The sequence below is a fragment of the Pseudopipra pipra genome, chromosome 21, assembly GCF_036250125.1.
Source record: "Pseudopipra pipra isolate bDixPip1 chromosome 21, bDixPip1.hap1, whole genome shotgun sequence".
NCBI classification, from domain to species: Eukaryota; Metazoa; Chordata; class Aves; order Passeriformes; family Pipridae; genus Pseudopipra; species Pseudopipra pipra.
The window spans coordinates 10,255,819-10,393,431 of NC_087569.1; the positions used below are offsets into that span (position 1 = coordinate 10,255,819).

The 137,613-nt window shown below is 51.6% G+C and overlaps 6 protein-coding genes across 13 annotated transcripts; 1 reads left to right on the plus strand and 5 right to left on the minus strand.

Annotated features, from left to right (window-relative positions):
* Positions 1-630: 630 nt before the first annotated feature.
* Positions 631-13,511, plus strand: DUSP14 (dual specificity phosphatase 14). Its single transcript, XM_064678106.1, has 3 exons — positions 631-763; positions 9,941-10,036; positions 11,443-13,511. The coding sequence occupies exon 3, from the start codon at positions 11,564-11,566 to the stop codon at positions 12,158-12,160; it is 597 nt and encodes a 198-aa protein (XP_064534176.1). The 5' UTR covers positions 631-763; positions 9,941-10,036; positions 11,443-11,563; the 3' UTR covers positions 12,161-13,511.
* A 1,897-nt stretch (positions 13,512-15,408) lies between these two features.
* SYNRG (synergin gamma) lies at positions 15,409-55,520 on the minus strand. Of its 6 annotated transcripts, XM_064678093.1 has the most exons (23): positions 55,414-55,520; positions 51,409-51,449; positions 49,955-50,073; positions 47,614-47,744; positions 47,229-47,334; positions 46,505-46,616; positions 45,083-45,382; positions 44,160-44,384; positions 42,426-42,503; positions 41,573-41,769; positions 40,530-40,796; positions 39,607-39,743; positions 37,167-37,285; positions 36,931-36,993; positions 34,094-35,050; positions 25,711-26,310; positions 25,190-25,353; positions 24,439-24,492; positions 23,600-23,696; positions 23,174-23,322; positions 20,376-20,486; positions 19,769-19,804; positions 15,409-18,780 (listed from the first exon to the last, which is right to left on the minus strand). In XM_064678093.1, the coding sequence occupies exons 1-23, from the start codon at positions 55,482-55,484 to the stop codon at positions 18,649-18,651; spliced, it is 4,266 nt and encodes a 1,421-aa protein (XP_064534163.1). In that variant the 5' UTR covers positions 55,485-55,520; the 3' UTR covers positions 15,409-18,648. The 6 variants fall into 6 exon arrangements, with proteins under 6 accessions (XP_064534163.1, XP_064534164.1, XP_064534166.1 ...); XM_064678094.1 differs by lacking the exon at positions 19,769-19,804; XM_064678096.1 differs by lacking the exon at positions 45,083-45,382 and having other exon boundaries at positions 55,414-55,519.
* An 833-nt stretch (positions 55,521-56,353) lies between these two features.
* DDX52 (DExD-box helicase 52) lies at positions 56,354-63,175 on the minus strand. The gene is made up of 15 exons (XM_064678101.1): positions 63,045-63,175; positions 62,683-62,911; positions 61,940-62,070; positions 61,542-61,727; positions 61,151-61,294; positions 60,248-60,359; positions 59,885-59,957; positions 59,601-59,804; positions 59,118-59,208; positions 58,838-58,960; positions 58,454-58,604; positions 58,004-58,079; positions 57,695-57,766; positions 57,308-57,400; positions 56,354-57,030 (listed from the first exon to the last, which is right to left on the minus strand). The coding sequence occupies exons 1-15, from the start codon at positions 63,129-63,131 to the stop codon at positions 56,943-56,945; spliced, it is 1,860 nt and encodes a 619-aa protein (XP_064534171.1). The 5' UTR covers positions 63,132-63,175; the 3' UTR covers positions 56,354-56,942.
* A 7,162-nt stretch (positions 63,176-70,337) lies between these two features.
* HNF1B (HNF1 homeobox B) lies at positions 70,338-93,314 on the minus strand. 2 transcript variants are annotated; one of them, XM_064678102.1, is made up of 9 exons: positions 92,917-93,314; positions 88,341-88,540; positions 86,839-87,103; positions 86,085-86,326; positions 78,758-78,921; positions 75,822-75,954; positions 75,513-75,704; positions 74,931-75,049; positions 70,338-72,207 (listed from the first exon to the last, which is right to left on the minus strand). In XM_064678102.1, the coding sequence occupies exons 1-9, from the start codon at positions 93,252-93,254 to the stop codon at positions 72,187-72,189; spliced, it is 1,674 nt and encodes a 557-aa protein (XP_064534172.1). In that variant the 5' UTR covers positions 93,255-93,314; the 3' UTR covers positions 70,338-72,186. The 2 variants fall into 2 exon arrangements, with proteins under 2 accessions (XP_064534172.1, XP_064534173.1); XM_064678103.1 differs by having other exon boundaries at positions 86,839-87,025; positions 92,917-93,304.
* Positions 93,315-103,804: 10,490 nt separating this feature from the next.
* On the minus strand, positions 103,805-119,819 carry HEATR6 (HEAT repeat containing 6). Its single transcript, XM_064678099.1, has 20 exons — positions 119,634-119,819; positions 118,496-118,603; positions 117,944-118,084; positions 116,702-116,817; positions 116,193-116,307; positions 115,865-115,966; positions 115,318-115,455; positions 113,984-114,270; positions 113,519-113,696; positions 113,030-113,236; positions 112,286-112,385; positions 111,709-112,067; positions 110,831-110,953; positions 110,229-110,315; positions 109,151-109,285; positions 107,919-108,041; positions 106,722-106,846; positions 105,894-105,990; positions 105,311-105,515; positions 103,805-104,824 (listed from the first exon to the last, which is right to left on the minus strand). The coding sequence occupies exons 1-20, from the start codon at positions 119,802-119,804 to the stop codon at positions 104,274-104,276; spliced, it is 3,468 nt and encodes a 1,155-aa protein (XP_064534169.1). The 5' UTR covers positions 119,805-119,819; the 3' UTR covers positions 103,805-104,273.
* Positions 119,820-128,764: 8,945 nt separating this feature from the next.
* On the minus strand, positions 128,765-135,744 carry DYNLL2 (dynein light chain LC8-type 2). Of its 2 annotated transcripts, XM_064678108.1 has the most exons (3): positions 135,601-135,744; positions 132,232-132,370; positions 128,765-130,624 (listed from the first exon to the last, which is right to left on the minus strand). In XM_064678108.1, exons 2-3 carry the CDS (start codon positions 132,361-132,363, stop codon positions 130,487-130,489), a joined length of 270 nt encoding a protein of 89 aa, XP_064534178.1. In that variant the 5' UTR covers positions 132,364-132,370; positions 135,601-135,744; the 3' UTR covers positions 128,765-130,486. The 2 variants fall into 2 exon arrangements, with proteins under 2 accessions (XP_064534178.1, XP_064534177.1); XM_064678107.1 differs by lacking the exon at positions 135,601-135,744 and having other exon boundaries at positions 132,232-132,391.
* Positions 135,745-137,613: the final 1,869 nt, after the last annotated feature.

Below are 137,613 nucleotides of genomic sequence, written 5' to 3' on the forward strand. Positions count from 1 at the left end.
AACAGGGGATGTCATGGGCCCTGCCACATCCCCGCACGCTGCCGTGTCCTCAGTGGGACCCTGCCACATCCCCATGTCCACAGGGATCCTCTCATGGCCCCAGAGGGGCCCCACCATGTCCCTTCATTGACTTTGACACATCCTATCCCCACAGGACGCCTGTTATGTCCCCACAGGGACCCCTGCTTGTCCACAGGGACTCCATCGTGTCAACAGAGTCTTATTCCCACAGGAACCACGCCACATCCCCACTGGAACCCACACTTGTCCCCATCCCCACGGGGACCCCGCTATGCCCCCACTGGAACCCTTACTCGTCTCCACCCCAATAGGGCCCCCCCACTTGTCCCCACACACGGTCCCATCCCTGCAGGGATCCCCACTCGTCCCCACACAGTCGTATCCCCGCCGCGTCCCCATCCCCGCAGGGCCCCCTGCCCCACACACAGCCCCTGCCCCACACACAGCCCCTGCCCCACACACAGCCCCTGCCCCACACACAGCCCCTGCCCCACACACAACCCCTGCCCCACAGGGGCGGCGGCGGCGCCTTTAAGCGGGGCCGGTCTCCCGGAGCCCCCGCCCGGGGGCCGGGCCGGGCCGCCCCCCGTAGCCTGGTAACGGCGGCTCGGCGGGCGGGGGCGGCCCCGGCACCGCGGTCAGGTGGCACCGCCGAGACGGAGCCGGCCGAGCACGATAAAAGTCCCGGCCCGCCGCCGCCGCCACGGCCGCGAGGGAGCGCGGAGCCGCCGCCGGAGCCATGGTAGGGACGGGCCGGGCCGGGGCGGGAGGGGGGAGCCGGGCACGGGGAGGGGGCTCGGGCTGGCCCCGCGTGGCCGGGCTGCGGGGCCCCGCCGTTCTTCGCCGTTCCCCGCCGCGTTTCCAGCGCCCCGCGCTGCCCCAGCCCGCCCCGGCCGCTCGCGGTGCCCTGCGGGGGGACCGCCGGAGCCCCCCGGAGCCCCCCGGCTCTGCCCGCACGGGCGGGACGGGCCGAGGGGATCCCGCCCCCCGCATCCCTCCGGAGCGGGCGGTGCGGGGGCTGTGCCCGCTCAGCGCCCCGCGGATGCGGCCCCGCTGCGCTCCCGGCCGGGGCCGCGCTGGGACGGGGCAGCGCCGGCTCTGCCGGGGGTGCCCGAAGGAGCGGGGCGCGGCAAGAACCCGGCGGCCGGGGCTCAAACCCCGGGTAAGCCCGACGAGGGAGAGGGTGTCACCTCGGAGCTGCACCAGAGCAGCCCGGGCAGAGCTCGGGTGGTTCCTCGACGTGGAACCAGCCCCAGCCCCACCGCGGGCTCTGCCGGAGCGGGGCACCCGTCCCTGCCTCCTGCCCTGGGCACCTCCAGGTCGGCACCCATCCCTGGATCCTGCCCTGGGCACCTCCAGGTCGGCACCCATCCCTGGATCCTGCCCTGGGCACCTCCAGGTCGGCACCCATCCCTGGATCCTGCCCTGGGCACCTCCAGGTCGGCACCCATCCCTGGATCCTGCCCTGGGCACCTCCAGGTCGGCACCCATCCCTGGATCCTGCCCTGGGCACCTCCAGGTCGGCACCCATCCCTGGATCCTGCCCTGGGCACCTCCAGGTCGGCACCCATCCCTGGATCCTGCCCTGGGCACCTCCAGGTCGGCACCCATCCCTGGATCCTGCCCTGGGCACCTCCAGGTCGGCACCCATCCCTGGATCCTGCCCTGGGCACTTCCCTCTCAGCACCCATCCTTGGATCCTGCCTTTGGCACCCCCAGCTCTGCACCCATCCTTGGATCCTGCCCTGGGCTCTTCCCTCTCAGCACCCATCGCTGGATCCTGCTCTTGGCACTCCCCTCTTAAGACCCCTCCCTGGCTCCTGCCCTGGGCACCCCCTGCTCTCAGGGCACGCTGGTGCCACCAAACCCCGGCTCGTGCCTGCGGCTGCCCGGCCTCTCATCCAGACGGGTTGTGTGCGTGGCCCTTGACTCAGCTCCGGAGCAGCTGCTTTGAGCAACACCAGTAATCAATGAGTGGCATTTGGCTGTAGGGAGATGGGGCAGGATTATAACCTGTTTGACTGGGCAGCAAATGAGCCTTTTATTCTGGAGGTTTGAGTGTTGGCAGATGCCCTAATATCATGTTGCAAGTTCGGTTTATCCCTAGTGCCCCTGCCACAGGAATGGTGGAGGATTAGCACTGACAAAACAGTTTTCCCTGATGATACACCAGATCGGCCGTCCCTGCTCTGGTAGGGAGTGGATTCCTCCCCCGGGCCTCGCTGTAAACCTTGGTGTGTGCTTCGTTCCGGTGGTTGGGATGAGCTCTGTGGCACTCTGGTTCCCAAGGAATGAGAAAGAAGGGTCCCTAATTCTGGGGGCACGTGCTGCTCCTCACTGGCAGAGATCTGCTGCCACGACTTGGCTGATGTGACCCTGCTGAACGTCAGGGGAGCAGTAATGCAGCAGGTTTTAATCGATTTATGCCCGGAAGGTGTGAACGTGCAGCTCTGCCTGTCCTTCCTGCCCCCGAGGGCTCGCCTGGGTCCTGGGCACGGGCACGGACATTCCAGTTTCCTCCAGGAACAAAGGTGAACTCCCAGGGATTTGATCTGAGCCTTTGCTGCGCTGCAGGGTCTGCTCTGGGCTTTGGCACTGCTTCCGTGTGTTGGTCAGGGCAAGATGGAAATTTGCATGGCTTAATTCAATACCTGATCCCAGCTGGAATCTTGGAGCTGGAAAGGCAGAGAGCTCATGCTGCTCTAGTGCTAGAAATGCACAGGGTGTGGGGGAAACCTTCTGTCTGAGCCAGACGTCATGGGAGGGAGGAAAGGGATGCAGAGCCTGCTCAAGAAAGTCTCAGACCTCTACTCTGAGAGTCGGTACCAGCTTTGTCCCAGGGAAGCAGCCACCTGCACATCTGGGCATGCAAAAAGAGGTTGGGAATGAGGAGAAGGGAGAAGGCACCTGGGCATGGCAGTGGGTACCAGGAGCAGCTTCTCTCCCACTCACCACACACTGGCCCCACCAGAGCTGTTTACACGAGGCTGTTCACCAGAGAAGCCTTCCAGGCTTCCTGCTACCACCTTCCTTCCAGGGTGGCTTTCCCTAGAAGGTGGGGTAATGCCTCAAACCAGGCACGGGAGCTTCTCCCAGCCCCTCCTCTCCGGGCACACAACCCTCACCACACCCCCCCCCCCATTTATCACTTCCAAAAAGACACTCTGAGTGACCATCACACAAAGGGAAGTGTGAGCATGTAGCAGAGAGGGCTCTGGCATTTGGAAACAGCTGAGGAATCTCTGAACAGCAGCCCCAGCTCCATGAATGCTTGGGAATAACGCTGGAGAACTGGAGGCAGATACATTGCCCACACTTCCTGGGGCACCTCTAGTGCAGGCAGCTTGTGGGCTCAGCTCTGTGGCTACTCCCTGCTTTAAAAATAATATAAAATAGTAATAATCAGGCAAATTTGAGTTTCCCATCAGGAAGGAGCAGCAGGTGCTGCCATGCTCACCCACAGCAGGGTGGGTTGGGGTGTCTGGACTGATGGGACTTTAATTGTCCCTGTTTCCACCATCCCACCCCACAGAGGGAGGTGGTTGTGGATCCTTCCCTTTGGAGGAGGCTGAGCAGCAGCTCAGGGAGGGGAGAGTCCTTCATGGAGGAAATGTGGGTTTACACAGTGTCCCTAAAAAATGCCATTCCCCCAAGCCTGGAGCAGCTGGAATGACCTCCTGGGAGGTGTGGGGTGCTGCCCCCGTGCTGCTTGCACGGGAAGCAATCGCTGCCTCGTGTAAACTTGATTTCCCCCCAGCTGATTAAAACTGGCCTCTCTTCCTGTTACCCTGCACAACCCCATCGCTGTGCTCAGAGGTGACCTCATTCCTTACAGCTGCTGTGGGCACATCCTGCTGTCCTCCCTTCAGCTGCACTGCCCTGTGCCCAGCTCCTGCTTGGCCTTGGGAAGCGTGGGGAAAGCATGGGCAGCCTCTGCCCAGCAGGAATTCCTCCAGAGGGTTGTGTCACCGTCAGGTTTATCAGGGTGCCAGGCTTTGGGACCCCCATGAGAAGTTGGGCTGTTCAGAGCGTGCACCAGTTGGCACTGCCCCTGGAAAAGGCCCGTGTGAGCACCAGCATGGAAGCACCTGACCATTTCCAGGACACGTTGCAGTGAATTTGCAGCTGCCTTCAATTTGATGGGGTTTGGGGTGGGCTGGGGCAGAGCCCGGGCACAGCAGCAGCAGGCACAGCCCTGGGCCTGGCAGGGTCACACACGAGCAAACACACCAGGTCCCTGTGTTTTGTTCGGCTAACAGGGAAGAGATTGTGTCCCTCCTGTCAGCTGTGACTGCACAGGGCACGGCTCCGGAAAAAACAAGGCTCCATCTTGCAGCACCCCGGGAGCCGGAGCCAGGCGTGGGTCTGCTCCCTGAGTGTGCCCCTCTCCTCCCCATCCACATCCCCCCGGGTCACACTTGGACACAGGGAGCAGGGGATGGAGCAGGGGAGCTTTCCCAAACTCTGCATGCAATCCAGATGCCATCAGCTGGCGCTGAAATGATCTGTGGTGCTTCACAGCAGACGATCGGGGCTGGAAAACAGCCCTGGGTGTTCAGCCGAGTATGGAGCTGATGCTGCCCACAACTGTTGGGTCCCATTTGTGCCTTCTCAAGGCTTAATTCTGGTTTTTAAAGCGATTGGTTCACCCACCCAGAATTTTTAAGCAAGATGCAGGTGGCCACACTCCTGGTGTGTCCTGGGCGAGCCCCGTGCCCCCGCTGTGCTCTCCAAGGGACTGGCACGCAGAGCAGGGTGTGCAGGAGCCCATGGCTCTGAAAGAGCAAACGTGGCTTTAAAAAGGAGGATGGTTTGTTTTTCTTGCATCGAATCCTCTCGCTGCTTGCCGAGGGAGGCTTGTCCTCAGAGCAGAGCAAGGATTTTATAAATACCAGCTTGCTCCAGGTTGCGCCCGCTCCCCGTCTCGCTCCGTCCCTGCGGCCGGGAGCTCTCCCTATGGCCAGAGGTTTGGCTGGCAGCTGGCAGGATCCAGCTGCCGAGTGGAGAGGAAGCAGCCCTGCCTGTTCCCACTCCAGAGCAGCACAGAGGGGGTGGCTGTGTGGCAGGATCACAGCGTGCCCGTGGGCAGATCCGCCGCCTCGCCAGGGAGACGGTGACAGTGGGAATCCGGAGTCAGTGGAGCTGCCGCCCTGCCTGGCAGCCATGGGCCCTGCCCAGCGGGGCCCAGTGGCATCATCCTTGGATGGAGCCTTCCAAAAACCTCACCGCCCATTTTTCCTGCTGTGTTGGTGCCGGGGTTGTCAGGGAGCGAGGCTTTGGCTGGCAGTGAGGAGGGGCTGAGGGGAGGGCAGAGCACGGCTGGTGACCAGATGCGGGAGGCAGCGGGTGAGGTTGCCAAGCCCTGGCCTCTCCCAGGGCACCCCAGGGGTGCCGGTGGGAGGGAGACGAGCCGTGCCACGGGAGTGTCACCCCTCAGAAGGCAGCGGCAGCAGGCTGGGACAGGCTCCTCAGGGATCACCAGCCCGGGGAGCTGGCTCGGGTCATGGGAGCAGCCCAGACTCCAGGCGTGTGGGGGAGGCAAGACTGTGCTCGGGGACTAAATGTGCTTGATCCGGGGTCGTTGAGCAACGAGCAGGTCCTCGAGCTCCCCGGGACAGCGGGGGGCTGTGCGAGGAGTGTCTTGTGGTGCGTTTTGGGCACGATTCCCTTTCTTCCACGAATCCTCTGGGAAGTTACTGGTGTGTTCTGGCAAGCGCGGGGAACCCGGCTGTGCTGGGAGCTGCCCAAGCAGCCAGGCCTGCTCAGAGCTCCGGGCAGACAGATTATTATCTTGATTTAACATCTGACAGCTCCCATCCTGCGCTCGCCGAGAGGCCAGCGCGGGCTGCGAGCACAATCGATCAGGGGTCGGTCGCGGCATCCTCTGTCTCAGCCCAGACCATCCCGCCGTCCCCGCCTGCTCCCCTTCCTCCTTCTGCATTCCAAACCCAAACCACTCATCCCTTCATGGCGAGGATGTGCCGCTGGCTCTGCCCCTGTAATGGCTCCGGGAGCGCATCCACCACAACCCAAGGAAGGGGAGCAAGGACCCGGCAGAGCAAAGGGCTGCAGGAGGGCTGGGAAGAGGAGCGAGGAGCCGGCGGCTCCCACACGTCCTCTCCCCTCCCGGCTCTGCTTCAGCCTCCCTTGGACTGTGCACAAGCAAGCCCTGACCCGAGAATGGCTGCAGTTTGTGCTCTCTGCTGAAATGTATTTGAAATGCCACTCTCCAGGACCATTTCTGAAGCAATTTGCTGTTCAGCCTGGCTGGGAAGAGCCCTGGGCAGGCTCGTTCATTCAGCGCCTGCGATATTGACTCTTCTCTTTACTGCAGGATTAGAGAGCATTTGTCATCTCCAAAATGAATAACTTTTCCTCTCCTGGGAGGGGGGAGAAGGTTTGCCTCAGTACTGACATTTCACACACCCAACCCACAAACCTGCTTCGAATCCCAGATGATGCTCTGGGAATAAAACCAGGGGCTTCAGTGTCTCTGCTCCACCAGTAGAGCAGGGCCCACCAGTCCCCTGAGCCTCCCCTCACCCTAAACCTACAGTCCAGGGGGACGGGAGTCTGGAGAAGCTTCCACCTGTGCCAGGTACCAGCTCCATTGTTGTGTTACTGACACAGAACCCGACACAAACTGCAGGGCTTTGTAAAGTCCCTCAGGGACAAGCCACAGAGGCACTTTAAAAAGAAAAGAAAACTAAAAAAAAAAAAAAATCCCCCAAATCAGAGCAAACCATCCAGCAGCACCAGAATAAGAAGGCAGAAGCTCAGACTTGCCAACTCATTGTCTAGAGCCCGACCAGCTCTCCCTCCTGTCCTGGAGATCACAGTGTTTAACTCACATCACCCCGTGTGCCTCTGTCTTTTGAGCTTCCAGAGGTGTTTTCAAGCCTTTCTCAGGAGGTTCAGGAACCAGCAGCGCTTTCCCATGGGAATTTCAGCCTTTGTTAGCAGAACTGCATTCTCAGGAATGAAAGCAAAGAGAAACAAACTCCAGCTGTTGCAAGATTTGGAAGAGCAGAGCCAGGAGCATTGCCAGCAGCAACTTTTCCGAGGGGCTGCACCACCAAAGCACAAACCAAGGCATTGCTGTATGGCTTTGGAAACCCCGTTGATGGAGAGGAGCAGGAAATCCAGCCCGGGTGGGATACAACCTGCCTTCCATGGGAGCACCTGCCCCTTCTGGGACAGGTGAACCACAGAGCTCAGCCTCCAGGTACAGCAGAACACACAGAGCCCGACAGGAGCAGCCAGACCCACCTGAGCCGTGGAGCTGAGCAGAGCCAGGGGATGCAGGATGAGATCCTGGACATGGTGGGTGCTAGAAAAGTGTCCCCTCTCCGTAATCCTGCACCTGAGGATGGTGCTGGCCAGGAGCTCTGGGAAAGGACCTGGAGGCTTTGAAGAGCAGACTGTTCTCCAGGCTGTAATTACCCACTCTCTTCCCCCACCCCTGATTATGCAGATGAGGGCAATGGCAGAACCCACCAGGCTGCCGGGGAGGGAAGAGGCTGCACCGGTCCTGCCCCTGCAGCACCAGGGTCCCCAGGGACCTCCTGCCACCCTGGAGGGGTCCCAGCCCTCCCTGGCTGGGTCAGCACGTGGCACTGGCTGTTCTGTCTGCATGAGCAAGCCCAAGGCAGAGTCTGGAGAGGGATTTGCTGGGGGTCAGGGCTGTTACAAGATTAATTCTTTCATTAGTTGGAGTCAGCTCAGCAAACAAGGCTATGACAGTGGGAACACCTGGTTGCTACCAGCCCATCACCAGCCAGTCTTTTCCCAAAGGACCACACTGCACCATCTGGGAATGTCAGCCCTTTGCAGGAAACCACAATCACATTCCAGCTCCTTTGGAAGGTACTTTCAGTGCTGCTTCAGGGACAGTTCTGGATCCCAACCCTCGGGTGCCCTGCCTGGTGCTGGGGAGCTCCTGTGGTGACAAGGCAGCTGGGACAGGCCCCAGCACCCCGAGGGTGGTGGTGTGACCCCCCAGCCTATGCCACCACTCAGAAACTCCAACCAGGGAACATGGGAGGCGATGTGGGGTCTGTACTGCACATGAGATGGTCCAGCCTGGCTGTGCTGGTGCAGCTCCCGCAGCAGAGGCTGAAGGAGGCAGCCAGTGCCTCTTCCCGTGCCAGGAGCCTGTTGTGCCACCGGCCTCCCCAGGTACTGCAGGTGGCACAGCCAGGGCTGGGCTGTCTGTGTCCCTTATTTGATCTTCAGATATTTTCCTCTTTTTTTTTTTTTGCACCCAGCAACAGCTGGGAAGAGGCTTTTCACTCCTCTCTCTCTCTCTCTCTGCTTTAGCACAATGACGGGGACTGCTGCATGAAGAGCAACAGTGTTGGATTGCAGCGGGATAACACGGGTGTGCTGAGAAAGGCAAATGGAGTTTTGTGGGAGCAAAACAGCAGGCTTTGGGCAAGGCTTTGTCTGAGCTGGGGCCAGGCAGGGGGTGCAGCTTTGGGGCCAGATGAAGGCTCACACAGCCTGGTGGGAGCTCCCGGTCTCAGCTGAAGGCGCCGCACCCAGCAGGAGCCGCTGCCAGCCCAGGCAGACGAGGCCCCTTTCATTCCCAGCTCCCTGCACGCCAGCAGCTGCTCAGCCTGGTGTGTGTGGGCAGGAGCGTGGCTCTGTCACATGCCTGAGACAGCACATCACAGTCAGTGGCATCCCAGGCAGCTCCTGCTGTGAGCGCCACAGAACGCGGGAAGGGACGCTGGCACCTGCCCCTCTCCCTTGGTGGCCTTCCCCCGGTGTCTGGGCAGCATCCTGAGCCACCAGGCACATGTGCTGGGAGCACAGCAGCCTTATCTCGCCTAAATAATGAGCTCCTCTCCAAAGCATTCACTCACTCTGGCCAAGAGCTGCTCAGCATCCAGCAGAAGCCGTGCTGCTGCTGTCAGCCATTCGGAGCCCTGGGGAGATAACTGGCATGGAACAGGTTGCACAGGGAAGCTGTGGCTGCCCCATCCCTGGAAGTGTCCAAGGCCAGGTTGGATGGGGCTTGGAGCCACCTGGGCTAGTGGAAGGTGTCCCTGCCCATGGCAGAGGGTGGGACTGGATGGGCTTCAAGGGGCCGTGCTGGCGGTGCCAGGAGTGGGTGGTGGTGCTGGGAGTGGGTGGCACGCAGGCGTTTGGTGCCAGCCTGGTGGCCCCAGAGTTTGCAGAGCAAGCCTAGCCTGTCACATGCAAATATCTGGATAAGTTGCTGCCTGCTAACAGGAAGCATTGTATGGAAAGCAGCAAAGCCCTTCCCAAACTACCCTTGGAGTGCTCCGGGTGCCCCTGGGAGCAGCTGGAGGGTCTGCCTTGCACAGAGCTGGTTTGGGGCAGGCGCTGCTCTCACTCTGCCGGGGTCCAGCAGCATCTCCCAGCTGCTTCACCTCCACTCTGGGGGCTTGTGGTGCTTCTGGTCTGGCAGAGTGAAAAGGTGATGTTGCCCCATCCTCCACTTTCCAGGAGTGGAATGCTGTGGCTCTGGCACCAGCTCTGCCCCTTCCTGTTCACCCCGTACTTCCAGCAGTGCCTCAGGGAACAGGAGCAGGAGCTCCCCACCAGGTGGCTTTGGACACCATCAGAAGGATGCAGAGGTGTGTCTGGAATTTAGCACCTGGGCAGATGCTAAAGGAGACATTAGAGCAAATTAATTACTTAAACTATTTAATATTTTTCTGAGCCATGATTTTTGTGCCAGGCTCAGATTCCTCTGGGCCTGCCATGACTGTGAGTGCTCTGTTGGCAGGAATTGGTGACATTACAGTGTCGGCAGCAAGTGCCCTCCCAAGGCCTCTGTCGGCCCCACAACCAGCAGGGAACAGTGATCCTCCCCCCCAGTTCTTGGACAGCCACCTAAATCAGGTCCAGTGCAGATCCCAGTAAAATTCATGCTCTCTTCTCTCCCCAGGTCAGCACTGGACACACTCTGTGAGCCATCCCATCAGCACCCCACAACATCCCGGTACCGACCCCTGATTTGGAGCAGGACAGGTTGTGACCAAGCGTAAGTGCTCCAATCCTTTGTGTTGTCAGTAAAAGCTGTTTGAGAGCAGGGATTTCCCCTGCTCAGAAGATTTTATTCCTTTACAAAAACACCCCTTTCCTTGCTGCTCCTGCTGGGTGACTGTGTTGGGGTGTCCACGGGGGAAGCTGCGCGTTCACAGCTGCAGCAACAAGGAGCTCTTGCTCCTTGTCGGGGCAGGAGCTCTTGCAGCTCTTTGGGCCCACGGCTTCCGGAGCTGCTCAAGGAGGTGCCAGCAGGGAAGAGCCACAGAAGAGGCCTCATTATGCTCATTAAGTTCCTGCACCACGGAGCCAAAACTCCGCTGGCAGCGGAGCGGGCGATCCCACCAGCCACTGCTGGGACCTGCTGGTGCTCCCCAGAGCATGGGATGTGGGCAGACACTGGGGAAGCCATAGCTGGGGTCTCTCAGCCCTTTGAGGACCCTCTAACATAATTAGAGTGAACTGGTGGAGGGACAAATCTGACTCCCTCAAGGTGCTGAGCATCCCCCAGCTCCTCTCCAGCAGTGCCAGTGACACAGGTGGGCTCAGAGGTCCCCGGGCAGGGCAGGGCCTCTCCAGCCTGCACAGACCAGAGCCTCTCCCACAGCCCATCTGCAGCTGGAGAACTCACAGACTGGCAAATTATTAATGCTCCAGGGCTCATCCCCTTGGTTGTAGTTTCCCTGCTGGCTTTGGAAAGGCCCTAAAAGAGCAGGGGGAATCAGAGCAGGGGCTGTCCCGGGCGATCCCGAGCCTTTGGGACACGTGTCTCTCTCCAGAGCATTAATGAGGCGTTAAAGCAGCAGCAGAGCCTCCCCTGTCCCAGCCTCTGCTTGGGTTTTACTCTCAGCTTCTGACATAACCAGGTCACTCTTTCCACACTTCCCCTGCTTCGATGAGAGCCGGTGAGTGATCGGGATGGACGTGACTCACCCCCTTTCCTAATGAGCGACTTTCCTCTGTTTATGTGCTTTGGCGGGGCCTTTGGTACACCTAAAAAAGGAGAAGGGTGGCACTGGGGAGAGGGCAGGGTGCTGTAAATTACTGGCATCTGCTGTTCCTCACCATCCCTCTGGACTCTGGCCAGCTGTGAAGCTGCTGGGTTTGAGCATGGAAAAGGTGTAGCTCATCTTCCACGTGCTGATCCGGGTGAGGTGCTGTCCGGGCCCACAGGTAAAGCCTCAATGAGTAATTGGGGCTAATTAGGCTGGGAGATTTTTTGTTGCTGTTCTGTCCAGGCGATGCCTGGGAGCCCAGTGGTGATGAGCACTGTGAAACCAGAGCCACGTTCCCCACGGAGCTTTGCCAGGCCACAGCAGGGTGAGCTGGGGTTTCCTGTTCCCTCGCCCAGACACAGCTCAGGGACAGCTGCCCCTCTCATGTGGCCTCACTTGTGTTTTGCAGTGACTAAGCAGAGGAAGCTCTCGCTGTCCTACCACCACCACCAGGCCAGACAATCCTTCCCTTGGCTGAAGATCCCGTTGAACCTCTTCCCATAATGGAAGCGTGAGTGCCAAGATCCTCCATGACCTCCAGAAGCCACAACTCCTTACCGAGAACTCTGATGGCTCCACGAATGCTTTCCGAAGGTGCCCTGGGGGGCATCGCCCAAATCACCCCCTCGCTGTACCTGAGCCGGGGCAGCGTCGCCTCCAACCGGCACCTGCTGCTCTCCCGGGGCATCACCTGCATCATCAACGCCACCATCGAGATCCCCAACTTCAACTGGCCCCAGTTTGAATACGTCAAAGTGCCTTTGGCTGACATGCCCAACGCCCCCATCTCCCTGTACTTCGACAGCGTGGCCGACAAGATCAACAGCGTGGCGCGGAAACACGGGGCCACGCTGGTGCACTGCGCCGCCGGCGTCAGCAGGTCGGCCACGCTCTGCATCGCCTTCCTCATGAAGTACCACAAGGTCTCCCTCTTCGAGGCCTACAACTGGGTCAAGTCCCGGCGCCCCGTCATACGGCCCAACGTGGGCTTCTGGAGGCAGCTGATAGACTACGAGAGGAAGCTCTTCGGGAAGACGACGGTTAAAATGGTACAGACGCCCTACGGCATCATCCCAGACGTTTATGAGAGAGAGAGGAGACCCCTGATGCCTTACTGGGGAATTTAATGGGACTGCAGACAGGAAGCACAACAGAAGGGACGCGCTATTCTGAGACAACCAGACTGGAGACATTCCCTTCTTCTTCTACAGCCAACTTTGATTCTTTACCATACAGCAGAACCTCAATTCTCACCTCACTAACCTGCAAGGCCAACGATTCCCTTCAAAGCATTTCTCTCTATGGGGATTTCCCATCTGCATCTCTCTCATTTAGCAGAACCAGGTCTCCTTATGAGTTTATTCCTTCCATAAAGCCTCCCTCCTTTTTTAGTCAGTTTATTAGGGCCCTCCAAGGAAAGGCCTAAGAGGCATTTGGCAGAGTTGATGAGCCAAGTGCGCTTTGTGACGCGGTAGTAGCCTGGATATTTCGTTATAGCTTGTTTGCTTCCCTGCAAAACCCTGTAGTGGCTCGGGAGCAGCACTAGCACAGAGTGAACAAGGCCCTGCTCCACGGCAGCAGGTTTTCCAAGCACCAGGAAGTCTGGAATACAGGGCTGTGGTGCTAGTGCTGGTGTTTTCTTTAACATCCATAGTGACTCTCAGTATATAGTGTTTGAGATCTTTAGTCAGCTCTTAATCGTATTCAAAGTTAGAAAAAAAAAAAAAAGAAAAAAAGTGAATCAGTCCGTGTCAGCCACAAGGAAAATAAAATTGGAACGATTCAAATCAAATAAATACAAGATCCTTTTTAACTCATTCCACGCCAGGGCAATAGTCCTGGAATACACTTCAACTGCTGGAAAATGCTGGTGTGTTTTGCGGGTGGAAAGTCGACAGATCCTGTCCAGATGTGGCTCAAGACAGAAGCAAGAGGGTTGAACCCGCTGGACAACCAAAGAGACGTTCAGGAATCCATGCAGGGCCCCCTGCCCGAGGGGCTGGGCCGTGTGTGTGAACATTCCAGCAACCACTCTGTTGGAAGTTGGTAAATCCGCTTGATTCTCCAGCTCCGAGCCCGGTCATGATCTGCCTTAGTCCATTTCCAAATCACTCCATTCCGTCCTCAAGGTTATGCTGCATTCTGGGATTATTCCGCGCCAACGGATCTGTCCACCCTCCCGGCCGGGCACGGAGGCTCTGCCTCGTGCTGTGTGTGCCGGGAGTGATTCCAACCCCAGCCTTTCCGTGGGAGAAGCCTTCCTGCAGCTCCCGCCCATCGCTCCCCTCCCGGCAGGGAAGGGACTGGTTTCCCTGGAGCGTCACCGGAACCCAGGAGAGCCCCGTTCCTGAGGAGACACCGGTGTCCTCTGCCCCGGGAGGAGGAGCAGGCAGATTGCTGGATGCCGCGATCGCTGATTTAAATGAGATTCTATACTTGTAAAAAAAAAAAAAAAAATCAATAAAGATCAAACCAGAACATGTGTTGGTTTCCTGTTCCGAGCGGCGCTAATGGAGCTCCGGGAGCAGCGGGAACACGGCGTGAGGTGGAGCAGCGGCTTTGGGCAGATCTGGACCCGAGCCTTGAGGAAAACACTGCGAGCTGTTCCCAGCACTCGGCTCCCACCTCACAATCCATCCTGCCATTCCTGCTCCTCCTCCCAGCAGCCGGGCAGGCCCTGGGGCTGGTGCACTCTTTGCACCTCCCCGAGTCCCGGTGGGCAGCCAAGGTTCTGAGGAGCAGCAGGCCTGGCTGAAGGGCTCTCCCAGCTGGACTGTGCTGTGTCAGGGTGGCACGACCGGGTCCTTGGTTTCCCCAGACTGAAAGTCTTCAGGGCTGAAATAAATACTGATAAAGCCAACACAAAACTGTTCAAATGGCCTCAACCTCCCTGGGCTCAGGAGTGAAACCAGAGCTGGCTGGAACAGAAGTCTAGATCAGAGTGAATTTGCCACAGAGGCTTCGACCTGTATCTCTGACCCAGAATCTTCCCATTTACTGGAGACTCCAGAGCAAACACCACTGGCTGAGACTCACCCAGGGAAGGATGGGGAGCTCTGTGGTTCCCAGACTCCAGGAGGTCCAGTGAGGATGCGGGAAGTTCACAGACTCCAAGGGAGGCCAGAGGGCACTGGCTGGGGGGTGGTGGCAGGACAGAGCTCTCAGCCCCTGTGGGAGTCACTCCAGCTGTGTTAACCCCATGGAGATGTCCCTGTGAAAAGTCACTGCTCATTCCTCACCCTTCCACAGGCATCCAAAGCCACTGTTCCCTGAATGCAGGGATGTATTGCCCCCACTCCCTTGCAAACCCACCTTTGATCCTGGATGCACATAGTCAAAACAGCCAGAAACCCCCCCAATAGTCACAACACTGTTTTTTCCAACAATATCCACACAGGGATCTTGGTGTCTTTCACCACCACGAGGACAGGAGAGTTTTCCTCCTGCTTTTCCCAGATGAGTTTTGTCCTACTGAAAATAAAGGTGAGGTTTGCCATCAGCTGCTCCCAGTTCAGGTTCTCCATGGCTGTGTCCCAGTTCCAGTGACAGACACAGGAGACGGATGTCCACTTAAAAAAATGAATTTTACTCATCTCCCTTTTTTAATCATGAATTAAAAGTGCAGCCAGGGAAATGGTAAGAAAGGAACTAGAGAGTAAAAATCAAGATTAATTGTTAATTTGGAGACATTCCAATACATTACATTTTAAGGGGGAAAAAAATAACTAAAAACTCAAATCTGCTCACAAAATCAGACCTTACCCAAAAAGTGGTCAGTGTGTAATTTAACAGTATTTTTTTATGTAAAAACTGAAGGTAAAAATTCTCCGCTGTGAATTATTCCATAATTCCACTGCCTGAGTACTGAGGGGAGGGAAAATGCTGATGTTCAGCCAAGAAGGCACCAAAGGCTGATTTTTAAACACAAGGGAAACTTAGACCTATAAAAAAAGGAAATTGCCTAATAAAGCACATCAGGAAACAAAGAATTCACCTGAAATCCCCATTCAAGGTTACATTACAGTGTTAATGCTTGTGGGTATTTCTTTGCAAAAGCTCCTCTTGTGTTCACTCCAACAAAAAAGATTTTCTATGAGTGTTTTCCCCCTCAAAATCCAGTTTTTCCATCCTTAAATCTATAGAAACCAAAGAAGAGAGAGAGCCACAGCTCAGCTTGGATTGCTGCAAGCACACCCACTGGATTTGAGGGGAACATCCCTCTTCCTGCTCCCCAGGGGCTTTTCCAAGTGGTGTCTTAATTGCTTAAAAAATATTTTATATTTTTCAGTATTTGGTGAGGCACTTTCCACATCCCAGCCACAAAGCAGGTTTCACTTACATTATGATATAAATATTTCAGTTTCCCAGGCTGGTGAGATACAAAACGAGCTCTTTATTGAACACAAGGTTTGAATCTCAACACAGGATTTATAAATCATTGCAGGAATCAAGGGAGTAAACAAGGTACTAAAGTCAATTAATAACACTTATTCTCATGGGATTTAAAATACCAGCAGTGACTCCAGCATAGAACAAACCCAAAAGCTCTGACTAATAATCACAAAACCACTTCTGGAAGAGAAATAATGTTTGCCCAGAGGGCAGGAGAAGAATTACAATATAAAGTGAAGTTTTCTGATCACTTCACAGAATTACGACATTCATATTTTAACATTGAGAACTGGAATTAAATGCAGGTCCAAAATTAAAAATAAACCCGAAGCAGCAGTTTGTACAACAGCAGCTTTTATTGGAAAGGCAGGTTTTGCTTCAAGTTTAATTAATTCCCAATGTAGCTGAGGAACTCTGAGCATTCCGAGGGTTTCCATGAGCTCCTGCTCCACCTGAGCCTGAACATCACTCACTCACAAACCCTGCACGGACTTCAGGGAAGGAGCTGCTGAGACCAAACCCAGTAAAGAAAAGCTGCTGCCAGGGAGGGAAAGACTTTGGAATGGTCAGTGCATGAGGTGACAATTCCCAGGCCACAGGTGACCTCTGCGGTGGGCAGGTACCCAGGAATTCACACCCAAGCACGGAGATGGAGGGGCAGGGAAGGGGCTGGAGCAGCCCCCAGCACTCCCAGCACCAGGGAAAAGCTGCCACCATGGAAGCACCAGGGACAGAATGGGGAAAAGCCATAAATACATTAAATATCCAGGCTAATAGTCCCTTAGAACTCCAAATATACAGAAAGAGACAGAAAATCCACTTTCCACAGGTACCCACTTTCCAAGGCAGCTCTAGAAAACACAGACATTAAAAAACCAAAGAAAAATCCCGTTTCTCTTTTCCAGTGACAGAATCCATGCAGGAAAAGGAGTCACAGGCCTGAAATTGCACAGAGCCAAAGCAAAGGCAGCGTGTCCGGGTGCCCGTGCACAGGAGGGGTGGGGGAAGGTGGGCTGGGACAATCCTGTCCCCTTGGATACAGCTTGGAAGGACACTGGGCTTTGGCTGGCAGCAAGATCCGAGAGGATGCTCCAGGGAGTCAGTGGGATAACTGGGATCAGGGAGCTGATCCTCGCTCTGCAGTGCCTTTATGGGGTATCTCCATGCAAACATTCCATGTGTTCCCACGACAGGAAGGTGTTGGGAACAGAACACTTCCTGCTTCCACAGAGGCAGGGACGGGGCCTGTGCTGTGCCTTCCGTGGGAGCAGGAGAGCAGCAGTGTCATCCCTCAGTGAGCTCTGCTGCAATTGGAATCACAAACACCCATTCCTTATTTTTATGGGCCAAAAGACACGACGGACACAGCTCAGGGAGGGGACTGACCTGGTAACAAGCACAGGAAAACCACCACTGAGAAACGCTTCTGTGACAACACAGCTGGTGATTTGAGTTTCACACTGTGGCCTCTTATTTGTGGTATCCTCTTTTAATTAGGGGGAAAAAAAAAAATCCCGTCTGGCCAAGGGAAAGGATGTGGGCAGTCCCTGTCACACCGTGGAAAATCTGCTGCTGGATTAGCTGGAGTTTGCGACTGGAGGCACACGGTGCTTTATTTTGTGAATGAGTTAATTTGAGGCTGCAAGATTTACTGTAATTGGTGTAAATGAGGAGCCAGACACCTCCGAGCCAAGATTCTTTCATTTGGGCTAATTAATAGTTTAGTATAACTAAGCTTGTTTGTTTTTTAAATACAAAGCATCGTTCTCCTCACTGTGATCTCTGTTTCGGCAAATAACCACAGGCCAGTGTCAGGTACTTGTAATGGAGGCAAGATTAACTTGGAAAAGCTGTTGATATCTCTGGGGAGGAGGGAGAGATCTGAGGAATTTAAGTCAAAGAATTAAGGAGAAAGTTGTACCCCATGGATTTACACCCCACTGCATTCCCTGCAGACCCAGACTGGATAGTGCTAAGTCTCTCATAATGCAATGAAGCTCCCACTTGGTTTGAAATCCTGTAATAGCACTGCACTGTCCCCTGCATATTGGATCTGAAGGAAGAATCAGGTACTTCAGGTGTTACAGGTAACATTTTGTGACAAAATAATACAAACCTCCTATTCAGAGAGGTGAGTACCTGCCATAAACCACAAACCAGCAGGGAGACAACGCCCTGCCCCAAACACCAGCTTGCTAAGACCCCCAGCTTCCAGTGTTAAATCCCTTTGGGTGTTAAATCCCACTCCCTGTCACAGAGAGCCAAGGGCCACCTTGTGCTGCCAGCTCTGAGTCACAGAAACATGTTACTACAGGTAGCACCAGACTGCACAAGCTACACACAGGCATCCCATCAGGAAAAGCATCTCAACATCCAAAAAAGGGAAAGTATCTACACAGGAGCAGATGTGCTGTATCAGCAGAGTCCAGTTTTCACCAGAGCTGCAGCCACACAGCTACCAAAGGGTCAGGAGAAACATAAATCACACCTGGAGTTCGGGACAGCTCCAGGGAAGTTTATCTGTATTTACAACAAAGCTGCAAGTTTTAAACTCCAGCTGCCTGTACTACAGAATTCAGGTATTACAGGGAAAATTTCAACAGTTTTCCAGTCCTTACCCCCCAACACCAACCAGTTCTGCACACAGAACAACTCCCAGCACAGAGCACTGGAGGTGTAAATCCACAGCAGCCCTCCAGTCTCATTCCTTGGAGTCCATAATTCATTTTGCCTGCTGTGACTCATGTGCTGTGATATCACAGCAGCAAATATTTGAAGAACAACATCATGGTCCATATCCCAAACACGTTAAAGAGAAGATCTGCTTACAAATACAGACTCCAAGTACTTAAGTGGTCACTTCTATGCAAATCAGCCCAGGTTCCAGGTTCTTTGGGAGGCTCAGTGCTGGCTTCTCCCAGGTTTATGGTGGCTACCAGGCTGCTTTTACACAGAATAACATGTTTTCATGTTGAGAAAGTCTGAAATGCCACATTTTTTTTTGCCATACTACATTTTTTTCTGGTTATTTCTGAACCCATGGCCATTTCAAATGAATTCTTCACTGTCCATGGCAGTGGCTTTAACCTGTTACAGTCCAAAACTCAACCCCAAACATTTCAAATCCTGAGCCCAACTCCAGCCTCTCCACTTACTCCACCCCACCAGTTACCCCAAGTCCTGCATTGTTAGACCCAAAGCTCCACCTTCAGTGCAGCTGCTTTCAGAGCAGGTCTGGCAGGATGAGACCTGGAGGTTTGGGCTCCACACAGTTGATCCAGAAGTTGGCACAGCTGGCGTGGTACTGGTGCCCTCCATAGGCCAGCTTAAAGTTATCTGTCTCGGAATTAAAGGCCTGAAAGAAGAATTGAAAGGAGTGTGACAGTCTGACCTACTCCAGGATCTAAAACTAGAGTGGAAAATGGACACAGCACAGGTATCACCCTGGAATGGCACAGCGTGGCAGGACCCTCCCCTGAGCACAGCACCCCATAAACTGTGTTTTATTTGAGTTACAGGTGGGCAAAACCTTCAGCCATCACACCTGAGCCAACTCACACCTGCCTGGAGGGAGCCCTGTGGTTACCACAGTGCCTGCTCTGACCCCTGGCAACTAACTCACCTCATTTTATGCATCTTCTACTTCTGCTCCGAATCCCTAACGAGGTGAGGCTTGTCCTGCCTGCCAGCACACGGCTCCTGCATTTATTTCCCTGGCTCCAGTTCTGCTGTGAGTTAGGCAGGTGCAATTCCTGCTATTAGTGTTATTTCAGGTTGAATTTGATCTACTTCCTCCTGTTAATTGAAGCTGCTTTACAATAGGAGCCTCTGAGCAGAGCGTGTGAAGCCATGAACAAGCTGAAACCACCTCAGTGTTTGTTGCTAGGAGATATTTTCCAATGCTTCACAGCTCCCTATTTAAAAAAATATCCCAGCCCTGCTCCCCACACCCTGGATTTCCTGCAGACATTTCTAAAAATGCCACTGCCTGCTACATATAGCCAAAAGTCAATATTTCTAGCACAAAACCCCTAAAATCCCCCCTCTTTTGCCACAGACACACAAATTCAGAAACTCACTGCAGGGGATTTTCTACCACACAACAGGAAGAGCACAAAACCAGAAAGCTGGTCACAAGTACAGGCATGCAGACAAGACAAAGGGGAGGCTCTGGAGCATGTTAGTTGATCAGATCAAGTGTTAACGGTCACAAAAAATGACTGGAGGAGGAGGATTAATGATTGGTACAACTGAGAATGACAGCTGAGAGCCAGTCAGCACTTCAGCCTTCCACACTCAGCTAAGAATGAGTCCAGAAAGAATGTTTTTTTACAGATTCATACTTTTTTAGGAAGCTCTTCCACAGGTTTCTCTTCTTTCTGAAATGATGTTGAAACCAAAAAGTCAGGAAAAGTGCCAGTATTGTTAACGGGTTGGCACAACTCTGCACGTGTCCTGGGAGTCCCTCCCAGCTCTGCTAATGGCAGCAGTCCCCTCTGGTGACCCATTTCATGAGGAAAAGCCATTAAAAAAATTTTCATTTGTTAAAAAAAAATATATACTTTTTAAATATTAGTCTCCTGTTTCTTCCCCATTATGAACAATTTAACCCTTTCTCCACGGCTGCGTCACACCAAAGCCCAAGGAATACAGGACACTGATTATAGGATTTTATGTGAGTCCCATCTATAGGTCAGAGTCTGCTTTGCCCTCTGCCATTTACAAATTATAGCCATGAAAATTTTTTCAACACACCCATCCCTGGAAGTGTCCAAGGCCAGGTTGGACGGGGCTTGGAGCAACGCGGGGTAGCAGTGGAAGGTGTCCCTGCCCATGGCAGGGGGTAGAGAGGGATGAGCTTTAAGGTTCCCTGCCAACCCAAACCATTCTGGGATTCCATAAATGCAAGTCCAGACTGTAATTAAAAAGGAGTTTAACCATTACACTTACTTTACTTCTGGAATCCACGTTTAGGAGACACACTCCACAGGCCAGATCCTGGGCATTTTTAATCCCGGGGCGCAGCATGCAGGAAGAGAAATCCAGGGAGTTTTCATCTGGCTAAAGAAACGAGACAACCAAATTTAGGCATCTGCAGTAACTGAAGAAGTTTCAGACATCAGGAGAAAAATTACTGAGTAGCAAGAGCCACAGTGTCACAGCAGCATGGCAGGGGTGATGTGGTGCATTCCCTCGTCAGCTGCTGTGGGGTTCAATCAAAGCCATTAGGATGGGTTTGCCATCTCCAGCAGCACTAATTTATAACACTCAAAACTCTTGAAAAAGGCTGTGACTACAAAGGAAGGAATTCTTCAGCTGCACATTCCCACATCAAAAGGGGAAGGAGCCCAGGCTGCTCTGAGCTGGGAGCTGGAGGAAGGCAAACAGTGGATCAGCAGGTATTTGTGCAGCTGTGGGAGGGAGGCACAGCCAGCTCTGCTCTCACAGCAGCACTGGAGAGGTGGCTGCTGCAGGGCTTATGGTCCTGGAGTCTGTTACTGCCTGAGCAAAAAAGGGCAGTTGTTATTGTTTTGGGGTTTTTTTTGAACCTACAGTATGGCAGAGCAGTACAAAATGGGATATTAAGTTTAGCCAAAGCACAGAGTTCAGGTCACCAGCCATACACAAAGCTCAGGTTAAAGAGAGGCAAAGGATGGGAGAATAAGCCTGGAAATAATAAATTAACACAGAGACTTTTCCAGTACTTAACCTCAGATTTCAGCCATGGGATAAATGATCAGTTAAGACTTTGCATAAGGGCAGTAAAAAACCATTCAAATTTTGCATGAAAATAGTCGTGCAAATAAAAACAATGACTAGAAGTGCAAGAAGCTTAAAAAAATGGTGAGATCCCAGGACATGTGTCTGTTAATCCACACTCTGGTTATGCTGCTCACGCTGCCCCGTTGAATGGCTGGAGAATAATTAGAATCCTGAAAAAAACACCCTTTAATCTCTAAGTAGATCAATCAAATTAATAAAGGCACTCTAATATTTGTTTACCAAATGCATGAGTGAAGCAAATGAGAAGGTCATCCTGCAATTTGCTGTGAAAAACCACAAGCCTGCACATAATTACCTTGTAACAAAATCCTTTAAAAGACAAAATTAACCTTTCCAAGCACATGCCTCGGAGCTGGAATACTTCTCTGCAGTTAATTGGCACCTCTGCATCATTTGGGATCCGTGACTGCAACGCCAGGGAAGGAGGTGTGGGTTCCACCCCTTCCAATGGGCCCCGTGGGGAAGAGAACCAGAAAAAGGGGTGATTTGGAGAATTATAGGAGCCAGGAGTCCCTGCTTCTCGGATAACTTCAGAGGGACTGCGTGTCCATAGGAGCAGTTAATGTGCTTAAAATGTAGGAGCTGCTGAGGCTCAGAGAACACGTGGCCAAGCTTTGGACTTCCAGGTAATCCCTGTAATCTTCCAAGGAAAAGCACTTTAAGAACTATGTTTTAATCCACCTGTTTAAATCAGGAGAAGATCCTGACACCTTCTGAGATTGGTACTATCCACAACAAAAAGTTCAACAGATGCATCCAGGTCCATCACCTTGCTCTGTCGAGCGGCAAGAGACTGAGAGAATAAATTTCCTAGGACAGGCTCTGTGCATCACAGGACATCACCAAAATACCTGGGGAGGTTTAAAATGTGCAAAAGGTGTGTAAAAAGGGGCTGAGCATTTACAATACCTGCTTTGCAGGGAACGACAGTGAGCTGGATGTGGATATTTCAAGCAGAAACCAAGTATTCCAGGCCTTACTTATAAATGATTGTTTACTGGGAAGCAAAAACCCTTTTGTGGCAGCAGCTGCAGTGCAAGGAAGAAGCCACAAATTAAACTGCTCAGTGCAAAGCTACCCATGGTAATGATGTGCTCAGTGGTGCTTGATGGGATGTGCTGATACTGAGTCAGAGTTAAAGGCTCCTCAGGAGTTAAAGGGAGCCATTATGCAAGTCAATATCGAGCAACACAGACAGATAATTACCTAAAAATACGAGTTTTACCGTGGTTAAAGAAAGTCATTTTGCAATTGTATTTCCTGCTACACAAATACACAAAACCCCCCAAGGCATTTAATGGCAGAGTGATTTTCCTGCCCTCTGTCTGTGGGTGTTCTGGGCCCCACTGTGCCCCTCTCCTCCCCAGGTCCTCTGCAGACCCGTCCCATGGGATGCTCCTGCTCCCCCCTCAGACCATCTCTGCCTGTCACACTCACCCAGGGATGTCCAAAGCTCTCCTGCCAGGGAGCAATGGAGCTTTTCCTGGCAGTTCAGGAGAGGAAAAGCAACTTAGTCCGTAGCAGGAACCAAAACAAACGCGGGCATTTCCAAATGCAGAGAGGGAAAAATGGTTTAGTTATTCCTGTGTTGCTACACTGTGTGCTCTGGAACTGTGAGCATTACAACTAATTGCAGGGATATTAAAAAAACCCAACAAGTTATGCCCATGTTATTCTGGCTTCATAAAAATGCTTATATGAATTTTATTAAATTTTCCTTCCTGGAGATGTCCACAGACAGACAGGATATCACCTCAATCATTAAGATACTAAATAAGACCATTGTTTGTACATAAATAATAGTTTTCTTTGAGAGTTTTAAACTGGATTTCACAAATAAGTGCATTTCCATCTTGCAAGAGAAAAAAAGCCACAAACTGTAAAGTCAGGACACCCCGTGAAGTCACTTTAAATACAATTATGACATTTCTTTTAGTAACCAGGCAGCTTATTTTTGGTCTTACTGTTAAAGCAGCGAGTGACATGAAGCTGATCAGGTTGTTCCACACTTTATCAATATCCTTCAGCAGCTGCTGGAGTTTCTCACTGCAAACAGCAGTTGCTTTGATGCCCAGTTCCACTCTCTTTGTCACTCTGTAGACTTCCACAACCCCTGTGGATGTAAAACACGGGGAAGGATTGCAAAGAATTCACTGGATGCCAGAACTTTAACTCAGAAATGGCAAAAATAGGGATGGCACAGGAGAGGTGGGTATGGAGGGTTAGTTCAAAGCAGGAGGCACATTTATTTAGCAGAACAGTTATTCATTATTTAGGTGCAGGTAAAGATTAAGTTAAAAAAACAATGCCATTTTGGGAAGACTGATTCTATATTCCTGTTTTTAAGAGAAGAACTTTCAATGTAAAACACATGGAAAATTAAAACATACCCAGTAAGTATTCCATGCCTTGGGCAGACTGGATAACTTCAGTGCAAACAGATGAGCTACTTATTCCATTTAAGGTGTCGTTTGCTTTCTTTATGACCTGGTAGAAATGAATTTCATAAAATGATGGGGTTTTCTACCTTTAAATAATCATTATGAACAAGATTGTCCCCAGCAGAAACTGTTATACAAAAAAAGAGGCAAATTAAATAAGAAATGCTTGCCACACTCCATCCCATGTTTTTATACACTCCTGCTGTAAGAAGATCAGGGGAAAGGATGAACATTTAAAACCTTAATGTATTTCCCACAGTATTTTGATTACAAAATAAGAGTTTTAAGAGCATGCATGCCTTGCTATCTAGTTTAGCAACAGCATTCACAGTTTGGGCTGTCTAATACTCAAATGCAAAGAAGGAATTTTAAGGAGAGCTGATCGAGCTGTGAAATATCTGACACTTGTTAGCAGCAAACAAATGGTCCCTCGGCACAGCACAGAAACAAACCTGTTCCTCAGGAACTCCTGGGGAGCCAGACACTGGTACCAGTGCTCTGAACAACACAGTACTGGGCACCAAAACCCAGAAACACTCCACTAACTAGTGAGCTGGAACCTTTAGGGGAAAGCCAAACTAATCCCCAGTGACAGGGAGATTAGTGTAGGGCGTTGAGCTGAGGAGGTGACGCTGCTGCTGCTGCTGGGTGACAGCTTTTGGGCTTAAAATTGTAATTCCCAGGGCTGATTCCCACCCTTCCTCTGCCTGTTGGTCTTAAACACCGAGTGAGGTGGTTCCTGCAGGGATGAGGGAAGGATTTGCAGGAGGAGGAGGTGACATACTTACCTGCAGGGCACTCTCCAGGCACCTCTGCCACTCATAGGCATACCTCTCGCTTTCCTGGGGAAAGAAAGGACAGGCTGAGTCTTATTCCTGCACACATTTATTTCCCTTTCTCTGACACAACACACACGCAGCAGAAAGGTATTTAAAAAGACTATTTGCAGGTCAGCCACGTGAACTTTTAATATCTATTCTTAATTTCCCCCCATTCTTTCAGCATCCTCTTTGCACCTGAACTCTAAAATTTGATTTCTGGGAATCAGAACTAGGTTCAAAAGGAAAAACATATATATGAGTAAAAAGTTTCATTGCACATACCTCCTCCTGACACGTTTGTCACAGTCTGCTGTTCTAGAGATGGGGATTAGCAGAATTTAATCTGAGTCCTTTTCCCATCCCTTCTCAGGATGAGCAAGAGAAATAAGTACCATGCAGCCAAAAAGTGATGCCATTTCCCAAAGCAAATGGTCTCTGTGCCAAAGCTGGGATTAGATTTAAATTGTAACTAATTTCCAGTTATAAGCTTAGGCTGCAAGGTCAAGTGATTCTGTGTTTCAGACAACAGCATTTTCCCACTTCACAGGACTTTCAAAGACAGGAGAGAAGAAACTTCCATTAAGAGCTGTTTCCACTCACAACACCCAACTTTACCCAGACGCCACCTTAGAATCACACCCCAAGTTCAAACAGCTGGATACAGAACAGCCTTGAGATCACCCTGATGATGTCACTTGTGTTCCAGGTAATTCCTTACCTCGACCTCCCCAGTCAGGTCCTTGTACTTGTCTCTGATGACGGGCAGCGCCGGCTTCTCGCTCAGAGTGTTCGACCGATCCCTGAATGGCTGTTCCAGGGCTGGCAAAGGTGAGGAGCGACTTATCTCCCTGTCCCCCAGGCTGAGGCTCCTTTTATGAGACCCTAAAAAGCCAGGTTATAAACAACTTACTCCTTTACTCACAAATCACAGAGTATTTAAAATGCACGAAGTGGCACCAAGGGTTGTCCCACTCCTCCGGAAGAACAAATCCTTCTATTTACTCAGTGACTGGTATAAATTTCCCCAGTCTTTCAATTCTTACAATTTTTTGGCACAACAAATGCTTTTCTTCTAGAAAAAGACCCGCTCCAAATGCCACAGAAATCAACAAGAAGATTAAGGTCACTTCCAGCAGCCTCTGGAACAATCCCCATTAGCCAATTTTATAATTCAATTAGGAAAATTAGCCTTTGATGAGCGGACGCATCATGAGCTTCCTCCACCCTGGGCAGGCTTACCTTGCACAGACAGGTCAAAGGTAGCCAGCTCGCTCCTGATCATCTCTTCACTGGATTTCACCTTGCCTTGGGAAGTCGCCACCAAGAAGTCAAACTTGCTGATTTTTGGCTTCTCGCTTTGGAATTCCCCAAAGTCATCTGTGGATTCCCTTCGCAGCTCGGAGGAGACGCCGCCAGCCAGGAAATCTGCCTCCTGGGCTGTGTCAGCTGCTGCTGCACCCTGAGCTTCCGAGGAAGGTCTTGCAAAATCCCCGAAGTCTGCGATGTCATCGTCGCTTGGCCCGCCGGAGATTGGCCCGGAGTCTTTAAAGTTTGCAAAGGCTGCAAAGGAAACATCCTGTAAGGCATCCTCGCTGGAAAAGGTTGTCACTTTGGAAACTGTTGTCATGGTGATGTTTTCTGAGCTGCCAAACAAGGTCTCCTTCTTCTGGAGGACAGAAGTGGCCGCGGAGGATCCACTTCCCGAGGGCTGGGCGAAGCAGGAGAGCCTCTTGCCCTGCTGGACGTCGTCTCTGTCGGACCAGTCGGAGCTCGCCAGGCTGCTGACTGCAGAGCCACTGGTGCAGCTTCCAAACGGGGCACATTTTAAGTCATCGATATCTGAGAGAAACAAACCCCCACAATTAGAAGCTGAAGTTCAGACGCTCAACTCTCCACACTCTGCACAAAACCAACTCGCCCAGGGGCTGAAAGAACTGGGAGAACAAACCCACGGGTTCTTGTTCTGGTGAGGCTTGAACTAAAGTTTGCACAAAAACAATCTGAAAAATACCTGACCATTTAACACAAAAATCTCTCAGTTTAATAAACGTAAGCCTTGACCTCTGAATGCTGTCTCAAAGTCACCATCCTACACCAGGTAGTGCAGAACCACTAAAAAAATAAAATCAAAGTTTCTGGCCAGTCCAGGCTGCACAGATCACCAGTTCAGTTTCCTGGCTGCAGGATCTACAATCAAAATATAAATGTTACAACTCAAACATCTTAACACGTTATTTCATCTTATCAAACCCAGCCACACAGAAGACTGGGTTGACTTTTCCATACCTCTGATAAAGTATTAATACACCTTAATTTTACATTCCTGCTTTGATACAAATAACACATAAAAATGTGCTGTAAGAATCTAAAAAAACTAGAAATCCTGTTTAAGCTTATCAGAGCTCCTGCAGCGCTGCATGGCCGACTCGTCCAACTTCCAGGTGCCAGGACTGACAGGGATATTGGGAAGATCATGTTTTAACTGAATAAACAGTTTGTAAAAGCTAAGTCTAGAGAAAATCCAATTATTTTGCAGAAAGCTCCAAACATTTATACTCACCTGGTGATTACATGGGCCAATAGGTTCTTCTCCCTGCCACGGGCAGGGGTCAGAAAGAGTCTGCAGTGCCCGGGGGCTCTGCTGCTCCCACCCCACTGATCTTTCACCTTCACACTGAGATTGATCCCCAGTGAAGGCACAGAGCCAGGGGCTGGGCAGTTTTCATTAAAGCATTAAAAAAAAAACCAACAAACAACAAACCAACCCTCCTATCCTACATTTGGCATTTGTTTTCCAGCATTACCAATTGTCAGTTTGGATTAGACATCCGGCTCACAGCGCCCGGGGTCCAGCAGGCTCGAGGTAAAGCAAACCCAAACCACAAAATGTATTCTCTGAGTGTTGCTTGAGCTGAGATTCTGGGGATAAACACCGTGGTCTGGCACACTTGGGTTTAATAGAGCCAGGGTGGGAACAAGCTGACTTCCCAGCTGCCCTCTTTATTCGGTCCAGCCACACCAGCCTGAGGATTAAACCATTTTAACAAACCACTTCTGCCTTGGTTTATTCATTTCACTGGAAGGGCAGAGCAGGCCAGGCTTCAGGCTGCTTCCCAGGCATGACCCACATACATTGCTAATGAAAAATCTAACAAATACACAATATAATGATGGAGTTTAATGGGTCAGCCAGGCACTGTGTGTCATCCATCAGCTCTTCCCGAGGGTCTTCCTGCAGCTGCCAATTTGCCCACAACAGCATCACAAATCCAAACCGAGCCCCTTGCACACAGACAGCAAGATTTCAAAGTGCCACTTGAATATTAAATGTGCAGAGAAGCAGAAGGTAAACAGAGGAGAGATGAAATCACCTGCTCACAGCAGAGCTGCACAGAAAGGAGGCTCCGAGGTGAAAGGAGCCGACGGGAGAGGGATCGGTGATTTATCACCACAAACCACATCTTGTGCTCTCGAGTTTTTGTTTAAAGAAGGGAAATGAAAGCTTTGCATGAAAGAGAGAGCCAGAAGCACCTCCGACATGTCAGCCAACTGTAATTAATCCTGGGATCTTGGAAATACCACCGGCTACCAGGCAACCTCTTTTTCTTTTCCAATTTGTGTTGACTCCAAAGCCCAGCAAAGATTTGAGCACTGCTATTGTTCCAGTGTTCCCTGGGAATGAAAGGGAAGAGTGATGATCCCACTGTGAGGACCTGCACGCTCACGTCCTGTCGTGAATTATTCCTTTGATAACTGGTAAGATTCTGAGCTGCCAACACATCCTAAAGGACCAGGTCAGTGCATTCCTGGTCCCATCCTGGCTCAGGGACAGGCAGGACCAGCAGCAGGCTCCGGGGGGAATCCTGAACTCGCCTGCAATCAATAGGTCACGGCAGGGGAGGCAGAACAGTTTAATTATTCACAAACTAAGATGCAAGATTGTCTCCATGAATTCAGGCAGACACAAAACCTCTGCAGAGCTGGGAGGGCTGAGGTGAAATGTAATGGTCCAATTCTGTGCATTTGATCTATCTGGATAGTTCCAGTAGGATTGCTCTGGTGAATAAACTTCCCTAAGAGTATTATATTACAGGAAAAACACTGTGTTCAGAGCTGCAAGTGTTTACAGCTCAAGCAGCTTGAAAACAATTTAGGGAAAAGTATGAAAAATAAGAATGTGGAACCGTCCATAATCCCAGGTAAACTCCCTTTGGGAAGAATTTTACTGGAGAAAACCCCACCATTTTGCTGTGCCATGTGCTGCACTTCAGAGAATCATTTGCCACAGGTTGGAGGTTTCTGAAGAGAGGAAGTAAAATCCTCCCCTTTGTCACAGCTATGGCAAAGCAAAAGCATCCTCTGAGCTCTTGGCACATTTGCTGCCTAACGAGGAGGAGTTTTACCCCTGACAGGTTCCAGAGCAGTGGCCACCACTAATAAGTGAAGCAGCAGCTCACATGTGCACAGCAATTCCTGCTGAGCCCCGAGAACTCTTTGTGGAGTGAGTATCTTCATTATTGGCACAAAGATTGGTTTATTAAACAGCATTAAGAGCTGCTCCTCCAACAGCTTTTTCCGTAAAGAGCACAGATAGGTGTGGGCTCTGGTTACAGTGTGGCAGCTTTAGCCTATGATGTAATAAAAGCTCTGTTTTTCTGGTGAAAAAATTTAAATATTAAATATTTTTAAGTATGAATGCCTATCAGTAATACTTTTTGCAAAGCAAGAGATGATTAAGTAAGGGGAAGGATTAATGACTTCTAACTAAGCATCACACTTGGGCAAGACAGAGGCTACGGAGCAATCCCCTTTCCTCCTGAAAGACAGGAGTAAGAACAGGATCTGAACTGATGGGAAGCATCAAATTTTATCCAAAAAAAAAAAAAAAAAAAAAAAGAGCAAAGACTAAATCCATTCAAAATTTTATGAAAATTCTTCATTTTGGCGACTGTTTTTTTTGTAAAGTTAGAACCAAACCCAATCAGTATTTCTTCCAAACTGAAAGGTTTGGAATATTTACCATTTATTTTTTGGAATATTTACCATTTATTTTCCATCCAATTCTCCATCCAGTTTGAACTCCCAAACCCGAAAAGTCCAACCTGCCCAATCATCACCTGGGACCAGCTACAACCTGTATGAGCCTGAGAGGATGAAATACAATTAAAATCCTGTTTCCCAGTGTTATCTCACAGACAGGAAAACTGGCCATCCCTAATTTGAGCCAACTACAATAATTTATTCCAACTACCAAGGATTAAGTTATGCCTGGAGGCCATTTACAAGCTGGAGCCTTCAATGTCAACAGCTTAATCATTCAAGGAAATGAATGATTTCATTGACAGCATTAGTGATCGTCTGAAGAACAGTGAAAAAGACAATTCCAGAGGACTGGAATAAATTTAGTGATTTTAAGCAGCATAGGAGAGTTTCAGGTTTTTATATTTCAGTGTCTGTTAAACCCTGATGAATTTCCTGTAACTCCTGTGCCCTGTTTTGGTTGTTAGGGTGACGCAGGCGGTGGCAGTTCTGCTCCCAGTGGAACAGCAGCAATCCTGTTACCCTGGGAACATCACCTGCAGCCTGAGCAACAACCCAGGGCCTGGATGGAGACAGGCACCACCTCCTCACCACTTCCAGAGGGTCTCTGCCTGGTAAAGGTGGGATGACACTGGAAGAATACGGAGTTGTGTGCACCACTGCCAAGGGTGTCTTGCCTGCCAGCAACCACAAAAATCCAAAGCCCATTTCTCAGCTGGGGGAGTCCAGAACAGCTGATAATAAGGGAATTATTCCCATTTCCTTTCCCTACAGAATGGAAGTGGCTAAGGTGGAAACCATCAAGAATGCTGACTGTAAAATAAATGAAAATTCAGGAAACAGAAAAGCCTCCAAACCTTATGGAATTACAGGATTTGCTAGTTATTTTTAAATTATCACGACAAACAACGTTTCACAGCAAAATAAAGCCCCCTGAGCTCACACTGGGAGCTCAGTCCCACAGAGGCCCAAGGCAGCTGCTGCCCCTGTGCCCTTGGGAAGGCCATGGCAAACGTGTCAGAGACCTTCCCGGGATAAATCCGGGTGGATAAGCTCTTCTGTTTACAGAATTAACTTAAATGAGAGCAAGGGAGTGAATCTGACTGTCAAGTCAGGACAAAAATGCAATAAATGCAGTCTTGAACGTTACTCTCCCTCCTCCAGGTGTGATTAGCTGAACAAACACAAACAGCTCAGGCCCTGCAGAATTAGGTGTCAGGTTTATGTTCAAAGCTTTGGTTTAAAAAGCTTTAGGGCTGGGCGTGACCTGCTGATCTCCAGAATCAAAGAGGGCTGGTGTGGTTTTTTGGGTTTTTTTTAATCCTTTTTCTTTTAAAGTCTCTCAAGCTCAGTGTAAAGAAAAGCCACATTCTGGTTCCTGGTCTGGTTTTTGCTCTTGTGGCAACCCCAACACCCCACAACATTTTAACTTTATTCCACATCTCAATTATTTTCAGCTTTTTACCTTGTCTGCTAATTTAATGTTAATCCTAAGCTGCCAGTGGCCCAGGATTTGGAGGAATTTGAAGTGACATAATTACAGGCCACAAATTGGCAGCTGTCATTCATGTCTGAATGTTTTGATATTTAGAAGGGAGGACTCCCAAAATGGAAAAAGGGAGCAGGGTGTTTACTTTGGGGCTCTGATTAACTCACTTTAGATTAGCTAAAGAAATATCTGAATATTATTTAATGGGCCTCTACTCATAAAGGTCTAGAGAGCAACACAGTTTTCCAGTTCCAACTCACAGAAAAAACCCTGCCATCACACATTTTCTCTACTCAATCCCTTTCAAACATTGCTCTTTTGAAAAATATTATTTAGGTTGATATGTAAAGTTGCAGAAGGTCACAGGGAGCGAGGTCAAAGCTTTGGAAGAGGAGAAAGAAGCTCACCCACACTCTGCTCTGCAAGAGAAAGGCACCCACTAGCTTAAGGGGATACCAGAACTTTAAACTTTGTATTTTTGAAGAAAAAGAGATACATTGCTGGTTTGCAACAAATCACACACATCCCCACGTTTTGAAAATATGCCAAGATAATATTTATTAACACAGCAGGACTTACAGATCACAAAAGATAGTGATACAGAGGAGCTCGGAAGGGCGGTATCAGAGTAAAGCATGCAGGTCAATACTTGCAGAAGAGAGATATCAAAGCAGATCTGAAAAGGCACATTCACACAGGAAATGTTTAGTTGAAATTAGACATTAGAAAAAGCAGCAAAAAAACCTGAAGTCGATTTGAAATATACAGAGATCTCCAATAATGCCAAAGGAAAAGGTACTTTACAAGGTGTGTCAGTGCAGCAGAATAACCCTTTGGGAGCGCCCGGCCAGGAAGGGCTCTCACTGCAGGAAGGGCAGATCAGGTCCATCCAACATGAGGAGGTGCTAATTAAAATGCTTTCAACTCAGAGGGAAACGAAATTTGGTAGGAAAGAAGCAGCCTGGTTCAAACTAATAACATGCAGCCAGTGCTCAAAGGGTTATACGGAGTAAATGCAAGAGAAATCAGGCAACATTAGTATCGTCCACCTTCCACACAGAGTTAGAGCAAAGTTTAAAGAGACTGTATCCCCCTTGGAGAGAGCAAAACTGGGAACCTTTCATCCCTCAGAGGCCAAAGGATGTTGCACAGGAAGCACCTCAAGGATTTCTTCCTAATTCCCAGCGTAAGCACCTACCTGCCCATACCTGGAAGCTCTACCAGGGTGGAATCTCCCAGCCAGGGGACAAACAGCTCTGTGTGGGGATGTCAGACAGCCAGACCACCTTCAGCACCTCTGCCCTGCTGCTGTTCCACTGGAGCTGGGACACAGGGCTTGCAGAAATGCAGCTCTCAAGGACTAGTCTCCCAGCAGCGAGGTGACTAAGGGGTAACTGTCCCTTTTTGACATTAGATTTACAGATCGAAGGAAATTATGAGGGGGAAAAAAAAAACAAATCTGCTTTTTAACGTCATGTAAACTGGAAAAAAATAAAAGAGGACTTGACCATCAGCAGTTCACAGCTTGAAATGCACCAAACACACAGAAAGGAACAGGGGAGCACAGGGGTGCTCGTAGCAGATTGTCCAGAGCACGTTCTGCTACGAAATCCAGAGAGTTAAAAGGAGCAAAACCCTCCCTGTGGAGTAACATCTAGCTTGGCACCATAGGAGAATACAGACTTGTTTAATAAAAATAGCTTCTAATTAATACTTACTTCAGAGTTAAAAAGTTTAGCAACAAGCACATGAAGGGCTAACCCCCTTAAACAAACCAAAAAAGGCTTTTCCTGCCACAAATGGCAATTGTTCATCACGGATTGCTGTGGCAAAAGCTCACGTCCTGTAAAGAGCTACAGAAGTCAAACTACCACTAAAAGAGGCTAGAAAAATATTAGGAAAAAGTGCTTTCAAACCCAAAGTAAACATTCAAGAATACACTGTAGGTGCTACGTTTTGACAGCTCACTCAACTTGGAATTTTCCCAAGCAGTAATATGAAAATTAAATGTCTTTGCTAATAAATTATTCCTGATATTTTGTACCCTGTTAGAGAGCATCTTCCACCTCAAAATTGCCAACTTAATTCTCACTCCTACTTAAAAATATCATATAATGCAAAATTACAGTACTGTATATTTTTCTCTACCCAAATCTGCAAAAAATGGAAGAAATATTTCATGTGGAAATAACCAATTCTTGCAGTAAGAGCTTTTAGATTTACAGTTTGTATGTTCCCCTGCTCAGAAAAGCCTTTGACTGCATAAAACTTGTTCTAGAACACAGTAATGGTTCCCATGTTGTTGAAGGCCACAGAACATTTAACTACAGCTTATCTCCTATGTATATATGAAAAGAAAAAGCAGGACACTTGGGAAATCTGTTTTGTGATATGTGGTCAGATCAGACGGTCAGTTCACTCCCTCAGGAATGATGTCATAAAGGGAAATTCAAGCAGGTGGAAACCTGATAAAGTAGAAGTCCCATGGTTTAAATTTAGGTCCCAGAGTTCCCAATCACGAGACCAGCACTTAGAGCCCCTTGGCACAATGATTCCTATGAGGGATTTAACACTAAAAGGTCTATGAAATACTCTACCTGCAGTCCTGCAAAAGCTTGGCTACACTGACTGAGCCCCACAATAAGGGGAATACACCAGTGCTGGTGATTAGTCAGAGCCTCATTAACAGCCCAAATGAGTGTTCTGCCGACCCTTGGGAAGCCCCCGAGCCAAATGCTTTGTGGAAACCAAGATTAAAGTGAGACTCTGCCATCATCCTGCTGATAGAAATGGAATGACATTGTTTGCATTAGAATATTTTCCACTTGAGTCCCTCAAGTGCCAATAGCAAACAGGTACCAGTATGATGTTGTCAAATCTCAAAAATAAATTGACCTGGAGTTCAAACTGTTCTATTTATAGTCTTCTAGGACAAACACTAATCGCTGCCCTGCTGAGGGGCCGTTGGCTGGCGGGGACACACACTGAGGGTCTTCCACCACTGAAAGACGAGTGCATAATACTGTAATTGAGCACAGAGAACACGACACCTCCACCACCTCTGCTACCAGAGCAATCTAACCAGTTCCTCACCTGCTGCTGGTGGATGCTGGCCACTAACTGTTGGCAAATCCAAAGAGCTATCAGACATGACATGCTTAAGATCTCCTCCCACATCAGCCAGTTTCATGTCAAACTGAACAGACAGCGCGTCTTCGGAATCCTCCTTGCCCACGCTGCTGCCGCCGATGGACGGCAGATCCAGGGATTTCACCGAAGCAGAGTCTTCTTTGGCCTGCTTGAAAGCTGCCACTTTGTCCACCAGTGACTTATCCACGCTGCTGCCCATGGAAGAAAACTTGTTGGAGTGGAAGTCAGCAAAATCATCGTCGCTCTTCACCGAGGAGAGCGCGCTGTCCTTCGCCTCCTCGAAGCCCGCTCCGGAGCCTTCCAGAGACAGCTGTTTGAAGATGTCATATTTGGTGGGCGTAGCAGTGGTGGCAGAACTCTGCCCACCCTTCACTGTGCTGGCAGAGGAGCCAGCCTGAGGAGCAGGACCGGCCTCCAGCTTAAGTGCATTGTATTTGTCATCTGGTTTTTGCTCGGCAAATCCGCCGCTGTTGTTGAAAGCCATAAAGTCTGCAAAGTCATCTTGTCCGCTGGCTGATGCGCCGTTAGAAAATTCCCCAAAAAGGTTGAACTCTCCAAAGTCGTCAGCTAAGCTGGAAGTTTTGCTGGGTGCTGGCTGGGCAGTGGTGGCTGGAAGGGGCGGTGGGGGAAAGGAGCCCGGTTTTGAGGTGTTAAATGCAGGTGGAAAGGATGGCTGCTTGTTTTCTCCAGGAGAGGAAAAGAGATCCAAGTCTGCCAGATTCAAAGGGGTCTTGGCTTGTGTTTGCTGTTTTGGCTGAGCAGGCAGAGGAGGGAAGGGTGCAGGGAAGGTTTTGTCTTTTGTGGGTGGCTCTAATGGTGAGATACTGTCAGCGGTTTTGAAATCTGTGAAACCATCATCGACTCCTGCAGGCTTGAACTCTGCAAGGTTATCTGCTGGGACTGAAAACAGGGACAAAACAACAGTGAAACACTGCAGCAACAAATACATCATACTCACACCATGCAAGCAAGCAAATTATCTCATGCAATGTCAGAAGTTTTTATGCAAACTATTTAAAGACCTCGGGATGCACACAGAACTGCAAACTCAACTTCCATGAGCCACACAAGTGTCAAAGTCAGCAATTCCAATATCCACTCCAGCAAACACTTAATTCTTGAAGTCATATTAAGTTCCCTTTACACTGAGTTAATATCAAAACACACCATGACAAACAGTTTCAAAAGGTGATCAACACTGTCTTATTTGGCTTCCACTCAAGTTCTTTTCCCTGCCTCATCCTTCTCGTGTTTGCCAAGCAATGAATGTAATTTTGAATTTCACTTATACCAATACAGTATTTGCTTCCTTACAGAAGCAATTCCTCCCTTCCTCCCTCTGAAATATTGCAGTTTCCTCATGGAGCACCTGCAGAAGGCTGAGATAAAAACCACCCTGGTGATGGGCTGGAAGGGGAACACGGGAGAGACCAGCCTGGTGTGCCTGGTGCCTGTGGGTACTTTTGGAAAAGCTCACTTCCACAAGGCAGCCAGCCTGTCCCACTGGGCATGGTGGGGAATCCAAGGGCTGGGAGAGACACAGCCCAGACAGAAAAGAGCTTAAAAATGTTCTAACCAATCCTGTTTTCTGCCACATTCACCTGAACATCCACAGCAACAAGTGATCAGAACTGTGGAACTGCAACACAACCAGGCCTTTCCAGCCTCTGCCAAGGCTGATCCCAGTTTTACTCAAAGCCTGGGACAGGTTCTCCCAGGAAAGTGAGCACAGTTAATCACCAGTGCTGACCTCCAGCTCAGCTCCCTACTGAATGCAAGCTCGTGCTATGTAAGGATTATAATTTAAACCTGATTAAACATTAGCTAACAGTGTTTTCATTGAATTTACATTAAATATTTTGGTGTGCTAATTTTCTAAGTTTCTTCCTGTTCGTACACAAATATTTTTTTATAAAGCAGTTTCTTTCAAACTCGAAAACATTGACTAGTTTAACCCATTCACCAGCATGTACAGACTTGGACTACTTGTAATTTTAAAGTAATGATGCTTACTTTAAGACAAGTGTCCAATAGACAGATTTTTTCTACTTTAGAAGTACACCATTAACATTTAATCGTTTAGCTACCACACAGTGTCATACTTTGAATTAGTTTAACTGAATTTTAAACAAAGACTTAAAGGAATACTCTCCATAATGGTAGTAAAGTACCACAGCTACACCTGACCTATTCTTCCATTCTCCCTCCCCCCCAAACCAATTCAGTTGGCTCAGCAACAATATAAATATTCCTGAAATTGCTACTCATTGATCAAAACTACAACAGCACAGCAAACTAAACTTACTGATGAATTGCAAAGCTTCCCATTAGAAATGTGAGCTGGTGAAAGGGTTAAGAGTGGTCAGACCTGGGCAGCAGGCAAACACAGGAATTTTGTACATTTTAGAACATGTACAGGATGAGATCAAATGTTATTCCATTTCATTGCAAGCATTTAATCCTCAAGAGGTTCTGAGCACGAGAACCTCGCAAAACATCACAGGAGTTTCAGAAACTTATGACTCCTTATTAAAGCAAATTCCAACCATATCATTACTTTAAAATAAAACTCAGGAGCACCCAGAAGAGGTGCCAATCTTCCAGAAATACAACTAGCAGATTGTTCCAATAGGATCTGGTTTTTTCAGGATACTTCATGCTAAGTTGCTCAGGGAAGCAGAAGCACCGTTATTTTAGAATTCCAGCAAAGGAAATTCTGCAGCTCATACAGAGAAATGCTAAAAATGATAATGGAAATATGTAAAACCCCCAGTGCTTACCTAAATATTTGCTCTCTGCTGGCTGCTCTAATTCCCGGAAAGCGCTGTACTTGTCCCCTCCATCTGGAGAACAGGAGAAGAGAAAGACATTTACATACATATATTAGGAATTCACACAGTCAATTTTGTATTAATTGCTCTAGTTTTTAAATATTAATATCTTATCAACGCCAAAAATAAGATATATGAAATACTACAATAAATTGCTCGCAGTGGTTGTGCATTTGTCCTTTTACCTCCAAAAGCAGCTGCAGTCTCAGAAGGCTTCTCAGCTGCCATTCCTTTGAACACAGCGTATTTATCAGCTGGTGAGAGTGGCTTATTACCTGGGAGTGGCATTAGTAAGGAAGGAACACTGAAAACAAAAGAGATAAAAGCAAAGTTCCTTAATTCCTCCACAGGAAATCTACATTTCCAGGTTTTATTTAAAGGAGCCTCTTATTATGGCTACACAATTTGGTCATAAACTCCTGCCCTAATGAGTGCTTAGTCCAGAACCTGATGTGAACAACCTCAGCTGGGTGAATTCCCAACTTTATCTCATATTTTTTTTAGGCCAGAAGTCAATTTACACCATTCTTGATTTTAATTTCTGTCAAAACATGGACAAAATACTCCAGGACACCACAGGAATTCACAGCCTGAGAGAACAAGCACACAGACATACCCCAGGAATCACTGCTGGTTAATTCATGCCTTTTGAAAATTCTCCCTGATGGAACTAGATACAGTAAAGAGCTAAAACTGCACAAGATTTTGACAGCTCCATACTTTCAGCTTATCTGATTTTGCTTATATTTCACTACCTATTGCAAAATTAGGAGAATAAAGCAGGACCACTGTTAAAAATGAAAGGAGAACTTTGAATTTATGTCAGTGCCAATCAGTGAGTTCAGGCAGGTATCTAGTCAGCAAAATAAGAATTAATCCACAGTTCCACAGTCAAGTCTTTTTGCATAAACACACCCTACTTCTTACAGTAAAACTGCCATAACAACCTAACACCATGTTAGCAACTGCTGGAAGATTTAGGAGCTGTTCTGGGAGAGCTTTGCCTGCCCTCCACACAAGCCCCCTTATCAGACCTTGGCAGCTCTGCACAACAACATCCTTTACATATGAATGATGCATTTTACCTCTAGTTTGTGTCATTCACATTGAAAACCTGAATGAATTTCTATGGTGTTCTTCAGCCTGGAGCAAGAATCTTTCCAGAGACATTTAAATCTCCTTATCAGCAGCCTCCAAGCAACACACAAATGGCAGCACTTGCACACACGTGCTGGTGCTGGTCTGTGGTGCTTGCAGACAGACAGTGCAATGGCAAAAAAAAATAGAGCTTATGGTAATATAATTAAATTTCCCATCCCTGCAAAGCAGGCTATTAGATATGCAATCTTGGCAAATGGAATGGTTAATCAGCTGTACTCCACAGATGGCTTTTTTTTTAAATAAAGCTCCATAAGCAATTAGATTATAGCTCATTGTAACATTTTGTTCAAAACTGAACGCTTTCACAGCCGAATAAAGAGAACTGCTGCAATGAAAAAGAAACACCACTTTTGAAATTTTTTTTTTTATGATCCCCTACTTCCCATTGTGCAATTTACAGACAGTTTTCTGTCAAAACTTTCAGTAACAGATCAGTTTTAGTGGCAAAATGACACCTAACGTAAGATATACTTGAAAGAGCATCTTCAGATCCACGTGGCATTGACTGACCCATCCCTGGAAGAGTTCAAGGCCAGGCTGGATGGGGCTTGGAGCAACTTGGGAGAGTGGAAGGTGTCCCTGCCCACGGCAGGGGGTGGGAACTGGATGGGCTTTACAGTCCCCTCCAACCCAAAGTTTGCCATGAGCAGCCAAAGGAAAGAATGCTGAAATTCTGTACTCTTTGTAGACTTTGAAAGATTAATTGTAAACTCTCAAAGGGAGGACACATGTTTACTTATTTTGTTATTCAAAATTTGCCTGATCTGGAGTTACATCTTGGCAGTCTCCCATAAGGAAAAGCCAGAATTGCTGGACTCTGAATGACATTTCAGTTGAGATTTATAGTCAGGTATCAAAAGTTTAAGCATTGGACAGAGAAATGACAGAAATAACCCCTCTGTCCACTGGAGTTCTCAGGCATTTAAGAGTACAATGTTGTGTTCTTTACATGAATTTTGGGGTCCATATTCAGGGCCTGAAGAAAAGACCTTGATGTCAGCAAATGGTTTCTATCAACTCCAAGAAACACTTTCCTGCTTTAGAGGGGTCCTACTTGTAATGGGAGTTCACAATACTGGATGCAGAACTCCTCTGTCCCAGGGTATTCTTCCTGAACAGCTTGATACAAGATTTTCCCCTGGATGCACAGTGGGAGGTAACTTTCAATTGCCTGTGCAGGACCATAAACCCCTGAAAACCTACATCCAAACCTTGTAAACCCAATTGACCTCAGCAAGATGACTGGAATGCTAAAGAAAAATCAACCACCTATGGCACATCAAATGCCATTTTTGATTCAGGAAGTCTAATTGCAGCTGTAACAACCTTCAAAAGAAACTGTCAGAGTAGAAGTCAGGTGATGGACAGAAATTACAGGCTAGAAAGGTCCCCACAAAGGAGGAAAACATTTCATTTCTTAAAAGAGTTCTAAAATACAGCAGGGGTGGAAATCAAAGATGGTACCTGCTCCGGTGCTGGGAACTGGCTGCTTTGGAGGAACCAGCTACATCCCCTTGGAAATCAGTGAAAGAATCATCCAGGGAGCCAGACTTTGAAGCATCTTGAAACTCCTGGAAGTCATCATCCTCTGGTTTTACTACCTGAATTACAAACAAGTCAATTGCTATGCTGTTGGCTTTTGCAGTTGTCATATAGCATGAAAGCAGCTCAGAGCAGTGTGATCAAGAGGAAAGAAGGAAGAAAAAGAACTTTTCAGCATCAGCACCATCAGCATTTCCACTCTGCCTGCACCTCACCCAACTCAAACACACACCAAGTGTACAGGGTTTACAGGGAGCAAGCACGAAGAACAGGTGAATAAGGAACTCTACTCCTTTCACAGTAAATGTGTTACTGATCACAGCCATGTCATCTTTTAGTAAAGGCAAATATTAATAATTTAAATCAATCAATAATTTAAAATCAATCACACAGCAAAAGCACCACAGGAGATGTTTTCTGAGGGACGAACCGTATTTGCGAACAGCAAAATTTATCCCCCCCGCCGTGATTTACCTTTGCAAACCAAAGGCTTTCAGAGTTCTCAGCTCCTCCTAAAAACCCTTATTTTACCAGCTATTAGAGTCTGTTGGGTAGCTGAAACGAAAATCCTGTTTTATGTGCATTACAAAATCCTAACTAGAACCAAAACCCCCTTTGTAATGGAGGACGCTTTTGGGCCTGCCCTAATGCCACCAGAGAGAAACTGAAAAAATGAAGGAACATTTTCACGGCACAGCTCCACGTTTTCAGACGTCACGTGTTAGATTTCAGCTCTGCTTTCTGCCAGTTGCACAAAGCCTGTTGTCACCATGTAGGTTTGGCAGCTCCAGGCTAATTCCCTTTCCCGGGAAGGGGGGTTTTCCAGGAAGGGGGGGCGGGCTCACCTGGCCGGGCGGGTAGGAGGGCAGGAAGGCTCCGGAAGGCTGAGCTGCAGCTGCTCCCGCCGGGGCTGGCGCCGGTGCCGGGATGCCCATGCCCATCACGGGGGGCCCGATGCCGAGGGGCACGGAGGGCACGGAGCCTGGCGGGGCTGGGGGCAGCAGCGGGGGCTGGCTCACCGCGGGCAGGGCCACGGGGAACCCGGACAGGGTGGGAACGGGCGCGGCGGGAAACTGGTTCAGCACGTCGGGACTCACTGCAGGAATTCCTCTCTGCAAAGGCAACGAGCACACACCAGTTACACAGACACCAGTTCCACAGGCACCAGTTCCACAGGCACCAGTTCCACAGGCACCAGTTCCACGTGCAGTGCTGACGACAGGGCACGTTGTGTTCTCGCTTTGAGTTTCCAGCTTGTAGTACTGAAGGCAAAGAGCAGGGTACTGGTCAAGCTTCCAGTAAACCCTCCAAATCCAAACACGCCATCACGAGCCCAGGTAAGTGAATCATAGTCAAATTAAGTGAATCATATTCAAGATAGAATCACAGGATCATTGAGGTTGGAAAAGCCCTCCAAGACCATCACATCCAACCTGTGCCTGATCCCCACCTTGTCACCCAGCCCAGAGCACTGAGTGCCACATCCAGTTGCTCCTCGGACTCCTCCAGGCATGGGGACTCCACCACCTCCCCAGGCAGCCCCCTCCAATGCCTGACCACCCTTTCCATGAAGAAAGACTCAGAGACTAAGGGATACAGGAACCACATAGTTTGAGGAGAACAGATCTCGATACAACAGGAGGAAACCAGGCAGTATTTTATACTAAAAACACATATTGATGTGTTTGGTAAGTGTATCTAAGAACTTCCACTGACACTGAAGGAGTAACTGAAACCTAACCGATAAAACTGATACCATTATAACCCCGCTGAGGTTACAAGGGTAGTTTCTCCTCTAGACTTCACCAGAAGTAGTCTTTTACTGCAGGTGTGGCACACCAGCCCCTGGTGCTCGTTGGTGCCGTGCCCTGTGCCCCGTGAGCCGTACCTGTGTGACGGCGATCATGGCCAGCACGGTGTACAGCTCCTCCTTGGTGAGCTTCCCGGGGGTCGTGCGGTTGGCCAAAGCCCAGATCTGCCCCAGGGTCTCCCTGGGCAGCCCAGACGACATCAGTATGGGGTAGAGCTTGGCTGTATCTATTCCAGCAGGAGTCAGAGTGGTTTCTAAGATTTTCTTATACAGCTCTGTTGTGAGGGAGTCAGTGTTAGACAGTGCTCTTTTCAAATAAATTTAATATTGCCTTTCTATTCTGTCTCAAACTCAACATTATATCAAATTAGTAACACTCAGTGTAAGGTAAGGCAGCAGCATCCTGGTATTGTGTTTCATCCACAAGCATTATTGGATCATCTTTACAGATAAGTTTAACACAAGCCAAGAGATGTTTCTTTAATGAAATTGCAGGATAACACATATAAAAATACAGTTCTAACAGCTTTCTGTATTTAAACTTCAGTGTAATCAATATTTACTACAGCCTTTCATTTTCTATTCACTGTGTTATTTACACAGAAAAGATAAATAGCCTTCAGAAATGAGCCTGCCTAATTACAAGACACACCAAAAACCAGAATACCCATGAAAGCAGCATTATCAGCAATGCAACCTCTACTGGGATAAGCTGCTGTCACAAATGTTTAAACTAGAATTTGCTAACATGCTTGAATAAAACCCACACTTCTTCAAATGCAGATAAAGCCCCCATAAATATGTAACATATCAAAGATACAGGATTCATTTGATGGCTGAGTGACTCTCTGATCAATAAGGGGCCACACAAGCACAGGTACATTCACACCTCACACCACCCACCTGGCTAAGTGCCCCCTGTCCTGTTTACCTGGGACCAAGCTGTCATTGTAAATCCAAGGAGGCATCATTTGCTGAATTGGGTCCTGGGAAGGGAACACTCCAACTCCTAAATGTATTCCAATCAGTAAGAAAAAGAAAAAACAGTTGCATTAGGATATACAGAGCATGATGATCTTAGAGAACAGACCATGGCTGGTCAGCATCACTCAGCATTTCAGGCAAAGATTTCAGATAGAAATCACTGTGCTCAGAGGAAAAACAGATACTGCAGGAATATGTATTTCAAAATAATTACCAGAATGATTTGGCAGTAACAGAAGAAAACAGTTCTATATGTAATGAAATCAGGAGCTCCTTACATGCCTCCCTCTTAATGTCCAGTTGCACAGAAGCACAAGTCTCACTGTCTTACAAATTCACAGCAGCAGTTCTGTGTCATATCACATTTAGCTTCTCATCAACTACCTGCTATTAGGGCTATTTGTGGAATAAATAAATCCATACCTACCATGAGAACCACAATGTTCCACCAGAACATCCTCACCCAGGAAATCCACAAACAGCCTCTCAGACTGAACCTCAGCGGGATCGTATTCCACGGATCCATTGCTCCTAGTCTTCAGCTCCAGAGGACATCACAGCCCCCTTCACTACTACAGGCTTTCATAACATCATCTGCCACACTTCACTCCCTGAAAATTGCTTATTTCCTTCTCCACTCTGTGGACTCTTCACCTCAGTCTCCCTCAGCAGACTTTATGCTCATCTTGGATGGTGCTCTGACAAAAATCAGAATAATTTCAGATTTCGTTGTCTTTCCCAGTGCCTTTGCATCTCCTCATCTTCCACGTGGATTCCTTCCTGACTGCAGTCTAATTTCTAATCATCCCACAACTCCAAGCACATTTTAATATAAGTAATTCCTTCCATTTCACCAGACAAGTAAAATAAATTTGCTACCTCCTCAGGTGTCATTATTCTCCAGCTTTAACCCCTCTTCCATACTCTTCTGCATCCTACCAACTCTTGCTTCTCATACCTGAATCTCTCTGATAAAATTCAGCCCCCTAAAGATTAAGTGACAAGGATTTCTCAGGCCTATTTAGCTGACAGGTAGGAAAGCCCTACTCAAAACCCTGATGACACCCAGGTGACAGGAGTGCTATTTGTAGTTACATGATAATGCAGAATAAATGCTTGTTCCTCACAAACTACTTGAGCTCATCCTCAACAACTGGGAAGTAGTCTAGTTTTCATGTAGTCCTGCTTTTAAATTTTCATCCCTAAAGGCCAGACAGTTTCAGGCATAATAGATATGAGCAGCAAATTGTCTGGGAAACAAGTATTAACTAGCTAAGAGTTTTAACCTAACAAGACCTTAACTCCTCAAGGTCAAAAGATTAAAACCCACCATGACATCAACCAACTTTTGTGATAAACTTCCTTAAACACTTAAAAAAATAATAATCTTTAGAGAGCACATCTTTTTATTGACCCAAGGAAGGACAGAATATTTTAAAGCAGCAAACCTGATTAAACAAACGTGTTAAAGGTGATTAGAGCAATAAACTCACGTGGAGAAAGTTCAGAGCAAAACTGGCAGTTACCCTTTGAGCAAGGAGCAGGAGGCACTGCCACATTATTCAAGCAGGTATTCAGAGCAAAATTACACAGGGCTGGCCTTGGAATTAGTGAGCTGAGCGTTAGCGAGCAAGCGGCGTCTCATTAGATTGAAATTCTGTCAAATGTTTCCATTGCTCACCACACTCTTCAACTGCTCTGTTTTGTTCTGAAGCCTTGTGCACCTCTGCAGCAGTGGGACCGGTTTCCTGTCCACCTACAACATCCCAGTCACTGCTGGTTAGACTGGGACGAGCTTGGCTTGCAGCCGAGGCTTTGTGCCCAACTTCGGATGGTTTAGGTTTGGTTTGCTCCTGTTCAGATTCATTTGAGCCATTAGCTAAGGCTTTCTCCTCCAAGGAAGAGCCTGAATAAACAGCAGGAGGGATTATTTATATTTTGTTATTAACCACCCAGACTGCAATTCCACACTTTTCAAAGGAAAAGCACTTTTGGCACCACTGATGGGTTAGAGATGTGTGTTTGTCCCAGCTCAGACCAACGGCACCACTCTCTTCTGCCCCTTACTTACCACACACACAACAAATTCAACAAAAAAAAAAGCAACAAGGAGAAGGAAGACATCAAACTATTTCCCACAGTAGGATTACTGTTGCATAATCAGTAGCAGAAGTGCCCCATACCTACTTACATCTCCAAAATCCTTCATGTTCATCTCACCGACATCCCTTCAGCCTCCAAGGGAGGAAGCACACAAGTGCTCTGCAGTAGTATAACAGTCATTTTTTCTACCACCATCTCCACTGTGTCTTTTCCTACCACACAGACTTAAGGAAGATGCTAGAACACAAGATTTAATTCACCTAAGATCAGGCATCTGTATATTTACAAGTATTTGGATCTACATGTGACTTGCTTTTACAGCCCAGCTCCAAGGGAAGGAAGAAGGGGACTGAAATCATCTTTTCCCATGGATCAGCAGGTTTCTACTTAATTGCCTACATATTACTTCTTCCAGAAAGGCTAAAGAAAATCCCAACAAAATATGTAAAGACTCTGTGTAGCTCAGAAGGTGACATGTAAAAAAAGATACTTTTGAGTTACCTGTTTTATGGATACTGGGTGAAGATGCAGAGGTTGGAAAATAAGGAACCTGCCCAGTTGTACCATGCAGGGTGGATAACACTGGAGTCTGGGCTGGAGGGAGAGGTTGGAGCATAGCCTTTTCTGAAAGCAGCTGCCCAGCCTCAGTGGCAGGATGGAAAGGCTGGAAAGGCTGAGAGGTAGGCTGAGGCACCAGTTTGGGGATTTCAACAGGCCCTTGTATAAAGTCACTAAATTCTTCATCATCGGGAAAAGCAGAATGGGAAACAGATACAGCGGGATGGGATGGTGTGGGATGATCTGCAAATGGAATGAACACACAATGCAAAGTGATGAGGAAAAAGCTTTGTGGGTGGGAAGGTGGTAAAAGTGGCAAACACTGGGAAGACACACCGAAGGGGTGAGGGGAAACAGTGCTGGATGAGTTTTGTGAGAGATGTGAAGGTTGTTACTGTCTGGGTAACAAACACAAGGTAACGCTGAGCAGCCACTTCCAACCACGCATCTTCTCTCCCAGGCTTTTAGGATATGAATGTTTTGAAACTTGGGTCTTAACACTGGCTGTGAGAGTATTCTTTGTTTTAAACAGACAGGGTTAAAACAAATACAGAGGTAATATTTCAAACTGGACATAATGGGGTCTGCACAGGGGGACATTCTCCCTCAAAGGAATGTTTTATCCACAGAAACTCGGTAATATATCATAAGATACAAAAGAAATGTCTGCTCATGTAGACAATTTTCTGCTTGATCCCTTCCAGTGTTACCCATTTTAACAAAACTGGTGTAGGACAGGCAAATCTACAGACAAGGGGAAGTTGTCAGAAACCACCTGCAACTTCAAAATTATCAAAGAGTGAATCCACAGCAGAGATAAAGGTTTTACAGAGGAAAAAGCTTGTGCAGATAAGCCTTGTTTCAGCCTAGACACTGAAAAATATATACTACAGCCCTTAAGAAATCTTTGGTAGCAATTGTTCAAAGTGTAATTACTGAGAAGAGAGGCTTGGCCTGACCATGCCCAACGACACCCCAGTCAGCTGTGACGTCCCACTCGTGTTTTGATCATTCTTAGCACTTAAACAGCACTTCTCATCTTCAAAAGCTCTCTGCAAAGCATTAATTAATGCTTGGACTAGAAAAGAATGCATTATCAATTTCCTCGATGCTTCACATTAAGCAAAGCACATTAAGCTTTCTTTTAAAGATTTCGAGTCTTTCAATAAAGGCTGATATCTAATATTTCACCCTCATACCCTGAACAAGGCAACAGTTACTAGAATGGCACTTGATTTTACAAAACAGTTAATCCACTCACTTTGTACCACCGAATAAAAACACTTTTTGGAATTAGTTCCCCCTGCTGAGGATTTCAAATGCTGGAGTTTTATCTTCAGTTGGAAGATGAGGAAAATTACAAACCTGGCTTTTTTGGATGTGCTGCTGGTGTTGGGTGCATTTTAGCGTCTCTAGAAAAACCATCTAAATTTCCTTTAATGGCTTCCAAGGCATCATCTCTGCTTTTTTCACCTGTCTGAAACACCACAGAAAACATTTTGAAAAATTCACAGAACTGCTCAGTTTTATTTCAAAACCCCATTTCTTCAGCACTGGAATTAGCAATACTTGCTGTTAGATTAAGCCCTTCTTTTCCAGCACCACCCTCCTGAAGCATAACAACACTAACTCCCAGATTTAGAAAGCATTTATTTTACAGACTACACCACCACAGTGTTTCTGAGTCTCTAGACAAAGCTTTATGCACAAGAACAATATAAACCTTAATCAGCTGTCTGTATTTTTTCAGGTAAGAACCTTCAGGCTCATTGCAAGAGACCAAAACTTTGGACAAAGTTAACAAGCACATAACCAAACATTCTCCTTTTTAGAAACTCAGTCTGTTCTCAAATGCTACACACCAGGTTGGTTTAATTTTCCAAAAGCTGATTTCATTTTCAACACCAGACTTTGTTTCCATTACACCAAGAGTGTGTAAAGGACTGACTCCTCCAGATGCTTTCCAAAATGTAATCTGGTGTCTCATGTAAGTTCCCCACTGATTTGCTTGTTGAAAGAGACCATCCCATTAAAAGCCATTAAAAAAAATCCTGTAGAGGGTAACATTGCAGTTATTATCAGGACATACCTTGGGTTTCACACTGCTCAGGAGTCTCAGCTTTTGTTTCTGCTCTTCAAACTGCCGCCGTTTTCTTTCTTCTTCTAAGAATTTCTGCTGGTGCTCAAACCTCTTCCTGAGGGAGAACGATTTCTTTTTTAAAATATGAAAATAATTTCTATGACAATTTCCATGGCAAGTTTCTGCCTGATTTCTCCATTTCTTCTGTCTCAAATTCACGTGCCTTGGTGCACATGTCCCTACCTCTTCTCAGAGCTGGACAACCACTACAGAGTTCAGAGGCAATGGAATATTCAACAATATCCTACAGTTCTAAATGGACACTGCTCCAGAGAAACTACATCTTCCCCTTAAACAAGACAGATTTCCCAAGAGTCAGTAAAGTGCCACTTACTGCTGTTCCTCTGCAAACTGCTTCTGCATGTCAGGGGTGTACTGGGGGGCAGTTGGGCGCATTCCCAGGAAAGATGCCTGTCCCATGTATGGCATTCCAGCCGCTGGCATCGGCCCCAAGGGCATCCCACCCTGCAACAACAGGAGGAATACAACCTCAGTGGATTTTTTTTTCAAATCCAGGATTTTGGGTTTCTTAATAGAAAAAGCCAAACCCCTGGCAATTCCACCCCGGGAAACTGCAAACTGGGCTGAGCAGGTGAAATTCAGAGCACAAAGAAGAGTCAAAGCTGAGCAGAGTCTGAGCACGGAGCAGCTGCCCTGAACCAGGCACTGGTCCCTCAGTAGATGGCACTCTTCCTCTCCACAAGGACTTACAGCCCTTAAAGGATTTGGGAAGACAGGACGGTCAAAAATCAGGACTTCAAATCCATACACCCTACACCCAGAGCAGGAAGGCTGCAGCCATCCTACATCATTCTGTACCACACTTCGGGGGTTTCTTGGGACTTTTGTTTCCTATTCTAAGCGATTTCATAATACTTTTAAATTGCCTGCTGGAGGGCACACTCCTACCAACCATGGATGCTTGAAAACGTGGTCTAGTCACTTCCCAAACATAGATTATCCAGGGAACCAAGGGAGGGAGACAATATATGACAAGAGCCAAAAGGAACCTTGTCTGAATAAACTGTATCAGAAACATTCACTGGGAAATATATTCTGGGACATTTAGAGCAGCAAAGCTGCCTAAGATAGAAGAAGCCAGAAAATAATTTACTTTTCTTACCATTTGTTTTGTATTTGGTTTCAGAACACGTAAGGAGAAAACAAAAGTTGTTTATTATTTTTAGACCAGTTCTCATAAAAACATCTTCCTACCATAAATTTCACAAAAATAAGGTAATAAATTTCAGGTGGGGGTGGAAAGGGAGTGCAAAAAGATGGCAAAACACAATAAATTCAGTTTGTGACATAGCAATTTGGCTACAAAGCCAGGCCAAGACACTAAATTTCAGCAAAGCTCAAATTTGTACATAAGCACATATGGTACTAAATAGAAAACAAAGGATTACAAGAGAGAAAACCCAGTATTAGCTGCTCATATTTCATTCTTATTCCTCAATTAGCAACAGCAGCACTGGAGACAAAGTTACTTCAAGGAAAAAGAAGAATGAGACTGAAACAGGAAGTTGGATAAATGGGAAAACCAGTCACGTGAGCACATTGAAGAGATTCCTTCTCCCTAGAACAAGGTACTTAAAAATATTATGATTTGTCCCCTCCACTCAGGAGATTTAATTCTATTAACTCCAGCATTTGGGTTACAAAGGGGTGAAACAATTCAGTGAAGTGGTCATGACCCATCAGACTGTGCACACAGTCACTCCTCAGCAGCTCAGAAAGGTCTCATGTAAAACACTACATGACACAGCACCATCAAACCAGAGATGAGGAGAAAAAGCACGAAAGAAAATTAAAAAGACAGGAGAGATCCACTGTGGGAGGTTTGAATACTGGTTACTGAACAATTCCCTACCATTACTAACCCCACCTGGGTGTAGGTGGCATCTGGGAGCTTTTCAACACATTGCTGATGCTTTTGTTTCCTTCCCTGCTCAGACCAGGCTTCTCTGATCACACTTGGGTGTCACAACACATACACTGACATCAAAGTTGAGATTCTGACATCTTTGAGTGGGCTAAAACCTCCCAGTTACCTTAAATACTATGATGCTGTCCTTGCACTACACCCTCATCTCTCTCCACTCTACAACAGTGAGTAATGTGTGCCAAACTCGGCCACTCCCTGCGCAGATCCCAAGGAAACCTGGAGACATCTCTAACTTGTCAGAAATACATTCAAAGGGAATACTACAGAATAGGATGTCCCATGACACACTAACACCCAGGCTTCAGTTTCCAGCCAAGTTCCAACCTTTACCCCCCCTGCAGCTGGGAGAGGACCATGGCATCAGCTGCCACCCCTCAGCCAAGCACCAAGGCATCCCATTTTTTTTGGAGAGGGACTTTTCACAAGGGCATGTGGTGACAGGACAAGGGGGAATGGCCTTAAATTGACAGAGAGTAGGTTTAAATGGGATATTAGGAACAAATTCTTCCCTGTGAGGGTGGTGAGGCCCTGGCACAGGTTGCCCAGAGAAGCTGTGGCTGCCCCATCCACGAAGTGTCCAAGGCCAGGTTGGACAGGGTTGGAGCAACCTGGGCTAGTGGAAGGTGTCCCTGCCCATGGCAGGGGGGATAACAGGATGGTCTTTAAGGTCCCTTCCAGCTCAAACCAGTCTGTGACTGATTTCAGTCCACATTTCATTGCCAGGCACCTGCATGGTCATGGGTCCAGGAGGCATCTGAGAACCATAATTCATTCCCATCATCCCTGGCATATTGGTCTGCATGACAGGAACCATTGGAAATCCTTGCTGTTGCATAGGAATCATCCCTGTAATGAAACAGTAAACAAGGTGAGAGTCCAGTCAGTGTTAAAGCTTTCCCCCACCCCTTCCCTGCCTCCCTAATATGTTTTGGGTTTTTTTTGTTTACTGGACCAGCAAAGGAAAGGAAAAAATTCTGAGTCTTGCTGGACTGCTTAAAAATAAAAAGAATAAAATTTACCACACTGCAGGCAGCCAGAGAATTTCCTTAGTTTAGATACTGGTCAGTCTGCAGAGAAAAATATTACAGGGCTTTCACAGTAACTAAGCTGATGAATTCTCCCACCATCCTAAGGATTCTCTGTGGGCTTCTTCCCATGTGATTTTTGGAAGGGTCACTTCCAATCAACGAGATTTAATTAACCAGGTTGACTGGTGCTGATAATTCCCATTTCTCTTGAAAGGGAAAATTTACAAACTGGCAGCTTCTGAAGATAAATCTTGGGAAATAAAGTCACCCTTGCACAAGGCAACTTCACACTCTGACCCGGCTGGATAACTTGTCTGCAGGTTAATTAGTCCACTGTAGGTTAATTAGTCCACCACATACATTAGAATGGTAACAATATCTGTCAGTAAAAGCTAACTTTCTGCAAAATTGGACAAATCAAGCTGGCATACATTAATTCACTGAATAAAGCCTAGTGGATTATGGTTCAGTATCTTCCTGTCTTGGGAGACAACACACATTTGTTACCAGCACACCATGAGATAATTATAACTGTGCACAACTGAACATCACACGCAAAAACACTCCAGGAGGGAGTGACACAGGCAGGAATAATCCATAAATCAGTCCCTGAGAATTTTATATGAAAACTCTCCGTCTTCCCCACAAGTTCTCTCTGTATTTTCCGCTAATTAAGCAAACAGAGTGCATCAGGAATGAGAACAAAGGTAATTTAAGGCTGAGGCTCTCCTATTGTATTAATACTTTCCACACAGGTTGTGACTCTTGTCCCAGGGTCTTGCTGTGCTTTGTAAATATTTACCAGGTCTTGCAACACCCACACAATATGGGTATACACAGCTGGGAGATGGAGCAGAAAGAGGTGAAATACCACGCTCAAAATAACATAAAAAAATCTTAAAGGCAAATTCGGGTTAAGAGGGGAGGTGTAATTTTCCCAGACCTTTAATCTAGATTCTGATGACACACAGGAAGTTTTATCAACACACAGTCAGCTTACCAGAGCTGAATTCAAGGGGAAAAACAGCTGGGATTGACCAGGAGTTCAATTAATAATCACACTTCTGAGTATCCCTGTAGAACTGGTTTAAGCTGTTAGATGTATCTAAACAAAGTAAAAACGCTGTGCTCAAAATGTGAAGTTGATACCTACCTTGAGGGGGGCCCAAACCACCTGCGACAGGAAACATGAAGCTGGGGGAGGAAAACAAGAGCATGTTAAAGTGTCATTTTAGTGCAAATATAAATGATTGAAAATCCACCTCGATTTGCACGTCAGCACCATCACCAGGAGCCTCCCAAGGTCTGGCCAGCACTTTGCCCTGCTCCTGCAGGTCTCACAGAACCAACCCCTCCACAGGGCAGAACTCCTCCCTCCCTGGGATCCCCCAAAGCTCTGGAGGGTCCCACCAGCACCGTCAGTGCTGCCACAGGCTGGGAAGCCAGGAAGAATAGATCTTATCCACCCAGCAGCACTGGAAGGGCTTTGACTCATCAACATCCCCCCCAGGAGTTTCGGCGCCCACGCAGGTTGGGAACAGGTCAGTTTGCTGGTGTAGGCTAAGGCAGGATGAATAAGCATCTCCCCTTGCAAGAGTCTGACTCAGCAGGACCACTGACTGCACCAGACAACAGTTCTCAGCTGCCTGGGAATAGTTTTCAGGAGAGAAACCACCCATGGAACCCATTACTTCTACCTTTACACCAAGTATCACAACATACTGGAGTTTCTATTTTCTCAGTTAACTAATTACAACAAAAATAGCACCTTGGAGAAAGTACTCATTCACATATCAAGGGTCGAGTGCACCTGGAGGAAGAACCATTAAGATTTCAACTGAAATCCTAATGGAAAGTGCTATCCCTCGCTTTCAAAACAGCTGCCAAACAGCAAAAAGATCTGGTTTAAAATTCTCATTTGCAAGCAACTCGCAGAAACCCACGTCAGCAGCAATTTCCCAAACAAGAACCTCACTCAGTGTCCCAGGCAGTTATTACTTCAAAGTACCATGGAAAAGAAAAACACTTATAGATATTCAATGTTCAGTTCTGAGGGTGGATGTGAAAGGAACTGCCTAAGAGTACAGAAGAAAATGCCATGAGAAATGGCTGCAGAAGTTCTGAAAGCCAACCTGGTTTATAAATATAAAAGACCTGTGTAATATGAGCACTAAGATAAAACAGGGAATTTTAATTATGCATTTATCCAGGAGCAGATTGCACCTCCCCACTGCACAGACAGCAGGTCACACGGTCACCAAGACAACCCATTCACTCTTCACTTCGTCCTCTTACCAGGATCTTCTTCATCCTGAAGCTGCTTCTTCAGCCCTGACCACCATGTGCTGATTTCTCCTTCCACAACTAACACACGCCTGTGCTTTCCAACGGATCCAGTCCTGCCATCCCCAAGCCCCACCACTCTGGGGTTCTCCCCCTGAAGCACCACGTAGACTCAGGTTACCTCAGCCCCAAACATGAGCAGGGCTCAGTTCACACCACACCCAAGGTCTGTTCCACTGACCAGTGGTCACTGTAACCCCCTGCTTGGCACACAACATCAACTGCACGAAGACAAACAGCTGAAAACCCCATCACTGAACCTGGGGGCTGTTCTCTCCACTCAGAGGCTGGAGTTGGTGAAGGAGCTGGATTTTGTCTGTGTTCAGTGTCCTCCTTGGCAATACAGCCCCATAAACAAGCTGAGATGTGCAGAGCTTCTGTCATAAGACAGATCTGCAATTTTAGGCACCTTAAACTACACCATTCTTAGTTTAGTCAGAATGATGAAATATTAGAAGTCATTTTTGAAAAGCTCACAAGTATGAAGAAGCATTCTAAGCTTCAGGTTTTCCCTTCTTGTTGGGGAATTAGGGTTTTCCCTTCTTGCTGGAGAACCTGGTCAACAAGAATTCTTCCAAATCAGCAAACCTAATGTAAACTGAACAAGCCTAGCAAGGTACCACTGCTTGCTGGAGCAAATAAAGGCCAAACTATTAAATATTTATCCCTTTCCACAGAGCTCCTGGTTTATTTATAAGTCTCTGTTAAAAAAAAAAAAAAAAAAAAAAAGAAACAATCAACAAAAAAGCCCTCAGCTAATTAGAGGGCAGTGGAAGAGGAGCTAGTTCAAAGTAGCAAAGCAAGCTCCAGCAGCACAGCTCTGTACCTGCTGCTGGGATCCAGCATGGATCTCACTCCAGGATTCGGCTGTGCAACTGCCAACACCAGCCACACCTGCAGGGCCATTAAACCCCATCCAAGCAACAGGAATGTATTAATGAACTCCTCTTTGGAGATGCAAAAGTGCCCAGAGCCACCAGGTAAAGCAGCTGGTTCTCATCGCTGAGGGAGCCAGCGAAGGCTCCGTCCTGAGACTGACTTGGGGGTGAGGACTGGATGTGATACCCTGCACAAATGTAATAAACAGAAGGAAAACAAAGCCCTCATCCTACAACAGACCTCTTAAAGTAGTAATATAAACCTGTAAACTCCTATTAGATGAGTATTTTAAATATGGAGCTTAAAAAATCCCAAACCAAACAACCAACAGCTTCAGACCAAACGCAGGAGCACGGGGAGAAGCAACTCCTTTTCTGTACTCAAATTTCACTACAACAGGTCCAAACCACACAGAACATTTTCCCATCTACAAGTGGATTTTTAAAACCCCTTAATTCCCAAGCAGCACAACTCCATCAACACAACACAGACTGTCAGAGTATTTTTGAGTGGCAGAAGTGCACAAAAATTGAAGGAACCCACACAGACAGGGAACAGAACTTTTTCTCTACCTCCAGACTTCATCCTCAAATAAACCAAAATACCAACAATGGAAACAATGATTTTTAAAATCCTTTTATTTTGCAGAACCTATATTCCACTGACAACATTTTTGTTATTTTACTACAAGAATACTGAGCAGGTAATGTGGCTGTAAGAGGTTCATCTCCTTGCAAGAATTACTTCAGATTTATTTGTGGGGAAACAAGCCCCATGAGACAGCCTCCCATCCTTCCCACAGCACGCACAGGCAGGTGCATACACCTCAGCTTTTCTCTTCCCCAGTATTCCAGACCCTTGGATGGTCCTTCCCAAAGCAGAGCATCAGCCTGGCTCAGACAGGTGACGGGGACACCCCAGACCTGTGCCTGTGGATGAAGGTCACCCCAGAGCAGATCCCCCCTCCTCACATTCCCAATAACACAGACAAAACCATGGGCTTCACATATCCAAGACAACTCAATGAACTTAACTGTCAAACGCAGAATTTCCTCAGCCTCCCTAGAAGTAGGACAAGAGATAAATAGCATGCAAGAACCTACATTAAAAAAAAATTACTAAGTCTGCAAAGGTAGTGAAATCCAGCTTCCTAAGCTTTCCAAAGACACAATGACATCTCTTTTGACACTGGTTCTTTCTCCTCAGTCCTTCCTCCTGCCGAGGTGCCCTTTGTGGGATGGAGGGGACAAGGGAACTCCTGACTGTGGCACCATCCCACAGGCCTTCCCGGTGACAATAAGAACGTCTGTCCCTGCTGATGCCCATCCACCCACCCACCACTGGGGGAACCCCCAAATCCCTTCCTGCCCCAATATCTGAGATTGTGGCTGCGGAGCCTGATGGCAATTAGGGTGCACCTGCTCCAGCATGGACACGCTGAACAATCAAGTGGGTCCTCAAAATGTTAATAAGTGTCAGCAAAATGTAGAGCCAAAGTGGCTGCACTCCCCACACCACACCTGGGACCCCTACATCCCACCCAGGACCCCACACACCCCTCCTGGGACCTGCACACCCCACCTGTGACTCCACATACCGCACCTGAGACCCCGTATGCCCCACCCAGGAGCCCACGTATTCCACTTGAGACCACCGCTCTCCACCCAGGATCTCACATACCCCTCCTGGGGCCCCACGCCCCGCCCAGGACCTCACAAACCTCAGCAGAGACCCCACGTACCTCACCTGAGACCCGGGGCCCCCCCACACCCCCCTGGGCCGTGAGCCCCGTGCCCCCACATCCCCCTGAGCCCCCCACCCCGCCCGTCCCCCCCTCACCTCTACCCTCTCATCGCCCCCCAGCTCCCGCCATCTCTGTGTCCCTTCATCCCCTCCCCTCCACAGCCCCTCACTCGCACCCCCCGTCACCACCGACCTGGCGGCCCCGGCCGCTCCGCCGCCCGCCCCGCCGGCGCCCCCCGCGCCGGGCCCGGGCCGCAGCGCCATCTTCGCGCTCGGCCCCGCCGTCTGTCACCGGAGCGGCGGCGGCGGCTTCCGGGGCCGGCCCGGACAAGCACCGCCCACGGGCCCAGACCCTCCGTCCCACAGCCCTCAGCGCTTCCGATCCACAGCCCTTGAGTCCCACAGCCCTCAGTGCCTCTGATCCACAGCCCTTGAGTCCCACAGCCCTCAGTGCCTCTGATCCACAGCCCCTCCGCCCCACAGCCCTCAGTGCCTCGGTTCCTCAGCCCCTCGGCTCCACAGCCCCTGAGTTCCACAGCCCCTCAGTCCCACAGCCCCGCAGGACCTCGGTTACACGGGAACTCGCCCCCAGGCGGCCCCCGGGGATGGTCTGGAGGGGATGAGGGGCCCCGGGTTCCCCTCAGGAACGCCGGTTTCCTGCAGCCAAACCACCCGCTTTTCCGTGAAAAGGTAGATTAAAAAAAAGAGAGGACAAGGAGGAGGCGTCCCCCAGGCTGAGAGGGGGGCTTGTTACAAGAGCAAGGGGGAATGGATTCACACTGACAGAGGGCAGAGAGGGGTTATTGGGAAGAAATCCTTCCCTGTGAGGGTGAGAGGCCCTGGCACAGGCTGCTCAGAGAAGCTGTGGCTGCCCCATCCCTGCAAGTGTCCAAGGCCAGGTTGGACGGGGCTTGGAGCAACCTGGGCTAGTGGAAGGTGTCCCTGCCCATGGCAGGGGGTGGAACTGGATGGGCTTTAAGGTCCCTTCCAACCCAAACAATTTTGTGATTCTGACACGACCAAAGTGGACTGAGAACACACAGAGCAGATGAAGACACAGAAAACAGCTGAGTTGGGCCTTCTTGCCTGCAGCCTTGTCCCATTGGGGCTGTATAGACAAGCAAATCTGTGTATTATCTTATGACCCTGTTTATTCTGGCTTGAGGCTCAATTATGAAACAGTACAAAAGTACCGGAGTTTACAGACATGTGGAGTATTAGTTATTTCAAAATGATTTTACAGAAGAAAAAAGTAGGAAGAGCAAGGTCTTACTCTGAAGTGGGTTTGGTTTGGTTTTCCTGAAGTGCCCAGGGAAGTCTCTGACAGCTGCATTTATCAAATCTGACAGTAAACACTGTGTGCTTCCTGCCTCTGAATCTTCTGGAAGTCTAACAAACATATTAGGGGCGATCTGAACACAGAACTGACAGTATTTCCAAGGAGCAATACACAGCTGTGTGCAAGTAACACAAAGTGATGCTATTTTTGAACTATTGTCAGAAACACAAGGCATGCTCTGCACGAGCACACGCTTCAGCTTCTATAAGAAGCATCCAGGAATCCTCCCCTGGCACTGCAGTAGAGACTTTCTTGCACGTAAACCTCCATCCTCACCCAGAAGGAAACACAAGAAATATTTTTCTCTCTTCACCATTGCTGTCATCTTCATTCTTCTGTTCCAGCACAGACAGAGGTGTCAGCCCCTACTCACCAGTCTGAATTCAGCTTTCTGAAACAGCCTGTAATTTACTGCCCTGTTTGTCTTCTTTAACTTTCTTCTTTTCCTTAATATTTTCCTTTGTAGTTTTCCTACAAAAAAACACATCAGAGACCATGACACCTGAACATAATAAATGAAGTATATCACAGTGGTTTTTATTGTGTTTGTGCAGCTGAACATAAATCCTTCATCAGCAACACTCCTAAGTGGGTAATAAATCCAATTTTCAGTAGACAGATATTGACACTAAAACTTCATCACTACGACTGTTCATCCAAACAAGTTATCTGTTATTCTGGAGGAATTTTCTGGGCCTTTTCTGGATAAACAGCATCTCTTACCTCCTCTTGAGAAAAAAGTACTTACATTTTTCTTTTGCCTTTTTTCAAGAAGCACTTTGGGGTTGTACAAATGGATTCTCTTGTCAAAGGTTTCTTAATGAATTTCTTCTTTTGTTTGCTGAGAACAAGATTTAGTGAAGAAGGATTAAATTACTTTAAAGGGCAAAAATTATCCAAACTAAATAAAACAGATAATGAAAACCTCTTCCTGGCTGAAAGGGATTTATGGGTGTGAAAATATTTTCAGTGTTGTTTATACCAAGATTAGTTCAGCTACATCGTCTCGAAGACATTCACAAAAACTTTATTTTAATTTAAGTCTTATATATATATATGTTTCTAGTTTTAGAAACTATTAAAAGCTACTAAGGAGCACTAATTAAAAAACTGGTGAACTACTCAAAGAACATACCTTTGCAGTTTGGGCAAGTGTTTTATGTAGTCTGGCACAGGACAGCCAGCTCGCTGGATAACGTTGGCTATACTGGAAAGGAGAGGAGGGAAGAGATCAGCTCCAGTGCTTGGACAATGATAAGGATGTTCTGTGGAAAACAGCAACCCTGACAACTGGCTGTTTTGTTGTTGGGTCTTTTGTTTTGTTGGGGTTTTTTTTAAAGCAAGAAATAAAGACACGAGTGAGTCTGAAGTACATTGAGGTGTGTGGGACCAGACACAACCACACCACACAAACCACCTCTGCTGTATCATGTTTCCAATTTACCTCCGTAATAAAGGTTTATCATCTTCTGTAAAGAAAGTGACTGCTTTTCCTCTGTGCCCTGCTCTTCCAGTACGACCTGGCAAACACAAATGATGCAAGATTTTACTTTAAATTAATCTCCCTTTATTCCTCCTCACAGCCCCAGCCTTCAGATGCATGTTCATATACTGAGCAGATGTTCATATACCAAGCACTCAATCCCCAAGAATTCTTCCTATTGAAAGCACAGGTATGTCTAAAACATCTAAATATTTAAGGTTCATAGAAGAGTGACAAAAAGTAATGCAATTTTATTGAAAGTTGAGCCCAGAAAAAAATTGCTCAAGCAATGCAGAAATTTGTGCTGCAGCACAGAGGTTTGGTTTTGTGAGTTTTGCTCATGCACAAGAGCATCTACATTAAAGATCTGGGAAACAGGAAAAAAGAGATGGTTTGTGAGCAATCCCTCACCTATCCTGTGGATGTATTCCACTGCACTCGTTGGCAAGTCATAATTGATGACCATATTCACTCCTTTGAAGTCAATCCCTCGAGCCAGCAAGGCCGAGCAGATGAGCACCCAGATCTTCCCAGCTCTGAAACTGTGCACTACCTTATCCCTCTAGGAAAAGAATGGAAAAGATATTTGGAAACAATAAATAACCCAATTAGCAATTTAAAAAAGGAGGTGAACTTGTCTCCTCAAAGTCATCATGATGTTAAGGAATAAAACTAAACCTCTAAACAAAAAACTGCAGGAATCTGCTGCCAAAGTTACCTGGAGTCACTTTGCAACAGTCTTGCTTTTACTTTTCTTTCTAAAGCATTTTTTGAAAAGTAATTAAATCCTCCTACCTGTTGCTGAGTCTTGTCTGCATGGATGACATCCACATTGATGCCTTCATAAACGAGCTCATGGAAAAGCTCTTTAGCCCTCTCAATAGACTGTACAAAAACAAGGACTGGAGGAGCAAAACCCTGCAAAAGAGTAAGTTTATCTCAAGTTCAAAAGTCCTTTTTCCTTGCAGAAACTGAGACACAGATTTGGCCAATGGTCTAACATGTGCCAGAGAAGTCTTTGAGCTGGGAAATTAGGAGTTTCTGACAGAGCACACAGCTCAGTCTCTCCAAATACCTTTTTAACAAGCTCTCTCATTGCTGTTAGCTTTCCTGTCTCAGATCCAACAAACAACAGCTCTTGTTCTACTGTCTCTGCTGCAGAGTTTCTGAAATCAGAAATCCAACAGAAATGTGCTCCCATTAGTGTTTTTATATATATATATAAAAATAAATACATCTTTTACATATTAATATATACAAAATTCATAAAATATTACTTGGTGAATGAGAAATGCTGCACAACAAAATTATTTCACCAGTGCACGCTCCTAAAGATTAACGTTTATTTGATGATAAAGCAATTGGCAAAAGGAAAAGAACAACTCATTCAGCATGTGAGAAAGATCTATGTGCCCACACAATTCTTTTCTGGAGACACAAAACCTGCAGTACTGTGACTAACAACATCCATGAAACCGAGCAGGCTGACGACACAAAGAAAAATTTCCCAGGAAACAAAAAAGAACTGGAGGAAGTCCAAGTCCACCTGCACACCCACCTTGCCCCAACAGACACGAGGACAACGCTGTCCAGGTTGAGCTTGCACCACTCCTCCACGTCGTGGGCGAAGGTGGCACTGAACAGGGCCCTCCTCACCAGGTGGGAGGTACATCCCAGGAAGATGGAGGCCAGCTGGTCCCGGAATCCCGACTTCCCGTCCTCAAACAGCTTGTCTGACTCGTCCACCACCAGCCACTCCACACTAGGAACAGGGAGGTTTGCTTTGCAGTACAGCCACCACTTCTGAGTGGCAAAGCCAGATTTGGGACAGACTCTCCCTACCTGCTCAAGTCTATTGCTGGAGGATCTTCTTTCAGCAAATAAATGAGTCTGTTGGGAGTAGTAACCAGAATATCTATGAAAAGAAAAGAAAAAAAATGCAAAATGTTGAAAAAGACACCAAATAAACCAGTCTCACAGGGCCCTGAGAAACACCAGTTCCAATCCAATCTGCCAGAGGTACAGTTTAACAGAGTCCGGGTCAGGCTCACTTCCCATTTCTCCCCTGCCATTCTCAGAGCATTGCACAACAGATCACACACCTTGAGTGTCACTAACCATCTCCTTAAAGCCACACAGCCCAAAGAGAAAGGTCAGTGACATTTTTGACATTTTTAGAAGCACTTCAGTCATTGAAACAGTTACCAAATTTCTTGGAAGACTTGGGCCCAAACTTCTTGGCTGCTTCAGCTGCCTTGTGGATCATGTGTATCCTGAAGCCTGTGCCCTCTGCCAGCTTCACCAGCTCCCGGTGGGTCTGAAAAGGCAGCAGAGGCTGGATTTTCAAACTGAGCTGAAGAGCTTTTCTAACCAAAAAAATCACAGAATCATGGAATGGTTTGTGTTGAAGGAGATCCTAAAGATAATCGAGACCATGGGCAGGGACACCTCCCACTATCCCAGGTTGCTCCAAGCCCTGTCCAACCTGGCCTTGGACACTTCCAGGGATGGGGCAGCCACAGCTTTTCTGGTCAACCTAATCCTGAAGATACAGCTTCAAACATCACCCTGATTTCAGTGTTAAGAGAAACCTCTCTGGTTTTCTTAGCATAATAAAATGCAGCTCCCTAACATGCATTATTCCCTTCAAAGTTCTCACAGGTCTCACTACAATATGTAGTTCCTAAAAGTCCCCTCTGCCATTTGAATAAAAACTGCCCAATGTTGTCCTTTCTATTTCGTTTTAATAACACAACTTCAATATAAAGCTATTCCTTGAAATTCTGTGTTTGGGACAAACAGATAAACCTCTCGTAGCAATCTCAAGTAGGAAAGGAGGTTTTAAGAGCACCTGAGCATTGGGCAGTTTAAAATATGATCAAAGAATCTCGAGCCTCTAATCTAATCATTTAGATTAGACTCAGATAGTAGATATGTACCTACTCCACAGAAGTCAAAGGACTTAAAAGAAACATTTAAATTATCTTCTTTCTGATATCTGAGGGTAGTAAAGGAAAAAAAAATATTTACTAAGCTGCTATTTTACTGATTCTGAGTGAAAACTTTGAAGTACATCAATTTGACAAGACCTTTCCCCTCAACACACACCTGGCTGGCAAGTTCTCGGGTCGGTGATATGATCACAGCCCTGAATCCTTTGTTCCTGGGTTGTTTCAGATGTGTTAAGAGAGGGATACAAAATGCCAGTGTTTTTCCAGACCCAGTAGGAGCTGAAGCCAGAAGCTCCCGACCCTGTAAGAAAAACAAGGGGGTTGTATTTCTCTAGGGTAAAAAAAAGGAACAAAAATCACATTCCCAGAAATACCAACGGTGCAAACTGACCCAAAACACCTCAGGAAATGCACATTCCAGGACTACTGCAATGGCTAAGTTCTGAACTCTGATGCAGTTGATTTATCTCTAAACCTGCCCCAGACACTGCCATGATCCCAAATTTTGCCAGAATCCCTGAAACAAAGCACAGTCCCAGAGAACTTACGTGCAGCATGACGGGAATAGCCTGCATCTGGATTGGAGTGGGGACATGGAACCCTGCAGCCTGGATGTTCTCCATGATTTTAGGGTGCACCTTGTACTCCTCCTGAAGCTGGTCGAAGGTGGCAATCGGGTCAGGGAGATCTGTTCCCTGAATGTTGATCCTGTGCTGATTCCTGAAGCGATTTATCTAAAAGGCAAAAGACAAACTCTTTCTTTTTTCCTTGACACCATAAAACTAAATCTGGATTCACCTTCTGGTTCTTTACCCCACACTCAGTCACCCTCCTCCCAAGAGGAAATGAATAAATGAATTAACTGAGTAAATAAACCTCAATTTCCAGATAAAACAGCCACAGAACCCCAGGAATCTGTTTCTACATCAGAATTCCCTGCTCCCACCTTTTCTCTCCTCAAACGTTCAAGCTTCTCTGCAGTAGGTTTTTTGTCTTTTGTCTCTTCAAGTTTTGCTTCCAGAGAGGACATCCACTTTATTCCATTGTTTTCTGACAGCTCTGGCATTGATGCTGCTCCTGCAAGTTCCAAACAAATTGAAATTTCCATTAGTAAAATCCAGACAAAAGTTATTTGGAGACAAAGAACATCTCAAACCCTGTTTTCTCTCATTCTCAGTAAAATTAATGAAGACTCCAAAAGGATGGCAACCACATCCCCGTGTGTCAGCACTGAATCTTGGCCCAGTTACTTGACCTGCTCTGACCCAGACCAGCCAAAGAACCCAGAAGCATTTTTTATTCTGGTAAAATGATCTACAGGACCTGCAGAATTAAAATAAACTGAAACAAGGAACATAAACTTCTTCAGGGTATTCATCAGTGACAGGATACGAGGAAATGGCTCTAAGCTGAAGGAATGTAGGTTTAGATGGGATATTGGGACAAAATCCTTCCCTGTGAGGGTGGGGAGGCCCTGGCACAGGTTGCCCAGAGAAGCTGTGGCTGCCCCATCCCTGCAAGTGTCCAAGGCCAGGTTGGACGGGGCTTGGAGCAACCTGGGATGGTGGAAGGTGTCCCTGCCCGTGGCAGAGGGGTGGCATGGATGGGCTTTAAGGTCCCTTCCGACCCAAACCATTCCGGGACTCCGTGATGATTCTGCCCGAGATACATGTGTATGCATAAAAATACCTCTCGTCTTTTTCTTTTTTCTTTTCCCCTCACTGCTTTCTGCCGTTCTTTTCCTCTTTCCCGCCGCCTCTCCATCGTTTTTTCCTGCTCCATCCTTCTGCTGCTTCACCTCCTCTCCAGCCCCCGCGAGCCCCCAGCCCTCCTCGGCAGACCCCCGAGGGGCTCCCTCCTTGTTCCCGAAGAAGTCGAGGCTCTCCAGGGAGACGCTGCCGCGGTTTTCCCTGACCACCTGCGGGAGAAGCGGGACGAGGCTGAGCCTCCCTGTGCAGCCCCCGCGGGCGGCGGGGGCGGCGCTCCGAAGCCTGAACCGCGCAGGGGCCGTTCCCCGAGCCCCCCGCGGGCTCCCCGCGGTGCCCCCTCACCCCGAAGCGCCGCGCGTCGCCCCCGAAGCGCCGCAGGTCGAAGCGGGCCCCGGCGCCCAGGCGGCGGAACAGCTCGTGGGTCTCCATGCTGCCTTCCCGGCATCCCCTGCGCGTCCGCCGGAACAGGGGAGCACTTCCGGTCCAGCTGCCATGGCAACCGCCTCGCGCGTGTCGTGGCGACGCGTTGCCATGGCAACGGCGGTCAGGCTTCGCTAGGCCGCGGCGGGCCTGAGCCCGCGGGAGAGGCCGCAGCGACATGGGCACGGCTGTCGCGACAGCGCGAGGGGGGAAAGCGACGATTCCTCCCTCTTGTGCGCTTATCACTCCCTCCGGTCCGGCCCCTTCCATCTCTGCTGCAGTCCCAGCGGCTGGAAGGGACTTGACTGGAGGATGCTGTTGCTCAACTGCTTTGCTTAATCCTTGATTTATACTAAAACAATCCAACCTCACAGCTGTGCCTGAAGACAGAAACCCTTGAGGCCATGACAGGAGCAACCCAGTAACTAGTGCAGCTGCTCAAGCCACTCAAGAGAGTTTGCCCAGATTAAGATCAGAATTTACTTAATTCATGTATTTATTCATTATGATAAACTGTGAGATCTAATAATGCAGGTAAATCTATCAGATCAAACAACACAGATATTTTTTCCTGGTTGTTCTTGAAGTAAAACAAACAGAAATCCAATTAAGCAGCAACAAAAACTATAGAACGTAATAAAGATCTCAAGGGGTAAAGGTTTACATTGCTGAAATCCAAGAGCTCTAAGACATATAGGCAATGGCTGTTCCTCCTGTAACATTCACTACTTTAATAACAAACTCTGAAATGAAATATTGGGTAAACCTGATCCTCCCCTCCGCCCCTCTCTGCCTGATTTATAGCACTTTCTCTTTGCCAAACTTTTAACTTCCCAGCAGAAGTGGGAGCAGCCACACAGAGCCCTGGGTGCAGAGCACCACAGCGGTGACAATTCCCTTGTTTGTGTCCCCAGTGATGTATTTACAGTGAATAAAGACCCAACTTTGCATCCTTCATGCTGTTCCCAGGCTGAGGCTCCTGCTTTTCTGCCGGGAGAAGTGACTGTGGTTGCTGCGAGAGGATGGGGAAGAATGTGGAGGCATTTGTGTAACAAAGAACTATAAATCATCTCCAATATCCATCACTCACCAAGGGATGCTGTCGGCAGACTCAAGAGTGAGGAAACAGGGAATATTCTCTTCATCAGGCGACTGGGAAATCCCTTTGTGTAAGGAGGGAGCAGCTCTGCTTCCGAGGAGGCAGCATTGGGCACTGGGTGGGCAAAGAGCTGTGTGCCAGGAGTGAGACACCACGGAATCATGGAATATCCTGACCTGGAAGGGACACACAGGGATCATCCAGTCCAGTTCCTGGCCCTGAACAGACACCCCAGCAATCCCGCTCTGTCTGTGAGAGCGTTGTCCAAACAATCCTTGAGCTCTGTCAGCCTTGGGGCCGTGACCACTGCCCTGGGGAGCCTGCTCAGTGCCCAACCACCCTCTGGGTCTATCAGGGCTCTTTTCAGCATTCTCCTGTGTTGCTCCTGCTTTGTGAGCGAGGTGACCTTGCAGAGAAGGGCGGCTCTCAGGTGGGCGCTGCAGCAACCCCATAAGGCAAAGGATGACTTGCTTTGTTCCCTGTAATGGACCCAAACCAGTAAAGAAAAAGCACAGAGTCTCCTTGCAGGGAGTTCCCACTCCATCTCTACTACAGCAAACAATAAACGTCCACCTGTTCCAGCTAAAAGAGAAGCATCAACCCCCCCAGACACAGCCACACTCAGGAGGGGTGGCAGCATTTATTGCACCAGCTTGTGTCTTTATTTTAACCCCCTCACCTGGTTGTACGTGCAGAGGAACACGGCCCTTCCACACACCAGGGCTGGATGAAGGTATATCAGAGCAGGGAAGTGCTGGCCCGTGTGCCTGGAGTTGCTGGCAGGATGCCTGGAGGCTGGACTGGGATGTGGGGGAGAGCCCAGGCTCCTGGTTTCATTTGTTATCCTTGCAGAGAGTCCCTGGGACCACAGAAGGTGATGAACAGCCAGGTACACTCCTGACCCCAGTGCAGCCTTGCCCTCCAGGGGCTCAGTGACCTCTGTGGTGGTGCAGAGCAGCCCAGCTGAGATGTGCTGTTCTCATCCTCAGGCTGTGCCCGACACATGGAGCCGAAATAAAACCCTGTAAGATGGCAAAGCAAAATCAGCTGAGCACATTTGTTCCATCATGTGCACACCCAGATCAAAGATCCCTACCTGCAGCCGTGGGCTCCCCTCCTGAAAAAACCCAGCTAAGCCAATCCCTTCCCTGTGTGTGTTCGTTTGTTCCACAGGTGTGAGGCAGGAATTAGAGGGCAGCGGGACTCGTGCACATCTGCCCCCCACGTCCTGCCCTCCTGCTACATCATCATCACTAATATGCACATAACAGTCAATTAGCCTGGCTGGGCGCACTGGTGACCTCTGATCCCTGCTGTGTCCCCCGATCCATTACCAGCCCTCAGCCCCGGCTCTCAGTATGAATTGATGTAGCCCCCATTCTCTTGCGGCACAGAAACATGCGTCCTCATTCATCTGTCCACTTCCACTTTCTGTTCCTTTGTCCTCCCCTTCTGTTCCCTGTGTTGCTTAACCTGGTCACCACTTCTTGACCCCACATCCTCGTCCCTCCCGAGGGTGTTGTAATCCCGACCACTACGAAAAAAACTTTTACTTTTTTTCCCCTTTACTCACATCTTATTTAGCAAAAAATGGTTTCCAGCAGTGTGGGAGCTTTGATCCCCTATTTAAGAAATCCTTGCAATGTTTTTTTAAAGACTTTCTTTCTAAGGCAAATGAATTCTTCATAAAGGGGGAAATGGTGTGCTGGTTGGGCTCTGTTCATCTGAGGAAGACAAATGATCTGTTTTATTACTTGAAAAGCATAACAGTTGAGTGTGTAGATTTGTGATTTATCTGTAATTAAGATTCCATTTGAGCAGCATATTAATTACAGAGAGAAGAATTAATTTTGCTGAACAGAAAAGTAAAACCAAAGTTCCTTGAGTTAGAAGGTAACACAGAATGCCTGAGGTTCAGGGTTTGTGTGGCTCTGCATTACACCTACACTGGGACAGGACAACCCTAGGGGTTTTTTTGGCTTTCAAGTTTTATCCCTGGGTCAGAGAAATAAAATCCAGGGGGTCAGAGCCTTCTCCCTGCCACTGCTGGTGGCTCCCACAGCGCTCCCGTTCTGGCTCTGCTGAGCCCATCGTGCTGCTCCTTTACCCCAGGGCTGCACCAGGACCTGCCAGGCTCCCACCACCTGCAGCAGGGGGAAAGGACCTTCCAGGATTAAATGAAGGTGCTCCCTGTGCCAGCCAAGCCCTGCAGCCCCTGGGAACATCAACCCTGAGCTTTCATTTACCCGTTTACCCGTGTGCTGCAGTCTGTTCGCACCAGGTGTTTAACCTGACCACACGCAGTGAAACCAGACTCCTTCCTTCCTCCAAGTGTCCATCCCTAGTGCCCAGAGGACCCAGGGTGGTGTCTTGCCCATCTCCTCCGTGTGGGAGATCTCGTCACATTCACAGGGGGAAGGAAAGTGAGAGACTTGGGCGTCTGCCTGTGAGGGACCTTTAGGGAGCAGATGGTGTGGAGCAGCTCAGGAGGTTTGCTGGGACTGCTGTGGTGGGTGTGCAGGGATGGACCTGCTGGTGCTCACAGGTGGAGAGGCAGCCCTGGCTCATCCCTATGGGATGTGGAGCACTGCACACATTGGCCTGTCATAGCAGAGGGTTGGGATATCGGGATATCAAGGCTCCCTGGCGAGCCCCAGATTTGCAGGTCCCTTGGCTGCTGGGGGAGGCCAGTGCAGGGCAGTGCAGTAGCAGGTGTGGAAGCCAGGGCACCTGGAGCTGCAGGAGCAATCAGAGATGCACTGGAGCAGGCAGAGAGGTTTTCTCTGGACACTGAGTGCATTTTAAAGTGTTTGTCCGCGGTGCATTGGTTCAGGACAGTAAACTCTTACAGCGCTATTCTGCTGGTCTTTATGGCTCACAACTCTGCCCCCATCACATTTTCATGGACTTGTGAAGACCTCCTGTGAGCACATCATGGACACCCCATGGCAGCAGGAGACAGGATCAACACCACACCCCCTGGCACAGGGATTCCTCCGGCTCCATGTACCTGCTCCCGCGGCCAGACCGCAGCGGGGAGCTGGCAGCGCCTGCAAACAGCCCGGCCTCCCAACACAAGCACTTTCTGCATTCCTCTGTGTACTCCTCAAACTCTGCCACCAGCCCAACCGAATCCTCTCAAAGGCTTCAAAGGGCAGAGCCTGTTTGCTGTCCGCAGGGAATGACAATGCTTTCCCTTTTGACCTGTGGCGCAGGACGGCAGTGCTGGGCAGCCATGCGCGGGATGCACCGGTGGGGAGCACAGCCCCGGCCTCTGCACAGCCCCACACCACTGCTGCTGCTTTTCCTGCTGAGATTTCCAGCAGATCCAGCCACCTGGCTGGACTGGCAGAACGAGTCTGGAAAGCCCGCGTTGAGCCGGAGCTGTTGCGCAACTGCGCGTTACCCACACGCTCACACCGAGGGCACTCGTAAAGCTGCTGGAATTGCTCCTTGTACTTCGGTGAGTTTGGAAAGGCCGCTGCCTTCCTGGCCAGCAGGACATCTGCTCCCCCACAGGGATTACCTGGGACTTCCTCAGCAATCCATGTTTGCTGCCAGACGATGTGAGCTGGCCTGGCTGCAGCCCAGCCAGCACCAGAGCCCTGGGAGTGAGGTCTTCACCCTCACCAGGCTGCTGTAAAGCACCTGGGGACAGGGGCCGCAGCACCAGGTGCCCCAGAGCTCGGCCAGCAGCCAGCACATGGACAGGGTTTCCCTGGCTCTGTTCCTCCTGCAGTGATGGAGGTGACACACGCCACGGAGCCCCAGTCCTGCACGACTGCAGCCCCTGCCGAGGGCTCCTGCTCATGGTTTGATAAAGCCTTGTCATGGCCCCTGGGGCACGTGGAGAGGGTGGCTCAGCTGGTTTTGACCCAGTGACTTTGCTGGCAGCACTGAGGATGCTGCAGCACAAGCAGGAGGCAGTCAGGGTACGGGATTTACCCACCAGGCAGGTGTCACTGGGTGTGCGCGACTCTGGAGGTAAAGGAGAGGTCACGCTCCTGCCCAGCCCTCCCACATCCACCTTCACACCTTTCAGAGCTTCCCCATGCCCTTCCCCTGACCCACAGCCTGTGCAGAGATCCACTACAGCCCTGACCCTCACTGTTACCCCTTGGCCTTGGCCACGCTGGGATTTGGGGGATTTTTCCTTTGCACTCACACTTGCACTTCAAATTAAATGCAGCCCTGTCCCTTTGCCCTGCCAGGAAGGAGCCTGCAGTTCACATGAAGACAGGCTGCTAAAGCCTCGTGGCAGCCTGTGGATCCTCATGTGCAAGGAATTCCCTTATAAGCAGCTTTGAACTGTAAAACAATCACTTGGCTCTGTAAAACTGTATTGGCCATAAATGAACTTTGTCATGGCTCTGCTGGTTTCTTTGCTCCATAACAACTGCATCACGTGCAAACACAACGTGCCCAACAACAACAGGAGGAAAAAAATACCTTCCAGGAGCCTCATTTGACATGGCACTGTATTTTCCAACAACTTAATGAGGTAGCCAGGGAACCTACAGGAGCAAACACCCCACCCAGGGCTTCTCCCAGCAGGGTGAGGTCTGGCCAGGGACAGCCCAAGCCCAGTTGCTGCAGAGGCTGCTCTAGAAAGTAGTTTTGGGTGGTATTTACCACCCAGAAAGGTTTTCTCAGCCAGAGGGTTAAATCCAAATCGGGGGATCCTCTCTCCCCATGAAGGGATGTGTAGCACCCACAGCATCCTTAGCAATCCACTGGGCTTTCTGCCTTTCCATCTCCTGCCATTCAGGGTGAGTGACAGCACAAAACACACTGTTGGGCAACTTCATAAATTCACAAAAGTGAATTTGGGAAAGTACCATCTATTCTTAATAATTTGTTGTACTCATGTTATCAGCTTTATCCTGTCTGCTTTATCGCACTCTGCTCCAGTCACCTACTCCACCTGTGTCTTTGGATGGATCCTATGCCCTTTTCCCCAGTTTTCTTTTGGCTCAGTCCCCCCTCCTTCACCAGGTCCCTCTCTGGTGGGGTCAAATCTCAAAGTCTCCTTTTCCCAAGGTTTCCACTTACCTTCCCTGCAGAGCTTTCTGGAGAGCAGCACTGATCCTGAACCACTTATCCAAGAGCGCTTCACACATAGTTTTCACACCCTGAGCTCCATCCTTTCAGCCTGTGACTCTCTTAAAGCTGGTGCAGAAATCAAACCCCAGAAGGCAGCACTCCCCTCAGGGCATCAGCTCAGCTGCAGCAGGTTATCTGGCACTCAGGGGCTTTGGAAAGGACTTGCTGAGCAGGAAAGTGCCAAGAGGAGCTCAGAATAAGCATCTTGTCTCTCCAATTTCTACTAAAAGAGAGCATCACTTCCACATCTACCTGAAAGGGACTGAGCAGTCTTCATGACTCCAGTTTTTGTCTGGGGCAGCTGAAATTCACAAACATACTCCATGGGAATGTTCTTATTGGAGTGTCCTGCTCCAGCTGTAAGGGTGAGCACCAGATTTCTGCCCGAGAACCTTTCCCACAGCAGCCCACACTAAACTTCGGAAAAAAATGGGTGCCAAACCAAAATCAGCCATTTTTGAAGGCATTTTTAAACCCACACCTGCCCTGGACTGTATCTTCAGCAGGGTTCCACCCTTTCTCACTGCTGTGCTCTGAGCCACTCACTCTTTACAATCAAAGATCTTCAAAAGCTTTTCAGCCACCAGAGCACACCCTCCTGCCTGCCCCTCGTGCTTTACTGACCACCAGCTCAGCATCCCAAACGGATGGGGCTTGGCTTTGGCACTCAGGTCCTAATTGGTTTGCTTAACAAACTGCTGCTAAAGTTAGCAGAGAATGAGGAATAAACTGTGCTGGACTAAGGGCAGCATCCTTAGGGCATCATTAGGAGGGTGAGGACATGGGTCTCCCCACCTCCCAGAGCCTCCTGCTACTTTTGGCTGATACCTGAGGATTCACAGGAAACATTTGATTCCCCACATCCAGGCAGGTAGAAACTGCAGAGATCAGCACTGCAAGGGACATCAGGGGGACATGTCCCTGCCACCAGCCTGTGTCCCTGCCAGACCAACCTCTGCCAAACCACCACAGATGATGACTGTGGAGTCCACAGACCACACAGCAGCAAGGACTCGGAAGAAATGGTGTTTAATTATGGTATACATTAAATTAAATGTCATTCTGAATATTGGTCTCCAATTCCTGATGACTTCTTATTCACCATAGGACAACTCCTCTCAGTCCCAGTGTGGGTGAGGGTCCCACTGCACTAGACATTGGACAAACAGAGCCAAAGAGACTTTCTCAGCCCAAAGAAATCATCCAGTGTTTTTCTTTTTGGCAGTGGTCATCAGTCCACGGGCACTTCTGCTGCTCTCCATCTCTCTAAATCCCTCTCAGCAGTTGGCACACGCTGTGAAGTTCATGAAGATTCAGCACAACTGGGAAGCATTAGATCCATTCACAGAGGGGAGCAGGTACAGAGGAGCTCATTCCACGGCAGGGAGATGATGCCTTTCACAGCTTCTGTGGCTTTGGGAGGTAGGACTCGGGCCCCCAAAATCCTTCAGGGCTCTGGTGTCTGTGCTCAGCAGGTGCCTGAGGGGCTGGGATGTGGGATCATTCACAAGCTGGAGATCTTGCTGTGGAGCTTTTCTTCCAGGAGCTGCTGCAGGGTGAGATGGGGCAGGCAGCTGGAGTGTTCACACCACAGCTCAAATCCCATGCATCCAGCACCTGGGAGGGGACTGCTCCAGGATGAGAGCACCGTGTGTATTGATAAGGGTGGAGCCAACAAGGCTCATCACCAACTGCTAAAGGTGGAAAGAAGCCACCTGTACTGGCCATTTACTGGGGCAGGAGCTGGGCACCCAAACCCTTCTGCACCCCGAGGGAGGACAAAAGGGACACAGTCTCTGAACCCCACCTGAGGAAGATTCCACCAGAATTTCATGCAGCCTCATTCACCTCTGTAGCACCAAATGCTACAGGCTCACCTGGAAACTGCCAACGCTGAACGCTTCCCCACAGGCTGGATGTGTTCACCAGGCTGCTGAGTCCTCCCCCACCCCACCAGAGTCCATCTGAGAGTCCTCAAAAGCAGGAAGGTCGTAGTGGCAGTTTTCCCCACATGGATCGTCCAGGTCCTGCCAGAGCTCTGCTCAGCTTGCCCTGTGCCCTTCCTTCTCATGGGATGTCACCGTGCAGGGGACACGTGTCTGCCTGTCCTCCTGCAGAGCAGAGCCCAGTGCTGCCTGACCGGTGTCCTTGCCTAGGCCCAGCATTTGAATTCACTCATTTAAAGGGAAAACAGAAATACAAAACCAAACCCATCCTCAGCTCTGACCTTTAACAAAAAAAAAAAAAAAAAAAAAAAAAAAAAAAAAAGCAAAAAACAAATGGGAGAAAGGGAAGAGATTCTGGACCAATATATACAGATGGGGAATTGCACTTAATTACAGTAGTTTACATCCATTGGACAAAATTTACTTCTTTTTTATATAAATCTCTGTGTATAGGAGTGGGGAGGGGGGAGGATGGAGCAGACTGTACCTCTATTTACAGTTCAATTGGCTCAGTTCAACAGCACATGCAATTCCTCCCTCCAAACGCCAAGTAACAGACCCCAGTCCCCCTCAGTCCGTCGGGTGGAGGAGTACAAACAACTTCAATATGATCCATCTTCCCCTTCTGCCTGTTCCCAGCACAGCTCGTGCCTGGTCCCTCGGGAAAGCCAGCGGCCTCTTGGAAGGCGAATACTTAAGAATAAAAAAGTCCCCAAGACACGTCTTGGAAATACTGTGTGGAGGGAAGGAGAGGCTGGGTCCGGGCTGGCTCCGGGTCGGGCTGTCGGGCTCCTCGCTGCGGCGCTGGGCTGTGCTCTGGCGGGCGGCTCCCCGGGCTCGGAGCGCGGCTCGCCGCCGGGATGTTGTGGAAAATAAGATCCCGTTGCTATGTGCAAAAGCAGCGAGGTGTGGAGCATCACCAGGCTTGCAGGGGACACTGTGGAGGGAGAGAGAGAGCGGCACGGTGACCGGCAGGCAGGGAGGGAGGGAGGCAGGAGGAGGAGAAGGCAGCACCGCGGAGGGGGGTCGTGGGGGCACCGCATTTGGAGGCATCACCTCCTGCACCTCCCTGGGACCTCGCTGGTGCCGCACAAGCTCGGCCCCAAGCCCTCCCCAGCACCCCCGAGGGGGAGGCAGTGGGAAAACACTTTCTGAGCCAGCTATTGCCACCCCCTCCCAAAAATAATAAAAAAGGGCCTGATTGTGCCCAGGCTGTTGCAGAGATTGTGCCAAGAGCAGCCAGGCGTGAGGCTGAGCTTGGCTGGGGTGGGAGTGGGGCCGGGGCCTCATCGCTGTCCCCCAGCATTGCTGCCACCTCCAGGGAAGGAGCTGAGCACCCACCACCACGTCCATCCCACCGCAGCAGCCCCTTCCCCATCCCTCGGGGTCCCCCCAGCCAGCAGTGGGTGGGGGGCTGGGGGCCGGGTGACCTTGTGGGCTGGAGCACACAGCAAACATCATGAGGCGGAGATAAGGAGACGCCAGGAGCCTCCCTGACATGTCATTAGGGACAGGGCTGTGGCTATCAGGTGTTTGCCAACGTAATAAACATGGTGGCTCGGCCTCAAGCGTTGTCAAAGGAACAGGGAGGTATTTGCTCCTTCCAGGTCTAAATAACAACATCTGATAAGAGATCCACAGCATGTGAGGGGAGAGCTGGGGGGTGACCAGGGACCTCCCTCCAGCCCCTGTCCCGTGGCAGGACTGGGAGCAGCCACCTCCACCACAGAGAGTGTTTTGGGGTCTGGTAGGGGCTGTGGGTACAGAACTGCTCCTGGGAATGACGGAGGCTTTGCTTTATGGGAGAATGCCTCTCCTCTAGCAAAGAGGGGGGTGCTCAGGGAACAGCAGCACACCCCCCAGATTTGGGGTCTCACGTGGGCTGTGAACCCCCAGGGTTTACCTGGGTGCTCCCACCAGCAGCACCAGCCCTTGCCCAGCAAACTGCATCCCGAAAACTGCAACTCCCTGGGGATCCAAGTGACCCTCCTGGCCTCTCTGGCCACCTCAGATGAGCCTGTCATGTCAGGAATCCTTGTGCCCAGCAGTGCCTGCTTTATGCTGAGGCAAAGTGTGGAAGGGGCCAGGGGATGGCCCCCAGCATCCTCAGTCAGCGACAGAAACCCAAATCACCAAAATTATTCAGGTATTTGAGCCACTTTGGGGTGTGAGCAGCATTTAGTCCCCCCTCAGCTGTCTCTGTTGCACTTTCATTCACCCCTTGCTAATGAAATCAATGACCACTGAGAAAGAAATCAATAGTCAAAGATAAATTTTTCCAGATTTAACCCGGACATCAAATGGTTGGTAGGAAAAGAGACCCTGAGGGCTGGGAGGCTTCGCTGGTGAGGGACTTGTGTGGGGGTACAGATTCTGCCCTGGCACTTGCAGGACTGGCCTGTGCTTGTTTATCATGTACAGGGGGGACAAAGGGGAGGTGGGTGCCCCTTTGCCACAGCAGAGGAAGGGTCCTGACCCCATCTTCCCCCTCCTGAGCCGCGAGACCTCCTCCTGCTTTAACTGAAGTGCCCAGGAGGGACAAACCCGCGGGACCCCCCACCCCGGGCAGCCCAGTGTCCAGGCAGGGTGAGCACGGCATCCGGGCAGGGCACCATCTCCCTGCCAGGGACATTTCCTGTGTGCCCAGGGCTCTCCAGCCCGGCATCAAAGGCAGGAGAGCTCGATTAATCAGGGGCAGTTCGGGCTGAGCGCGCAGCAGATGGGCCGATAACGCCGCGCCGAGGAAATGGTGCTGGAGGGGCGGCCACGCCTGACCGACTCACCCCGAGACCTGCACAGCGTGGGACCCCTGGGGGAGGGCGTTTATCATCCCTTCCCAAGCCCCCCAAACCCCTCTGGGCAGCCCCTCTCCCAGTGTCTCCCCTTTGCAGCCCCAGCCTCTTCCTTCATCCCCTCTGGGCACCCAGAGGGGGTCTCACAGTGATCCCATGGGGGGAGTCTCCCAGCAATCCCACACTGTATTTACTCTGTGCTCATTGCAGACATTTTTTTCCTGTCCCCTGTCAAACCTCAGTAAGAAAGTTTATCTGAATGCAAGTTCAAGGCTCCCTCTTATTTATCTAGCGATCAATAAGGGCCACATATTTCCCACAGTCCCCAGAGCTGGCTCTCAGAAAGGGACTATTGTCTGAGCAAAGCCTCACACACCTGATTTGAACCAGGATAAGTCCGGCCTTACACCTGCACTGGGCAGATGATAAAGGTTTATGGGCTGGGGGGTCAGGGCACATCAGAACAACTCCTCCACTTGACTCCAGCCAGGGTCAATTCCCCCAGGACACAGGCAGCAGAATGTGCTTGGTCCGACTTTCTCAGCCCAGTTTGTATCCCAGCAGGATGCTCCCACTCTCATTCAGGTGCCCCAGGGATGAGCACAGCCCGGCTGGTACCACCAGGCACTAAGACTAAGCCCCAAATCCCCATCACGCCACTCACAAGCAGGTTTTTTGGAGCCTGTGAAGGATGTGGGATGGGGCTCTCAGCACCAAGGGCTCATCCTCAGATGCCCAGGCAGGTGCAGCACAGGCAGCAGGACGGGGTCTCTGCTACTTCCACCTCCACCCCCATACCCAGAGGGGGAAAAGCCCCATTCCATCTTCCCACACCCACCCACCTCAGCCACCTCTGCAAGGCCATTACCTGCTTACTGGAAGACATATTGGTGAGTGTGCTGATGCTGCTGGTGTCCGTCACCACCATCGCCGAGGGGAAGCGGGAGGTGTGGGAATACTGGGGAGGCTCCTGTTTGTGTGCATACACTGTGGAGAGGAGGGAGACAAGTCAGAGAACAGCCACCCACTGCCCTCACAGCAGGGCAGAGCAGTGCACTGCACGGCACAGCACAGCACAGCACAGCAAAGCCAGGCACCAGCTCAAGGCATCATGGAAACATGGATGAGATGAAACAAGTCATGGGAGGAACCCACCACTTGCTTCCAAACCACTGCATTCTCAGGTGGCAGCTCACCCAAGCAGCAGCTCACTCAGGGAAAGAGTGGGGACTGAAGAGCTGCTGGATCAGGTGGATGGCACAGGAGAAGGAGAACGTGAGGCTGGATATGGCCACCCTGCACTACTGAGCATCTCGTGGGCTGGTACCCACGGGAGAGGGGCAGCAGCCAAGGGTACCAGCTTGGGCAGGGCAGAGCACGAGGAGAGCACAAGCTCGTTTCCCATCTGAGTTAATTTTCAGGGCCCTCCACAGCTCCCCCCAACCCTTACTGTGAGAGTTCTGCAGCTGGGTCACGGTGGCCATGAACGGCTGCTGTGTCATGTGGCCGGGGGACTGCTGCATCAGCGGCTGCTGGTGGGGGCTGTGGAGCTGCTGGGAGAACTGCACGGGCTGCAGGGCTGCCAGGCTGCCAGCAACGCTGTTGATCACGGGCACGCTCTGCCCCTGCGAGGTGTTCAGGCCTGGGAGGAGGGAGAGAGCACAGGAGGGGTGTCAGTGCGGGCAGGAGCGGGCAGTGTCCCGGGAGGGCAGTGTCCTCCCACGGGAGGGGGGTGGAGGTGAGCTGGGGGTGCACTTACTCTGTGCGATGGCCATGACTCCCGAGAGCGGCGTCATGATGAGGTTCTGGGACTGCTGCGGGTTGTGGTGGGACAGGCTGTGGATGTTGGTCAGGGTGCTCACCGGGGGCAGCCCACCCCCTGAAACGGAGATCTGCCAGAGAGGAAGGCGGGACAGGCACCGTCAGAGCACAGCCAAAGGGGTGCTCCCCCCTCCACTTCAGCAGGGAGACTGGGGCGGATCAGCAAAGCCCCCTCCCAGAGATGAGCAGGCACAGCCCACACCACCCTGGGGTGCAGACCCTGCTGAGGCACCTCAACTTCGTGTTAATAAACAGCAAAGCAGGAGCAGGGAAGGACTGTGCTGGCACTGGCTTCCAGCTCCATCAGAGCACAGCACCAGGACATGGCACATCCTGAGCCTTGGCCATTTTGTTCCCCAAGCTCTGGCCCTCAGGGACAACTGAGGACTCTCAACACTCATTAACTTCTAACTGTCACACTTGTAGGGGAAAGCGGGACATAGGAACTTGGGAAGGTGAAGAAAAGAGACAAAAAGCAGATAAAAAGGGCCTCATGGTGGTGATCTCAGTCACCAGGCTGGCAGGATACTGGTGAGACAGGGCGGGCGTGCTCAGCCAGAGCCAGTGCCCAGGATTTCGGGCCAGGATTTAGGGATCAGACACAAAGGCACTTGGTGTGTGCTGCCAGGACTGGAGCTGGTCCCCATGACCAGTGGGGGCCAAGTGCCTTAATTCTTTAATTGCTGCACCTTCTCCTAATCCCTCTCATTAGCCCTCTCACACTGAGAGACCTCGATCCCGACTCAGAGCCATCCCTGTGGCCCTTCAGGTGACATTTCTGGACACCAGCTCCGAGCACCTTGTTTATTTTCCACATGTGAGTCGGAGATAGCAACTGAAACAAATCCATCAATAAATTCCAAAGCCCGGGAGTGACTCATATTTCCTGATCCGGTATTTTCCACTTTCAAAGTCTCTTCAAGGCCAGGTTACACCACACTCGGCTGCACAAGTCAAACAGCTCAAGGCAAGCACACGCTGCTCGCCCGCAGCCCGGGCTCCTTTCACAGGGTGTTTAGCCCCAGAGCACTGCACCTGGACTGTGCATGACTGGAAAAGACCCTCCAGACACTGGACCCCGAGGGGAAAACCCTCTGGCACTACCACAGCTAAGGGAAACACTGGAGCATGACAGAGTGAGCCACCAAGGATTTCTGGAGCCTTAGTAAGCTCTTTCCTCAGAGCTCTTTCCTGAAAGATGCAGCAACTTCCTTGGCAGCTCCTTGTTTCATGTGGGGCATTAAAGGCACATGTTTACTTACTAGAAACCACAGCCTACAGCATATTTCTATTAAATCACTTGCAAGCACTAGCTAGCCCTGCCTAAAGATCAGAGATAAGCTGGCAGGGCTGTGCTGTGCCGCGCTCCTGCCGGTCCCCGACGGGCTGGGCAGTGTCTGTGCCGCAGGGATAACTCAGCAGGGCTGTTCCTGCCCCACGCCAGCCACCAAGTGGCTTCTCCCAGTTTAATCTGCTCCCTTTCCTTCTCCCGTGCTGCCCAGCCCCTTCCAGGGGTCCCTCCCACTGGTCCCAGTGGCAGGTGGGTGCTGGCAGCCTCTGCCACCGAGCTTGGCATTGCCTCATCCTCGGGGACCCCCACCCCGGCCACGTGGTGCTGCTGCCGCCACCACCTTCATCCCTGACTCATTTTATGGCTTCAAGGCTGAGGGTTATGAGGCTCAACACACCCCTGGGGCGATATGGGCGTGCTGGGGCAGAGGGAGTGGGCTGAGGGGGCTGTGGTTTCGCTCTGAAATGCCCCCCCAGCTTGGTGGGGGACACTTGGCTTTGCAGGGTCAGTGTCAGAGCCCAAGGGGCTGCACAGAGACCCTCACCAGCCAGAAGGAAAGGCACATTGAAACAGTGCCACAGCTGAGGGAGGGGACAACGAGCCCTTCCACGGCCACCTGGCTGTGCCAGGAGACCGACCTGACGGCCCAGGAGGGCCAACCCTCTGAAAATGGAAGTGAAAATTGGGGAAGAGCCGGCTTGGCCCCGTCACCCAGTGCCATGTTTGACTTTCGATTTCAGCAGGAAAGAAAAACTCCTCCCAGAAAAGCAGCAGCTGCACACAAACCTCTGCCAGCCTGGATGGGCTGTGCTCTCCTATCACATCCCATCCCATCCTGACCCCAACCCCTGCATTCCCTCCTTACCCTGCTCCTTCATTCACTCCTCCAAAGGGCTTTGTACCAACCAGGCACCCAGAGGAAGGGGCACCCCAAGTGCTTGGGCGTTGGAAACCCAGCCCAGCCCTGCCATGGCCCTGCAGCACTGGGTGGGGAGATGTCCAGCACCAGAGGGACACTGATATCCCATCTCCACTCCTGCCACGCTGCTGTTTGTAGCTCTGCCCAGCAAAGCCCCTGCAGCAGAGCCCCGAGGACATGGGGAAGGGGATGGGGAGAGGCAGGAGCTCCAGGGCTGGAGCCAGCCCTAGTGGCTTCGATCCCCCGAGCGATGCCCTGGGACAAGAATGCCCCTGCTTGCAAGGAAAGCGCTTCCCCAGCCAAATCCCAAACTCGGGAGGGCTTGGGGAAGAAGTAATGAATGAGCATTTTATCAATACCATGTCATTGGCAGGGGAAAGCAAACAGTGATCCACCCAGGGCGTTCAATCCGCGGGGCGTGCGATCAATGAGCCCCGCGCGGGGCTCTCCCAGATCCATGGGCCGTGCCGGGAGCACACGGAAAACACGCCGTGTCCCGGCGGGGCCGCGGGGCGAGCGCCGCCTTTGAGGCACCCACGGCCCCCACAATGCCCCATTGTTCGGCGTGGGCCGCGTGTGAAACCCGGGGAAAGCGTGTTTGCTTTGCCCGCTGGGCCCTCTTATCTTATCAGCGCCGCCGCCACAATGGGCCAGGTGTACTCACCATTTTGCCGTCGGGCGAGAGCAAACCGTGGCCCGGGTCCAAGCCGGCCGGGGAGACCTGCTGCAGGACCGCCTGGCTGGTGGTGACCATGGCACCGCTGCCGTGGTGGCTGATGGCCCCCGAGGACGCCGCCTCGCCGCTCGCCGCCTGGCTGTACCGCACCCCTGCAAGACACCGCCCGCGCCGGCGTCACCCACGGGCACCGCGGAGGCACCCGGGTCGTGCCGACCCCCTCGGGAAGCTCCCTGCGAGGGGGACCCTCCAGCCCCCCCGCAGCGTGTGTGGCACAAGGATGCAGGCGTGCACACTCCTCGATGACACCCTTGAATGAAACCGGGAGGGACAGCACTGAAAAACGTGCTCCTTCCTGCAGTGCTGCTTCCCAGCTTCGCCCAGACCCCATCTCCTGAAATTACAGTGAGGGGAGGATGCTGAGTGCCCACCAGGGCTGCAATCCCACGCTGCCCACGGGCCCTGATGCCACAGGGGGAAAAGAGAGCCCAACCTGGGCCAGCAGCCCAACACCCATCTGCACCCTTGTGCTGTCATGTGCATAGTTTGCACCCATTGTGCAAATCCCTGTGAGGTCCCCATGGCTCTCGGACACCGGCCTGAGGACCCTGAGGTGTGGGAAGTGACTCTGCATCCTCCAGCTCGTCCCTCTGTGAGGCTCTCCCATCTCCCCGCAGCCTCCGGCCATCCTGACTGCCCAGCTCACAGGGTAGTGGCTCCACTGTTTCCTCAGGCCCTTCTGCATCCGATTCCCTCCTGACACAATCTCCACAAGTGTAAGATTAACAGGTCACCTCAGTAAGGCAGAAGGATCAGACACACACCAACCCCCAGATCAGACCCCAGCCCACCCCTGCCCAGAAGGCAAATCTGGCTTGAGCACAGGTCTTCTATATAAATATATTTAATTTGGCTAAAGCAGCCTGTACTGATAACCATATGATCAGCCATGTGTCATGGAAAGGCATCCACAGATCACAAATAATTAACCCAGGAAAACCCATGGGAAACAAAAGCGTCTTTTACGGGGCTGCCTTGACGACTACGGCGAAAAGCCATTTATTAGGAGGAGTCCAGCACTGTGCTCCCAGCCGGGTTCACTGCCCTGGGATCGAAGTGGTGGGTGAGGGACAGGCAGCCCACAGCTCTCCTGGGAAAGAAAACTACAGCAAAGCCACCTTCCCAACTGAGAGCTCCATGAGCATCATCCACCCGTGATCCCCCGGCCACTGCACAGGGGTGTTGGGGACAGCTCCCCAAAATGACCATCAGCCGGGGAGGTTCAGCCTGTGGACACTGCCAGTGGTGTCTCAGCTGTCCCAGCCCAGCATGGACACTCCCAGCTACAAACCCACCCCAGGAAAGCATCTTCTTCCTGGGATTTTGGGATGTCCTTCTCCCGGGAGCCTGAGGGGAAGAGCTGATGGTGAGTGGCTTGGTGGAAGCTGCTCTAAGAGCGGCTCTAAAATTAAGCTCTGAACCAAGGAAAAGGAAGGAAATAATAACTGGAGCCCAGGAACTTTCCACCAGCTCCGAAAGCATCTGCCCAAGCGCAGAGGGCCACCCACACCCTCCACCAAAACCACAGCAAAGCCACTCCATAATCACCTCCGAATATTCCCCATCAGCTGGTTAAACACGTCCCACAGATAGGAATCTCCCCACGATGTCTGGTTCCTGATCATTTCCCAGCAAACCCCTTTATCCCTGATAATAAAAGAATGTCCTCTGGCAGGTGGATATTTGCCGGCCCGAGTGGACGTCCCTGCCGTGCACAGGGTAAACATTACTCAACCAGGGCACTGTCACACACATTCTTCCCGCGGCCCCGGCCTCGTGCAGAGGGTGCTTCAGCCGCCGGGCCGGGATCCCGCGGCGCTGGTTAAACAATGGGAGGGGAGATAAAATAAAGCCCTTTCTTCTGGGCGCGATCTGGAAGATAGACGGGAGCACAGGCACCTCCTCTTGGGGAGGAAATCAGAGTTTCTGCTGTCTTCAAGCTCTTTTGGGTTCAGTAAGAACAACAACAACAACAAGCCCTTTTTAAACCCCAAATCATGCCATACCCAACTGAGGATGTTCTAACTTATGAGCCTAGGCAGATGAAGTTATAAAATTGGCTTTAAAACATACAAGAGGCTAAAAGCTGATTTTCAAGCTTTTCCTTGCAACCCCAAGGAGGAGACTTTGATTGTTTGAGGAACAATAACCAGCGTTGAGATTCCCAGATTGTCTGGAGACCGGATTTTGGGTCTCTAGATAAAACCGCTGAAGACTCCGAGTCCTGATGAAGTTTAACTGTCCTGAGGAGTGCAAGGCGAGGCTCTGGGTCAGTGACAGTGGTGGCACCGTCCAGCCCCATTAGGACCCCGCTCTCATGGAGGCAGGAGCTGTGCTGGTGGGTGGATCCTGAGTCCCTCAAGCCTGTGAGCACCCAGGTCTGCCCAGAAACCGCTTGCTGGGCAGCAAAAAGCCTTCTGTCTTTAGGAAGCCATCAACTATCCTGTCTTGGGGCTTTCCCATTCCTAGAATGGGATGGGTGCTATTATTTATATGCCCCCAGGGCTGGGTTGGAGTTGGGCAGATTAGATAATTAATATTGGGAAACCAGCACCAGGCACTGTTGCTGCTGTCACTGCTGTGACACACCGAGCTCCCTGATGATGGTACCACCTTCCCTCCAAGCTCCCTGGGGCTTCCCAGCAAACCCTCCTCGGCACACTCTGCCATCCCAGGGGTCACCAAGCCCCGGGATCCAGCCTTCCCCCTGCAGCATAACCTCTGGGACCCCCGCACAGGACCCCCCCAGCCAGGGTGAATGCACAGGGATATCTCCAGGACCGAAGGATTCCTCCCGGACCGAGTTGGGGTCCAGGGTTTATGAGCCGGGGCTCAGAGGGCCATCAGAGCCCCACACCACTGCTCTCCTGCTGCTCTCCTGAGCCTCCACAGCTGGAAGCAGCCCTTGTGCAAAGAGATTTATTCCCCCTCAGCCTCTCCCCACAGCTGCTCAAGAGAGGAGCCTGGATGGGGATCACCAGGAATGGGTCTGGCCGTGGAGCCTGCCCTCCTCAGGGCTTTTTTCTTTACTGGAGCTACAGCCATAATATAACAGTCTGTTTATGGGACCCAGCCATTGTGTGGCCCCTGAGCTGCACAGCCCGTGAAATGTTTTACTGCTTTCCCCTGTTCCAGACAAGCCACAGGGTCCGGCTCCCGTAGCCTTAACCCGATGGACGGGGACAGGCAGCGTGACAGCCCCCAGGGCAGGGGGTCCTGTGCACCCACGGCTTTCCACAGCCAGCCCCACCACCCTCATCTTCTTCAGGGTGCCAGAACCATCCCCCTGACCCGACCTGGGAGGGCAGTGGGGGGGTTTGGGGCAACGATCAATACCTTTATCGCTTTCATCACAGCCTTGTGCCATTTTCTCGGAACACACCAGTCCTGTGCCTTTGGCAGGGACAAGCAGTGAAGCAGCTTGGTTCTGCTCTGCCTTGAGTCATGTTGATATAAGCAAATTGTGCTTTTTAAAACAAAAACTCACTGTACTTTTAACTGTCTTTCCCTGCTGCCGCTGTCCCACAACACATGCCAACCTCTGGCAGCAGCATCTGCTGCTTCCCCCAACTCCAGGCTGCATTTCTGCCCAGAGCTTTGCCACACCCTCCACATCACCAGCAATGCCTGACCCCAAAATAGACTGCAAAAAGTCACTGAAGATACAGCTGCAGCAGGGATTCAGCTCTGGCTCTGCCCGACCCACAGGGATGCAGCCGCCAACATGGACCAGGGTGTGAAAGTGGGGTGAGAAAGGTAAAATATAATCTTTGGGGTCATGCTGGACTCAGTGATGCTCCACCCATTGACACCATAGACAGCTGGGTCTCTGATGGGACTGTCACCCTCCCAAATTCAGGTCCAGGCAGCGCCGAGGGCAGCTCCGATTTTTGGGCTGCCACTCAAATTGTCCCTAAAGTGTTAATCTTGCTCAGTTACAGAGGTGCATAGTTTATATCCATTATAAACCCGTTTATGGGGACTGGACCCCTCCCGTTTCGCTGCTGTCATAAAGTTCTAATTACCCCCATAAAACCTGGAAGAGCTCCTAACAGAGCACTGTACCCACCGAGCCCCACAATGCGCCCGACAGTAAAATATTACAACCACTGGCACTGGGTCCTCAGTCAGAACCAGCACACACCCCAGGGAACACCGGGAAGGATCCAGGTATAAACAGGGGTACCCCCAGACCAAGGGTTGATTGATGGGCTCCTCTTTAAGGAAAAATTAAAGCACTTAAATTGCCCTTTTTTTTTTTTTTCCCCAGAAGAATTTGGGGGTGGTACTGAGATATTTTTGTGTTTGTTATCTCCATCTAAACACATATGTAAGTAATATACACACACATATATACACATGCATATATGAATGATTGCTCTGATATTGCTCTGCTACTCTGATATTTGCAGAGCAGAGATGGATGGGTGGATGGGTGGATGGGTGGATGGATGGGTGGATGGGTGGATGGGTGGATGGATGGATGGGTGGATGGATGAACACCCCAACCCTCTGTGGGTATGGAGCCCCCCAGGACAGGCTGGAGGTGACGCTGTGACCCCCCAGCCACAGGGCCAGGGCAGCCCTTTGTATGCAGGGTGGGAGTGGGGGGTGGCTGGGGGCTGGTGGTGCGTCACCTAATCTCATCAATGCTCCGATTGTCTTCGGGGCTCTTGAAGATAAAAATGGCATAAGCCAGAGTCTACAGCATGGCACCAAGATAAAGCCCCGAGTGACCTTCAAATCAAACAGGGAACCAAGATCACTGATAAAACCCAGAGTAAGGGAAAAGTCCAGCCTCTGAGAGGAGCCTCTGAGATAGAAAGGCTTTAAGTATTTACCTCCAAGTAGTTAAAAACTACAGCTCGGGGCTTGACAGATGGGTCCCCAAGAAGAGGCCGGAGGATGTTTGATTTTTACAGCTCTCCTCCCTGCCCTGCTGTCATTACACCCTTTTGCAAGACCCCATTGACAAAGTCCTGAGGAGAGGTGACCCCTCTTTGTTCACAGGCATGGGGAGCAGTTTGCAGCTGCCCCACGGCCCTGCCCCACCGTATCCTGCCGGGGAAGGGGACAGGCAGGGGCAGGGCACGGGCAGTGTCCCAGCGCCGTCATTAAGCTGTTAAGGCATTGATGGCTCCAGACGCCGCCGCACGCGGGGCAAGGACAGTTCAAATCCCAGCATGGACAGCTGGGATGGGGTCAGCCAGGCACTGGGGATGGATCTGCCAGCGCTGGCTGTGCCCCACCGGGAGCAGCTCCCCAAACATCTCCTGGAGGAGGTCTGAGCAGTGATGGACCCAGCAGTGTTTTGGGAGCTGCAAGCTGCAAGGCTTGGTCCAAGAGGTCAGGAAGGGGTTATGGCTGAGCTCCATCCCTGTCTGTCTCCCCAAAACCAGCTCTAAAACTCCACGGTGGCCCTTGCCATGCCCATCTCCTCCTGCCCAGCAAAGACGATGGATATGAGCACTGATCGCCAACCAATTCCGGCAGCCGAGCCCTCCTGACCCTCCGGAGAGGCTTTTCTCCGCGGCCATCACTCCTGCCCTGCTCAAAAGCCCCTCCGAATGGGCTGTCATCGGCCCTATAGCCGGGACCGGCCCCTGCTGGCACCGCTCCGACGGGAAAATAAAGGTTGGGGCTTAACGGCCCTCCAGCCCCGAGATAAATGCCCGCGGTTACAGTAATTGCTGTCCCCTAATAGAAGAAAACAAAGGCTCTCGGGGGGAGCCCCCTGTGCGCTGGCAGCCCGGGGGCACATCAAAGGCAACGGGGTTCGTTCAAAGCCCCGGCTTAATTGTCAATTAAGCATGCACGGGGGACAACGCCGTGACAATGCGGGGCTGCATGCTGGTGGGGCATTGTACAGCCCGCCGCGACACCGAAAACAGCTGATTCTGCTGACAATGTGCTTGTAGGGCACCTTGTAAGCAATCAGCCGCTGACAGGAGGGCAAACGTCCTCCCCGTCCCCGCCATTGTGCGGGGCATTCCTGGGGCAGGGTCACATTTTGGTCACCGCTGGCCGGCCCTGCGGGGAGAGCGGTACCCGGGAGCGGGTTACAGATGTCAGGCACAGGATGCTGCCGGTCCCTCCCACGGCCGGGAGCTGGGGCGGGGGCTGCCCACCCACCCGGGGCTGCCACATCCCCGCGCACCGCTCGGGGGGCTGCCCTCGCCGGCAGCGCCCGAGGACCGATGTCCAGGTGCGCGTTGGCGGCGTCCCCAGCCCCGCTCCTCCTCTCCGCAGGCACCTTGCCCTTTCCGCGGGGACTCTCCGCCACACGGGTTCCTTTTGACTTGCCTTTGTAACGAGCTGGGTGTGTGCAACGAGCCAGGCAGGGTCACTTCAGGAGGTGGCTGGTTTCAGCCTCCCCGGCCGGGCTGTGCCAGTGCCCGCGTTGTGTCCGAGGGGGACGCGGGGTGGTTGGGACACAGTCCCCGCGCTGACCCCCCAGCCCTGAGCCCCCTGTCCCGCCTGCCGGGGGCTGGCGGCTGGCTGCGGAGGGCAGGTAAGGGACAATGGGCATTGTTCTCCCAACAATGCCTCCCGCCCTGATGAGCCTCCCCGGGCGCGCAGCCCCCTCACCACGGCGTTATCTCCTGCTTAAATCCCCCGGGAGTTTTCAGTGCGTCTGCTCTGCCCAGCCGGCTCCTCGCTGTGCACAGCGGGGCTGGACCATGGTGTGGAGAGATGGAGCTTGGGGTGAGCCCTGCACCCCCCAGCAGCTCCTTTATCCACCTCCCTGTGCTCTGGCACAGGGACGGGGCAGAACTGTGCATCTGGGGTATCTTCAGCCCTGCAGTGAGGCCAGGACATGCTGCCACATCTTCCTATGGGCTTTGCAGCATTGCCTGTGCACCCCCAAAAACAGTGCTGCCCAGTGGCTGTACCCCATGGCCCCAGCATTGGCACACCAGGCACGGAGCAGCTCCTCCTGCCCTGCCAGGCACAACCTCCTCCTGCCCAGCCGAGCCCACACGGGAACTCTGACAAGTTAAACCAAACAAGCAAACACTGATTTATCCTCAGCGAGAAGGAAATCCAGCCCTCAGCACGTGCCTCTCCCGGCCATAACACTGCAGCGACAGCACGTGCTCCTCTCCACATCCCCACCCCTCATCGAGGCTGCAGCAGGGACCGGGGTCACCATCCTCCCCCTCCTCAAGGCTACCCACTCACAGCACCTCTGCCCCCAGCCAAAACGGGAGCCAGCTCTGTCACCACTGCCCGAGCACCCTCAGCGAGGGCTTACCTGGCATTTTGCTGGGAGGGGAAGCGCTGGGCTGGTTGTGGTGGGGGGAGCTGTGGGACAGCAGCAGGTTCATGCTGTGTGGGGGCTGGCCCGAGCTGTAGGCGTCCATGGCCAGCTTCTGGCGGAAAGCCTCCTCCTTCCGCCGGTTGGCAAACCAGTTGTAGACACGGACCTCTGTCACCAGGTTGGAGCCGAGCCCGTGAGCCTTGGAGGGGGACACTCCTCGCTGCAGACACTCGGCCCTGCACGTGCAAGGGGGACACGTTGGAACAAGGGTGCTGCTGGGGGGAACAGGAGCCTTGGGACAACAGGCAGATCTGGGGCTGTTCAAGCCCTTCCTACAAGCCCTGCTGCTCTTTCCAACTGCATCCATGCTCTAAAAGCCATCCCCGCTCCCTCTGATGTTGCTGGAACGTTACAGCATCCCTGTGGCATCCCTGCAGTCATCCCCACTGCATCCCTACAGCATCCCTGTCACATCCCTGCATCATCCTTGCAGCATCCCTGTTGCATCCTTGCAGTATCCCTGTTGCATCCTTGCAGCATCCCTATCACATCTCTGCTCCAGCAGGGAGCTCGCTCAGCCTCAAACATCACCCAGACTGGGAAAACAAGGCAAGAAGAGGCCAGACAGCTCAGCAAAGCTGTGCCACGAGCCAGCGGCCGGGGCGGTGAGCCGGGAGCCCGTCAGCACGCTCAGTTTTCCGAAGGAGGGCTGAGGGCAGGTGAGGAGGTGCCGTAGGGCAGCTGTTACCTGTTGCACTCCTCCACCAGAGTCTCCCGCTCCTCCTTGCTGGGGTTCTTCTGGCGCTCGTAGGCTTGGTACAAGATTTGCTGGGAGGCTGGCCCCCACTTGAAGCGATTGCGGCGCATCTTCTTGCTGGGGGTTTCGGAGCAGGCGTCGTCGAGCTGGGCAGCCCCCTGGTTCTGCTGATTGAACTCTGGAAAGAGAAACAGCAGCTGATCCTGACTGCCTTTGTCTGTCATATTTCCACAACCCTGGACTGTCTGGTTGAACTCTGAAAGAGAAAGGAGCAGACGTGAGCCGGCCTGTAGCTGCCGCTCGCAGTCACCGTCCCGCGCCGAGGTGGCCCCCCCGTGTCCCCTCCCGCAGCACCCCAAGCCCACGGCAGGTTTTGGAGCAAGTCAGGTGCTCCCTGCCACCCACCCCGGGAAGGGGCCAGCCCATTGCCATCCCTGTTTAATGGGGAGGCATGTGCAGGGCATGTGTATGTCCATGCATATTCATGGACAGGGGCCCTGCCAGCCTGCACTTGTTTCGGGAGGATTTTTGCAAGCGAGGAGCTGGGCAGGACGACTGCAAAGCCCCCCGAGAGGGTGCCCCTCTCTGCTCACCCAGAGCTCCAGCTCCCGTCCCGTCCCAGCCCGGTGGGACCCGGCCCCGTGCCCGGGGCGGGCGGCACCAGAGGTGACCTTCGGCAGCCGCCTCAGCCCCGGCGCTTGTCACCACGGCAGTAAAGGGAGATTAATGGGAGGGTTTTATTATTCCCAGTTTTGCAGGGGAATTCTCCCTCTTTTTATAATGGCTTTTCCCCCTGTGACGGGGGGGAAATGCAGGGCAAGCCTGGATCAGGCTGTGTTTGCTCTAACGACTCAAGGTGTGTTTTCAGAGCAATGGTATTTGGTGCTAAACACCTTTCTGCACTTCCCGTCTGCTGGATGTTGCATCCTTTTGGAGGAGGGAGGCAGAGCCCTTTCCAGGGGTTGTCAATGCCCCAAACTGCCCCAAAATGGGGCTGTTTCAAGTGCTACAGGACAGACCCTGTGGCAGAGGACAGCGGGAGAGGATCGCAAAGGAATAGTCTGTGAGCTTGGTCAAAATCATCTGCATTTTAAACAGCACAGGCTGACCCCAAACCTGCTACACACAGGAGCAATTTAAGGTTTTTTTCTTTTCTCTCCCTTTACATTTTTTGCACTTAGTTGCAGAAAATGATCAATCTGAGAAAGAGCGAGTAAAAGGGGGCAGAGATGGGAAAGGCACCTAATTGTGAGTCCCCATTAATTGCTTTCCCAGCTCTAACAAAATATAAACGCCCAGAAACTCAGCCGTGTGGACGGAACCCCTTAAATTCGTTGCACCTTAAATTCATTTTACTTGTCAAGCTGTTCTGGGGGGATGCTCCACAGCTGGGGCCTGGGGGCTGTGCTGGGACCCACGGGCAGGACTGGGACATGGGGACCCCCTCGCCCTCCCACCAGCCCCGACGGGCGGGCGCTGCCGCGGGTACTTACGCCGGAGGATCTCCCGCTGCTTGCGGACGTACCACGTGTACAGGGCAGCTCTTTTCTGAGTCTTCATGGGGGTGCCCTTGTTGAGGTGCTGGGAGAGGTGTGACTGGTTGAGGCCGGTGACATCCACCACCTCCCTCTGTGGGATGTTGTGCTGCTGCATGTACCCCTTGATCATCTTCGCCGCCCGCCACGGGTCCTCGCTGCGGGGAGGGAAAGCAAGGGTCAATCTCTGCTGGAGGGGGGAAAGCACCTGGCATTTGCTTCTTCCCACAGTAGAAACCTATTATTATTACTACTACTACTATTATTATTACTATTATTAAAACTGTCTCAGAAGGACACAAGATCCCTTGGGTGTATGTTTTTCCCCACAAACAGCCCCATCCCATGGAAGTCACGGCCACCCCGGGGATGCCAGTCAGGCTGTTTGCTCAGGGAAGGAGAAGCAAAGAGGATCCTGGTGTTCTGATGGGACACACTGAGGTCTCCTTGCTGCAGTAAAGCACCCCCAGATCCTCCAGGGAGAAACACAACCTGTCCATGAACTGCTGCCGTTGCATTCACCGCGATTTCTCCCTTGGAAGGTACGCACACGCAATGGGATACACACACATGTAGGGATATGGGGAGCCTATCCTGGTGTCTTTCTGAAGAAAGAGAAACCCCTCATCTGGAGGTGCTGGGGTTGCTTTTCCTGCCCCTGCTCACCAGGGTGGTACCCGCACTGTGCCCTGTGCCCCTGGCATTGCCACCGGCTGGCAGGGACCCCAGTATGGCCACTGGATCCCAACTGTAGTTTCTCCCTTTCGTTCCCACTGGGATAATGATCGAAAAAAATCTCAATATTCACTCAAAAGAGACCCGATTTCCTCTCTCCCACAGCAGCGCAGCGCACGCACCGGCCATGTTTGAGAGGCTGAGAAGCCAAGGTCAAACCAGGCACACAAACCCCAGCGAGTCCCCGAACACAAAACCAAAACCAAACACCCCAATAATTTTAAGTCATTCCTGAGTATTATTAAACACCTTAATTTGGCTCCTGTAGGATCCAGATGTAAATTACTCTTCACTAAATCGCATTACTTTGGTGCCCTTGGGGTAGCTGACATTGATTCAGGGAATAAATAAAATTACAGCCCAAAATCCAAATGCTGTCCTCAGTCTTTAGCCCTGTCCAAAGCCAGAACAGGCCAACACATCTGTGCTGTATCCAAGACTCCCACGTTTATTCTGGGCTAAAAGGAAGCATTTTAGTGCTGAAAAATAGGTGTGAGCCCGAACCTGGTCACAGTCATGCCCTCAAATAATGCGACACCCCAATGTCGCCCTTGGAACGACCGTCCGGCTGCTTTCCCAATTCATTACTTATTTTGGATCCTTCAGCTCGTCAAGTGAAAAAAAAAAGAAAACCACCAACAAGTAGATTTCTTACTTTTTGTCCTGAATGCAGCGTGAAAACAAAGCTGGTTGGATCCACAGCGAAAGTACCGGAGCAGAGCCAGCCGGGGCTTTGTCACACCCCGGGAAGGAGCCACGGAGCCTTCCTGGAGACGTTGAGCCTGTGCCCAACCCTGCATCCTCCTGGGAGGGGAGCCCCACTGTGTATGGGGGTCCTCTACGTGGTGATGGTACCCAGGAGAAGGTGGGAAACCAGGAGAAAGATGTGGAGAAAATGTCCTTCCCAACGACACCGGGCAAAGCCGCCGTCCGCCGTGCCCGAGCCGAGGGGCTCGCACGGACCTTGGTCACAAGCAGTTCGTGTCACCTAACTGATCCCACTAATTACTGATTAATAATAAGTTAATGAAACAGAGGTCATTATCATTTCTAAGAGCGTTCTGGTTCACAGTCGAGCCCAGGGAGGCGTTTTCCCAGAGTGAAACCGTGAGCTGGTGCAACAGAGCACACTTGGAAAATGTCAGATGAGCAACTCGGGGGTTACGGGTGGGATTTCAGAATTCAAATAAAATTTGGCAGCATTTTGGCTGAAAAAAAAAATATGTGAGAATTCGGACAAAAGTCTCTCAATTTCATTATTTTAAGAAAGGCTTCACCTTGACATTTCCAGTGTTTCACACTTATCCTTTCAAAACAATTATTCAGCTCTTAATTTCCAAGCAGTGATTTTTCCCTTACAAATCAACTTGACCGTATTCAAAAGGGTTAAACAACCTGAAACCAAACCCAAACATTTTGTTTCATGTTAAACAAAATGTTTGGACTTGACCCAAAATGAAAGTTTGAGTGTTTGTTTGGCCTCTTTTTTTTTCTTTCTTTTTTGGTTAACTTAAAAAGCCAGAGAGGAAAACCTTTTGAGTCAACACCAGCTCTTTTTCTTTTATTCTGTCACCAAAATGAAATAAAACAAACATTGATTGTCCAATCTTCACCAGGAGTTTACATACAAAAAAAAATACAAAACCCTGACCCAGCCCAGGAGTGCTTTCTAATACCAGCAAACCAGTTTACAGCCCTGATTCCACGATCCTACTCCACCAAAATCATGGAAAGGAGGGTTTTTCTTGCACAAAATTAGCCCAAACGAAGCCTGGCCACCAATGCTGCCCAAGAAAGAATCACTTCCCCGTCCAGCCTCATGTGCAGGCGGGAAGCAAATCCCTCTCCCCAGGGATTCCCAGACCCATTCACCCCTTTTTCAGCCTGGAAACCAGGTAAATACGCTCCACATCCTTGGAGAAATATGCCAAGAATTTATACAGATGGATTATAAACACGGCTCCCCACAGAAACGATCTCCCTGATCGGCATCTCCCTGTGCAGCAGGAATCGGCTGCGCCTGCCGCTCCACACACCTTTGGGGGTGGCTGTGCTGTGGCTTTCCCACAGTCCCCAGCCCATGGATGGGATCTGGGTGCCTCTGGGATATATTATTTGCCTGAGCAGGGTCTGGTGAGCCCTGGCAGGTGGGATGGGGCAGGGAGGGAGCTGTGGGGTTGCTCCAGAGTGGGCTCTGTGTGCTGCCTGCCGGGGTGAACCAACTGGGACCACGGCACCCACCGTGCTGGGTCCCAGAGAGCTGCGGGGCTGAGCACCCCCAGGGATGTGGGAATGGCCTGCGAGAGAGCCAGCCCTGGGGTCGGGACACCGGGGGAACGGGAGAAGAGGGGGTTCAGCCCCTGAGAGTGGCTGCAATCAGTGTCTCCCAACTCCCCTACCCGCTCCCTCTCCAAGTACAAAGGCCTCTCTTAGAGCAAACACGAGCTCTTTGCAAAGACTCCTCAGGGACATGTGCCCGCTCTTGTTTGCACCAAAGGCAAACTTTGCACAGAAACACCTGTGGGAGAGCAGAGATCCCAGGGATCTGCCTGCTCGGCCCCCTCACGGCCACCCGGGCACCCCCGGCAGGGATGCAGCCAGCGAAGGGGGACTGGGGACAGGTGGGAGCACCCAGGTGTGCAGGGCAGGAGGGGTGGGAACCCATCGGGAAAGGCCTGCGATGGATTCTCCCTCACACGGAGCCCTTTTGGCACCGCAAGTCCCAGCCGAGCCCCTGGTGCTGCCCCGGCCCCAAAGGGCACCGTCTGCCCTGCTGGTACCGGGGCACGGCTGCAGCAAGTCCCCGCTGAGGCACTGGGGTGTCAGACGGGGTAAGCCGGGGCTGACCCCGGGCTCTGCGGGCTGGCAGAGGGCACGGGCACACATCGGGGCCGACCCGGGGGGCAGGATCGGTGCCTCACGCCGGGCGCGCTGGGCATCGCGACAGGCACTCGAACTGCAGAGCGAGGGGGGGGCACACGGACAGACCCCGAGAGGCTCCCGCTGCACGCAGGGATGTCCCCGTGGGACTCCAACTCGCTCACACGGCCCCGAGCCACCGCCGGGTGAGCCACGGTCGCCCCGCGCCCGTGGGAGAAGCGGCGGCTGCCGCTGCCCCGGGGGTCTGGAGGGGGGTCGGTGCCGCCCGCGCCCCGCCGAGCCCGGGGCTGTCCCGCTCCGCATCCCGGGACGGGCCGGAGCGGAGCCGAGTCCTGCCCGCCGCCGTCGGGGGTTCCCTCCTCCTTCCCCCCTCCCGGGCCGCTTTACAACCCCGACAATGAATAACCCGCCGCCCCGATCGCCCCGATCACGGCCCTTTGTGTATCTTTCTGTTGATGATTTATAGAAATAAATTAATAACGCCCCGGGCTCCACGTGGTGAGGTTTACGTTTGAGCTGCCGGCGCGGAGGGACGGAGCCGGCGGCCGGTCCGAGCCCCCACGGCCCCGGCAACCCCGGCCCACCGAGACGGGCGGGCGGGCGGCCCCCGACGGGGCGGGGGGACCGGGCTTCGATCTCCCCTCGGCCGCGGGGTTCCCGCCCGGCTCCCCAACACCGCCGGGCAGGGAGCACCGGGACCGGGCACCGGGTGGGACACACCGAGCAGGGAGCACCGGGACTGACGGCGGGGCGGGCGGGGAGCACCGGGACCCGCCACCGAGCGGGAATCACCGGGCGGGGCGCAACGGGACCCACACACCGGGAACGACCCCTGCGCAGGACGCTCGGGGCCGGGGCCGTCGGAGCGAGCGCCTGCGGACGGAGCCCTGCGCGCCGCGGGTGCGCCCGGTGCCGGTACCTGATCATCCTGTCCACCTCCGAGCGCAGCTCCACGGCCTCCTCCGTGTTGAGCGACTGCAGCTCGCGGAGGATCGGCGGCGTGTCGAAGTCGTCGCCGTCCTCGGAGCCCTCGTCGCCCGAGAGCTTGCCCTTGCCGTGCCCGTTGGCCAGCGGCGGGAGGGCGGCCCTGCCGTCGGGGGGCCCGCCGGGAGACAGCGGCAGGTTCTCCAGCTTGACGCCGAAGCCGGCGGCGGGCACCATGTCCTCCAGGGCGCGGATCAGCCCCTCCTTGGTGGCCCCGGAGCTGAGCAGGGCGCCCAGCAGCTCCCGTTGCAGGGCGCTCAGCTGGGACACCATCCTCCCGGCCCCGCCGCTCGCCTCCCGCCTCCCCGCTCCGCCCCGGCCGCGGCTGCTGCGGGCCGCGGGCCGCCCTCTACCAAGCCATGACCGCCACCATTAGGCAATATACCCTATGCAAATCAGCGCCGAGGCCTCTCCTCCGGCCCCGGCCCCCGCCCCGGCCCGGCCCGGCCCGGCCCTTAGCGCCCGCCGGGGCGGACTTTGCCTCGCCGCCGCCGGGAGGCCCCGGGGGAGCGGCGGGGGCAGCGCCGGGCGGGACGGGACGGGGCGGACGGGAAGGTGGCCCTGAGCGCCCCAGCCCCGGCTGCCGTCGGGTCTCGGCGCCGGTCGCACCCCAGGAACGGGGCACATTCCTGTGCCCGCACCCCCGGGGCCGGTGGGCTCAGCTCCCTCGGGCACTGTGCCCTGCACTGGAAGGAGCCCACGCTGAGAGCCCCCCCACGGCTCACAGGGGAGATTTCTCTCCCCGTGTCCCCCACCGTGTGGGGTCCCAGTGCCCAAGCCCTGGCACAGAGTGGGCACAGGCTGTGAGGGTCCAGCAGAGCACCCCCAAGCCGGGGGTTTCCAAAGAGGGTTGTGGCTCCCGCTATGGGGCAGCTCTGGGGACAGGTTCGCTGCCATTTAGCTGTGCAGGGCATGGAAGGACACTCAGTTGGCAAAGGGGACACTGCAGGGACTGGGGTCGCAGAGGACACGAAGCCCCCATTGACCCTTGGCAGCAATCAGGGATGGGAGCAGGGTTTGGGAATGGGCAGAGGAAGAGATCCAAGCTGGGCTCTGGGATCTGAACAAAACCTGCTTTTCCTAATGCTGTGAAATGCACTCAGTCCCAAAATCAACAAACTCATTTAAATCAAAGCAGGCACAGGACAAGAGGCAGCATGACACCCACAGCACAGTGTGGAGGAGTCTGCGACCCTGCAGCAGAAGGCAGGGCTGAAATCTCTATTCATGACCACCCAGTTTCCCAAAACACTTCCAGTTTGGTATCCCAGTTCCTGCCGCTCTTGGCTGGCACCTGGACATCAGCCCTGGCAAAGGCCAAGAGCTTTAAACCCAACATTTCCAGCCCAGATTTGGACTTTTTCAGCACACTCAGGTCACCTGTGCATCTCAAAACCCACAGAAAATCCTGCCAGCCACCAGCACCCACTGCAAAACCCGAGCCTGGCCCCAGAGCCCCACGGGAGCCCAGCTGCTGGTCCCTGACACCACTGGCCACAGGTCCCCTCCCAGCAAAACACCCTAGGGAGCTGGTGGCAGTTTGGCTTCCAACAGAGCCAGGCAGAAGGAAGGGAAAAGCCCCACGGCTCAACTGGGAACAGCCTGTGCCTGCCAGCAGGAGTGTGTTGGGAGCTGCACGGACTGAACAGGCTGCTGCAGTCTACAAAACCATTCCTGCTCTGTGAAGCAGGAGCAGCCCGGGGCCAGGATGGCAGAGCAGCACCCTCAGAGTCCCCCTGCTCTTTGGAGGGTGGGGGACAGAGCCACAGCCAAGCATAGGAGGCTGGGGCTCAGGGGTATCCCAAAGGGAGATCCCAAAGGGAGATCCCAAAGGTCTCCATGTGTTGGGAGTTTGTGGGTGATCACACAATGGGCACACAGCAGCCTGTGCACAACCTAGAGAAGAGAGAACTGAAAAATCCCAAAAAGACCCTTCCTGCTCCCAGCCCAGAGCCCTCAGCCCAGCCGAGCAAACTCCCAGCTCTGCTCCCACGTGCTGAGGCTGCTCAGTCGAGGAGGCAGCAGCAGCTCCCTCACACCCATTTTTGGACCACGTGAATCCCTGCTCCACTGCCTTGCAGCAAGGATGAGGGGCTCCTCAGCTCTGCTGTGCCTGGCACCCAAAAGTATGTAAGATGCAGGGACCAGGCTGCTGGATGAGTGTCCCCCCTGTGCCCTACTCTCCTGTGAGGGTGAGTGGTTCATGCCCACCAGGTCCCTGCACCCATAGGTGCTCTCATCCTTCACACCACAGCAGGTCCCTGATCACCCCAAAGCTCCCCTGATCTCAGGGCATGGGGGAACACCAAACCTCTCTCCCACCTTTGGGGCTGGGGGACTGTGCAGAGCCCACACTGTCCCTGAGCAGCCACCCACTGCCCCCAGGACATGGACTCATGCCCACCGTGCCCCCCAGGCTGCACTCCCACCGCTGCCCCTCCACAGACAGGCTCCTGCCCGGGGCAGACTTTGTGGGAGGCTCCACAGGTGCCAGGGGAAGGCAGGAGCTGGGCTGAGCGCCCAGACCCCCCGGCAGGGGCTGTGACACCCCCCACCCTGCACTGGCCTGGGAACAGCCTGGCTCCTCTTCTGAGAAGGTCTCCTTTCCCTTTCAAGTGGGCTGGTGAGCTTTGACTTGGTCTTTGCACAGGCTTCATGGCATCGCATGATAATCATGTTCTGTCACAGTGGGTGACCTGGACCTTGTCCTGTTTCCACACATTTAGAACCACCTGGCTAATGAAGTGGATATCGTTTTCTGGTCCATCTCTCTCACCCTGTTGCTCTTCCCCCTTCCTCCACGCCCCGCTCCTCCGAGTGATGTCAGGAGCCTCTCTGCAACCGGCCTTTTCCCATCGTTGTCCGGCACAGCTCATTAACTCCTCTCAGCAGAAGAGCTCGGTCATTACGGCTCGGGGGGCCGTGGGTGCCCCGGGGGCTGGGAGCACATAGTTTCCCAGCACCCGCCTGGCGGGAGCATCAGCCTGAGCTTTCAGCAGGAGGTGACTGCGGCTGGGAACGCAGGGCAGCTGTACAGAGTGGGTTTTCTAAGTTGAGCACGCTCTGCTCTGCCCCTCAGCGATCCAGCACCACTGGTTTGCATCCAGCCCACGCTGGCCATCAGCTCCTGGGGCTGGAGTGGCCTCACCTCCCGCTCCCCATCACTCCCAGCACCTGAGAGGCTCCAAGTACCAAACCAGCCACTCATCCCCTCCCATCCCAGGCCATCCTGGAGCAACTACCTCTACCAGGCCCAGGCCATCCCTTACCCACAGCCAAATCCTCCATCACCACGGAGGGGCCAGCAGCGTTTGCCCCAAGCACTGGCCGCAGCTCCCCCCCGGCAGCGAAGCCATCGGTGCCAACCGTCACCGCCGTGGCCAGCGCGGGGTCAGCCACGGGCACAGCACTGGCACGGGGGACTTTGCTCCTGGCACTGCACGGCTGTGCCTCAGGCAGAGGAACCAGGTGCCAGGGCACCCCCATGTCCTTGCCGGGGCAGCCTCGTGCCCACCCTCTCACGGGCAGCGTGGGGGACACGGGAGCCAAAGGACCAGCGGGGATTTTCCCCATGAGCCACCACGGCGGGCGCAGCACCGTGACTCACACGGCACCGGGGGATTTCTGCCACGGACACACTTATGCATTTTGGACCTGCCTCTTATTTTTTCCTTACTGTTTCATTTAACGCCTGAGCGCGTGCAGACACCGCCTCTGACCTCGCGGGCAGTGGGCAAGAGAGTTCCCACCAAAACAGGGCCATTAAACCCCCTCACGAAGATTTTTTTCTCCTCTGCCCCCACTTGGGCTGAGATTTTTGCATTCCCTGCCTGCCTCCGCCTCCCCCACACCGAGGTGACGTAATGTTTTGAAGCCTTCTCCCATCCCCACCTTTATTAAATATGACCCGCCGTTGATCCCCGCGCGGGGCGAAGGGAAGCTGTGGTTTCGGGAGGGATCAGACATGAAAGGGAGAGCTGCCCGCCCTGAGCAGGGCTCACTCAGCAGGGCCACGGGGAGCCCTCGCACCCACCACCCCAGTACCTGCAGCCCCCAGCACTGCAGACATGGTGGGACGGTGGCGTGGGTGCCCCTTTCACCCTTCAAGGGCAGTTGGAGCTCTTGGCACTCTGGTTTGGGATATAAATGCTCTTGCTCCCCCTCTCTCTGAGGTGATGGATGGAGCTGTGGCTCTCTCCCTGCAGAGATTTTGGGACAGGGGTTCAGTTCCAGGGGTCTGGTGGCCCAGCTGTGGGCTGAGCCCTACAGTGCCTGTCCCCCATCCCAGCCATCAGCTGTCACCCACAATTCCCAGCACAGAGACCCCACTGACACCCTACAGACCCCATCACCGGCTATGCTGCACAGCCTACTTGGCTCCCAGGGAAAGGAGGTGTCCAAGGTGTCATGGAGCTGCAGAGCTCCAGCTTTGGTGTGGAAACAACCCTTGTTCCACCCCGCTCCAAGCACAGGGAACCCTGGGTGAACCCGGGCATCGTCTGGGAAGAGACGCTCCAGGGCTGCTCAGCCTTGAAGGGGATGGATTTCTCCCCATCTGGTGTCCACCACAGTCTGGTCTCACCTGACAGGAGCACTCGGGCAGGGCTGGCACGAGGTGGTCTTTACTCACAGCCCCCAGCCTGTCAACAGTGCCAGCACCAGGGGCACAACTGGGAACCCCACATGTTGCCCCTCAAGCCATGTGGGTGCACCCACACTGGGGACATCCCTCAGCCCAGTGCCCTCACCCCCATCCCCGCAGGTTCACCCAGCACAGCTCTCTCCAGGTGGAGGGAGAAGGGGCAGGAGCTGGGGCCGGAGCACAGGAGGGACGGAACCACCCAGGACTTGCCGGGGGCTGCAGGGATGGGGCTCAGGGTGGGCAGGAGGACACCCGGCAGCAGCGTTTGTCTGTCACACCGGTAATTAATGTTTCTCCCTTACACTTTGCAAATAACTCGCAACTCTCTTTGTCTGGTGATAAATGGCCCCTTTGAAGTTCTCCTTTCTCAAAAGTAAAGCAAAGAAACACTTTCATAATCCGTCTTCACCCTGTGCCGAGGCTCTGCTGCACTTGGGGGCACAGGGGTGCTGGTGGCCCCTCACCTGTAGGTGGGACCCCTTTGGGGCTGCTTGGTGTCCCCCTTACTCTGTCAGGGGACAGGCAGTGAGGCTCAGGATCACCTCGGCTTGTTCCCTGCCCGTGGACATGACAATGTGTCCTTCTGCTCTGGTGGCCTGACCACCACATCCCCTCCCCTGAAGCTGGCTCCCAGCCCACTCTGGGCCCTGTCAAATCCCTGCACCCCTCATTTTTAGAGCCTGGGGGCCTCCCTCAGCCTCCCCAGGTGTTGAGCAGGAGGTGAGCACTGGAGCTGGGTGACCATGGGGGAGCAGAGACCCACTACAGGGGTGTTTGGGGGCAGAGGGGTGCGGACGTGACCCAGCACCCACCATGAGCCACACACACGTCCCCCCGCAGCTCCAGCCCCACTCGGGTTCTGCTTCGCTGCCACAGCAAAACAAGTTCTGCTGGGCTATAAAAAGGCGCTGGTGGAAGCGGGGCAGGCTGGGAGCGGGGCCGGAATCCATGCCAGAGCCCTTGCAGGTTGTCACTGGCTTACGTGTCAGGGCAAACAATGCTATCTGCCCAGGGATCGCGGCACAAGGAACACCACAACAGCGGCCCAAACCCCAAACACGGGGTCACGGGGCAGAGCCAGGCAGGCAGCGGATCCCCGAGCAGAGCTGGGCTGCCCCGAGCACGCGGGACCGTCCCACGAGTGGCTGTGCCCGACAGAGCACGGCACCGGCACTGGCTCCGCTCCTCCCGCTGCTCCCCGTTCCTCCCGCTGCTCCCCGATCCCAGTGCCATGCAGGGCCAGCCTGGCCATGTCCCCACAGGGGCAGGAATTGCACGGATGCCATTCTGCTTTGCCGCGCCGTGCGCGTCCTCTGACTTCTTATTAATTTAAGACAAAGAGGAGGGAAGTGAGCTGGAACCAGCGCGGAGGTGGAGTTGTTTTCTGGGAAAACAAAAGCAGCGTGGGCAGTGCCAAGGCCCAGGAGATGCTCGGGGGCTGGAGGAGCTCCCTGAGGACGGGGGGTCTCAAATTTGGGGCAGCTGTGGTGGGAGTCCCAGTTGTACTGCAGGGAGACCCCAAGTCGGGTACCCCAACTCAAACCCCGTCCAGCCTCGTGTGTCACCCCATGGTTACCGGGGCCTGTTTGTGCCACTTGCCCCTTGGTGTGAGGACAGTGGCATGTCCGTGCCCTGGGCCAGGGATCCCCACTGGTGGCTCCCCAGGCTGAGGGCGAGAGCTGCCATAATGGAACCAGAAACGTTCGAAAAGTTCCAAGAAAAGTAAAGCCCAGCTCACCGCAGGCAGCACAGGGAGGTGCAGGTGGAAGAGGGATTTTGGAGCAAGGAAATGCTGTTGGAGGTTGGCAACAACCTCCTGCCAGTGGCAAGAGCCCCCCATGGGCACAGCTGAGCACACCCCAGCCCCTGCCACAGGTGGGACCCCCACCTCAAGTGCCATTCTCTGCACTGGGTGCCCTCCCTGGGATAGTCCAGCCCTGGCCCCCAGCAGGGTCCCCGCCGGGCCGTGGGGGGAGCCGGGAGGGCAAAAATCAAAAGCAAATTGCGGGAGTCAATGGCGCGGAGCCGCGGGCGGCCTCAGCGGCCGCCGTGTGACTTTGATTCCCCTATCATAACCCCGAATTAAAAATTCAAGCAATTACTTGCATGGCTTCCCCCCGATTAGGCTGGGCCTCGCGTTCATTAATGCGGGCGCACAGAGAAAAGCCATTAAGGGCGGGTGGTGGGGACAGTTTCGCTGAGAACAGTTCCGCTCCAGGAAGGAGCTGGGCGAAAGCCGAATTTCACACATCTCCGAGGCCGCCCAAGCACGGCTGGGGCCCTGAAAGCCGCCTTTGTCCCCCCTGCAGTCCCCAGGCAGGCATCGGGTGTCCCTCGGGACGGGTGGCACGCTGAGGTGTGTGTCCAGGGCAGGCAGGCTGGTCAAAACATCAGCCCCATGCTAGCAGCATCAAGGGGATGGGACTGACCCCAGTCACTGCAACATTTCCAGCAGTGCCAAGCCCCTGTTGCCCCCCAAAGTATTTACGCAGCCCAGCTCTGCAAGTGCAGGACCAGGTGGGCACAGGGACAGGGGGCATAGGGGTGGCTGTTGGATCAAGCCCTCACCCAGCCCATTGCAGCCCTGTGCACGTGGGCCAGTGCTCGAGCAAGACACGGCAAGTTTCTCACCCAGCAAGCCTGGGTTTATGAGCAAATTTCAAGTTCCACATAGTTTTCCCTCCCATTCCAATGCAAACGTCCCCCGGAGCAGGGATTGGGCATGTTGCCTCGGCAGGACTCCTGCCCGGGCTGTGCCCCCCGTGCCCCCCGCGGGAACCCCCCGCCGGTGCCGGTGTGCCGAGCATGCCCGTGCTCCGCCGCTGGGCCATCAAGGAAATCTGCTGGACTGAAAAATACCAGCACGTCTAGACTGAAATACCAGTCTGGGCTCCCGGGGAGCCGTTGGACCCCCCGGAGAAGCGCGGGCTCCCTTTCCCGGGGGAGGCACGGGGAAGTATGACCGCAGGGACAATCCTGTTCCCCGGGGCTCTCCAAGCCCCTTTATCATCTCCATCCCCTTCTTCACTTGGCCCTGCCCGTGCCAGGAGCCCTCCTTCCCTCACTCCTTCCCTCATCACCCGCACTCTTCCCGCTGGGATGCCTCCTGAGACAGGCTTTAACTCCCGGGAGAGCATGGCCTGGGAGCGGAGGTTGGTGCGACGGCCGGGTCAGACCCACCGAGGGTCGGGCTGTGCCGAAATCCCCTCGCCAGCCGTCGGCTCCTCCGTGCGGGCGCTGCCGGGGGCCATCCATCAGCCACGACCCCGGAGCCGCCCCGGGAGGAGCGCCGGGAGGTTACAGCGGGGCAGGGGGGAGAGAAGGAAACCAGACAGGATAAAAATCACCGAATTAGCGGGTCCCAGGGAGGGACGGCCTGAGAGAGAGCGCGGAGCCATTTTTTATGGGAGAGACAGCAGGCATGAACTGAGCATCAGCCTCTTCCCTTTCACCCCGCCACTGGAAGTCACCCCTGCCTTCTCCACCCCATTGCTCATGTTCCGATTCACTGACACCGGGGGCTGCACGGAGGGAGCGCCAAGGCCCTCCCAGTGCCCCAAAACCATCGAGATGGAAAATCACCGGACGGAGAAGGGTTCGGTTTGTCACACGGGGAACCCGTGTCGGCACCAGCTCGGACCTCGCTGTGTGAGCTGCGGGTGCCGCGGCCCCGGGGACCCTCCCGGGGGCGAACAGACGTTCTGCCGGAGGACACCCGAGCGCTCTGAGAGAGGATCTCAGGACCCTCCCCGAGGGGCTCCCAGGCCCCCCCCGGGTGTCCCCGCGCAGGAGGGGCCGCCGGGGCCGCCGTGCCCGGGGACATGGTGCCACCTCGTGGCCCCGGGACCGGGGCCGCTCCCGGCGCTGCCCGACCCGCCGGCGGCTGCACCGGGATGCTGAGGCCCCCAAAAGCCACAGGGTACTCGGTAAATCACTGGCTTTGCTCCCAGGCCACAGAGACAGTTACTGGGGGGGAGGAGGACAAAGAAAATATTAAAATAGCACTCAAAATGGCTCGGTGCAGATAAGGGGGTGTTTAACGGCGCCCACGGATGCTCTGAGTGGATCTGCAGATGCCGGTGAGGAGTTTTGCCAACAAAACCAAGCTCTTCAGCTCACCGAGCCACCATGGCACGTGCCAACCCAGCCCCACCGAGAGCCACGCTGGTGCCTGCGAGGCCACCGGGACAGTCCCTGCGTGGTCACCAGGGTAATGCAGGTAAATACAAAGGGCATTACAACCTGAGCTGCCACTCCAGCTCTGAATCCCCGGGGGTGCCCAGGGCAGAGCTCACCACCGGGGGCAGCTCCAGGGGCACCCACGGGGCTGCAGGTGGGCAACAAGCCCATGGAAACGCTCCCTCCGGGGCTGCTCAGCCGCAGGAGACAGCCCTGGGCTGGGATCAGGCCGGGCACTAAAGCCCTTTTGTTTTCCCCCGCCCAGTGACCCCGCGGAGGAACAGGAGGATTGTCTTTCAAACGGAGCCGATGTGGAGCTTGAATGTCCCTTGCCACCTTGGCTATAAATCATCCTGCATGTGATAAGGTAATTACCTTCTCCTTGGAACTATTCATAGGAAAACCTATAAAGTGCCTGGCTTGTAAACACAACAATAAAGAGGCAGCACAATAAAACCTTGGCCGGGGTGGGGAAGGTGCTGCCTTTCCCTGGCCCTGAGCACCTCATGCCCCACCAGGCCCTGGCCGAGGACAGAGGCTGCATCCAACCCTGGGGCTCTCACTGGCAGCAAGCAGTGGTACAGGGCACACACAGCCCACACAGCTCTGCCAGGCTCCCAAAACAAGCATGACACTGAAGAGACAGGTAAAATCATCACTGACCTCAGTATCAGGCAGGAGAGCCCATCCCAGCACTGCTCAGCTCCCTCAGCTCTGTACCCAGGTGCAGCCACCACCAGCAGCAGTAGCTGGTGGGGCCAGGGCCAGGCACAGCTGAACCCCATAACTGACCCAGGTCCCCACCCAGTGACTGTTTAATTCCTGCCCACAGAAATCAGGCCTCACTCTCCCCACCTGCCCCTCCCTGTGTGTCTCCCCAGCAAGTGTGTCTCCCCTGTGCCACACACACACAGCTGCTCGGCCCTGACGGAAGGCAGGTGCTGAGATGTTTATCTCATCTTCAAAAGATGCTGGATGGAGTTGGTTCCACCAGCCAGAGCAAAAACCAGCGCCTGCCTCATTGTTAATGGGGCAGATTTCTCCCCGAGGCAGAACACAGCTGTGAAACACAGGCTTGGTTCAGGTGTGGGAGCTCAAAGATGGGTTCAGGTACAGTACAACTGCAGCAGCCAGAGAGAAAAGGAGCAAGTGGCATTTGAAGTGCAAACCTATCACTTGAAGCAGTCAGGGTGCTCCTGAGCCAGGGTAGGGCCCTTGTCCCAGTAGGGACCAGCAGGGATGCTCAGCTCTGTCCCTCTCTTCCTCAGTCTCCATCCCAGCATTTCCCAGCACTTGGACAAGCCTGACCACACACCAGCTGCTGGCAGAGCTCCTGCTGCAGGAGGGGATGGCAGGAGAAGTCACCCCTGGGAGAGAGCTGGCCCCATCCACCCAGGGAAAAAAAGACTCCATTACTCCTGAGGGTTTCAGAGGTTTTCAGAACAGCACTTGAGGGCTGTTGAAACCAGCGGTGAGGATGGAAGAACAAAGCAGATGAATTTTGTATCCCAAAGAGGTTTTATGGCAGGCAGGGCTTGCCCTGAGCTCTGTTCAAACATCCAGCCCGAGGTTAGGCCAGCAGGCACTTAACTCTGAGTGCCCCACGGCCCTGCTCATTCCTGGAGGCACTGATTTGTCCCCAGCAACATCAGAGAGCTCAGTGCTCCCCCGGTATCAGCAGAGTGAGCACAGAGCAAACACAGAGTAAGTAACACCAGCAGGAAGGAATGGGAAGGGGACAGAACTCCAGAATCAGAAACAAACCCACAGGCTGTTTAGAACATCACTGCACCTCCCACAGATGTGTTTGAAGAGCCAAAATTCCATCCTTGGAGAACCTACTTGGAATTTTCTGGCTCACACAGCACAGTACCATCCACCTGCAGACAGGGAATTGTGAGTTTTTGGAAGACAGGACGAGTGGAGGCAGCAGGGAGGTGCAGGCCTGGTGTCTGACACTGGGAACACAGACAGGTAAAGGCAAAGGGTGTTTGCTCTGAGCTATTCTTCAAATATTGGCATATTTGGGTTTATTGCAGGAACACAAGAGTGACAACATTTGCAGTGCTCTGAAAAACAAAATTCTTCCAGCCCCCTCTTTTACAAACATGATTTTGGATCCTGCAGCAATAGGAACAAAATGCTTGAGATAAGCTTTGAGGGAAGAGGCTGCTTTGTAAAACAGACAAAGAAGGAAAAGGCATTTGTTTTCCAAGTGGTGACACTGTAACAGCGAATGCACAAACCAGCCCTGGGGAGGGCAACTTCAGAGTTCAGCAAGCACAGCAATAAAAAATAATAATAATATAAAAATGAAGTTCTAGAGGTTTTTTCATCAGGCATTATGAATAAGTTCGAAATAAAATACTTAATATCAGCAGCAGGAAATGTTTCCTCTGGATGCCCTGTGTAAGGGAACACAGTTCAGTGCTTCCTGGGGAAGTTTTGGTCACTGAAGTGGGTGTTTCCTTCTAAGCCTCTGTTAGTTCCGTGGCAGTGGTGTGGTTTGTCAGGACATCCTCCAGGTACAGGGACACTCTCACCCTCGCCTTGCCCCCCAGCTGTTTCTCTATCCCACTGAGATGGTCGATGGCTCCTTGCAATCCTCTCTCCCTCTCTCCCAGGTCCGTGGGTGTCCCTGGGTCGCTGTCCTCCCCCCCAGAGCTCAGGTACTGCAGGATGTAGGGTTTGATGGCCTCCCCGTGGTCCCTGATGGTGCCCCAGATGACGGGCAGGTCCGTGCCCTTCGCCAGCTGCAGCAGATGCAGCAGAGCCTGGCAGATCTGCGTCCTGAGGCTGGAGCTGTACTTGAACTCCAGGAAGTCCTCAGTGTCCTCACTCCTCTGCAAGGCCACCACCAAGGCACTCCAGATTTGGGAGAACTGCTCCGTGGAGCCATAGCATTCCCTCTTGCTCGGGATGGACAGGGCCATGGCCGACTTGATTCGGACTTTAAAGTTCTTGCAGGACTTGACCACTGAGGAGAGTGCACTGTATGCTTGTGTGGTCCAAGGAGCCTCTCCTAAAAAAAAAAAACAAAAAAAACCCCCAAAGCCCCCCTTTTTAATCAACCCCTTTTTAATATTTTGTATTTTAAAATATACAAAACTGTAACTTACAAAACTGTAATTATATCTCCTAAATATTTAATGGGCTTATATTTATTGTATTTATTGTGGTTTAAGTGAGAGAACCAGGTGTTATGAAATTAAATATTAGTTTAAAAAGTTAATCTGAAATTTTCCAAGAGGAAAAGTGACATTTGGCATCTATTCACAGCTACAACCCCATCCTCACACTCTTTTCTAACGTGACAGATCCAGCTGAACACAGCAGTTACACCTGTGCTGGCGCTGGCAGGAGCTGAGCCTGTTCCCCTGGGAAGAGCTCTGGGAAAGCTCTGACAGCAACACCCAGCTCTGTTTGCTTCTTCTCCACCACACTGGTACCAAAGATGGCCTGACCAAAACCCCAAGTGCTGTGTGGGTGCAGGGGGAGCAGGACTCACCGAGAGGCAGGGCAGGGTTCCTGAACACGTTCCCCAGCGCGTAACAGGCGTTCCAGCGCACCTTCATGGTGGCCTCGCTCTGCACGGTGCCAATGAGGGCCTGCAGAGCCTCCTCGATGGCCTCCCTGAACCGGGGGTTGGAGATGTGGCAGGGCTGCAGGAAATGGAGCACATTCCCAAGGACACGGACGGCGTTGCTCTTCACCTGGAATGCACAGACACAAAAACCACCCCGGTCTCCAGGTTTGTCAAGCCCGCTGTGAAATCACGCTCAGAGCCAACAAGGAGCACAGCTGGAATCACACTTGTGGTCTTATCACACGGCAACTTCCTAAATGCCACCAGAAAGATCATTCACTGCAAATGGCCCCAGACCAAACCAAAAACCCCTGCACTGTGGAAAAGCACAATCAAATGGTCAAACAACACAGGAAACCTCCAAACACCAGCCCTCGAGGGAGGATGCTGAGCTACAGCTCTCCCCATCTGTTGGGGCAAAGAGACCCAAAGAAACTTTTTCCTTTTTAAATAAAAATGCAAGAGTTAACTATACCAACTCCACCCTCCTTCCCCTCAGTCCTACCTTGTCTCTGTCCTTGGATGCTTCTGTGGCAGACCGTAACAATTTCAGCAGCAGGAGATCAGAAAGGTCCTCCTGAAAGCTTTGTCCCATGGTTTGCCTGGCAGGAGAATCATCCTGTGAACACCCAGCTCAGCTGACCCATCCCCAAAGATGTGCTACAACCCTTTATAAAGGCCCACGAACAAACAACCTTCACTCTTTAGAGGGCTAATATGTAAGGCAGGCCTTTCTGCATGTGACCACTATGTTTATTAATTTAAAACCAAACTATCAATGCAAGAAACCTGGTTAGCAATAGTTAAGTCTGTAATAAAAAACAGAGGGCAAGGAATTGCTCAGAGGCAATTCTGTAGCGGGAATATATGATAACTATTTCTCCTGTTAAAAATGTAACAGTAGGTTGGGCTTCCCTCAGTCTGTGGCTCGAGGAAGGGTTAAATATTTATTACTTTTACTTCTGTGTTATGTTGAAAGTAAAGGAACCATGTCATTACACCAAGAAACATACAAGAAATAGAAACCCAGAGAGTAAACTTGGAATGTAGAGTCTCTCTTCAGAGAGGCTTTTTACAAGAGCATGTATAGGACAGGGAAGAATGGCTTCAAACTGAGAAACTTCAAACTTGGACACCTCCAGGGAGGGGGACTCCACCACCTCTCTGGGCAGCCCTTTCCAATGCCTGACCACCCTTTCCATGCAGAAATTCCTCCTGACCCTCCCCTGGTGCAGCTTGAGGCCGTGTCCTCCTGTAGACCAGTGCCCTGTGTCTGACACTCTGGGGACGTGGCAGAGAGGCTTCACACACAGGCCAAGGTGTCCTTACGTACATGTTGATGATCAGAGTGTCTGTCAGGTTGCCCAGGGACCAGGCTGCCTTGGCACGGACGTTGGGAGACTTGTCGTGCAGGGAATTCAGGATGGCATTTGCTGTGTCTGCCACAAACATCACATCCTGTCAGAGCAAAAACTGCTGCAAAGTTAGAAGGTTTTCAAAACTCAGGTGATTTCCTTAAGTAAAACACATACATTCTGGATTTTCTAGGGAAAATGATACCTGCAGAGAGACCAGCTCTATTCATATACTCTTCTTTTGGAGGTGACACCTTTTAAGCTCAACAAAGCTCTGTACAGCTTTGTCTGACCTTAATTAACTTCCCAAGCCTGAATGCTGACCAAGTTCACCACCTTTGGGTAGCTGTTGCTAGAAGGCTTCAATCTATTATTTAATTTCACTGGTGCTTTAGTTACTTTGGATTTTAACATAATTACTTGGACTGCCAATCTTATACTCATCAAATCCCACCCTCAGAGTAATTGCTTCTCCATTTGTCGAGCTGCCTGTCTGATCTTCTCTTCTATGGCACATTACATGTGCCTATGGTAAAGGATCTTCTTTAGAAATATTTTGGAGTCAAACCTCAGTGTCAGCTACTGCATAATTTCTTTATTACAATCATTTATTTAAGGCCACGTGGCAAAAGCTCCGAGTCTTACAGCTCAGCCAAGATGAGAGTTTTTGTGGAAACAAACCAGCATTTTTCTCTAAATAAACTCTTATTTCTTAGCTTTAAGCAAAACTGAAGCCTTCACATTAAAGATTTGTTAAAACATAGAATCCTTAAGGTTGGAAAAGACCTGTAAGAGGGAGTCCAACCATTAAACACCACAGAGCCCTGCAGAGCTGTTCCCCTCAGCCCAGCTCTACCTCACCTCTTATAGCTCCTTTGTGCCAACCTAACCACTTCAACTTCCACCCCTAAGAGCTCAGGGAAGATCCTGACCTCCCTCCTTCTCCTCTCATTCATGAGGCACTCTGGCTTCTGCTTCATCCACTTAAAGCTGCACTGGTTCTGCTCTCACACAAAAGGCAAGAGCCGGTCTGGAGCCAGTAAGGAAAAGCTATAAATACACAACAGACCAAAAGTAAACCCAATTAATTTCAAAAGAATCCACGTTCCACGACTTATGGTTCATCAAACCCTTTCTAAAGTGGCTGAGAAGAAGGGAAGTAGGCTGGCTCTGACCTGCCTGAGGCAAGGGAACAGGATGTAGACTCCCAGGGCACGTGCAGCAGCGGCTTTGACCAGGGGGTTCTCGCTGTGGTTCAGGCCAAGCAGCAGCGTCACACACAGGATCTGCTGGTCATCCTGCAACGGGAGGGACTGAAGAGATCTCTGTCCCACAAACACACACAAACACTCTGAAAGACCCTAACGTGTGGGATCTATAGGAGCTTCCACTCAGAGCGTAGTCAAAAGTAAATTCACTGGTGTTCCAGGATCCCACGCGGGAAACGAGAACGCCTCCAGCAAACAGGATCTCACTGTTGTTAGAGAATATCACAAAGGAAACCAAAATATTAACTATCATCCATCAGAGGTAAAACAGAATGAATGGGTTGCTTTTTCCTTACTTCCCTCTTTTCCCCTTCATTAACCGGGACAGCCAGGCAGGGTAAGTTCATCCTGGGCAGGTTGTCAGTTCACCAGCCCATGACAAAGGGTCACAGTGGGCACTGACTTGACCCCACGTGGCCACAGGGACAAGAGAGTGCATGGGATCAAAGTACAGGAGGATGAAGTACACCCTGTACTTGGAGAAGCTGGATGGAGAATTCCAGAGATACTGCTGGACTAGCAATTCCTGGGCAAATGAGATCTGGCAGAGCACTCCCCAGCAAGGGCACGGTGACACAGAAGGAGCTGCACAATGCAGTGGGGATCCACTGCCAAGGCTTTCATGTTTAAAAGCATATTTCATGTTGCAAAGGCAGAGTGAGGCCAACAGATTTGTTTGCTTCTGCCAGGGCAATCACCACAGGTTGGTATTTTCAAAGCCAGCCAAAACTAAAAAACACTCACGGAAACGGGTGCACAACGTCAGGCTGTGGCTGTTGGCTCAGCTGGCTCTTCAAAGAATTAACCAGCACAAATAACAATCCCTCACCCCTCCCTCATGCCATCAAATCCTTGTCCTCCATCTCCTGTGCAACATCTCCAAGGCTGAGTATTCATGGCAGGGCCAAACAGCTGCTGTGACCCACAGTTTAATTGTTTTGACAGACTAATTACTCCCAACATTGCCTTTTCCAGCCTTCAACGGCCACAATGTTCAGAATGTAAAAAACCTAATAATTCTGGAAGCTTTCTTCACCCTCTCCTAATAAATTTTAAAAGGCTTTATGCTACTGTAATCTGGTGGTCAAGGAAAAAGCCTCAAAGGTAAACATACCACATTTAAAGGTGTGTTCTCTTACCTGCAGAAGGCTGAAAGCTTCTGGCAAGATAGAGGACAGGGCGTCACAGGCACTTGTCTGGAGAGTGGCATATGGGGAGTTCTGGAGAGTGCCAGGTAAAGGGCCATTCAACATCATCTTCCAGAAAGTCACAACCTACAGGAGAAGCAGCCAGGTTTACCCGTTTAAACTCAGCAATTACACACAAGTTCTATAACAGATTGTCTTAAAGATGATTGTCTTTAAGAAATACTTACAGCAGCAAGCATAATCACACATGGAAGGGATTACAATTGTTTGAAGCCCAAAATATTTGGCATTCAGAAACATTTTAAAGCCACTTTAGTACTGCTGTCAAGCAGTTTTTCACCAAGTTCTGTTTGTTTCCTTCTCAAGGCCACATACACTCAGATTAAACTGCATTAGGGGGAGTTACAATCCCATTCCTGAATCCACAGCTGGGTATTTTCATTTGCCTGACAATTTACCTTCATAGCAAGTAACAGGAACCTGGTGCTACTGAACACATTTCCTATCTTGTAGGCTCAAAACTCAGCATGAGCCAAGAAAATTTTTAAACTTGCCTTCTGTTCACAGAAGCAAGACTTAAACAGGCCTATGTTACCAACTAGGATGCCAGTTCCTCAGCCTCTGCAAACTTAGGCAAAAAACAGCTAAGGAACTTTTCTGCATTCACATCTATTGTGATTCTGGCCACTCTCTCTGCACTTGTGAGCAGCCAGGAAAGGTAGGTTGGCTCTTTAACAACGCAAATTCACCAAAACCTTTAAAGTTTTATGCAGCAGTGATGACCCCTGCAGAGTTGGTGCTGTTCTTCCAGCCCTTGGATCTCAAGCAGGCAGGAAGAGGTGGGAAGAGGAAAGGCAGAGAGGCAGAGTTAACATCATATAAAATAAAAACCAACACACCTGCCTACTGACAAAACCTGCCAAAATAATGCAGGAAGTCTACAAAAATTGTTCATATCAGCATCTGTAAAGCCACAGAGTACTGAGACCCTTCCTGCTTCCCTGCAGGATTTATCTGTATCCATGCCAGTGACTTTGCAGAGTCCAGTGCAGTGGAATCTCACACTTACCAGGCTGACTGGCACTCTCTGAGCAGGGGCAGTGGGTGAGTCGGGTTTGTACTGCTGCAGGACACCTGTGCCCAGCTCCTCCAGAAGCTGCAGAGGAAGAAAAACCAAGGAGGTCTTCATCAGGGATGACTCAAGAACCAAGGAACTACAGCAACCTTCATCTAGGACCATACTTACCCAGGGAGCAAAAATAAAAGATTCAGTATTGTTTTGGACTCTATTCTGTCCCTGCTAGTGAAGAAATTTGATAAAAGCTTTTCTTACATAAGGCCTTCAGCTGGAAAAATTGCTGCACAAAGACAAATCTCTCTGAGCTTTCCTTTGGGTGACAGACTACAGTCCCTGCACCAGCTGATGCTAAATCAGGGAAGGACCAGTCCTTGCACTTCCCAAGCTTCCTGGTGACTCAGCAGAGCAACCAAATTCTGCTGAGACTTCAAGACTGGAAGCTGAAGGTGCATTTCTCATAGTGTCAGGGTACTGCATTTCTACATCACACACACAGATGCTCTGAATATTCATCACTATTCATCTGTGTTTGCAAAGCACACTCGGATAAAACTCATTGGGTAAAACAAAGCTGATGTGTCCTCTGCTCTTACTTTGGCTCCATGAAGCTGAATGGAGGGATCCATTTCTTCCATGCATCTGCAGGCCACTTCTCCAAGTTCTAGGAAATAGCTCTGAGCCATAGGGAAATAACCTTTCACAAGAAGAGCCAACACCTAGACATGGACAAAAGAAATTCCACTGTGTTTTTCCCTTCTGTTAACCCAAAATATCCCAAATACACACAAAGAGGATGTTAATGGGCTAATCAACCCTGGGACCATGTACTGAACTCTGATGTAACAGATACACCTTGCAGCACAACTTCTAGAATACTAGAGCTAATTAAAAACCTCCCGGTTCCATTACCTTGTTCAAAAAAGAGCCACAGAAGCACTATCAGGTAGCAACACCATGAATTATTTACTGTGAGTGAGGACTCCTGTAGCTAAAAAAATAAGCAAGACTGTAAGAGCAAGACATTCTGTACCTCCTGTAATGCTGCTACTGCCTTCTGTGAAGCTGGATTTAACAATTATTTATTGTTCCAGGAAGAGAGTGAGACTTCTCGGGATGCATTTTATAAAATCTTACTCTTTTCTGTGGTTACATGAGGAAAACAAGGCCAAGCCTCAACATTCACAGGTACTCCTTGAGTCTCACCAGCATCATTCCACGGTTCCCTGTCCTTTGACTGCAGGGCTCTTCCCCACTGTTTTCCAGCAAAACTTTCATTTAGATGCTCTGTGGAGGAGTTTGCACGGGGAAGACTCACAGTCTTCACCAGGTGCCAGCACACACAACCAAATAATATTTAAAAACAAAGAAGATAAAAATCTCCCTGAGAGAGCGTGGAGCAAAGGGAACCCACAACTGAGGTCTGGCTGCCAGGAGGCAGTTTGGTACTGCCCCAAGCTGCTGTTCATCCCACCTGCAGGGATTCCAGTCGGAGGGGACACGGTTCGTAGACGCTGGACAAGGACGGGAAGTTCACGTCGCTGTCAGAACAGGAATCCTCTCTGGGCAGGACGATGATGGAAACACAGAGATGGAGCAGCCAGCAGGGTTCTGGAGATACACATCCTGCTGGATTTTCCAGAGGCTCCCCTTCTGAGGGGAGAGCTTTCCTCCACTGCTCAGAGGAAGGAAAGCGCCGAGGGGTTGTGCTGCCGCTGTTGTTCAGCCCTGAAGAGCTGGGCTGCTGCAAAAGTAACTGCACCTCTGGTAAAGGTGCCTGGACAGACACTATTGCCCCTAATAACGTCAGGCTGGAAACTCGAACGTTAACATCTGCAGGAGAAAACAGGGTGGGGAAAGAAAGAGCCAAAAAAACAGCCCATTAGTATCCTCCTTCAGCAGCTTTCAGACAAGACAGATTAGAACATATAAACATTTATCTATTGCTAGTGAATTCCGTATTTATGAAGCACAGAGGAGGAAGGGAATCTACAGAGTTGGTAATAACCAATGCTGAATGAAGACAGAACACACACAGAGAGAATGCAAACCTTTGTGACAGATGTAGGGCTTTATCTGGTTCCACACTCTCGTCAGCAGCCCAGGCTTTAATCGGTTGTAGGGTGCATTGGAAACCAAGTTTGCAAGGCACTGGAACACACAAAAGAACACATGTGGGGTGATGGTTACACTGTCAGCCTGGCCTTCCATAGATTTGTTTTTACATTTGTAATTTAGGTCACTCAGCTCATTATCTGAGGGTGCCTGAAAATAAAGGCCCCAATTATCCTCTGTGTGAAAACTGTTTACAAACCTGGCTTCAAAGAACAAGGAGTTAATACTGTGGCATAAAGACCAAGGAATTTCAATAGCCCATGGAAAGATATTTTTATCAATTTGGATTCCAGTTTTAAAGTCAATGTGAGTCTTCAGAATGAACCTTTTATAGGTTCATTCAGCTCCAAAAAGACTAAGGAAAAGCAGAAACAAGAGAATTGTGCTGAAAAAAATCCCTGGGACTCTGGATGGAGCTCTGAGCAATCTGGTCTAGTGGAAGGTGCCCCTGCCCACAGCAGGGAAATTGGAACTATATGGTCTTTAAGGTCCCTTCCAACCCAAACCCTTCTGGGATTCTATGACTCGGTCAAAGAAGCCTTGTGAGATGACAACATTCTACTTCCCACCACCAAAGTCCTCCACAGCCACAATCATTTCTCTGCAATCTTTCTTCAGACTTAATCTACAGACTAACATCACCTCTTGGGCAGCATCTGACACACTTTCAGTGCAGTTACCTTGACTATCTGTGTCAGTGTCTGAGCAGAGGACTCTGCCACCAGGGCCAGCAGCAGGCAGCGGTGCAGCTCCCGGATGCTGGAAGCAATAGTGACAGAGAAGGGAGTAAAAGCTCTCTTGTGATCATTGGCATCTTCAGCAACTGAGAGAAACTGCTTAGAACCTTCCAGGATGGCTGAGAGGACTTGAAGAGCACAGGCACGGGTCTGAAATGATAAAACATTTCTGTTACCTCTTAACACCTCCTTTGAGCCGATTGAGAATTTTTAACTGCGTGAAAATCTTTCTCCAGCAAGAGAAAATTCAACTCCAACTATCTTTTTTAGTAACTTTCAGATGTATAGAACCAATCCTTAGCCAATACATCCTATTTATTTCTTGTGGTGCAGTGATACAGTAGCCAAATATTTACTGAAGGCCAGAGACAACAACTCCTAAGATTAATATGGGGAAAAACACAACAATTTTTGTACCCAGAAGTGCCTCACCTTTGGAGAAGGGTCCTTTAGAGCAATAGTCATCAGGGACACTGACTGGGGGCTGCCAATACCAGGGGCATCAGGAACAAATGCTGACCAGTAGCCATAAAGAACTCTCTTCTCTATTGATTTTATAGCAGAGAGGAAACAGGCCAGGGCCCCTTGACGAACATTGGCTTGGTAAGACCTTAAAAACAAACAAAAAGGTTAATGAAAACAGCAGGAAAAACTGATGGACTTCACCTCTTTCACTTATATTAGTGTCTGGCTGTGAGAGGAAATTCTTTAGACCAAGAACAGGAAGAGGAAGAACAGATTTACTTTCAAACCAATAGAAATTACTGCTTTTCGATTTTCTTGTATTGTCTCATAAATCAAAAGGGAAAGTGATTTCCTCAGCAGTTTTGATTAGAGCAAAGTGTGAGGATCCTGTGGAAGCGCCTCATGTTTTATGTTTGTGTGCACAACAATCACCTCACTTTGCTCTGGATTCCACCTTCAGCATCAGAATATTCCGACTCACTGCTGCTGATCCTCTTCCAGCCAGTGCCCTGGGAGGACAAGGGCTCCTTCCCAGCAGGCACAGACACAGCACCCGAGGCACGAGGCCGAGGATCCGGACAAGGACTGTTCTGCACATCCCCCAAGTGCAATTTCAGCATGTCTGCTCCAAGGACTGACTCATTTCCTGCATCCCCCGAATCTTCTCTTCCCTCTTCCTCTCCCTTCTTTTGTTTCCCTTTGGATTTTTTCCTTCGGTTCTGTTTAAGGACAAAAAATGGATTTTTTTTTTTTTAATCCTTTGAAATAATACCTAGAAAGATGTGCAAAGGTTTTGTAGTTGTAAATATAAGGGAAAAGGGTCTCATCTGAAAACAAAAGTAACTGCTAAACCAGAATAAAAACATAGTTTAATATAATAAATCATGCTGTCTGTATAGTATATTACCATCACATTATACAGGTTTCTAAACAAGTTTTTAGATAAGATTTAGTGTAGCCAATACTTAACCAATCCATAAATGCAGTTACATGTCTGTGCAACACTGTACATACAGAAACAGTCACTCTTTAGTATCTGAGCTTATAAATTCTGCTTATTAGTAGCAACAGTCACATCAGTTCAGTAATACCTTAGTGTAAGCAAGCATTTGTAATTGAAGAGCCTCAAATATTAAGCTTTGGATGCTTTATCAGTAAAGCAAAGTATTTAAGAAAAATTGTAGTTAAAATCACATTTCACACAAAAGTGACTAAAGAACATTAAGTACTTCTGTAATTCTTTTAGATTTACTGTAGGTATTCAACACCTAAAAAGAAACAAGTCAACATGAGTATGCAACTTTATTTTCTCTAATGTCTTTCAGATAATCAGTAATCCAAAATGTTTACAGGGTTAAAAAATAACCTGTAGAAGTATTAAGCAGAGCAGATGAGGCAAGAAATCAGTCTTCAGATGAACTTGACTTCCCCAAGGAGGAGTCAAACAATTGTGCAAGTGTTAGGAGAGAAAATGTAACTTATAAAATCAAAAGCTTTGGCCAGTCTGCACCCATCAATCCCGTGCCTGCAGGCCAGGAATTCTTGGCTATGGATGAGTAACTGTTAAACACAGCTTAACCCAGGAAAGCCAATCTCTGCAGAGCTGAGTTCACACAGCAATTTTACTCAGTGCAGAATTTCTAATCAATACCTTTAAAGCAAAGAACTGAATTTATCCCGGGCTCAGAACATGAAGAGCCATCTTCACTGCAGGTAACACACAAGCACAACAAACACGCTGTAGAATCAGGATCATCCCAGCTTACCCCTGTCTGCTTAAAGCTGGCTGGTTCTGCCTGCTCCTGTTTGACAGGTGACCTTTTGTCATACTGAGGTAACGGAGCAGGGTACAGGGCTGGGGGCACCTCTATGCTCAGTCCTGGCAGCCCGTGGAACATGCATTTCTGCAGCAGGAATACAAACATTAGTGTTCTGTCCCTCCCTGATGCACAAAGATTTACTGTGTATTTACTCAGGTGTTCACCAACTTTCAGCTGGGCTTGTGCTCCTTCTTCCCCCAGGTCTTGCCTCTCCCCACACGGAACAGCCCTGCTACCTCTGAAATTCAACTGCATCCAGAAGGATTTTAAATAGGTCCAAAAAAAACCAAGCTTCCCATCTTTCTCTCACTTTTGTGCAGTTAAGATGCTGTGAGAGAAACTCAGTGTCTTTTTCTTTATATCTCACACTCCATCTCCCCCCAAGCTCAGGCTTCTCTGCTCCCTCTTGCTCACCTCCTGTTTCCCACTTAACAATATCTGGAACCTTCCAGTGTTTGCCTCTTTCTCAAGGTTTAACTATTTAACTATTTACCTTTAATACTGCAAGAAGAGCTCCAATTTGGTCAGTTTGCACTAGTTTCATCTTCCCACCGTTGAGAAGTGACTGGATGCCTTTCAGTGCATTTTGGAGTAACTGAAAACACAGAATTACTTACTTTTCCTTCCCAAATCACTCAAGGTTCACATATTTCAAGTAACTTTATAGGCAATTACAGTTTTGCTCAGCATAATTACAGTGATAGAATAAAAAATTACAGACTATTAAAGCAAAATCTCAGTTGACGACATTCCAAATTTCATATATTCCAGCAGCACAATCTCCTAATCACGGTATTTTAGACAATTAGACTCACACTTACCATGCAAAAAGTGATGTCATCTACATCAGAGGTTTTTAAAGACTGCAGAACACTCAGGAAAGTTTGAAAACAGACACTTCTGTAGGGCTCATCCAAGTATGGCTGTCCAGGCACACTAAAATTAGAGCAGGAGTAGACAAAAGGTTGGTTTAAATTCTGTCCACAGGTTCATAAAGTTACACAAACTCATATCCAAGCCCTCTGTTAGCCTGAAGAGCCCCAGATGAATGGATGGTTCTTTGAAAGGGACCAGTTCTACCATACAGAGAACAAAAGGAGACCTGCTGCACAAAGAATCACTGCAGGGACCAGAGAGCACACCACCTTTTCTTTTCTCCCCTAAACTAATCCCCATAACACTACTTCTGGAAGACTGAGAGTACGTTGTTTTATGACACAGCATCTTGGAGCACTAAAGCTTTAAATTTCAAGTTCATGCATGTACACCTTGCTGGCCCTGTGCTGGCAGATGTACCTCTTCCAAAGCACCCAGCAGGGCTCGTACCCACCTGAGACACAGGTTTGCCATGCTGCGAACCGCTGCCCTCCTGAGCTCCACGTCGGGCTGAGCGGGGTCACTGAGCTGCACCAGGAGCCCAGGCCTGCCCAGCAAATCTGGGAGATACTGAAACAAAACACCAGAAGCCATTAGGGGGCAGCTAATGACCCTCAGCCTCCTGGTTCTTGTGGTTGGCAGCTAAACGTGGCTACGTGGGGTGGCTGCACCCTGGCTGGACACCAGGTGCCCACCAAAGCTGCTCCATCACTTCTCAACAGGACAGGGGAGAGAAAATAAAATGAAAGGCTCATGAGTTAAGGACAGGGAGAGGTCACTCACTGATTACCCTCACGGGCAAAGCAGACTCAACTTAGGGAAATTAGCTGAATTTATTACCAATCAAAACCAGAGCAGGATAATGAGAAGTAAAACAAATCCTAAAAATTGTCAGCTGCAATTCCAGACTCCAGAGACAGATTATGTTTATAAAAAATGGCATGAAAAACTTAATTCCCTAAGTTTTCTTATTTTGCATTAAGAAGGGATCGAGTGTGAGCTCAGTTCAGCTGAGTCCCAGTTTATGCTCTTTTCCCAGACATGAAGCCAAGCTAGGAACAACTGCTGCACCCAACTGCTGCTGTTACATGGGCTACAAACCCACACAAGCTGGCAGCTCCAAAACTGTGAGCATCACCACCCCATGCTCAGCCCAGAGACTGCTCTGCAAGCTGCCACAAGCTGGTGACAGCAGGAGGATTCAGCATTTCAAACACTGTCACGCTGCAGCAACAAGGAGCTTCACAGAGGATTGATACCTGAGAGCCTCCACCTGAAACGGCTCCGAGCCCACTGCACAATAAACACCTGGTCTGGTTACAGGATGAATTTCAGGATCCTCAGTGGAGCCTGTAGGGTAATGTGCAATTTGAAGCTCCCTGTGTTCTGCCTGCCTGATACACAGGGTGGCTGGTGTGCAGACTAAGCCTGGTGCCCTTCCTTAAGGGCTCGGGCCAGGTGGTCCCTGCAGCTGCAGGTACTGAGGTATCCCACGTGAGAAGAATCTTGTTCTCTCTTATTATTAGTATGCACACCTGAAATTCAACTTTCTCATAAATATCCATCACTAATCTTAGCATGAAAGGTAACACAATTTGAGAAATTTTTTATTCTTTCTTTCAGGAATAAAATAAAGTAGAAACAGCCAAATGGTGCAAATGTTTTTGTTGTCACTCCTCTTAGTTTGTAAACTCACCTTCTGACATTTAGGCCCATTATTGTAAAAAAGAGCTGCTAAGGCTTGCAGAATTTCAACATGTGTCCAGGAGCTGCACTGCTTCAGAGCAGAGATGCAGTAAGAGAGAAGGAAGCTCAAGTTCTGCTCATCAACCATCACCTGTGGCAACAGAAAAGGACTGTGTTCAAGATTAACATCATCATGTACTGTTGGAGTCAATAAATCCAGAGATATTGGTCACAGACTGGGGCAATCTGCCTGTTAAAATAACACACCAGCACAGAATCAGCTGACACTTAAGCAATGAATAAATCAACACAAGTGTCCTAAAGCCAAGAGCATTTCCGATGGTGAATCACTTCTGACTGAGAGCTGGTTTTACATAAGGAATCATAGTAGAGCCAGATCAGAACCTCAGCCAAAAATAACTAACTAATGCAGTGAAAATACAAGAAACTTTGCCTGAAGGTTGGCTCCACAGCCCTGGAAAAAGACAGAGGACCCCCTGGCTTAGTCGGGGACTAGGAACCAGCATGAGAGAAAGGAGGGACAAGACCAAACTTTTCCTACCTGATATCTGTTAAGCAAGTGATGGATAAGCTGACAGACTTTGCTGACAAGATGTTCCTGATCAAGGGGAACCAGCTGACAGGCTTGGACAAGCAGAGCACAAACATCCTGGAAAAGAAAGCCTCTGTTCATTATTTAGTGACTACAAAGCCAGGGTGGAAACCTGGCTCAGGCTTTGATCACAGAGCCAGGTCTGTGTGAAGGCACCACTGACACCAGTACCCACAGTCAGTGCAGTGAAGTCAGTGAATGCCCAGCTCATGAGCTGCCCCTCATTTACCCATAGACCTTCATCCCAACACAGGGATACGGGGACATGGGTTCAGGCTGCAGGAGTGCTGCTCAGGCAACACCACTTAAACATGGCAGCAAAACAAAGCCAATAATAAGGCACAAAAAAAGTTAGATCAAGGAACAGAAGAGTCCAAAAACCAATTCATTCCAAAGCGCAAAGTAATTCTGCTTTGGAATTAAAACGAAGACAAACCAGTAAGTCAGTGTAACAATGAAGTACCACGTGTTCCCAAGGGAGCAGCATCCACTCTGCACAACTACAGCGCTCAGCTTTGAAGAGTCTGCTTTAAGGCTTAAAAAGCTTTTATGTTTTCAGTAACAGACTATGAAAATCAGCAAGTCCCCGTGCCCACAGTCCCACCTACCGGTGTCACCCACCACCTCCACCCGCGGGCTCGGGCACAGGGCAGCTCTGTGTCTCACAACGGGTGGGGAAGGGTGGAGGCAGGGGAAACGTGGAGGGGAGCACACGGGGCGAGGACGGCGTGCGGGACCAGCCCTGCCTGCGACGGGGGGGCCGCGGGCTGGGACCCTCCGGGCTCCTGCGTCGGGGCAGCCGCGGGACCCTGTGGGGTCTCCAGACCACCGTCACACACCCACGGGTGGGCACGGCGGAGAAAACACCCGCTGACCACCGCCCTCGGGACGCGCGTCCCACACACCCACGCGTGTCCCACACACCGGCACCACGCGGGGGTGGTGGGTGCGCACACCCCGCGACACGTGCGAGCGACCCCTCTTCCTCCTCCTCCTCCGCTTCCCCACGCGGGCACATCCCCGCGGGCGCCCGGAGCCCCGAAGCCGCCAGCCCCCGCCGTGTCCCAGCCCCGTCCCCCCGCGGTACCTGCGGCGCGGGAGCGGGCGCGGGCTCGGGCCCGCAGCTCTCGGAGATGAGCTGGTCGAAGAGCAGGTGCAGCTCGGTGCGGTCGGGCCGCGGCCGCGGGGCCCCGAACCGGGCCAGGCAGCGCCGGAGCGCCCCGCCCGGGCCCGGCTCGGCCGGTGCCGCCGCCGCCATTGCCGCCGCGCCGCCCCGCCCGCGCCGCCATGGCAACCGCAGCTTCCGGGGCCGCGCGGGTACGGCGGCCGGGAGGGGACAGGGACGGGCACAGGGACGGGGACGGGCTCGCGGCAGGTGGCGGTGCCGCCCGTCTGTGGGACATCCCGCCCGGGCACCGCCGGCTGGGCTTGAAAACTGTGCAACCACAGAGTCACCCGCGTTGGGAAAGGATTCCAAGGCCGTCGAGTTCGGCCGTTCCCCCAGCACTGCCAAGTCCGTCACTAACCCACGTCCCCCAGTGCCACATCAGTCCCTCCAGGAATGGGGACTCCAACCCTGCCTGTGCCAAGGCTGGACACGCTTTCCATGAAGGATCGTTCCCAATATCCAGCCGGGAGGATGTGATGGCTGTGACCCAAAATGAGACACGGCCCACGGCTGCTCCTGTCCCACACCCTCATCTCTCTGTCCTGAACACAGGTCTGTCTGTACCTGTTTTAGGCACAGACACAGGACATTCAGCCCTGGGGACACTGGGACCAGTGGCTGGGAACAGGAACCCCGTCACCTTACAGACATCCATCCAGACAGGATCTGCACCTCACTGGAATTAACTTCTCATTGATGGGTACCATCAATCAGCTGTCTGTGTCCCGCCATTCCCTGTGAATAGGATCCTGGGAGAGCAGCCAAGGACTGAAAGGCCCTGGTTGATGGGGACATTCACTTGAACAGGGCTGAGCCAAGTGTTCCTGCCTTGCTGCACGTGGACCTCTGCCAGCACTGGATCTGCATCACCTGGGAGAGAACAGGAGGGCTCAGGGGCCAGGACACCGTGTCCTCTCCTTCCATGTCACAGCCAGGCAAAGCCTTACCTCTGGTTTACCTTCCTTCCATTTCCCTATCACAATGACCACCTTGAGTAACAAAAGTACATGCTGTGCCACCAGTGCCCTGGGCTGGCTGGTTGTGGCTAATTGCTCTGCTCCTTACCTTTATCATCCCATTTATCCTTTACAATTGGATCCTCAAAAGACCCTAATTTTCTGCAAGGCAGGCACAGGGAAACTCAGCACAGAGACAGCCCCAAGCATGTTATTATTGCTGTGCAGGGATGATTTTAGAGAGCTCTGTGCCAGCCCAGCCCGGACATTGCTCCGAGGGGAGCAGCTGCTAGGGGTGGGTAAGGATGCTGTGGTTTTGGGAATAAGTCCACTGAAGCCACTGATGTTACACTAAGACACATTTTACCAGTGCCTGGCAATACTCCGGGTTTACTCACCCCTCCAAATCCCCAAACTGCAGCTTCCAGCAGTGGCCAGGAGGGAAAATAGCACAAGTCCTCCACTGTTAAACATGCTCTGCTACTATCATGCAAATACATCTGGTTCAGCAGCTCCAAGCAGACTTCAAAGGACAGAGAAGTCATTAGAATCACAGTTCAAAGAAAAAAGTGAGCAGCTGGTCTAGGCCATCTGGTAGGGGACATAAAATGGTCTCTTTCTTCCCCTGTCAGTCTATGAAAATTTCATTAATTGTAGGAACATCTTCCAACATTAACCAACATCATATTGTTAAAAATGTAAGTCTTAATAAATCATCAAAACTGATGTCTTAGGGAAGCAAGGAAGCTGCAGTCTGCTGGGGTCTTCCCTCCCCCTAGGACACCATGCTGTAATTGCAATTTTAGGTTGGTGTTTTCGAAGCAAATTAGTGGGAATTGGATTCCTCAGCTCCTTGGAAGGCCTCAGGGAAGAATGTGGACAGGGTGGTTCCCAGGCTGCAGAGGAATCTCCTTCAGTATTGATTTCAGGAGCGACCTCTGGCTTAAAAACACGGAGAAAGTGTCCTCCCTGGGCTGCATCACTTGGGCTGGGTCCCACCAGCCGTGATCCTGCCAGGATGGGGGCTCAGCCTCAGGACAGCTGAGCCTCAGACAGACCAGGGGAAGCTGGAACAACCCCCAGCCTCCCTGCAGCCCCCAGCAGACCCCCTATCCAAGAGGAATTCCAGCTCTGGTGGGGTGAGCACAGCTCAGCAGAATCCTGTGTTAGCTGCTCTGATCTCAGGGTCCCCAGGAGCTCCTGGAGATTGATATTCCTGTTGAATATATGGATGACTTCCTTGACATTCAGGCAGGTGGTTAATAACACAGAGACAGTGCTGTGGGGAAGCCAAACTGAAGAGGAGCCACAGGAGAGCTCCAGGACATGGCAGGTACCTGCTGAGCCTGAAGTGGTGGTGACCCGGAGCTGCTGTGGCTCCCCTGGCCTCCTCCTCCCCTCTCACATTCATCAGCTGTGTCTCTTCCTGCAAAAGGCAAAATGGAGAGAGTTCATCTTAACCTGATCACTCTGGGAACACAACTGGTCCAAAACACTGAGGGGAATTTCGGGGGGTTCAGTCCCAGGTTTTCCTGGATGGCTGTTTCCATCAGTCCTGCCTTTGCTCCTCTTTCCTGTGACTGTCCAAATTTACTGACTTTTCACTTCCTATCAGAAGCATTTCAAAGCTCATGAGAAACACTTGGACCTAAAAGAATCCTGATCCTCTGGGGTTCTCACCCATCAGGGAAGTGCACAGGCTGCCTGTGGAGCATCTCCGTGGGTTCCAGACCAGTGTCCTGAGCTGTGCTGGTCCTCAGGTGACCTGTTCAGGTCAGAGCAGCAGAACAGGCTGGGGACAGGAGCATCAGGAACACTGCCCCAGACCTGAGAGATGGGTGAAGGGGCAGGGGCTGTCCCAGGGAGCCCCAGGGGTACCTGCAAAGGTGCACACACAGGTGTGGGAGGGGATTCAGCCCGTGCCCCTGCCTGCACCACGCTCTGCATTTCCCACTCTCCAAAAGCATGTGCAAATTCAGCCCTTGGTGCTTGGCTGAGTGTCTCCCACTGCCTTCCCAGCTGTTTTTCCAAGCTCTGGGCCAGCTGACTGGACAAACAACACTGGCTCCGGCCTTGTTTGCCACTGAACAACAGACACAAATGCTTGAAATATTTTCCTAATCTCATTTTCTCATGCAAACAACTGCAGGGATGTCAGGGATGTTAATCCAAGGCAGCAGCAGAGATGGGACGTGCAGTCTGGGGAGGGAAGGACCCAGCCAGGGATCATCCACAGCCCCCCAAGCCTCTCCATGTGCTCTCATCACAGAAAGGTGCCTGTGCTCACACCCACCCCAACCTGGACCCCACCTGGGTGCAGGTGCCCTGGTGATTTGGCCAGTGAGGATAATTCTCCCCCTGCAAGGAGGGCCACTGAAATTCCATGGAAACACCACGGGCTGGGGTCACCAGCCCTCCTGGGAAGGGGGCTGGGGATTCCCAAGCTGTTTCTCCTGGAAGGAGTGCTGGCTTTATTTGACTGTGGACCCGGTGAGCACATTTTGGAAACCCTCCTACTGCCCTCCCCTTGTGCTCCTCTCCTGGGCTTTATCTCCCCAGAGCTGGCAGAGGCTGGGATGTTTCCAGGCCTGCCTTCCCCAGGAGATGGTGGGGACCCGGGGGACACCAGAGAAGCCTGGCTGGTGGCAGCAGAGCCTGCAGACACCTCCCTCTCTGTACAAAATAGCACAGACCTGCTTTTTTAGTCTATACCTAAATCTGTTTTCATCCACTGCGTGTTTACAGAAGAGATGCATTCAATTAACACAGAAAAACAACTTGCCCAGCCCAAGAGCAGTGCAGGAGCAGGGGTGCCATCGTTACCGGGGGGCTGGATCCCCAGGAAGCTCCGTGAGCCCTCGGGAAGCTGCTGCCAGCAGAGCAGGGACCACGGGACCCGAAACTGCAGTGACTTGCTGGGAGCTGGAGTGTGCTCTGCCAGCACCCTGCCAGGGACGCACACCAAACATGAGCTAATCTGGACAAAAATAGGAGTGAAATCATAATTCAGATGCATAATTCATGTGCATAATTTTGTCTTTGCTGTATATTCTCCCGGGATGTATTCTAGAAACTGCTTTCTCTCCCCTCCCCTCCCCGCTCCCGGCCTTCCAAAAAGTGCCGTAGATGCAAATCATTGGAGGCAGCAAGAGGTAGTAGCTTTGCTGGGTTACTAAATAAATGCTAAATTTGTCTGAGTTTCTAGCCTACATCTTGGCAAGTGATGCAGATTGAAGCTGGTGGATAGACACGCAGCCTTGTGATAATCACAGGATTTTAACTGCTTTCATTGTGAGCCCTGGCTACTGATTGTATCTGCACGGAAAACTGTAACAGTTTGCACTTGCAAATGCTAAAAATGTTAAACAATAATGGCAATTAAGAGATAATTATAGTTATTCTCAAGCAAGGATTGTAGTTAAGACTCCAAGAAGACATCCCAAACGAGCAGGAAGCGTTGCCCTGTTTACTGCACAGACTTCAAGCTGCTTTTTCTACGGTGTGAGATCTGCCAGATTTAATTGCTTAATGATTTTCTATAAAATATTTAAGCACCACGGTATCTTTAGCCAGCCCAGGCTCTGCCTGAACTGCATTTATCAATCAGAGGCAGAGACTGAGCCCTGGCCTGGCACCCAACATTTGCTGAGTCACCCAACATTTTCCTTCTGCTAACGATAACAGGGAACAGCTCCAGGGACCCCCTGTCAGCACCCCGGGGCGGGGACCCTGCTGGAAGGGGCCACATGGGTGCCATGCCCTGGTCCCCCTGCAGGCCCTGGTTTCAGAGGGACCCCTTGCAAGGGGGGTCAGGGTTTACTCCATCCAGGCTGACCCACGGAGGAGCAGATGCTTTTGGCCGGGTCATTTTGAACCCTTCGAGAAAGCAGGGCTTTGAAACCCAGCCTTAGGAAGAGGTGGTGTCCTTGTCGGAGCGTTCTGGGCTTTCCTCCACAACAAAGGCGTTCCTTTTTTCCCAGAGCCATGTTCTGGGCCGGGCGCCAGCCGGCTGTGTGCGGGCTGCGGCGGCGGCTCGGCCTGGCTCCTGCCAGCCCCCGGCCTGGCCTTCCCTTCCCTTCCCGGCCGGAGCGGCCCCGCAGCGGGAAACATCACACCCCAGACCTGTAATCAAACACTGCGTGGGGAAGGATCCCTGTAAGCAGGGATTTCCGTCCCTGACTCAGCTTGGGCAGCTTGCAGGGCTCACGCCGTGTGCCGTGCGCCCGGCCTGACCTGCCTGCAAACCCCGGGAAAGCCTTTCTCCAGGGCCGAACACGCTCACCCTGGCCAGGGTGAGATGTGGGAAAACCCTTTCCTGAGGGTCTCAGTGCAGCGTGGCACCCTGTGGGAGCACACATCCAGCTCTGCAGATTCCAACCCTGTCTGTGTGTGGGACTCAGTGGCTGGGGCTGCGGGAACAAAGGGCGGCTTTCAGTGGCTCACCCCGCACAGGGACAGCAGAGGCGAATTCCTGGGATGCTTCTATGGGCTGGAACCAATGCACAGGGAGAGCAGGGATCCCAGCAATCTCCTCCCTCCTGAAAGCACTTCATTCACACCCGGGCTGGAAGGAGGCAAAAGAAAAAGCCACGCACATGGTTAAATGTAGGGGGGCCCGAATGCAGGAGGGGGTCTTGGAGAGCTCCCCCAGAGCCTCCCTGCCCACAGGTTGGGATCGAGGGCACAGAGCCCGGCTGGGTTCTGGGCAAGCAGCTGAGCTGCAGCCGGGCTGCTCCGCAACGGCCATAAATCAAGGGAGAGGCGTAAGCAAGGGAGGGAACAAAGGACATGGAGGGATGCCACGGCATCTGGCAGGGAAGAGCCGCACCAGGGGATGGCGTTGGAGGGAAGCCTCTGAGCTGGCCCCTGAGGGTCCGGTCCCACATCCTGCCAGGGGACCAGCACTAGTCCTGCTCTCCTGCCTCTCTCCAGCCCAGCCCTCGAGAGGCCTGTCAGCACAGGGCATGTGGGGACAGGGGACGTGGCAGAGCGTGACCTCTCGCCTCCCCCACGGCCCGGCAGCGCTCCCGGGACACCTCCGCGGCACTGCCCTGGCCCACCAGGGATTTTTCCACCAGGCCACAACGAGCTCTGGCACGTTGGCTCTGAGTCCCCAGCACCAGGACGGAGCGACGTGGCCTGCGAGGCTACTAGAGCAGCCTGATTGCACAGGCAGGAGGGAAAACACTGCACCAGGGCCAGATAAAACTATTCCTTGAGCTTAACTCAGGGCCAAGCCCTGCAGAGTAGCAGAGCAGAGCCTGGACTTGCCCTCCCCAAGGCTGTCCCTGCTCAGGCACAGGGACTGAGCAGGGTTTTCTTACCCCTGTGCTGGGTGCTGAGCCCACCAGTGCTTGGAGCACCTGCCACCACTGCGAGAAGGGCTGGCGAAGGCAGTGACCTGACGATGAGCAGTTATTTGTCTCGTTGGTAATGAGTTATTACTCAGCCTCAGCTAGACACTGCCTTAAGGAAGGAAACATCTGATCATCTTTTAATAAACACAGTTGGCTCCTGCGAGGCTCCTGCAGCTCCTGTATCTATAAAGCGCTCGGAGCCGCATGGCTTCTGCACAGACAGAGCTGCTGTGAGTCACCGTCTGGGAAAGGGTGTCAGGATCCTTGCTCAATAAATAGAACAAAGGAGGGAAACCTCGGGTGGGCAGGGATGGCACAGCCCTGCTTCCTTCACCGTGTGCCACCGGCCTCCTCAGGATTTACCCATCAGAGGCTGAAAGCCAGATAAAAATTATTTCTGTGTTCTCTCTCTTCATCTCAAACCTCCTGCAAAAAGAGCTGGGAGAAGGAACAGGGCCACTGGGTACTGGGTTTTCCAACAACAGGCTCTGCTCCCACGTGCCTGGGGAAGGTTAGCACTGCAATGGCAGTGCTGCAGGCTGGCTGGGAGGGAAGGAGAGCACTGACCTGCAGCATGGGTGTTCCCGGAGGAGGAAGGTGCAACTCCCAGGTCCCTGCGCTGTCACTTTGTCCCTTCTTGGAGTCCCAGGTGGTCACAGAGCAGGGGAAGAACATTGTGCCAGGCAGGCAGGGAGCCAGGCTGCCTGCTGACGGAGTCACACACCTTCTCCCGTGGCTTTCCACCATGCTCACTCTGTAGAAGAACGAATCCCAGATAATGTCTAGGAGCGACACCCATGGAGCACAGCTCCCAAACCCCAGCCTGCCTGCCCTCCAGTGCCACAAAGCTCTGCTTTGTAGGGCACTTCCACATCTGGAAGAAATACTCAGCATAGAAAACTGAGTAAGCTGGCTTGTAGGAGAGAAAACAATGTGACACTCTCGCCAACCACGAACCGCACCGTCCCCCGCGGGAACACACATCTGGAGAAACATCTGCACCCAGAGCTCGCCCCCAGCAGCAGCCTCAGCCTCCCCTGCAAACCCGCTTCCTCAGCGCCTCCAGGCAGGACAGCACACGCTGAGTTTACATTTCAATAGCGGCTTTGCCCAAACACATCTGGAAGCAGTTTCTTTCTCCAGATGTTCCCCCCCAGATACATACCTTCCCCTCAGTGTCCCAGATCCAGATGTTTCCAAATAGCTCAAAACGGAGTGGATGCTGTTGGCCTCTCCAGCATGGAAACAGTTAACGCTCCGAGGCTTCATCCAGGACACCTGTGCCTGGTGGAAACTGGAGACAAAGTGGAGCCCAGCAATGGAAAAAGTCAAAGCCAAAAGCTGTCAGACAGCTGCTGGGGAGCGGGAGGGGAGGGCAGCAGGACACAAAGCTCCATGTTCAGACCCCCCCTTGCTCTTGGCTGTGTAGAGGGAAGCGCTGCTCAAATTCAGGCAGTTTGTGTCTTCCAGGGCCCCAGTGCTACAAGGAAGATGGTTCAGGGGAAAGAGGGCTACATTTTACTGCCAAATTCCTGAAGATGCGAGCTACAGCTCCTTTTCCTTAGCCTGAAGCAGGACTCCCGCTGCAGTGACACATCCAAGGAAGCACCAAGCCCACTTTCTACTTGCATGTGTCAGCTCCGGGGCACACCATCCCTCCAGCCCTGGCAGGGCCTCCCATTCCCACCAGGGATCAATTTCCAGCAGTACCACAGCCCCCGGATAGATGGCTGGAAGGGGGGATTTCCCAGATGGAACTCAGGCTGGGAAAGTGTTTCACCTGGGGTTTGGATCAGCAGCCTCCTGTGCCGCAGCAGGCACTCAGGAGCCAGTTTCTCTGCCATTTGCTCACTTAGCTCAGCCCCATATGGCTGCACATTCCCTTGGAGCCACAGTGCCAGGCCTGGAATGCAGAGCCCCAGCACAGCCTGCCTGGTGCTTATGCACAGCAACTCCACTTCCAGCTAAAAGGCTGGGGCTACCAAGAAAAGAACATCACTCCCAGCTCCCCTAAAGTAGAAACCACCCCTGCTTTCGGGCCCTGGCAGGCGCGGGGGGAGCAGATGGGCCGTGTGTAACAGCCGGGGCGGTGCTGCGAGCGCCGGTGCAGCCCCGGGGAGCTGCTCCCTGTGAGTCACGCTGGTGTTACTGTGCCACGGCAGAGCTGCTACCCTGCTGTAGCTGGGGAGAGCCCACAGCTTTTCCAAAATATCACAGAGGCCCCAACCACAAATGTAGGTTGCAGCAGGAGCAAGATAACAAGCTGAGGGGGTTGTTTGAGGGCAAGCCCGCAGCCCCTGTGGTGAGAGAAGTATTAAACACATCAGTTCAGCTCTCAGCTTTCTCTCCAACACAGGGAGGAGGCCTGAAGGGAAAACCTGCTTTCCTGGGAAGCAGGGAGACACCTTTGTGTGTAGGAGCCAGGATCCCAGCTGCTGTACCAGCCCCTGGCTGCCTGAAGCCATTAAGAGGTCAGTCCCAGCACGTTCAGATCCAGGTTGCTTGGCACAGAACATCCCATCAGGGTGCAGCAGGACACAATTCCCTTGATCCCTCCCTGTGATTCAGCCTCTGAGCCAGGCTGGAAGTCAGCACCAGCACAGAGGGGCCACACATGCTCCTGGGGCCATTCCTCACAGACCTGCCTCCTTTGGGTCATCAGCACATTCCAGGGCAGAGAACTCACAGGTTTTGCTCAGGACAGCTGGTAAGGAAGAAGAAGAAACCAGAGGCTGTATAAATGTGTCAATTCACCTTTAATGTTTGAAAAAAAAATAAATGGTATTTGAGCCATTGCAGTTATGAAGGGAACAGATCTTGCTCCACGAGAGACCGTGAACAGATTCACATTAGACTCATGCTTGGAAAAAAACAAACCCAAAACATTCTCCTTTCAGACCCAGAATGGAGTTCTGAAGAGACAAGACCACACGAGTGCCCCGGACAGTCCAAGGCACATTACCCCAGTGCAGACATTTCCATCAACATGAAATTATGACAGCTACATTCTTTCTAGTTACAACATTGTTCTATCCATAATACAAAATTAGGCATACTTTGGATTTTGCACAGAGACAAGAAGGACTTTTACTTCAGGAAGTCGTGAACCTGGGTCACCAAGTCATTTCACAAAGCACTCCCTTCACTCTGCCCTTCCCCACCCAGCAGTGATTTGTTCCCAACACCAAATTCATCTCAGAGACACGAGGTGGGCTCAGCAGCTCAGTGATATTGCCAATGCATTAGTCAGCAAACCAAGACAAGCACCAGGGTTTGACTTGCCATCACAGAGTACTTCTCCACACCCAGATCAGAACTTCCTGCAGCGTAATCCCAAGTCAGTACATACTAAGACAACATCACTGCTGAACCTATTGGAGACCAAGACATTTGTCTGCCTTTGAAGCAGATGTCACATGAGTTTCCTTCACACAAACATCACATGTAAATTTAACTTCTTGGTACTGTGCTTTAAGAACAAAAGCAGATATCAGAACATGGAGGACAGTCCTCCAGAAATAGCTTATCAGCTACAGAAAATAAAAATAAAATTAAAACAAAAAAAGACAGTGGCCACTTACAAGTCTTCCACACGACTTAGCTTGCTTTAAGGAGAGCATCAAGTTAAGGCAGTGTTGAGACAACTGGCTACAAACATGCCAAATAGAGCTGTTGTCAGTAGTCACCAATTTGATATCCTACTCCATTGCGGGGCTGGGCCACGTGGCTTTAGAGCTCAATATCAAGGCCTAAAGACTTCAGCCACAGGATGCTGCTTTCTGCAGCAAGCAGCAGCTCGGGGGGTGGTTTTGAAGCCTTCTAGACCAGGCTGAGTTGCTTACACAAGTCTAGGTCAACGTATCAGCAGAGCCAAAGATACAGCGATGGGCACTGAGCGCGAACACGGAGGTGCCAGCTGCAAGCCTGGATCACAGTCCGAGGTGGAGTTCAACTTGGGTGTGGAAGCCACGGCACCAAGAGCCACCCCACCAGCTTTCAGGGAAGGTATAAGACCTGCCCTGAGGGTACTGGGAGAGCCAGCTCTCTACAGTCTGCAGGGTGGGACAGAGGCTCACACTGGCTTTGCTCCTCTTTACAAGATTAACAGTCTAACAGGACTCAGTAGGGAAGTCAGGGGCTTTTGGCCTGCCCAAAGAAGTTTTCCCAGCCTCAAAGAAGGAGTTACCACTGAGGGAGCTGTTGTGGAATAGTTTTATTTCTTCCCACGTAAAGGCCATTGTTTAAGCATTTACAGGTTTCCTAGTGCAATACAACCAAAAAAAGCAGTAACAAAAAAATGCCGCCTTCTTCCCAGGCAACTAAACAGAAGTAGATTTTTACTGCAACATATACACATTAAATATAGTATACAGTCCATGCAGCGGCATAGCCATGTTAGAGGGAGTCGTGGCTTCAGCCATCAGTGCATTACAGTCCAAATCTCACTCGCTCCTACTTCCTATCCAGACTTGAAGAGAAGAATTGCAACCTGACCCAAGTAAAAATAGATGAAGTGCTTTGTCTCGTGTGTTACATAGCTGCCAAAGTTTCTGCCAACAATGCAGTGCCAAGTTGGGTTGTATTTCTTGTCAAATTCCTGAAGAAAGAGAAGAGAGGCATTAAGGCCAAGAAAGCCCACATGAAAATAGTTCTAAGCACAAATTCTGAGCTTGTTCTGTTTGCATACTATCGCCTCTCCTCCCACCTGCAGCATGGTGAGATTCCCCACTGGAAGACACCATTCTATTAAGCAACCAGACCTCTGTACTGGAGCAAAACAACTCCTGAGCCTTGGAGTACCCATTAGCCCTGGGCAGGGAGAGCAGAGGCAAAAGCTCTCCTCGGAACAGCACTATCCAGGCCCTGTGTGTAGGCTACTCAGGGGAATAGTTCTCTCCCATTCCAAACCCACTCACAAAAAATAAAGTATTGGCACGTATCCTCCAGCAAGGAGCTGAAAGGTCACCTAAAAAAAAGGAAGAAGCCTGGCTTCTGCTGTTCAGGACTTTTGTACACATAAAGGGGAAAGAATCCACATTGAAAATGAGCAGGCAGATCCACAGCCCAGAGAGCACATGGAGACCAAGAGGTCAGAGGTGAGCAAGCTGAATGCTGGTTCAGTAGTCTTCTCCTACTTAACAGGTAGGATAGGGTTAAAGACCGTTTTCCTCCCTCTAATTAACACACAATTCCCAAGAACACCCTTCTCTCCCCTGAGACAGAGGCAGAAGAACAGACTCAACATCCAAGATTAAAGCTAGTGCTAGTCTCAGACAGCAGCAACAGTTTGAGTTCTTTGCAGGGAACCTTTGAAGTAAGGAAAAGGCTTTCTTGCCAGGGCATGAAGGTGCATCAAATTGCTTCCCTCCTCCCAACACACTCTCAGGATATAAAGGCCAACTTCTTTCTGGGTGCCTTCTGTTGCACTCACTCACTTTACAGGCTGCATTGCCCCGAGCACTTTGAGGTAAGTCATGCCTCAAAGTGATCTGAGAAGTCAGGAGACACCTTTGAATCCTTTACCTTCAAGCTTAGATTACAAGCAAGGCCCAAATGCCAGCCCAAGTGCCAGGACTGCACTGCCTCTGAAGTCACACCTCCCTCCTCCGAAAGCACTTTGCCTGACCATTCTGAGAAGCTGCTACAGAGGGAACCAACAGCTCCCCAGATGTCATCAAACACGAAACAATTAACAGGCTCCTGCAAATGGGGAAACACCTCTCCACCAGCCAGGGCAGCTGCTCACACTGTTTCTAACACAGCACGTTCCACAACCCCAGCAGCCACCACAAGGCCCATCCTCCTCCTCAGCTCCCATCCCAGAGCCAGGAACACACGTGCACTGCTGCCCACCAAGTGAAACATCAGAGTCATCCCACCTGCACTGGTGCTGCAAGTCAAGCAGCAGCATCTATGGAGCAGGTCCTAAGCAGAGGCTGCAGCCAGCCCTTTCCAGGCTGGCAAATCCTGAGGGACAGCACTCATAGTATGCTCAGAGCTTGCCAGAGCTCTGCCACAGCCCTCCTCTGACCTTGGAGAAGTCACTCCATCCTCTTGAAAACAGCAGTAAAGCAGACAAGAAGCCAAGCATCTTCTCCCTCCCAACACGCAAGCACGAAGCCTCAGCCACTCAGCTCCTGACAGGAACAGACTCAGGAGCTTTGGGAAGTCTCAGCCAGCACAGCCCCCTCGGCCCAGAGTTACCTTCTTGATATATGCTGCAATGTCCTTTTCTATGTTGTACTTCTCCATGGCCTGTGTAGCACAGTCTACAGCATCTTGCTGCATGTCCTCGGACATGTCCGCATTCTTGATCACAGCCTTTCTGTCAGACATCGTGAACCTAAGGCACAACATAGATTCCTTTAATCCCTTCCCAAGAAAGGAGACACTTCCTGTGCATCGGAGGTTGTCCTTTCTGTGCAGGCTGCGTCACGAGCCGACACTACAAACCCCTGTATGGCCTGGGCGAGTTTACTGGGGTTGTGTACAGCAGTCCCAGGCCAAGGTGCCCCTCGCAGTCACAGCACCAGAGCACTGGCTGGAGGTTAGATCAGAGTCAAACATCACCACCTGCATTAAACACACGCAGGAAAAGCTTCTGTGTGGGAGGAGACGGGATCTGCAGAGAGCCACAGCCCTCCTGAACATCAATAGGATACAGCCAAGTTTCCCTTCCAGGTGCACCAGTGATTTGGAACATCTGCTCAGAGCCCTGCAAGCAACAGATCCCAGGAAGCACACTAAGAGCAGCAGTGCTTTCATTCCACCCCATCCCAGGTGTCACAGTTCCTGCTGCGAGTTTAGCCTGGGAGGAGCGTTGTTCCACATTCAGCCATCATCACCCCCTCCCCTCCCTGCTGCTCTGCCACGAAACCCAGCCCTCAGCTCTTCCCACGGGACAAAGCTGGTCTGACGAGCCAGAAGCAGGTTAACACCACACTGCAGCCTGAAAACAGGGCAGTGGAAGCAAATCCCATCACAGGGCCAGCCCTCTCCACCTGGGAACCACAACACACATGCCAAAACCAGCATGGTACTGCTGGCCAGGACCTTTAGGAAACTGGGAAATGCTGTACTGGAGCCGGGTGTGCAGCCCCCTTCACTCTGTAAGTTAGTTCAGGTGCTTTGTACCAGCCACTGCAGCCATTAGATCTTCTGTGGCCTCTCTAGGGAGCTGTTCAGCACCAGGAAGTTTCCAGCACAGTTCATATTATCCTAGAAAACTGGGATTTGACAATCCCAGCCCTGCAACCTTTCTTCAAGCCCTGGAGGAGGAGCCCCATGCAGTCCTCCTCCAGACACCAGAGCTTGCCCCCATGCCCCATGGAAGGCCTGGTCAGGGGTCACATGTTACCTGGAGAACCAGGTAACTGCTCCAAGAAGGACCACAGCTGCTCACCTTGCAGCAGCTCTTACCACAGCAGATTCAAACTTTGTGGGAATAAGCTTCTTAATGGCAAGCAGTGCCTCCCACTAAGCCTGAAGAGCACCATTAAGTTTCCTAAATCCTTTTACAGCGCTCTAAGTCTTGAGGTGATACTACCAAGCGTGTTTTGAAATAGTGAAACTACACATTTTTAGCTCTGCTGTGGAGTGAAAAAAAAATCTGCTGCAATGATCACTTCCTGGAAGAGTCCCAGAAAACTGAAGGAGTAGCTTTGTTACAGCAATTAAACGAGCTTGCTACCCAGAGAGAAAGAGAATCCAGTTACATAATTGCAGCCCTCTGATTACAATACTTCAATTCTTCCCTCTGCCTGCACTTGAAGACTTCTATTGCCACCTTAATTTATACAATTTAGATACAGTCTTTAATAGAGCACTGCTATTAACATACACTAACAGCATCAGGAGGGATGACAGGAACTGAGCTCCAATGCCAACAGAGAGCACGTGCCCCTACCACAGCCCTGGAAAAGCCACGTCCAGGCAGTCTGTTCCTCTCCATACTGTGGTTTAAGCCAGTGGGGGTTTGCCTGCAGCCCAGAAATCCTGGGGGAAAAAGACACAGCTCAGAACAGCCCAAACTGCCTGTAGATTTGCAAAAGTCTTCTAGGGGTCCAGTCTGCTGGAAGAGGGAAGCAGCAGAAATCCACTTGTGGGTCATTCTTCCAGGAAAGCATCTTCAGGGAAAAAGGGCAAACGAGCTCTCATACACACCAGGCCTTCACACAGCTCCATTGCTCAGAGTTCAGAGGGCACTTGCCATTGCATAACCAGCCAGGAGTGACCTGCAAAAGGCATCTCCCTTCCTCATTGTTTAGGCAAGGAGCATCCCAGTGCAGGCCCGTGCTGCCGCGGGTGACAGCGCCATAGGAAAAAAACGATTATCTTTCAGGAGATCACTGGCCAGCCTGCCCTGCCCTGCCCACCACAGCACCCTCCGTGGTCAACCACGACAGGGGCTGGCAGTGGCTGTGCTGCCCTGCACCTGCCATGGGATAGGGAGCAGCTCCAAGTGTCACCCCCTGCACCCACCTGAACACCCAGAGCAGGGCCCCAGTCTCAGCTCATTCCCTGGGGAGTTACAGGTTGGTCCTCCCCACAAGGCAGGCCAGTGCCACCACATACACATCATAACCCTAAACCACAAGATCACAGGTGGCCCTCGGGGTCTTGCCACCCAATCTGGCCCTACCTGAGGAAAACCACAAAGCCCCAGCACATAGCTCAGGGAAAGATGGGCCTGGGAAGGGGTAATAGCACAGCCCCAGCAGCCACCCCTTCCCCAAACCAGGGCAGGATGTGGCCTATAAGGAGGAAGACCACAGCCCCAGATGCCACTCCAGGGCAGGATGAGGCCTTGGTAGGGGGATTAGGGCCCAGCCAGCACCCAACCCTTCCCTCATCAGGGTAGAATGAAGCCTCAGGAGCATAAGGCCCAAGCCCAGCACCCAATGGCAGCTCCAGCAGGACAGGCTGGGGCTTTGGGAACGGTATGAGACACAAGCCCCCTGGTAACCATTCTTTCCATCTCCAGGTTGGGACAGGGCCCTAGAAATGGGACGAGGCTGAAGCCCTGCACCCACCACTCTCCCCAGTACTACAGCAGGATCCCGAGAACGGGGACAGAGCCCAAGCCCAGCACCCACCCACTTCCCTATCAGGACAGCATGGATCCCGAGGACGGGCACGAGAAGCCAAGTCCAGCATCCATCACTTCCCCATCAGGACAGCACAGATCCCACGGATCGGGACGAGGCCCAAGCCCAGCACCCACCGCATCCCCCACCGCGGCCGAGGAGGGCCCTGGGAGGGGGTGCGGCACAGCCCCTTTCCGCGCAGGGCAGCGGGGGGCTCGGGAAGGCGCTGCCGGGAGCCGGAGCCCTGCGTGACCTTCACAGAGGGAGCCCCGGGGCCGCCCGAGGCCGCGGTGACCTTGCCCGGAGCGGGGCCGGCACCGCACCAGCGCGGACCCCCGGGGCGGGGCGGGCTCCGAGCGCCATCCACGGGCCGGTCCCGCCCGGCCACGGCCGCGACCCTCCCCCGGGGCGGCCCCGCCGCCACCGCGCACACAGAGCGGCCGGTGCCGGGCGAGGCTCGAAGACGCCCGGCGGAGGCGTCGCTCACCTTCACAGTGACAGGGCCACCCCGGGAGGGCGAGGCACAGCACCGAGGAGGAGGAGGATGGGGTGTGAGGAGGCGCGGCCCCGCTGCCTCAGCCCGCTTCGCTCCGCTCCGCTCGGCGCCCCGCGCGCTCTGCGCCCCGGCGCCGCGCCGCGCTCAAATACCGCCCCGCCCGCTGCGGCGCGCGGGCCGCCGCGCCCCCATTGGCTGCGCCGCCCCGCGCGCCGCGCCCCTATTGGCTGCGGCGCGGCGCGGCCCGCCGCGCCCGGCCCGTCCGCCCGCGCTGTTCTGCCTACATCCTGTTTCATCCCACAATGCCGCGGGGCGGCGCGCGGCGGGGAGGGGCGGGGCCGGGGGGCGGGGGCGCCGGGAGGGGCCGGGGACGGTGTGAGGGGACGGTGTGAGGGGAAGGTGGTTCCATGGGGGTTCCGCCGCCTCGGGACCCCCATCCCCGCGGGGAGCCTAATCCCTTGAGGGGGGCTGATCCCTCAGAGGGGGCTCTGCTGCCCTAGGGGGTCAAGATTTCTGCTCAGGGGGTCCCCTCTGCCTTGGGCAGCCCAATGCCTGAGCCTGAACCCCTGTGAGGGACCCACTGGGTTGGGTAACACACCACAGTGTTCTCCTGGAGCTCGCTGTAAGCTTTTCCTCCACCACCATCCCCACATGTACATGTTTCCAGGTCACTGCAGCAGGTGCTCAGTGTCCCCCAGCAGGACTCAGCATCTCTCCAGGCAGATCTCCCACTCCCGAACACATCAAGAGGGTTCTCACATTTCTTGGGGTTCTCCTACAGACACCAAAGCATGGGGAATGCCCCGAAAAGTTTGGGGAATGACCAACTTTCTCTATGGTCCACTGACCATCAGCCCCACATCCTGTGGAAGCCATTGCTTTTCCTCTGGGATGCCTCAGGGCGTCCTGCCAGGTCCTTTTCCAGCCAGGTCGAGTCTTTCATGTGGAAAAGCTGATAATATCCCAAACCCAAGTTCTGTGCTGCTGAGAATTGTCCCTGCACCGCAACGGAGCTCGGGGGTGACGTGGCTGTTCGAGCAGCATCATATGTTCACCCTGAGAATGTGGGATGTTCCCTGTACACGTGAAAGCCAAAGTAAGGACAGAGGGGAGAATAAAGCCCTCCTGTTCACACACCTGCCTGTGAGGTCTCACGGAGTCTGGCAGTGAGGGAGCACCGGGCCAGCAGGACCCTGGCACGCAGAGGTGACACCGGTGCTTCAGACACTTGGCTTTCCCGCACAGGGATCCTGCCCTGGATAACTGTGCTCCAGGCACACTCCTCCCCCCCGGCTGCCCCTGCGTGCCCGGCTGCCGGGCTGGCCGCCAGCCAGCTCCCGTTTTGGTTGCTCCATTTCACTCGAGCTGCAGTGCCAAGAAGCCCTTTGCAGAAGACACCTGAAGAAAAGCCCAGCAGAACAAAAAACCCTGATTCCTGTGCCGTCCCCATTCCCATGCCGTGGTGCCCGCACAACGGGCAGAGTGAGGCAGAGACAGCGCTGCCCAGGCTCAGCTGGCTCTTAATGAGACCAGTTTTAATTGCCTGCGTGGCCTTGAGAACCAGGAAAACTACTCTGAGTCCTGAAACCTCCCTGATTTGACTGCTGAAGGAAGACAAGCCTAGGGCTGGTAACAGCACCTGGGGAATAGGCTGGGTTCATTCCACGTGAGCCCGCTGGGCAGCCCAGGAACGGGCTGATCCCGTTTGCTAATTAAGTGGATAGTTCCTGGTGTGACCTTTGCAGCCTCTGAGATGCTGGTCAAAACTCCAAACAGCAAATAAAATATTTACTGTTCTTTAATGGGTCCAGACCTGAGCTTCAGCTTTAAGAGAGGAGAAGCCAGAGAGCAGCAGAAAAGCCAGTGATGAAGGAACACTGCAGGGCCCGGCACTGAGGTTGCATGAGCACAGAGGGACAAGGCCATGCCTGGGCAGGTGGCACGGTCTCAGCTGGCCCGGCCGGAGCGGGCAGGATCCCAGGGACACAGCTCCCGGAGTGCCCG

Excerpts from the sequence above, each read along its gene's own strand:
- DUSP14 (XM_064678106.1), top strand. The coding sequence starts at position 11,564 with ATGACCTCCAGAAGCCACAACTCCTTACCGAGAACTCTGATGGCTCCA.
- SYNRG (XM_064678093.1), bottom strand. The coding sequence starts at position 55,484 with ATGGCGCTGCGGCCCGGGCCCGGCGCGGGGGGCGCCGGCGGGGCGGGC. Across the intron at positions 35,051-36,930 it reads AGCAGAGAGCAAATATTTAG|TCCCAGCAGATAACCTTGCA; the intron begins GTAAGCACTGGG and ends CCCTGTTTTCAG. Across the intron at positions 19,805-20,375 it reads ACGTGGATTCCAGAAGTAAA|AAAGAAGAGAAACCTGTGGA; the intron begins GTAAGTGTAATG and ends ACATCATTTCAG.
- DDX52 (XM_064678101.1), bottom strand. The coding sequence starts at position 63,131 with ATGGAGACCCACGAGCTGTTCCGCCGCCTGGGCGCCGGGGCCCGCTTC. Across the intron at positions 62,912-63,044 it reads GCGACGCGCGGCGCTTCGGG|GTGGTCAGGGAAAACCGCGG; the intron begins GTGAGGGGGCAC and ends CTTCTCCCGCAG. Across the intron at positions 59,958-60,247 it reads CAAGTCTTCCAAGAAATTTG|ATATTCTGGTTACTACTCCC; the intron begins GTAACTGTTTCA and ends TTCTTTTCATAG.
- HNF1B (XM_064678102.1), bottom strand. The coding sequence starts at position 93,254 with ATGGTGTCCCAGCTGAGCGCCCTGCAACGGGAGCTGCTGGGCGCCCTG. Across the intron at positions 88,541-92,916 it reads GAGGTGGACAGGATGATCAG|CGAGGACCCGTGGCGGGCGG; the intron begins GTACCGGCACCG and ends CCCTCCCCGCAG. Across the intron at positions 75,705-75,821 it reads AGTCATGGCCATCGCACAGA|GCCTGAACACCTCGCAGGGG; the intron begins GTAAGTGCACCC and ends CCCTCCTCCCAG.
- HEATR6 (XM_064678099.1), bottom strand. The coding sequence starts at position 119,804 with ATGGCGGCGGCGGCACCGGCCGAGCCGGGCCCGGGCGGGGCGCTCCGG. Across the intron at positions 112,068-112,285 it reads GCCCTACATCTGTCACAAAG|ATGTTAACGTTCGAGTTTCC; the intron begins GTTTGCATTCTC and ends TTTCTCCTGCAG. Across the intron at positions 105,991-106,721 it reads GACACTCTGATCATCAACAT|GCAAACCATGGGACAAAGCT; the intron begins GTACGTAAGGAC and ends TTCTCCTGCCAG.
- DYNLL2 (XM_064678107.1), bottom strand. The coding sequence starts at position 132,384 with ATGTTGTGCCTTAGGTTCACGATGTCTGACAGAAAGGCTGTGATCAAG. Across the intron at positions 130,625-132,231 it reads TTGCAGCATATATCAAGAAG|GAATTTGACAAGAAATACAA; the intron begins GTAACTCTGGGC and ends CTCTTTCTTCAG.